Source organism: Erithacus rubecula, assembly GCF_903797595.1.
Source record: "Erithacus rubecula genome assembly, contig: SUPER_Z_unloc_4, whole genome shotgun sequence".
Classification (NCBI taxonomy): Eukaryota; Metazoa; Chordata; class Aves; order Passeriformes; family Muscicapidae; genus Erithacus; species Erithacus rubecula.
Window position 1 is genome coordinate 2645657 of NW_027635670.1, and position 122264 is coordinate 2767920.

At 41.3% G+C, this 122264-nt stretch overlaps 1 protein-coding gene across 1 annotated transcript; it reads right to left on the reverse strand.

Moving 5' to 3' along the window:
* Positions 1 to 23004: 23004 nt before the first annotated feature.
* SEMA6A (semaphorin 6A) lies at positions 23005 to 94082 on the reverse strand (the record flags this gene model as incomplete). Its single annotated transcript, XM_079331496.1, is given in 20 exon segments — positions 23005 to 24552; positions 48420 to 48584; positions 55510 to 55530; positions 57287 to 57345; positions 59224 to 59304; positions 59392 to 59532; positions 60249 to 60425; positions 61853 to 62008; positions 65259 to 65390; positions 68922 to 69139; positions 70065 to 70153; positions 71187 to 71306; positions 74551 to 74641; positions 77326 to 77427; positions 78264 to 78326; positions 79777 to 79837; positions 84964 to 85081; positions 87436 to 87460; positions 87462 to 87526; positions 94061 to 94082. Coding segments are annotated over 20 exon segments (3096 nt in total). The 3' UTR covers positions 23005 to 23362.
* Positions 94083 to 122264: the final 28182 nt, after the last annotated feature.

A 122264-nucleotide genomic window follows, 5' to 3' on the forward strand; every position in this document is an offset into this window, starting at 1 on the left:
GGAGATGCTCCAGCCTGGGGGAAGAGCCAAGCCTTTCCTACACAGACAAAAAATGAGATTTGGAACACCAAAGTAGTCTTTTTTCCACTGGATTCCAGAGGAAAACCAGATCTTTCCACCTCATCCCTGGACCTTCAGAGGAAAACTGCACCTTCTACAGGAGCACTGCTTCAGCTAAACCACACCTGCCACTGCAGGAGGACTGCAGCCACTATTTAATGGAACTGCTACCAACACCCTGACCTGACTGTCAGGTTGTATTCTGATGTCAGTGTTTTTGGGATTGTTCTTTGTAATACTGTATTTCTATTTTAATTTTCCTGGTAAAGAACTGTTATTCCTATTTCCAGAGAGCCCCTTAATTTAAAAATTATAATAATTTGGAGAAAGGGGTTTTACAGTCTCCATTTCAAAAAGAGGCCCCTGCCTTTCTTAGCAAACACCTTTCAAACTGGGACAACCACACAGGGAATGGAAGAACAGAGCCATGGGGGTTGACAGGTGGGGCTGTGGGGCCAGCTGCCAGCTGGGCTGGGGTCTCCAGTGCCCCACCTTTGGTGCCATCAGGCAGGCAGGTGCCACAGGTGCCCTGGCACACACAGCCTGTTCCTCTGTGGATGCCTTGAGAAGGTCACATTCCCCAGCCTGTGCATGGGAACACAGGCCAGGGTTTCCTGTCTCCACTGGCAGAAATCTCAGAGCACAGTGAGATCAGTCAGAAAGCAGCCGGCCTCCCAGGCTCTGGGCTCGGTGTCTACTGAAAGCCATGCTTCCCTCTCAAACCCTGCCGACCTGATGCTTTGTGAGAAACAAAGGGCTATTGAAAGCTGCTTCCAGCAAGAGATGAATGCAGAAAAGTGTCTGTTGCCTCCAGGCTTAGTATATAGGTCAGGTAAAAAGTGCAGCGTTACTAACCCTTTGTAAATAAGTAATTAGGGCACTTAATGTAATTGAGCAGCATAATGAATAGTAGCAATAGAAACGAATTGCAAAACGTTTCTGTCCTTCAGAGAAATGCATAGGTATGCAAAAAGCATTTGCTGGTATGTTACCGTGTTTGAGTGAGAGTAGCTATCAGAGAGACAGAAAGGAATCTTAGGCTTTCCACTCCAGTGTCCTGTTGGGGCAGATTTGGTTCCAGCAATGCACTTTACAGTATTTTGTTACCAGAACTATCAAAGGTGGGTGAAATATATACTTTTTAGACTCAGGTCCAAGAGGCTCAGTGGGTGTAGGCTGACGGAGCGCTGCTGAGGGCAGCAGAGGTGTGCCAAATTTCCCTGTCTGAATTAGCTAATGCACACTCAGGGCAGCACATCCTGCTGGGCCCTGCCAGCCTCTGAGAGCTCAACAGATTTTGTCATCAGCTGGAAAAGACTGTGGCAGGTTTTGGCTGTGTCCTGCCTCCATCTCCCCCTCCACCACCACCCTGCCTTTCAGTTTCTTCCTGGCTCTGACCCTGGCCCTATAGTGGGGTAGCTTCTCCCTGACTCAAAAGCTGTTGTTATGAGTCAGCCTGTTGAAAGGATCTTGAAGTGACTGGTGTCACAAGGAGAGAAACCCTTAAATTATCTAATGCTAGGTGTAGATATATCTGAACTTCTAGGCTGAATTATGAAGATAGTGTTTCTGGCAAATAATAAATGCCTATAGAAATTTCATAACTGTAGCTCCTGGATTACTGGAGAATGCTCCAGTAGCTCCTGAATGAGACTGGAATATCCATGAAGTAAAACCCTAAGGGATGCAGGGTATCTGGATATTTAGCCACTCCACCTTTTTCTTTAATTAAACCCCACTTTTTTTCCAAATAGTATTTCACCTCCTGAGCTTGCTGAAGGTCTAATTCAGCTGCTCTTTTTTAACTGTATAGCACTGTATAGCTGTGGTCAGTCCTGCATAAGGATGAATGGGGACTATGGTCCAAACAGACTCCTTCTGGTGGAAAACCAGAAGATGGTTCTTCTACCTGCAGACAGGTCATAGCTGGTGTTACCTCTCAAACCTGGGCCCAGCCTTTTGCACCCCTGTGATGTGCTCACCAAGCCCACAGGTACCCCAGAGCCCAAGATGTTGCTCCTGACAAGGATCAACAGCAGGGTGGCAGTTTAGTATATTTGGGACTATATTTTATGTGGTCATCTTTAATATAGTTCACCAGGGTGATTTATATATTTCTAATTTATTTTATGTATAATCTTCTGTGCAAACTACAATTACAGATTCCTGTACGGTCCAGCTGTAAAGCACATCAGTAAATAACATCTGGGTGAGTGAGAACACATGTTTTCAGTTCAGATTTGAAAAGAGATAGGGGGTCAATCAGGCATGTAAATGCATTTAATCTTCATAAAGGAACTGGTGTTACAGTAGGATTTAACCAGTTACGAGGGTTTCTTCTTTAGGCCATAGAGGTTCAAAACTGCCTGGAGTCCTGGGTTGCAGCCAGGTTGCAAACAGTCAACCCACACCACCCTCCATCCAGGGGAAAGAGCAGAGGAGACTTCGGTGCAGAGCAGGGTATAAAAAAGGTGCAGTGTGGGGGAGAAAACCTTCCCCTGCTGTAAATCCTTCCTCCAAGATGCAGTCTCATTGCTGGGAGTGGTTTGCAAAAGGACATTGCTTACTCTGGCCTCTTTGCTCTGGTTTCTAACAGCTTATCAGGTGACTGACTGTTGCAGCTCAAATTGCAAAGACAGGGGAACACTCAAGCCAGTGTTAGGAGCAGCTATGCACGCACATAAATCATGCACGTGAGTTCTGAGCCATATATGGAACTGCAAAAGGCCCAAGAAAGCAATTTCTGCAGTTTAAATAGTGACTATTCTATTTCTAAAAAAATCTGGGTTACCTAAGACTTATTTGAAGCAATCTTAAAGGACAAATAAAATCATATGACAAAATAAAATTAAGCCTGCTAAATGGAACAGCATTTGGCAAGTAGCCTGTTTTATAAAACAAAAGGGTGGATAATTCCTCTCTGATGCATAATATTGGTCTAACAGGAAAGACTCAGTTTAACAATGAGCTAATTCAAGATATTTGTGAATACAAGTAGGGTTGCTTCATAGAAGTTTTCAAAGGATTAGTACTTTTTTCTTTCTTGAACTTTTAGCTGAATGTGGGCTGAAATATTTCAAGACTAGGTTAAACATTGTTTAAAATGTACCTTTTTAAAGCTCTCCATCCCCTAGGTTTTTGCTGTTATGCCTTTCTACTTCTAAGTAAATGAGAAATCTTTGAAATGCTCTTGTGGTGTGGTTTGTTTATGTGCTTTTATAGGTTAAACCCTTCTGCATTCACATTTAACTGTGCGGGAAATGTATGATTTTCCCTGAAATAAGCTTAGACAAAAGCTTTCTGTTCTCCCAAAAGAGAGCCTGGAGTCCCTCAGGTATTTTATGCTTTAAATAAACCCTCTGAATGGATGAAAAATGCCTTGCAACTTCCCAGCCAGCAGGGCGGGTAAGGTAGTCTGGTGGGATTTGGGCACAGTAGTTTTCTCTTGGCCTGTGCCCTGTTCTTGGGTTCCCAAGGACAGGATGGGATCCTGGCACTTTGTAGGAGCCGCTGCTGATGCCAAGAGGCTTTGAGCCCTCCCACCACGTGTGTTTAGACATCCTGTTCCTGGCCATCCTCTGCTTTCTTCGTCCTCCTCACACCATGAGCCCCATATTCTCTGCAGCCCCTGACTTCTGCCATCCCCTCAGTGCTCTCAGTGAGCAGCCCAACAAAGTGTTTCCCTCCTGCAAGGAGAGCACATTCTCCAGACCTGTCTGGGCAGGTGGCAAAATGCACACAGCAAAATCCATTCAGACCCTCTGGGGACCAGAGATCTGGTCACAAGGGCCAGGAAAATTCTGATTTTCTTATCAGTCTGGCCACAGGTGCCTGTGCCTGCTCTCTGTCTCTCCTGGGCTTTGGGATGGAGATGGGATTGTGTGAGGTGGGTGGTGGAGGCAGTGCAGGGATGCACCCATTAACAGCACTGCTGCTGTGAGCTGTGCTTTGCTTTTCCAGTGGTTTGCAGAGGGATTTGATTCAGACAGCTGCGCCTCACCTGCCTCAGATTTAGAGCTGTGCATGGTTAAACAGACTTTGAACCCTATTTTGTGACCTTTTGGGTCCTTGCCTGTCAATTGAATTTCTTCCCACATGCTGCTCTCCCCATTTACAGCCAGCACAAGACCTTGCCCTCTCCATAAAGTATTGTGTGAGTGTGACCTGCTGCCTTTGCAAGTGGAGCTTGGCTGTTACCAGCTATTCCCACCCATATTCCTCCTTTACTGAGAGAGCAGGCAAAACCAGATTTTGTGTTCATAAATTTTTCCTTCCCCAAAATAGCACAAAATCCAAACCTTGGACTTTTCTCCTCAACTATAGACATACTGAAAAAGAGAGATTATTGTTTGCAAATTGGTCCTACTGTGCTTAATTTGCCTTGCACCAGTGCATAGCATTCTGTCTAAATTCAAGACAATGTCTTCAGGCTGGCTCGGGGCAAAAAGCCATAGGGCCTTATGTCCCTCAAATCTGTCCCTGAAGTAATCAGATTATAGATATTTGCTTCCAATGTGCAAAGGCATGGAAAGAAAAAAAGGAACCAGCTAGAAGATTGCTAGGGCCCCATCCTCCTCTTCCTGGGTAGCCTCCACCTCACTGTGGCATTCCCTAGGGTTCATGTGCTGGAAATCAAGCATTTGCTTTGCATTTCTTAAGGGCTGAGGTTTGTGTTACAAGGTCCTTCATGCCCTACTGCAATTTACATGTTAAGTAATAGCAGGATAATTATTTGGTGGTGCTTAATCTTCCTACTACATGTGTTGAGGTTTAACCCCAGCCATCAGCCAAGCCCCACACAGCTGGTCATTCCCTCCCCCACCAGCAGGATCAGGAAGAGAATCAGAAGGCTAAAAGCTTAGAAAACTCATGGGTTGAGATAAAAAACACTTTTATAGGGAATGCAAAAATCTGTGCACAAAGACAAAGCAAAACAAGGAATTAACTGAGTGCTTCCCAAAGGGCAGGGAAATGTTCAGCCAGCCCCAGGACAGCAGTGCTCCATCAGAGTAACGGTGGCATGGGAAGACAAACACCATCACTTCAGATGTTCTCCCCCTTCCTCCTTCTACCCCCCTTCCTTATGTGCAGAGCAGGATGTCAGATGGTCTAGAATATCCCTTTGGTCAGCTGGGGTCACCTGTCCCAACTGTGTCCCCTCCCTGGCACACACACCAGCAGGGAAACACAGAAGCAGAAAAGGCCTTGGCTCTGTGCAAGCCCTGCTCAGCAATAACAAACACATCTCTGTATCATCAACCCTGTGTTCAGCACAAATCCAAAACATGTGCCCACACCAGCCATTTGTGAAGAAAATTACCTCTACCCCTGCCACAACCAGCACAGCATGAACACAATCATTCAAAAAGACCTGAGCCAACAAAGTCCTTTAATGTGAGAAAATTATATAAAAATTGGCATCAATTGTAATGTTTTCAGTGAGTCTGGAAAAGGAATCAAAGTATATTTTAGATATTTATGGGCTTTACCTCTGAAAAATGAAAGGAACAAGGCCCACAGTCAAGTATATAGTTTGTTGGGTTTTTTTTGAATATCTAAAAGATGTTAGTGGTAAGTGAAAATACTGTTGATTTGAGAACAAGCAGGAATGTTTTTTGTGTTCTGATAACTGGTTTATTTGAGATGCACAATAAATGTCAAAAGAAAGTGATTTTTCATGAGAAAAATTCCTGTTGAGAGATCTGCAGTACTTATTCTTTTCAACATAATCACTCCTTGTACTCATGCCTGTTACAAGATAAAGTCAAGAGCACTTTTGCTTACTGTTTTGACATATACCAGTGCTTGTCCACCCCACAAAATGTTTGGTGTTTCTGAAGGGCACGTCTGTCCCACTCTAGGATCCTCTTGGCATGGTTTACTGTGGAGGAAACAATTTTTCTGTGTGATGGAAGCAGGGAAAACTGGTTTTTGCATTAGTGTGCCATTAATGCTTTGTTTTCTTGTGATGAAACAAGTCCAAGATAGACCTGTTAATCAGTGCTGTCAAAAAGCCTTTTAAAGGGTGATTTTTTTTTTTTTTCCCCTCTTCTCCTCCCTGCTGCATGTTTTGGGAAGGGGGAGCATGAATAACATCATTCCTTTGAGTCTGAAATTACCTGATCCACTCCCAGCCCTTCTGGCAGGAACTGCTGCTTTCTGATTTTTGAGGAGCTCTCCTGTCCAAACAAGAAGGCTGAGTCTCTGCTTTGTTTTACATGAGCTGAAACAATTAGTCTGCGTGGTTGAAAAAACTTCAAATGTAAAGTTTTCTGTAAATAAATTATAATAAAAAAATAAAATATCCACAACAAGCCTTTTAATGACAAAGGTAATTATGAAGAATTGCTTTACAAGTTGCTGAAAACTACCACTGTATTTGAAAAAAACAACTTAATTGCATAAACTTCATTAAAAGCTGCTTTTCTGCTTGGTGCCACAGCTGCAAAGACTCGGCTTGGGGGCAAGGCTGGTGGCAAAAGCAGGTGCTGCTTTTGACTTGGCTGCTAATGGAATAGCATTGAACTAAATCACTTATCTCTGTTTTGCCTTCCACCTCCTCAGATTTCTGACCTTGGTGGGTGCAGCTTTGATATAAGCTACAGCATCTCAGCAGAGCCCTGCACATTTTAATTCTTGATTGTTGGGTGATCTCAGCGTGGCCCCTGGCAAATCACAGACTATTAAGTTGTCTGGTGGCCTCCCTGCTCATGCTGCAGATGACGGAAGGTGCTAGGGAGGCTGAGCCACCTCACACCCCTAAGGCTACATCCCAGCAGCCAAATAGCAGCCCAGGGTGCAGGGATGCTGGGACACTGCCCTGACATCCCTGGTAGCTGGATTGCATCCTTCAACAAGGTCAAAAACCACCCCACTTCCTCTTCTGCATGCACTGACCATGACCACCAGCTCTACAGAGACACAGGTCTCCCTGTCTCCTCTCAAGGTGTGGTGCAGACTGAGCCCATAAGGCGTGTGGAGCAAACCTTTCCCTGCATTACCCAAAAACCTGAATTACCCAGTTAGCCTGCTAGCTCCCTGCAAACCCAAAAAAATTGCTGAGATGTGGCATTCAGCTCAGTTCATTTGGAAACCACAAGCATGTTCTGCTCACTCTTCAGTGCTGGGTGACCAGTACATCTTCAGGCTTTTTATTGAAGGCTTTATATCATCTTTGGAGTATTGATTGAAAACATATTAAACAAGGTTGGCACAAGATTCAGAACCCTGCTGGATCTAGCCTCATTATTAAGTATGCTTTAGGATGTACCAGAGATCCAGTTTGTAATTTGTCTTCATGTACAATTAATGTAGCATTGTTTTGGAACCAAAACATATGTGTCTAGAATTTACTGGTGTTTGAAAATCATTGAATAGTAGATTGCCCTGGGTTGGAAGAACCTTAAAGGTGGGAGTCTTAGCATAAACCACAACTTAGTCTCAAGGCAAGACTTCTTTCCACGCTCTTAAGTCTCTCAGAAAGACATGAGAACAGAAATATGGCAAGTGTTTGCATTGGGTCTGCTAAAAGTCACAGTGATCTGCACTGGGAGCCTGCAGACAGTGTGAGAGCAGTGCAGGAAGAGCAGTGTGAGCCCTCCTTGTCTGTCTTATACTCACAGCATAATTAGGATCACATAAATGCCACTGCTGTTAACAACCATGGTGATGACTGTTGTATCAGAAAAATCCCCCTGCCGTCTGCCTTGCAGGTGTTTGCACTTACATATCAGTTCCCATTAAAATGGTCTGCAGCGAGTGCCGGGGGTGTCAGAGCTGGGTGATGAAATTGAATTAGTTTGAATAACTGAATAAGTTTTAGATCTTGGACTGACAGCTTGTTCATATAGATCTTAGATGCCCAGCAGCAGCAGCACAATTTGCATTACCCAGGCATGGCTGCTCAGAGTAGCAGGGCAGGGCAGTGCATGGCTGGTGCTTGCTCTTACCCCCACTGCCTCCAGGAGCCCTGCCTTGCTGGGAGACACAGGCTCAAACAGAGAAGTTGCAAATAATCATCCCCTCCCTCTCCCTCTCCCTCTCCCTCTCCCTCTCCCTCTCCCTCTCCCTCTCCCTCTCCCTCTCCCTCTCCCTCTCCCTCTCCCTCTCCCTCTCCCTCTCCCTCTCCCTCTCCCTCTCCCTCTCCCTCTCCCTCTCCCTCTCCCTCTCCTCATCAGGTTGCCCAGGAAGTGTGCAATTCCTTCCAGAAAACAGCATATATTCTGATTCATTCTGTCTCTGCCTCATCCTGTGCAAGCAGGATGCTGAGCAGGGCAAGGTTTCATGAAGGCCTTCTGTATAGCTCATTCTGAAATCTGGCATCAGCAGATGAAATACAGACTGAGCAAGCAGATTTTGAAGAAATATTTAATAATTTATGATGTACTTGGCACTTGCATAACACCTTTCATCCATGGTTCTTAAAAGACTTCAGAGATGTCAATAGATGATACAAACAGAATAATGTCTTATTATAATAAAGCCATTTTGCACAGTTATAAAGAGCCAGAAACTGCATTCCTAAAAGAATGTTTTCTCTATAACCAAAAAAAAAAAAAAAAAAAGTCTGTAAGAAAGTGGAACATAAAAGTAGAAATCTTAGTTTCCATCTCTTCCTTGAAAACTTTTTTAGGAAATAGAAAGCTTTAGGCAGAATAATTATTTTATACTTTTAAAAAAATACCTACTTGACTGGCATTTATTATCCACAGTGCTTTTAAGGCCTCCCACACATGGTGGATATTTGCCCTCCTGCTCAGTACCCTGCCAGCTGAAGGGCTTTTACTTCTGTATAAAGCAGAAACCCAAAACTTCTGTCATCACTCTCACCTATTTTTCTTCTATATGTTACCAATAAATAAGAATTTGTCTGTAAAGCCTTTCCCCCCACCAAATCTAGCACAAGTAATGGATGACCATGAAAATCAGAGCCACCATAACATCAGTTCTCCCCTGGAGTTTCATTTTGTTTTGCAGATTACATTATTTCCCTCCATCATCCAAAGTATACACAGACATATTAGATTATGGGAGGTAAGTGTATGAGGTATGGCAGCTAAAATTTCCAGAAGCCCTTTCAACTTATGACAGTTTAGGCTTTAATAAGGCATAAAGAACCACTGAGGGGAAAAGTCTGAGACTCAGAGCATGGTACTGTCCAGCAGTGTCCACCACCCAGAAGGACTAGTCACACTTGATGTTGCTGTATCCTGTAAAAATGGTGGTAAATACCCCAGAAGTCCACCAAAAGGTACTGTGGTGGATGTAGCTATGAAAGTGGGTTCAAAAAAGGTCCAAAACATTCCAAACGGCATTCAGTGAGATTTTGTGATTATTTTACTGTAATCCTTTACCCAGAGGATAATAAAAGCACCTAATTCTGGCTTGTGCATACTACTACTTCACATTGAATTAAATGAAAACTAAGAAATTAAATGGAACTATTCAGAAGGAAAATTGCTTAATGTACAAAGCCTTTCAGCATAGAATGCTGCATGAAGTACTTACCATTAAAAACATTGTTATTCACCAGTACTTACCACATAGATGTTATTCTGATATGCTATTCTAAACAGTTGGGTTAACTGTGGTTTCTTGAAAAAATGCATGGATTTTAATTGCAGCAACATTACCTGTGTTAATGGCATGGTAGGATGTGGGTAGATGTGCACTCATGCTTAGGGCTGCCCAGTATTTTCCACTGCAAGAGGCTGTTTGCTGCTGTTCATGTGTCACCAGGCTCTGTCCACAGTGGCCTTAGCCAGGTGGGTGTTTTGGGCTGATGCTGATGAGCAGGAGGCTGTGCAGCCACGCTGAGGCAGCTCCTCTCTGCCCCGTCTGAAAGCCTCTAACACCTTCCCATTTTGAAATTTCAGCAGTGCTTTGCAGCAGTGCATGATTTTGGAATGTAGTGAGGGATTAAGGTGGTGCTAGGCCAACAAAAGTCCTTTTCCCTTTACTGAAACGTACATTTTAGGACATATGCAAATACGTAATCTAAGTAAGTTTTGTAGCATCTGATAACAAATCTTGGTGCTTTTATATGCAGACAGACAAGCTTAGTATGTATTTTGCCATGTCGTTTTGCATTCCACTTTTGCTTTCCTGGCAGTTTGCCTCTCTTGCTTTATGTGTTATTTGGCTCAATTCTTGCTTCAGTTACAGAAGTCTGTTTCATTTTTCCTTTAAACACAGAGAGTATTGAAAAAACCACATAAAAATATACAAATACCTGATGGTAGGGAGCCAGGCTCTTTTCAATGGTATGCAGTGACAGGACAAGCATACACTGAAATACAAGAAACTCAGCTTAAACATAAGAAGAACTATTTTTTACTGCATAGGCAATCTAATGCTGGAATAGGTTGCTGAAACAGTCTGTGCTGTCTCCACCCATGGAAATGCTTAAAACATAAGTGGATGTGGTCCTGGTTAGCCAGCTCTAGCTGACACTGCTTGAGCAGGAGAATTGGATGGGATGACATTTGCAGGTGTCCTGTGACCCTGTGAATACACCTGGGTTCTGTAACACACACAAATATATGTTAAAAAAATGAAGAATTAATATTGTGGCCAGAGTTTTTCTAAGGCAGTCCATGCTGCTGCTCAGAAGAGTTTAGCTAACCTACGTTTGAGGATATTTCAGCTCTCCAGTGCTTCCTCTCTGGCACAGCCACGGTCACAGAAGGGGCTGAAAACATCCTGAGACAAGAGGAAGGAGGAAAAGGATGTGGTTCAACTCCAAGTTGCTGGGATTGAAGACCTTCCAGGCCTCCTTGGCAGAGCTGCTGGTCAGGGATGGCAAACACCCTCCTCCCTTGCAGAGCAGCTCACATGACAGGAAAAGAGAGCAGGAAAACAAAGGCATTGCCATGTGCATCATGCCAGTCGTGCTGTCCACTTCAGGGTCCCATTCTGCTGGACCTTCCCTCCTCTCCCTAGCCAGGAGCACAGAACAGACCTGGGAAAGGGACAGCAGCTGAAAAAGCTGTAGGTACTAGCCCTGGCACCAGCTTCCACTTAAAATAAAAATAAACACATACAAAAACAAATAAAGGAGAGGAAGGCTAAGTGAAGAACACCGAGCTGCTTTGACAGTCACAGTACAGCTGATGAATGACTAGAGATGTATCTTCACTGAGGCCCAATTACAATCGAGTGTTTAATTGCTTCTGGCCAGCATCAGCCCCCTGGGCAAGAGGCAGCTGGTTGCCTGCAGTCCTCATTCCCTGGAGGACTAGAGGGAAAAACTTTTCTGGCTCTGTGGATTGTTTGTCTTTGGCACAATTTGGAAACAAATCAGTCATCATTTTTATTGCTCTAAATATTACACTATTATTTTTCCTTTAAGTGAGGTAACCTTTAATTAGCCACCTGAGTGAAACCACACCTTCTCTTTTAAATTATTTAAATTTAATCTCATAAGTTTTTTGGTTTTTTTTTTGTTTTGTTTTTTTTTTTTGTGGGAAGGTAGCAGATTTTCTAACATCACCTATTCCTACCATAGTCATTGAAAAGCCAAGTCCTCCAACCCCTGACTTTGCTTCCTCCCATGACTGTGGCCTTCACATTTCATTGCTGAGGGACAGGGGAGGTCTCTGACACTACTGGGCATCTTGCTGTGCTTACCCAGAAGCAGCACTGCTTCTTCTTGGCTAGGGAGTTCCCTCCTTGCATCCACCACAGCCAGGATGCAGTGCACTAGAGCACCTTTGCAAGCCCCCACTGCTTTGAACAAGTTACAAGTACCAAGAACTGAATATTAGCAGTTAATTTGGCACATAATCTCAAGAATATTCTTTTTAATAGACATAAAATATATTTAATATAACTTTAACGTATCTTATCTATCATATTTGTAAACCACATGAATGCTTATATTTCTATTTTTGCATGTATTTATATGTACAATCAACTAGTAAAGTTTAAGTTTTATGATCAATTTGCCACAGGAGGGTTTTTGATAGCAGAAGTCGCTTGATTCTGGAGCATCCCATTTGCCTGCCTGTGCCTTGGCAGCAGGATGTCCTGTGAGCATCCAGGCAGTGCCAAGGGCAGGGCAGGAGTGTGGGGTAAGTGGGGCTGGTGTTAAGTGGTGGTGCCTGTGCCCAGCAGATGGAAACACACCTCACAAGAGAAGGCTTTGGGGAACTCTGTGAACCCCTCCCAGAAACAGATGACCCATGGCCCTCACCCCCTGAGGCAGCAGTCTGCTTTTCTTCCTTCTCTCACAGCAGCAGCTCCTCTTTTTATTCTTCTTTCATGCTATGGCAAGGTTCAGTTTTGTTCCTGGTTCTTTTTGTTTGAAACAGGAATATCCATTTCTTCACAAAAGAGAATTCTTTTCCATTCAACCCCCTTTCCTTTGATTCTCTATTTCTGCTACCAGACTCTCCAGGCTTTTGGAGTTGTGCCTTTCCTCAAGGCTGCCAGTTGTGCTGGGCAATTCAGAGGAGAATGTCTGTGACAGTGACCTGGGACCTTGTGGCTGCCCTTGCCCTTGCTGCTGGTTTGCAGGTAGCCTGGGACAAAACGGCCTCAGTCCTCACTTTGCCTGCTCACAAAATGTGTCATCCAGCCTATTCTCCTGCATCAAAGTAGCCCCAGTAGGGCAGGTAACAAGATAAGAGGGAAAGGAGAGAGAAAAAAAGTTTTAAAAAGGAACAGCCTGAATCAAACCCTTGTAGAAATACATGAAGGTTCCTCGTGTTCTCCAAATCAGGTTGAGGGATCTGTGGATGCAGGCAGACTTCTGGGCTGGAAGGGAGCAAAGACCACATTTGTGCAGCCACCACAGATGCCTGGGAGCATCCTTGCCAGAAACAGTACCCCTTCCCACAGTGCCAGCCACAGGAATGGCAAGGACTCTCAGGTGCTCCCCTTCTCGTGTGGTGGGAGTCACACAGATGTGCCAAATCCATCTAAAGAACTGCCTTGATCTGAGCTAATAGGGCAGCTTTTAATTTCCGCCATTAAAGCAGTGGGGAAAGGTCATATACATCTCTATCTAGGTCAGAGGAGAGTCTGTCCCTTCTCTTGGATGACAGAATCCGAAGATGAAAAATTAGGTATTATTGGTTATAGACCAATTCTAAGTAAAGTCCTTTCCAACATTAGAGCTAGTAGTTCAATCTTCAGGTATACTTGTTTTTTGTACTTTCATTAAAAAATTAAGGTGGACAAAAAACTACTATTGAGTTGCATTTGTTATACAAAATGGCATGTGCATTTAAAAGCAAATACTCTGGAGACAATTTACTTTTCTGTCAGTCTGCCTAATGCATTTTGTATTCTGTGCGTCAAGTGAGATCTAGTATCAGCCGTAATTATGGGTGAGAGTATCTAAACAGTCTCTATGTTGAGCTGGTTACAATGGGGATAGAACCAAAACTGCAACCTGTTCACCTTAAGACCCCTCCATTTCAGAAAGCCCCTTCCTGAAAGTCAGATTTCCCTTCACTGACTAATATTTGATACAACTAATATTTGATACATCAATAAGTGTGTTTGTCTGCATAGGGTTTTAAACTCTAAATACAGGTGTACAGGTTAGGAGGTATTTAAACACACAAGCTACACTAAAGGAGAGCTACTCAAATGTAGATGTGAATTATTTAAATCTTTAGTAACTGAGCACTCTGAGTAAAGTGTTTAGGACAGTAAGTAAGTGGGATGCATTTCTATTCCAAAAGTGTTTATATAACTGCAGTGCATCAATGTGGGCTTAATTATCTGCTGATCTTAAACATGAGATCTCAGTTAAATGCTTTTTAATCCTATTAGCACAAGAGAGCCAGTGCAGCAGAGGATGAACAATACAGTGTTCCAGGCTGCATCAGCCAAGCCCTATTCCTTTGTCCTTGATGTTTCCAGCATGCTTCTGTGCCACAAGGAGCAAACAATACATCCACACAGTTAGTGGGACATGAACAAGGAGAGTGGAAGCAGGTCCTGAGTCTGCAATTCACCTTCATAGGCATGGCACGGCCTTGTGCCTGCTCAGCTCTGTCAGATTTACTGGCTTGGAGGGCAGTTGTTCCTCTGGAGTACCAAAGGCTGTCTGGTCTGGGTTAGTTTGGAATAAGCTCAGCACCATTCTTGATGTGGTTGGCAATGTGGTTTCTTCAGGAAGGGCCTTGTGGACCTGCCCAGAAAATCTCTCATTCTGTCCCAGTTTTAAAACAGGCAGCTCATTGGGTGAAATTGTGTTTCAAGTCAAGTGTTTCCCTGGGTCAGCATCTGTGTTGCCAGCAGTAATGCACTCCAACTCTTCCAGAGTGCACATCTGGATCCAAACACTGCTCTCTCCACTACCTGATGAATTCAGTAGCTCACCGAAGTTCATATTTCTGCACAAACAGTAAATGCCACCTCTTAGCTGTCCTGCTACTTGGATTATCCTGTGCTTATAAACATGAACTAAACTCTCTGGACTCTGTTCTGTAAGTTTTCCCACATTTGTTAGTTATCTGCAGGACAGAAATTCTCCAGGGAACTTTCCCAGGACCAGAGACAAATACATCACCATGCACACTCCAGCATGCCACTGTCCCAGACTCTACTTGAGGAACAAAGGACCATCCTCTGCAACAAGGTAAAAAACTGAGCAACTGGAGTGTGGAGGCAGCAGTAAGGATCAGTGCACTGGGTGTGTGCTTTCCAAAGAGGAAGTCTCGTTAATTCAGGGAGGTTTGCTGGCTGACTGACAGGGACAGCCATGCTGCCCCTGGCACCTATGAATGACACTCTGCTTGAAATCAGTGCAACTATTTCTGAAACATGTGCTTGTCCTTTCTCCAAACTAGGCAAAAGGAGTCCTAGGACCTAAATCATATCCCCAGCCCTGCTCAAAAATTTTATTTAGTGATAGTCTGTTGCAAAGCAGCTGCTTGTAAAATATCTTGCAAGAAATGGGGTGTTCTTGCTTTGAGCCATGCTGGAGCTCTGGCCCTGCATGTCTGCCTCTGCTGCCTTGTATGTGTCTGCACTTGAGCCAGCATGGTTTTGAAACTGGACATAGTTGTGGTCAAACTTGCATGGATCTGAGTGCCCAGGCTGCAGCTGAGAGGGTAACAGCCAGGTAAATCCAGTTACCTCTTGTATGGATAAACAGCTTTGTTGTCTCAGTCAGGAACTTTGCATTTCTGGGGACACACTCCTTGCACATAGGGAAGACCAAAGTGCTTGTCTCAGATGGGTGGATTAATTAGCCTTTAATTAAGGAAGATCAGACACATGTCCAGATCTCTGAATAGCTTTGGAAAGCTTTGCAGGCTGTTGATGTCTGCTTTAATCCCATAAGTTTATGTTGTGTACTTTAGGCTCCACACAGATGAGAAAATACACTGGGTCAGCCATGAGAACTATCTGAAACTATCTGAAATCTGGCTCTGGGCATTTTCAGACTTTGTTTTTTCCTTATTGTGAAACACAGTGCTCCAGATGAAAAGACTTGGTTTCTATCAACATTTTTCTTTTCTGTTTAGAGAAGAGATTTGATTATCAAAGAGGAAAATGTCCTTCAGATTGTGGGTTGCTGTGGTACAGGCCTATTCTGTTCTTGTGCTACCATCAAAAGGTAAAATTGGCCAGCAATACCATACACCACAGCAAGAAAAGAAGGAAAAAAAAAAAAGAGGGTCAGGAAAAATACACACTAGCGCACACAAGTCCTTGAACTTCCACAAAGAGATATCATGTTACATTTTGCAGTGTTTCCTAGGAAACCATTTTAGTGTAAAAAGGAACTCTTTGTCTCCTGCTCTTTGTAAAATTGTTTGAACCACCGTATCTCGTAAAAGGTTGCTTCACAGAAAATTTATGCAGCATTTAATAAAAGCTTGAATCTGCAATTTGCTGCACCATCAGAGGCAATATTTCTATCAGCAGTCTGAATGCTTTAGATTATATTTGTTGAGAATTGATAAGATTATGTAATAATTTCCAGAAGTCAGGGAAACAAAATATTCTAGTTGTCTTTTTCTTTCTTTTTTCCTTTTTTTCTTTTCCTGACATGGACTGCTTTTCTCTAGCAGCAAGGCTGTATAGATACATTTTAAAAAAACCCCAAAAATTTAAGGAAAACCTCCCAAAAGGCAGAAATTGCTTTAGGAGGTTTTTATCAGCACCTTTTTACTGGCACGTTCACCAAAGCAGAAGAGTTTTGGTTTCTTTCCTTTTGAGCAATGCAGAGGCTTGGACAGGATTTCCCCAGTGCTGCTGCGTGGCCGTGCCCGTGTGCTGATGTGAGCCACTCGCTGGCCCAGAAGGCAGGACAAAGGGCTCACCTGCATCCCTGAGCCCCTGAGCCTGGCCAAGGGCCTTCCCCAAACAGGGCAGTGTCCCAGCTGATGATGGGGTTTGCTGTGCAGCAGGGGCAGCCTGCTCACCTGGAGGGTGCAACCATCCCAGTCCTGCTCACCTGGAGGGTGCAACCATCCCAGTCCTGCTCGCTCTGGAAGGTGCAACCATCCCATTCTGGCTCTGCAGAGAGGCTGAAAGCCCTCAGTGCTAAGGCAGGGCTTGAAGGAGGCAGGTTTCCACTGAGGTCTTTGCCAGCTATCTTCTGTTATTTATCATCTTCCTTTAAATCCAGCACTCGACATCTGCTATTTCATTTTTAAGGAGGATAAATGTGAGGGCTCACAGGACCTCCATGGCTGCCAGCAGGCTGTCCTGTGCTTCCCCAGCACTTTGCTTAAAGAGCTGACCTAATGAGTTTTGCTCCCTCCTGTAGTCCCTGTCATTTACAGTTGCAATAATTTCCTGTCATAGCTGCTTTTTTTCCTCCCCCACCTCCTTGTGATATTGCAGGATTCATCTATAAGCCTGATGTGCTCTGACTGCAGCATGCTAGATTTGTCTTCGTCTTAATATATTATTTATGATGCTATTACTCCTTGCAGCGGACTGCCTGCCACGCTCTGCATACAGTTGCTGGTCTTCCAAATGCATCATGGCCAGCAAAGGAAAACACTGATCTAATTGAATTAACAGTGGTTCTGTTAGCCTTAATAGAGTTTGTCATGAAACACTAAGCAGATGTGACAATGATCTTGGTTAGTCATATTTTTGTCCCTACCCCTGGACACGGTTACTGCCAGCCTGATCAGTGGGGTGGGTAATTCTCCTCTGCTGATCAGTAATTGTGCTTACCCAGACATGTGGCAATCACTTTGGACTGATGGCTGAAATAAGCCAGGGACTTGAATAGCAGAAAGTTTTATATTCTGACAATAAACTTGGCTAATTAAAACAAGATGCAGATGGTACTGCCACCTAGCAATTTTTGCCTCACTTACTCTGACTCCAATTATAGCCCTTCCCTACTGACTTACACTGTTTAAATTACAGTCAGGGGATATATGACTATTTACCTGTTTCTATTCATACAAAGATGTCTAACACATCATTGTTCTGCACAAGGCATGTGAAGATGGACTTAGTACTTATTTTGAAAAGTATCTCCACTTTTTAAAAGGGAAAGAAGTAATAAAAAGGCTACTTAGAGACTCATTAGCAGATACATGCATCAGCAGGAAGCATATGAATTTTACACACACAATGTGTCTCTTTAACACTTGTTCATTGGAGCAGGTGCCATACTTCTGGGAAATTAACTTTAATTGGATAAATAGAAAACTGGCCTTAACTAAGCCAGTCCAACTCACTTTCTTTGCTTATTATATTCTTTAGACACTCTGAAATGCTTGGTGTCGATCCCTTGGGTGACTTCCACTGCTCAGAGTAAAATACATTTACAAGGAAAGGGCAAGACAATCAGTCATCAAGAATGGGTTAGGTTTGCTTTATCCTGCCTCAGTGCAGTGGGGTGGATAAGATTACCACTTGAGGTCCTCCACAACGCTTTAAACAAGCTTTTTAAACAAGCTTAATAAACAAGCTTAATAAACAAGCTTCAGGAGCAAAAATCCATGCCTAATCCAGGAAGAGAACATCCTGCTGATTCTGTGGCAGAAGAATTATCAGAATTGCATCCCTGACATTAGTCTGGCCATCATCTGGACCATGTGTTACTGTTGGTGCTGAAGCATTACTGTTATGGCACTTTATTCTGGCAACCCTTTCCGTGCAAACCAGCTTTGTGTATGGCCATCCTGCTGGCAGCAAAGTGCACTGAGCTGTACATACTTGACCCAATTGCCTCATCTTTTTTCACATGGGGAGCTTTCAGGTGCAAAATATTCCCTGATGTAGAAGCTGCAGTAGGGCAGGACTTGCAGCTATCTTTGAAACAACACTCTCATGTAGTTTGAAATGTATGTCTTGGAGGGAGAGGGGAAGAACTAGGCAGGGGACCAGGATTTATTTACAGAGACCTATTGTTTTGAGTTGTTCAGCTGGGTTCCATTTTGTGCTAAAATATGTATGCAAATTAATGCTGACTGGAAGGGAACTTCCATGCATCCTCAGTGACACGCTAAATGAGGTCAACGTGAGTACCATTAACACAATGAATAAGATGACACTCACTTGAGTGAGGTGCTCCAAGCATTCTTGCTTTCTCTTGGCTTTCCTGTTTGTCCTGCTCGCCCCAGGCAGCTTCTGCTGTGTGGCACCAGCAGCCCCTGTAGGGGACAGGTCCCATGATTCAAACAGACACTGAGTAGCTCAGTGTTCTCCTCCCCTGTCAAAAGCCACCACTGTGGCACTGCCTCTTCTGGCTGGGCAGCTGTGTGTTCTCAGTGGAGACACCATTCCTTGGCAGGGAATGCTGTGGGGGCTGCTCTGCTTGGCTGGCCAAGATCCCCCAGGGCAATGTGCTCCCTTCAGCTCCTCTCCTGACCCTTCCTGCCCAGCAGGAGGCAAGGCAGGGCTCTGCCAGAGGACCTGTACATGCCATCCTGAGGTGCACCTTTGGGGAAGTGTTGCAAGGGAATAGTGCTTTAAAGGGCTAAGTACAAACCTTCCCTTTGGCAGCAGGTTTTGGATGCATGAGCAGAGCAGCCACACACCCCAAACAGCTCGTGCATCAGGGCACTTTTTTTGCCCTCCCTCCTTCAAGCCTATGTTTTAAATGGACTTCCCTTTCACTGGCAAGACATGGAGGAGCTGTGCAAAATGAGACATCTAGCACCACTTCTGAGGCCCTCCCCTCCAGCCTTGTCATTGCTTATGGAGGAACATTTATATTAATTTTAAAATAGAAGTATATTAATCTTTGAATAGCTCTGTAGGTGCTGCTTATACAAAGCATTTCAAACAACTACAGACAAAGGAATTTCACAAAGGATTGGCAGCAGGATTGTAAACAACACAGGTCCCTAAGCACCTGGAGAGCGTTTGCTTTCCCGTTTGCTGCAGCTCTGGGAGCGTGCAGGTCAAAAGCAGCAGAGTGTAGCAGTGTCACTGTGCAGTGCTCTCAGTCCCCAGGCTGCAGAGTCCCTCAGCACTGCTTGGGACATGTCCCAGTCCTGGCAGACACCCTCCCTGTGTGCACACCACACATCTGCACGCCAGTGTGCCCAGCCTAGGGCCCCTGCACTGAGAAAACACCAGGCAAGTGTGTGGGCAAGGCACTGACAAACAATGTCTGCAATGCTCTGCATTTGTGTGTCACACATGTGGCACATACCACAAAGGCAATAGGTCCTGAACAGAGTGTACTGGCAGGGCAGAGAAGCCCAAATATGATCTGAGCAAGGGTAAACTACTGGATAAGATCCCTTGTATCTATAGGGTCACATTCCACAATGCCTACTCTTCTCACAAAGAAATGGACATAACCAGTGTTTATTTGTACCATAGTTAATGGCTATGCATAAGAGATCCCATTTACACAAAATCAAGGTATAAAACTCAGGCATGTTTTAATGACTCTCAGGACTAGGAAGTGATTACTTTTACACTCTTTTGTTATTACCTGTTCACAACTATTTTCTGTGTGTCAGACAACACCCTCTAAATCAGGCCTGTGAAGCACAACAAATTTGTGCCTGCTAAAAGAAAACACAGGGCACTGTGTTATTAGTATGTAAAATCTGGAGATGAAGTCATATCTGTATGGTGATCTATTTTGGTGAACCTCATGCTCTTAAATCCCAGCCTTGCTCTTTTAAACTACTAAGTCTATCATAAATATTTGATGATGAACAAGCTTATAAAAGCAAAATGCAAAATATTAATAGAGGGAGAGCAAATGTGTGATTTAATTTTTAATTAATTACCAGCACCTTACACTAAAGTCCATCTTCTGTAAGAGGCAAAAAGCAACAAATTTCTTCCTCCCTGTAACCTGACCAGCATTGAATTTATTTGTATTTTTTAAAGGAAAAAGATAAATTGTCTAGAAACAAGACAACCAGGAAACAAGAAACAAGGTAGAACAGTCTGGTTTTATTACCATATGTAATCAAGAGCTTTTATTTCCCATTTCTTCTCCTTTTTCTTTTCCTTTCCTGCCTCTTTTTTTCTTTTACAACCAACAATAAGTTGTGAATTGTATGTTAGGGGGATGTGGAAATGAAGGGAAACTGGTGACATCACAATACTTTACAACTTTACAACAAATGAGAGTCTGAATTTGTTGCATCTACCAGTGTATAGCAAGGGTGGAAAGCAAAGGCACACATAGGTTCATGAACCCCTCGAAACAGAGGGTGGAAGGGAACTGGGGCTGGGAAAGGATGAAAACAGAAGACCCACCAAATACAAAATGAACATTTCAAGGTCAACCCAGTAACTGTGGTGTACATTGTGAAGGCAGATCGCTGCACAAGCTGTTGCCATGATTATCCATCTCTATGTTTTGGGAGAACGTTTTGAGGGATAATATCAAGGGAACCCTGCTTCAGTGGTTGGAGCTTGGTAAAAAGGTGTTGAGTTGGTTCTTTTAAAAAAATTACTTTGCTACCTACTGTTTTCAAAGGGTTTTCAGTTTGTTTTTATTAAAACAACAACATTGCTTTGGATACAGATCTATCTACTCCAGTCTGCATAGTTCACTAGGGGTGAACAAAACTGTTTCATAAAAGAAGCCATGATGAAATGAAAGAACATGCAAGCACCCTTGTTACACACTTTGGTGTAGACCATCCAGACCTTGTATATACCATCTATAAGCTAGTGGACTTAAAATCTGTCTTTTCAATCATTCAAATCGGAAACAAAACCAAAACCCTGAAAAACAAATGGAAGTATAAAATTTTAAAAAACAAATTGAAACAGAAACAACCACCTTACTCAAACATACTGTTCAGTAGATATATATATATATATATATATAAAAAGCTTAGAAGCGATCCCCATCATTTTTCTACAGTATGTTGACACAGTTATTGTAACAGATTAAAAACACAGCTACGATTTTTGCATAAACTGAAAGACTGGAAAGGAACTTACACACCTGCGCGCGCACACACACGCACACACTGTGCGCACGCACACTCCCACGCTAGCTACATGCACAGTCACACAAAAGAAACAAAGGAAAAGAAAAACCAAAAAAAAAACAACAACAACCCACGTTTTTCCCCAAAGAAGTATATGCAGCATCCTTCTGGAGCAGCAGGTAGCTACAGCAGGAGCCTGCCTGCCTGTCCTAGCTCCATGTGCCCTGCATGCTGCAGGATGTGCGGCCGGGCTCTCTGCAGGGCTTGGCCCCTCTCCCCAGGGCTGTCCCCAGCCAGGGGATGTTCCAGCTCCATGGACAAAGGTGTTAGTCATTTTCCTGCTGCCACTGAGAACGATCTCCACGTTGACATGCTGTAAAGGGGGAGGTGGGGGAAGGCAGAACCCCCAGCATGGTGCCTTGGGAGCATCACCACCTGTGGGTGGTTTTGAGAGAGGACTTGGCACAGCTTAGAACGTCGAATTTGGAGGGTATGGTGCTAGCCAAATTTCTTTAGGGATGTGGGGTTATGAAAATAACCACCACATTCTTCATTCAATGTCTTTACTCCAGTTTTTGAAGGGGCTTGGAGGAGGAAGGATCAATAAATATTTGCATTACTCAAAGGGGAAAAAGAAAAAGGTTTTTACATACTACAGCTCACAAATATACACAACTGAGGGTGTAAGGCACAAATTTACATGTGGAAGAAAACAGGCTATTCACAGATATATTCCCACGAAAAACCCGTGTGATAAGACCATAATTTATGCATGGTAACAGCCGGCATATTAGCTAGTTCACACTGTTTGAGGATTTTGTTTGCCGTCTCACATGCAAGGTGAAATGAGATGGCACATCACAAGCTGGTGCCTTCACAGAAAGTATTAGCTACTGACAAAGCCATGTTGATAGCAATGGTGCACAGATGTGCAGCTTTTAAGTTTCTCTTGCAGCTGCTTCAGAAGTTATGAACTTGTGGTATTTGTTGCTGTCTTAGGTCAGAGGCCCAGCCAGCTAATTAGCTGAGAGACTTAAATAGATATCCCCTTTTTTTTTCAGCTAACCAGGCAGTCCAGGCACAAAGTTCAGAAATCCAGCTCCAACTTATCTAACTCAGTGAATTTCTTGGAAAAATAAAAGAGTTCTAATTACTCCAGTTAATGGGTTTTATGTTAAATAGGTACAACTTTCAAGGTACTTCTCTGAAAAGCTGCTCACGGGATGATAATGCAGGTCAGTTCCTTAGGAAAAAACAAAAGTTGAACAATAAATAAGAGAAGTTACTTGTGTTAACAGTCACATGTTATTCATTAAAAGAGAAGGGTAGCAGAAATCTATGACATAGTCTGCCCAAGCCGGCATTCAACTGCTATGACCAAATGGCTGTAACACTGAAGGGCATAATTTCACAGTACCTGCTAGTGGTAAACTTCTGCCATTGTTAAGTCAGAGTTAGCTTTGTCAATTGAATTTTTTTTCTTTTTTTTTTCTTCCTCTTTTTTATGATTTTTTTTTTCCTTTTTCCTTTTTTTTTTTTTTTTTTTTGTTTGTTTTTTAAACGTTTGTGTGTTTTTTACATTTGTTTTGCTTTTCAGAGCACTCTTTCCCAGTTCAGGAATGCACTGTGCAGTTAGGGGCAGGGGGTGAAATGTCACAGTCATTTCCACCTGTGTGCTTTTGGCTCAATGTTTTTGATGGAGGGTTAGTCTTTTGAGCAAAGAACTGGCAGGTTGCAGGGGTGAATCCTGCAATTGCAAACCTTCAACCATGGGTCATATGGCTCGGGTTTAAAAAAATATTCCACTTTTCCCAGAGAGCAGAAATCCAACACGTCTTCAGCTTGCAACAATCATCTTCTCAGAGGAGCGAGTGATAACAGCTGCAGAACACTGGCTTTCAAGGGCAACTTCTGCCTAATTGCCATCCTCCTCTGCTCCCCCCGCCCTCCGATTATGTACACGCATCGTTGGGCTTCATGGACGTGGAAAGCGGAGCGAAGGAAGGTTTGGGAGGCACGTCCGGCTTTAGCGAGGGCGTGCGCTTCAAGCCCGACCTGGTGAGGGAGTTGTAGGCAGTGAGACTCGGCTGCCGGGACACAGTCACAGCCTGTGCCTGGGCAGCGTGGACCTGTATGGAGTCCACCCGCTGCGGGGCCGGCGGCGGGTTGTCGCCCCGGCCGAAGCTCTGGTTGCGGGACAGGTGGGACGAGTTGGAGGAGTTAGTGTTGTTTCTTTTGAGGGTTGATGCCTGGTGACTCCTGGTGAGTGAGTTTGTGGGGTAGCTTCTCTTGTAGTCCACGCTGTAAGCAGAGGAGTGCATCTCCAGCCGCTTGCTCAGCCCGCCCTGCGGCAGCGCGGCGCCCGGCGGCCCCAGGGACGCCTCCCGCTGCGGCACTTTCGGCGGCATGCCGTCGAGATTTTCCACCAGGTTAACCCCGTGGCTGGGGCTTTTGCTGCTGAGGTGCTCCTTGATAGTTTTGTACTCAAGGGTGGCATTCTGGTCCTCCACAGACATCTGAGCCCCGTCGCTCATTTTTGGCTGGTCGACGTACTCGTGCTGGTAGCCTTGCTGGGCGATGGGCAGGACCACAACGCTGGGGATGTGGCTGGGAGAAGCCCTGAGCGGCAGGTCGGTCGGGATCACTGGTGAGGCCATCGAGGGGATATCTTTTGTGCAGGCATTGATGAGGTTCTGGTTTCTCTCCCATTCCCTACTGCCTCGGCTGGGCTTCCTCTTCTGTTGCAGGGTTGGGGTGGACTCAGGGGTTGGCAGGGCAGCCAGGTCCAGATGGTGCTGGTCAGCTTTGATTAGCATCTTGGCAGTGCTGCCTGGGGTAGCCAGCTTGCCGTTGTGCATCAGAGGCGTGAGGATAGCTTCAGGCTTTGGCTCCTTGGACTGAGCGTCCCCGAAGAGGCCGCTGAGCTTGGAAACGCTGCTCATGGAGCCGCGGCGGGAGTGGGCCAGCTCCTTCTCCTTCCTCTGCACAGCAGCCATGTCTCTGCGGCGGTGGTCGCAGATGCAGTACACGATGATTCCCGAAAACACGGCCCCCATGACAAAAGCAAGAATAACAGCAATGGCCAACAGGGTGACTGGCACCAGCTGATCGTGACCTTTCAGGTAACTCTCACGAATCACTCCTGCAATAGACAGCACAGAGAGGTTAAACAAACTAAGGACAAAGGAGGAGCGGGGAGGTGAAGGAGGATACTTATCATTAGCTACTTTATTCAAAGGCACTGGGAAGTTGCTTTGTGTTTTGCAGGGTGATTTTGTTTATGAGTTTGCTCCAATTTGGAGACATACGCTACCTGCCAGCTACATCATCCATGTGCAGCCTTCAGCTTTCAGCACAGCTTTCAGATCTGGAGCTGAAGACTACAAAGCTCAGGAGGAGAAAGAGAATTTACTTGCAGGACAAGTACAACTGTTTTGAAATTCTGGCCCTGGGCAATTCACACTGACTTCAGCAGATCTATTAGTGCTGCTCCTCTGACATACTGCTCATTCCTCATGTTCCTCTTTCTGATCTCTCCTAGGCTAATACCATCTTATTTCTAGGAGGGTAAGTCATTCACATTCAAAAAATTTAAAAGGAGAGGAGACAGAATCTTGGTGAATACCAGAGAAGCTATCCCACATTGTTTAAGGCTTCTTTCTCTGCTTTTCATTCTGTTGTCTTGGTCATGTGTTTTATAAGTCAGTGTCACATGCCTGAGCTTCAGAAGGATGCTTGAGTAACTGTGAAAGATAGAACACAGTGTTGAAATTTATTGAACCTGCTAGATGTCTGTCCTTGCTATTTTAATTTTTAATGCTCTCTCTTTTCTGAACCCATGAATAGGTTGACCTCTGTGCTGAAGCCTATGCTTGCTGTTCTGAAAGACCTGGCCTAGGTCCTCTCCTGGGATCAGAGGTCACTGCCAAATCCTACTTGGCCATCCAAGCACCCCCTGTCTGGGGAGGCACCTTTGGCAGAGCACGCATACCCCATCTGAAGTTCCTAATGCAGCATTAACAAATACCCTGGATTTCCAAAGAAAGTTGTTGTCCTGATATGGGCACTGAGCCAGCAGCACTAATGAAACATAAGCAAAAAGCCTGTAAGTTTTTTTTCTTTTCTCATTTCTGGTTTTGTTCTTACTGTTTACAAAGAGCAGCCACAGTTTGACAAGGAACTTTGAAAGGAACATCTCTCCCACCTCTTCTTCCAGAGAGGGCCCGAGTGCCATGGGATTAAAAGCTCCACACACTCAAAGGAAATACAATAGTATTCTTATTACAGGAGAGACAGCAAGGCAAAAAATGCAACTCCAAGGCTCTCGTGAGACTTTATGAAAATACAAAATTTTAATGTTGTTAATCAACTTTTAAAATAAGGTATTTGCATGGTTTTGGCACAGAAGGTAATTACAATCCAGAATTAGAACCAAAATGTTCCTCAGCAAACTATGTTTAAAGATTATTAAAAGGTTGCCTCTATCTCATATAAACCTTTGATAAGTATTCTGGCTAGATATAGTATTGTTCCCATTTTTCTGTCCCAAGTTAATCACAGCATTTAGGTGGACAAGGGATATTTGCATACAAGAGAAGAACTTTGTATTTAAAATCATAAGCACCTGCACGTGATATCACAGCTGGATACCACAGAAATTATTGTGTTGTGACAAGACAAAGGATTATAATTTCACAGGGAGAATAAATAGCAAGAGCAGATGATCACTTAAGAAAATAAGATCCAGCATTCATATAAATGTCCTAATAGTCAAATGTAAGGGCAAGAAGGTAAAACTCAGAAAACAATTCATAATTAGAAACAATCTTCAGATTAAGTGTTTCTAAGAGAACCCCTTTTTAAAGCCATAAGCTTCTTCAGAGCCAGATTCTTCTACTCTTTGTCATCAGCACTCAATAAGCAACAATAAAAGCAAGTTCTGTAATTTAAATCCACGTACAAAATTGCTGTATGTAGAAGCACAGTCCAGTGGTTACAGCACAGTCAGCAGGAACTATATTTCACTGCAAAGGTATTGGTCTCCTGTGATCCTTCAACTGCTGACATTTACATGCTACACTGCAGCATTTTGTGGCCAAATTTATTTACACTTGTAAAACTGTTTGCAGTGATTAACCAGAGAATCAGATAAAGAGTCTTATATGGATGGGAAGAATGGTGATGAAGAAAAGCTTCACCTTAAAAGGTCTAATTAAATGGATTTCTGAGAACAAACTTCTCAAGCATGTCCCTTTGAGAACTTATCCAATATGTTTTGCGTGGAAAAAACTCAAAATCCCTGCAGTGCCTACCTAATGGTGTAAGTACCTACAGTCAAAGCCAGCATGGGTTCATGACAGGAAAGCCGTATCTTACTAACTTAATATTCTTCACTGGAAGGATGGTCTGTCATTGAAACAAGGTGTCTGTGGAAGTGGTAGAATTATCATCCCTGAAAGTATTCAAAAAGCATGTTAATGTCCCACCTGAGGACATGCTTTAGAAAGCTCATGGTGGTGTTAGGTTAAAGGTTGAACTTGGTGATCTCAGTGGTCTTTTCCAACCTAAATTGTTCTGCGATGCTATCATTCTAACATTCTTTTATGCATAGACTGGGAACAAGAGGCTGGAGGGCAGCCCTGTGGGAAGGGAAATGGCATTTTTGGTTGATGGTAAGCTCAATATTACTGAGCCATGTGCCCTGGTGGAAAAAAGGGCCAACCATATAAAAATACTGGAATATATCTAGAGGAGAACAAAAAAAAAAAAAAAAAGGTGAAAAGACTACAGGGCATCAGTGATCAGGAGAGGCTTAAAATACTTGGTTTCTTCAGGTTAGAGGAAACCTCATTGCTATCTCAAACTTCCTCATGGTTGGGAGTGGAGGAGAAAGTGCTGTTACCTCTCTCAAGTATGTGGTGATAAATGCAAGAAGAATACCTTAAAACTCATGTCCATGCCTGAAACTTAGTACTGGCAGAGGGAAACCTCGAGCTCTGCACTCTCACTCTTCTGATTTAGGCTAAGTCCTACTCTCTGGGTGATAGGCTTAAGCACAAACCTGCATCACTGTATAAGAAAGCAGTGTAAAATCTTCAGCTTTAGGGTACCAGTAGATATCAAAACATTAGCACTCACATTACAAAATTATTATGCAGTCCACACTGCATGACCCTTTGTGTTCATGTAAAGGGTAGCTGAAATGATGTTGTGCACACTGCAGGTGTTTTATATGCAGAAATTTATGACTGTCTTAAAACACCCTGATTCCAGCTATTTCCTTCTGAAATCAGACCTTCCTGATCTAATAATTAATTATGATCATAATTCCTGATCATAGTTTATTATGTTTCCTACAGTAAAGGATATTTAACATAAGTGGCTTTGCTCTAGGTGGGCAGATCTTCTCTGGAAACAAATTCACTTTAATGATACAGTTTATTTTTTAACAGGGATCACTTCCATGTGTCATTAGTCATGCAAATCCCACTAGCTTAAATGTAAATAAAATAAAATGGGCAAGATGATTAAGGAGGTGTGTGATCCCAACCATGCCAAGTTTGAGGCAACCTGTTCATGTCATCTTATGGACTGCATTCTGTGTGCTTTTATTTATCCTGCAATTCTTTAAGAACAACACAGTCCACATGGCACTCTTCATTTGCACGCACTGTTCAAGGAATTAAAATGAATAGAGAAAATAATCAGAACAATGTAGGATCTCCATTTTTGAAAGACAAGTAAAGTATTTCGACTCCTAGCTTTGAGAAAATACCTGAAATTCAAAAATCTCACAGCTATTTATTATCTGAAATACTTTTAAGACATTATGCTGGCTGCATAGAACCAGCAAAATATGTCTAAGTATACCCATATTATATATATCGTATTTAATAATAAAATTTTTACTCTATATTGAATACTTTTAAGATGTATTGTAAAATAATGTTTTCCCTAGTGCATTGAGACTTATCAATTTGGATAACAATAAGCTATTATTTTGAAAGAGACAGTTTTGACAGAATTATCTCTATTAATATTGTACTCCACAGATGTGTGGTGGTAAAAATAAAAGTAAACCAGAAAATGTAACCAAGAAATAGATGACATCAATTATTTGCATCTTCAAGGACCAGATCTTACATATTGTGTCCCAAACATGCTGACATTTACTGACCTACCTGGACTCTTCCTTTTAAGTCAAGCTCTCTCCCTTATAAATCACAGCTGGGCTTGCAAGTCCAGGGTCTTCCTACATGTGATGCAATATTATTCCTATTATTATTATTATTATTATTCCCTGGCTACTAAAAGAGCCAGTCTAGTCACCTGATATTTTCCCTTTTCCATGGCTATTCTGACTCCCACAGACAACCTGATCCTTCTGCCTCCATTAACTTTCTGTAATTTCATCCCATGTCCTTTTGTCTGCATCTCCTAACATTGCCATTCACTTTCCCAGTCAGTATACCCTGCCCTGTAACAGTCTGGAACATGCAAAATCACCTCTTCTTACTCATCTAATGAGAGAGAAGACCTGATATGGTATTGTGTTATTCTGCTATGCATAATTAATTCCTTCTTCCAGCAGAGCTTCTAGGTAAGGCACACAGTTTGGGCTGGCTGGGTGGTTAAGAAGACATTTAGAAAAATGTTTCCAGACCTTCAAAGTGACTCAATTCTAAATGAGCTGGGACATGTATAGGACATGAGCCGAGCATTGATCTAGCTAAAGTAGCTGAGGAACGTGCAAAGAGATATGAAATTTTATTCCACAAGCAGGCTTGTGGAATATCTCTGGGTAAAAAGAATACAGAAAAGACCAGAGCTTATGCAAAGATATAGATCTTCTGTATGCTAGATTATCATAAGCAGCAAAGTGAGGCTCCTTCTTTTCATCAATTAACAAAACTATTCATGCTTTTGGACAGTGCATATACTTAAAAAAAAAAACCAAAAAAACCCCAACAAGTTAAAAAGCAAGATGTACAGAGTGCTGAAAAGATTATTGTGTGAAAATGCTGATGAAACTATTCTGGAGATGCTCTGCTCCTTCTAGTTCTAATAGGAAAGAAATTCCAAGGCCAGAAATGTAATTAAAATGAAATAATCACAAAGGGATTAAATTAATCATTCTAAGGAATACATGGCATGAGCATGACTGAATAAGAATAATGAATATCAACACAAAAAACTTCATTAAAAAGGATAGATAAGGGAAGACAAGACTGAACTGTTTACTCCTTTTCCTGCTGCTATTTTCAACAAAAATCACCACTCTGATCTGTAATCAGAAATGTAACAAAGTTAGGGAGTAAGTGTTGACTATGAAAAGAGGTATACCTACTTAGATAATAGACAGTTTAAAATTGTCTTAGAGAATTTGTCCCCAGCTGCTTAAGGAGCTAGCCAAAGCAATTTTTAGACATTGTATGGTCTCTTGGACAACACTGGAGGAAGTGCAAGTGTAAAGAGCTCTGGAAAAGAACAAGTATATTACATGCCTCTGAGCATTTCCAAAGGGAGGACCCAACAAAACATAAAAATTGCACCTGCCAGTGCAATTTTTCAAATGGAGGTGACACTAGAACAAGTAATAAAGCAGTCAAAATTACGAGCACCCAAAGATTAAAGTAATTAAAAAGGAAAGAAAAAAACCAAATCAAACCAAACAAACAAACAAACAACAAAAAAACCCAAAACAAACAAAAAAAAAACCACCAAAAAAACAAACAACCCAAAAAAACCAAAAAAACCCCAAGCAAATTTTCCAAATTATATAAAACCAGAAAAAATTCCTTGCTTAACAGGATAAATGGCTTACTTTTTGTTGGGAAGGAGTAAGTATGATAGCCTTTGACTTCTCCAAAGCCTTTGACTTATCTTCTCAGAAGTAAATGAAAGCGAACTACAACCTGCTAAAAAGCTGCAGCTGAAAAGTGCTGATGAAAGGTCTCCACGGAAAGAGATCTGAAGCAAGGTGTCTGTCTCAGGAGAACAGCAATTAGCAGGCATCTGCAGAAAGACCTCGACTCCAGAGGCCCAGCAAAAGCTCTGTGCCCTTTTAGCACACACAGCATTAAAAGAAACATCTCCTGGTGAAGCCTAAAATTCCTTGTCTCACCTGTGATCCCTGTGTGACACGAACGGCAAGACATCAAGAAAAGCCCCACAGTCACTTTCCTTTCAGTCTAAGTTCTGGTGGATGCTTTGCAGTGAGTACAAACTGGAATTCAGCTTATAACCCTCAAAGCTGCTTGATGAATGAAAACAAACAGCAAACCACTTCCCAGTTTGAATAGCTTGATGAGCAGATGGTTTTGGTGATGCAAGGGTTTGGATGCTGCCAAACCTGCCACTACAAGCTCCCATGTGTGAATAACAGCTACCTGTCCTGAAAACCAGCACTTTTCAGTGTGCTGCAGAAATGGTCCATGGCTGGCAGAGGTGTGCCCTGGGCAATGAGAAGACCACATGCCACATGCACCACGAGTGCTCTGTGATCAGATCCACGGGGAGCTGTCAGTCTGCCTTTCCAAAGCTGCCTGCAACAGTTGGTAAAGTAATAATCCAACATGGTGACACACATGAAACCTGGCTGGGAAATGAAGAAGAATGTTTTGGAAGGGAAATGAGGGAATAATGACCAGGAAACAAGGTAATATTTATCTCCAGACCACACATTAAGAGCAGTTAAGGTGTGTCATTGCTGTGTTAAATGTCACCTCTCTGGCTAAATGGGAATAAGGCCACGTCCCTCACCAACAGCTACAAAATCACTTGAGACTTTCCACTGCACACATCATTGTTCCAGAAAGGCACAATGATTTCTTTACTATTGTTATTTAAGGGGAAAACCCAGCAGTTAATTTCATTCTTCAGCTCAAGCTTCTCTGCAGGATGTGCATCTCCCTCACCTTAGGCTTGCAAGAAACACTGGTAAAAAAGCTCATTATGAATGGAGGTTTATATGGCTTCAGGATCTCTTTTAAAAATACCACTAAATAGGTTTTCAAGACGTGTCTCCAGGTGTTAGAAATGTGTTTACAGGTAGTCTCATGCTGCTAAAAGACTATTTCAGACTGGAAAATCCCTGCAGGTATTAACAAGCTTTCTTCCCTCTTTTTAAACTAGCAATAATAATTTTTAAAAAACTCTAGAAATCAACCAAACAAGAAAAAAATCCCCAGACAAATTTAGACTGAACTCTGAGATTTCAGTGACAGAAAATCAGAGGAATGACCAAAGTCTATGCACTTCTGAGATCTTATCTCATGTTTTTCTGAAGGAATAATTTAAAGATTTGGTATAAACCAACCACCTTATTATCTCAATGAATTGGTGTTTGTCACTTTAGTGGAATTGCTTTGAAAACAGTAAGAAAGCTTTTTCTTCATCTTTGTTCCAGCTGCCAGGACACATTGTGCTGACTCAGTGCAATGCTACTCAGTACCCATGTTTCTGGACTCCTGGTGTCACCAGCTAAAAAAAACCCAGCCCAAACATTCATAGTTAAAGCTGCTGGAAAATTATTTCCCCTGCATTCCCTCTCAGTAAAGCTCTATAGTTGACTTGTAAAGATCTGCAACTCTGTAAGTTTTGCATGACTGTGTTGAGACAAGCAATCCATCTTCTCTCATAATCTACCCTAGGGCTCTCAAAACCATTGCCTGAGCTAGTACTCTGAAGTGTCCAGCAAAGAAAAGGTGGGTGCATGAAGTTGGAAAGAGAATGAATTTGTTAAAGAAAAAACCTTCAGTTACAAGAAGCCTGGGGACCACTGGAAGTATGAGAAGAAATCATGCTTCAGAACTATGAAAACAAAACCAATCAATAATGTGACTGAAATAACCTGCAACACAGCCTCAAAAACTACCTAAGCAATCTGATCAGCTCTAGTGGTCTCTGTTAGGGTTTTCTGGCCCCTTGTCAGACCTATTTCAAAAACAACCCTTCCGGGACAGGTTTATCATCTGATCTTTAGCAGTGGTTTAATTTCTCCTTTCAGCTGGTTCATCATTATACAATTTCTCTCCACTTTCCATGAACGACTGCCAACATGACTGTCTATATAAAAATGATAGTTGTAACTTACAAAAGAAGGGGAGATCAACATGTCCATGTTGATACATATAACATGTGACTCTTGAAGCAATATTTTAAGAATGGATTTCAATTATCTGGTTTTAGTTTGATTATGAGCCTGCAATCCAACTTCTGTGCACGCTACAGTGGCCATACAAAACTCACACCATGGGCCTTGTGAATTCACACCTGAACCAGAAAATTCATGCTCAGACAATTTCCACCCCCAGTGGAGTGAAGGGGAGGCCAGACCTGAAAAAGACTGGAATTGCAAGCTCTTAGAGCTTTTTAAATTGCATAAGCTCTGTATCTCTGTAAATGAAGCAGTTTATTAAGTTTGCAGGTATGGGAGATGGTTTGTTTGACACAACCTCCTGCATATATAATATAATGAAAGTCATTACAGTCCTGAAGCCAGCCCAATTTTTGTTTGTCCTAGAGGCTAAGCTCAGGGCCAGCTCTTGCACTAAAAAGCATTTGACAACCTTCCTCCCACTGGCAGGTGGTATGCAGTGGCTGATGATTCTGAACTTTCCTGATTTCAGTACTTTCCTTCACCTCTCACCCTTTCCCAGTGAGTGATGATAATTTTAGATGCCTCTGCATGATGGGGAATATATCAGGTCGCTTTGAAAACACCATAAAACAGGCATTCACAGTAGTTAAAAACAAGATGTATAAAATCCAAATGTCAAGGAAAATTAATTCTTTTGTAGCTTGTCTCAGCAGACACAAACTTTATGCTGCTTTGCATCTTAAAATACAAATTTCCTTTAAAGTCTGCAGCATTTCCTCTAATGACGCAAAAAAAGCTCAGTGCACATTCTGGGACCTTTCTAGTATGCCTGGGATAAGCTTAAACATATACAGCTGCTCTTTATTAGCTTACTTCAGGGGATCTTTCACAGCTGGGTTAAAACAGATTTACATATGTTTGGCTGAATATGCATGATTTCAGGGCTCCAGAGAAGTTGTTGTAGCCTGCAAAGTGAATCTCTCATCTTCACAGTTCCCATTTCACTGCATGGAACTCCTCTGATGGCACAGAACAAGTGTTGGGTGTTTCTTTTTTTTCCTTTTTTTGTTCTTTTCCTGATGGGGGCATTACGTATTCTGAGCAGCCCAGCGCCTTTCTGGAAGAAGTTTTATGAATAGTGTCAAGGAAAAAGAAGCTGTCACTGAGAAATTCTGTGGCTTTTCCTCTCCTTTTATACAGCCTGTTTTGAACTATGGCCTTTCTGCACAACAGGGAAAAGTGAAGTTTGCAGAATGTCAACATAAGCAGCTCTGCTTAGCAGGCTGAAGCTCAAAGCAGCCTTATGGTAGAATTTTGGGTAAATTTCAAACATCACATGTAATCTAAAGGCAAAAATTGTTTCTTCATCAGCTCTGATTTCTTTAAGGAGACAAAAATGTAAATGCTAATTTTGAGCTAATAGTGGAACTGAACACATCACAGCTGAACTAACAAAGGAGTCATCTATTAAACATTCAAAGACAAATAGTAAGACAGTATCTATATTTCCTATTCCCCGAGGCTCCTGGAAATTACAACTAAATTGTTGAACAACTATGTGAGCAAGCCAACAGTGTTTATTCATGCACATAGACTGTATTTCTTAGGAAGAGTTCTTCTGCCCACAGCTGGGCTGCTGGTGCATGCTAAGAACGTGGCTGGACCCCCTGTTAGCTCTGCCTTCACACAGAGGAAGGATGAAACCTCTTCTGCCATTAAAATGCCATCACTGCATATTGAAGGCAGAAAGCAAACACTGTGGCTTAGCTCTTCATTTCTCCTACACCCATGAACACATCAGGTGTAGTCAAAAGGCCTGGACTTAAGAATTAAAACATGCCCTTGCCAGGGACACTGACTGCTTCTTCCAGAAAGATTTGCAGGGCTGGTGATGTAGGCAAAAACTGATACTAGGTTTACCATTTGAATACACTAAGTGACAGTGCAATTGTGATGAGTTTGAAACACAGGCTGTAACAGTCAGAAAGACTAATTTTACTGCTAGTTTTTCTTTGATATCTCACTACTCACTACATATGAGAATCTTTCCTCTGTTACTTTAATTCACATCCATAGTATGCCCAGTAAAGCAAACACAGTTACTCCAGCCATATCCTGAGGTAAAAGACATCATTTGTCCTACGGACTTTGTGCCCAGATGCTGCTATGGTCTCTCTTAGTTAATTTTCTATCTCCAGTGCCAGAACTCTACTGCCAATATCCAGAAGGTATTTCTATCTTCTACCTTCTTTCATGCATTTTTCTGTCCTATTTATAACTCTCTACTTTTTAAAAAAACTAATTCTTTTTAGCACCTCCCTACCTTCCAGGTGCTGTGGGTGCATTTATACTTTACTGCCATAATCTCACTGATGTTTCCTGTGTACATTTTTTAACATGCTCAGTAATTACTAGTCTGCTTCCCTGGATGAGGTGAACCTGTAGCTTCATCTCAGAGGACACTTGTTGGCATGTAGATACCTGCCCCAGCTCCAGTAAAGCTGTCCTGAGTCCAGCAGTGATATAGAATGGTGTAGTAGTGTGGGCAATAGTAGTAGATAATAAATAAAAATAAAATAGTAGCAATAGTCCAGTAGTAATATAACCAGAGCAGTGTGGGCAAATGAGTGTCCTTTCCAAAATACATTCAAATCCCATGCAGACACCCTCTCAATTGCCCAGCAGCAGCCCAGGCAGACATACCTGTCTGCTTTACCACCCTTCTCACAAACAGCAGTTATTGCTGCAAATAACAACTCCTCCAGCCTTGCAATCAGCTCTGCTACTGGGTCAAATTTCTTTTTTTTGCATTTACTGTAGTCATTTGTCCAGTTTCTGCTCGTGTTCTTACTTTAACCCAGGATCTTCCAGTGCTGCAGGAAAACCAGGGAGCTTACACAGCTTACAGTCAACACGAAGGGAGCTCCTGCAACAAGGAACATGACTGGCTTTCTCACATTTATAGACTAGTTCTCAAGACATGCTTACTGATCTCCAGATACACAAAATTCCATATAAGAGGTTAAAGCCTAATTTATTTTCCCAGCATTGGAGCCCTATCAATTTTTATCACCGTCCCTTTTCACTCGGTGACATATTACACAGTGTAGGTGAGATTAAACCTTTCAGGGAAGCACTGCTGATGTTATCAGTTGTCTTGCCATGAGCAAGTAGAGATAAGCTGTATTGTCCTTCAAGGTCTTGATGCTGGGTGCAGGAAAGTATCTGCTGATTTGATATTAGTAATTTAGTTCAGTGAGTGTGAACTGCACACTGAGATATGAAAAAACCCTGTTTTTTTCAAAAAATTAATTTGTCTTACTGGCCTCAGGACATTGCCTGTTGCTGGTCATATTTAGACAAAAACCATTTAAAGTGCTGCAAAACTGTAAGACTTTTTTAAGACACTGAATAGAGACTCCTGTTTTGTAGAGATAAATGCTATTGCAAAAAAAGAGCACTGCTCCTTATGTTCCTTGTTATGAGCCACGATTGCACAAACCTCTGTGGTGAATGCAGGAGGTTCATTGTGGACAGGAGGCAGAAGAAGGGACAGAGGGGACTCCTGCACTGTCCCCTCCTTCAAGAGGCTCTGGCTGGGATTCACTCAGAAATGAACGCACATGGAGAATTGCTGAGCTATCTGATGGTCCTATGAGCTGGTAGCAGAATTAAATTTCTCCAGAGCTCAAAGTCACTACTGATGGCCTTTTCTGCACCTCTTGGCAAGACCACTTCTGTGAGCATCCCCAAAGAATAGTGGTGCTCAATGTCCACACAACACTGTGGCTTCTGTTGCACTCATCCTGCTTGCTTGCAAACAGGAACTAGTATTTATTTAAGAATAAGAATTTATTGATATAAAGAACAAGAAAACATCTAGAACATATGTGCTTCTCAAAAGACTTTTGGAATTGTTTTAACAAAGGCTTTGGTCAGGTGTTTCTGTGCATGCCCAAATTCCTTGTATGTGTTGTATTGTTTGTGTTCAGCAACTGCAGATCTTTCAGGCTTTCCAAAAATAACCCTTTGTTTCTTTCTATGTTTCTGGATAACAGTAGCTTTGAAGGGCTTCAAAAATATGCCTGCTTTCCCCACAACCTCCCTTTTTATATATAGCAGCTGCTCTTTTATTTTCCATCACAATTGTGGGTAAGATGGGATGGAACATGAACAAGATGGCATATTATTGACAGCATGCAGCTGGTGTTATTTTCCAATTAAAAAATCCTTGATGGGCATGTGAAAGAACTGTCTAGTTTATGCCCAGTTGTGACAATGCTATCAAGCTTTCCCTTCAGCTGAGATTTTATTTCACAGAAGATAAGAAATCTTTGGTAGCTGGTGGAAGAACAGTTTAATATCCTGGCCAACACAAAGTTGGTGATGAATTTGCTGTTGCCATTTCCAAATGTTTGCTGTACTGTATAGCTGTGCCAGAAATGCTTCTTAATGCTTCCTGAGCAAGTACTGTAAGAACTGCCCTGAGCCCTTCTAATGCCAATGGAGCTGTTAAAATCCACTTGAGCAGAGACCCTGATTTATTCTGCTCTGCTGGGGCAGGGAGAGATATCAGATTATCAGCTGGTGGCTTATGAGCACCAATGCTCAATGTACATAGAGTTGTTTGTGTATTTAGTTGCCTAACTGTGACAACTCTCTTCTGGACATGACAGACTGAGATTTTTAAAAAACTTACAGCTTTGCCAACAAAACTCCTGCTTCCCTCACAGGGAGGTTAGGATGCATATTTTTGATACAATGGTAAATTTGCAATGTCTGCTTCAAAACTTGTCAATTTAGTGTCCTTAAGACACATTTTTGTAACAGGAGAATAATAACATTTCCTTTCCCTAACCTCTCTCTCAGCCACTGGCACAATCTTAGAATACATGATTAAAGTCTAGCAAAAGTAGTGGCAATGGTAACTGGATAGCAGTGCCTCACTAAATGACTAATAAAGCGTTAGAAGGAGCACCTGCCTAAACACCTGACTAAATGAAGGAAATTCAGAGGAACAACTGCTTTCCAAACACAGTGACATTTGTTATCTGTATTTAATGTTCAATAAAACTGAGATTGCAAAACCTAAATTATGCCCTCTCCAGGTTTTTCATTTTTTAATTAACTACATGCTGTTCATCAGTAAGCACCAGCCCATGCTGACACAAAGAATTAAGTGTGCCTTTTTTACAGTCAAAGAAAACTAAGAAAAATGGAAAAGTTATTCAGGATCCTTCCTACATAATTAAAGAGATGTTGATAACCATTAACTAAAAGTTAATGAATATGAGAAAAATGTAGGTGGTGTTTTTTACAGGACATGTAATTAGGCAGTTTACAGACCATATTAACAGTGCTCTGAACCAGGACTGTCAATGTTTAGGTCATTGTATCTGAACTATATATCAGTGAACACACTGAATAACATCTGAACTATTAATTAATACAGTCACTGAAACTAGGCACATCCTATAAGAAAAATGAATTATTCAAATATCTTTAACAGCATATTGACATTTTAATTGTACGTTGGCATTAACAAAACTAAAAGGTGCTTTAAATGTCTTTCAGCTACTAGATTTTCTGCCCTTTGAATTTCAAAGCAGTTTCAGAAATCTCTTGTTTAAAGGGCTAGACTACCTTCCCAATTCAGCATCTTTATATGGCATAACATCTCCTTATAATCAATATACATATCACGAAAATGAAACTGGGTATTACTCGACATCCTGTCCACCAAGTATGCCTTGCTATTTCTAGATAGAGTAGTGGCTCTGTGGAGCAAGCACAGCCTACAGCAATTCCCATCTCTTGATAAATATGTCAGTGCTACAAAGGTCAAACAAGAGCACGAGGCAGTCTGTGTTCCTCCACGGAGCAATCCTCACCGGGTGACAGTGGGTGAGTGCAGCTGGGGATCTGGTCATCACACAATAGCTCTAGTGCCCTGAACCCTGAGCAGCTGCTTTGACAAATTAGATGTGGCCTCTTTTACTGAAAAAGCACATCAGGGTCCTGGGGCAATGACAGTTTTTCCCTCTTTTAGTAAGACAAGCCTCTATAGCTCATTGCAGCCTGGAAATTGATAGCCTGACGTGAAATCTATGCAGGTGGACAATTACAGGTCAAGGATACCTGCTGTTTCCATTTGATAATATCTATTTTAAACTTCACCATTCTTTTATTCGTAGGATCTACTAATGTGGGATCAGAGAAGCTCTGTTTTCATAACCAGGGTTTGCACATCAACAGAACTTCTTCTGTTACCAATTATGTAATTTTTTTTCCACTACTGAACACCAGAAAGTTCTTGATTCTAATCTTGCCACTCAATGTTTCCACTTCTGCTAGTTAAATCTGAAATCTGTACTGTTAGTGAAATTTAGAAATGTTTTGAATTCTGAAAATGTTAAGTGAGTGTCAGTGCTGAAGTACAGGCATTTCTTTAAGTGTGGCACAGGCAGTTGCTGTGTGCTGGAATATACCCCACCAATATCTTGATTTCCTCATCCTTGCCTGTCTTTTGCAGTTAAATCTGTTCCTTTCCTTACACTTTCAGATGGCTACTATAGAAAATCTGTGACTAAATGAGCTGGAGCTTTCTTTACATAAGGTTTGAAACGCAGAGTTAGTCACAGAGAAGGCACACTACATCACTGCCCCATACTCTATTGTAACTCAGTGTTTGGCTAAAATTGGCTTAAAGTCCCTGCTCAGGGATTTAGCTCCTGACATCTTTTCTGAATGCTCTGTCTCTTCACTCTTGTTCTCAGAGAAACTTCCTAAAACATCATAAAAACAAGTCTGAAGAAAGTCTGCTGTCAGAAACATCCCTCCAGCATTCTTCTTTCATGAATTTTATATACAATTTCCATTTTATTAATTAGCATCTACTTTACCACTGTCACTGTTTGAACTTGAGGATGTAATCTGAGATGATTAGCTGTCTCTAGCCGTGGGAGCAGACAGCTCATGCATGCAAGACAGAACAGAAGAAGGATCAGTGTCATTTCTCTGGGCAAGTCTGGTGTGTTCCCTTAATCCTGACTGCACAGCCCTCCTGGTGCATGTCACAGGATATCAGCAATTCCAGTGTGGTGAGATCATCAATCTTCTGGCATATTGGTGAATTAGCCTGGTCTACTGACTCTGGTATCTGGCCACTACAAACTATACTGGGAAATTTGGTCCTGTTCAAGTGCTAACAATGGTTTTCAGGTGTTTATCTGATACAGTGCTGAAACACTGCCCCACAGTAGGTAAACTGGGATTAGTTCATGAGATGTCCAGTTCCTGGACAAGCTGCTCATTTTAGGCATTTTTGGAATATATAGAGTGAGTTGTTGGTTTAAAAAAAAATTACATTTTTAAAAAATTTCAGCAAAGCAACCAGTATATAAATAAGGCCCCCCTCTGTAAACATGTGTGTTTACAGTAAACTGATGCTAAATCACCTAAGAACATTTCAGAAAAAAAATCTATAGAACTTTGTTTAGCACAGACTCATTCAACCAACATCTGTTTTCATCTAATGAGAAAAGTCAGCAAGTTTTAATCTAGATGTGGCTCTATACGAGTTTAAATGGACACACAGTTTAAACTTCGTGTCATCCTGTCTCAGTAAAATAAATTTGTGAATCACTGCAGCTCTGAGAAACCACACTTCTCACCCCAAATCTCAGCCACATGCTACAGAATCACAGATAAAATCTGAGCATATTCTCAACTCCATTTCTCACAACAATCTTTTACTAGATTCCGGGCAGAAAACTTAGTAAAAGAAGGATCTGGTCTGATTCAATCTTTGTTTTTACTTCAGCATTTGAAACTTGGTGATCTGCAAAGTACTTGCAATTGTGCATACTATGGTTTGAGATATGGGAAAGAATAGCAGTGTTTGCACAGTTTCCCCCCAGATGCACATGCTTTGGGTGAATACATCTCTTTCCAATCCAACCCAGTCAGAACTGCCTATGGTGCAACTCCTCCCACAAGCCTTACACTTGTTTTAGGATCAGTCAGTTCCTAAAACAAGTGTCAGGATGATGATAATGGTGAAATACTGAATATTTGCTTCATCTGAACACATTGAAAGTCCAAATCCTGCCACTCAGACATGCAAACACTGACTCAAAACCTAAATTTTCACAAATTTTGTGCCACTTTAATTCCTCGTTTTCCTCATCTGACTTATTACATAATGCCAACAACATAATAAATTCCTCTGTTTTCTCTGATATAGAAACTGCTTTGAATCTTTTAGATCCTTGTACATATTAGCATATAACAATATTTTTGTGTAAAAAAATGCTCTGCAATAGTACTTCTTGGTGCAAAACTCAGCTCTCCTGTGATGAATATTAATTGCTTAATTTATTAAAAAAAAAAAAAAAAAGTCTGAAGCTTTGTTTTGCCCGAGATTTCTTTCCCCACTCATTTCATGTCTACTTGTAAAGTATCTTGTTATATCAGCACTTTAAACTCGTTATCATAACTGTACCTGAAGTTTCTTATAATTTTGTCTCACTGCAGCAGAATCTGCCTGAACATTTGCAGACTCTCCAGAGACAAGCATTGTCAGCACTTGGCAAATCTTTCAAGTAGTGATAATCACAGTAAAATTTAGTAACACTGCCACTTGTGTACAATATGAAATATCTTCTGGAGGCAGGTTTTGAAATGAACAGCTCTTGGGCTCCCCAAGAGCACGGCCCTCCCCAAATAGAGGAGTTGACTATTGCTAATGATGAACCAGAGGAAGAACTGCAGTTATTATTAATAATAATATAGGTTATACAATGTATAAAATAATAGGTGCTACCAGATACTGTCTCTAAAAAAGCACTCTTGATATCCAAATAAACCAGCAATTCTTAACTCTTCAATTGTGTTCAACACATCCCACTTCTAATCAGGTTTTAGCTTTGTTACATGGATATCAACAAAAGGCTTGCTAAGGAAAGGAGATATCTCCTCACAATCTTCACCTAAGGATGCTGAGCCAAGTAAGAATACAAACATTAAAGATAGCTAACCACTACACTTTGGTTGTTCAGTGCCCAGCTCAACCACTTCCACCTGAATGCTGCAAAGAAGCTGTAGCAGAGCCACAAAATCATAACCTGAATTTTCAATCAATTTATCAAAACAGTGATTAAAAGGCACAGATTTCAAGCAATTAGGGAATGAGTGAGAAAACCGAGCTGTTGGCTACATCTGCACTGACGAACCCAGCACTGGAAGAGGCATTTCTGGATGGAGGCAGGAAGGACAGGAGGCAGCAGAGAAGGGCAGCAGGGTAGTGAGGGACAGGCCAGCTCCTCTTGAAGAAAATCCCTTTGGTTTCTTCACGGAGGCCTGTGGAAGAGCTGTACATCTACTCCCCTGGTTAGTAGGGCGGCTACAGGGACGCGGCGTGGGGCACTAGGGATGGAGGGTAAAGCCTTGGGCTCCACGGGAGGAGCTGCATGACTCCCACGGTGGAGGGAGGAACACCAAGTACAATGGCAGCAGGGGGCAAGGTTAGGCAGCAGGTTAGGGAAACTGCTTCAGCAAAGGTGAGAAACACACAATTAAATTAACACTAAAACACAGCAGGAAAGAAAACGGAACACAAATATACTCTAGAACATGTGCTGTTCTTTTGGGCTCTTTTGTTTGTTTGATTGATTTTGTTTTCTGGGGAGATGGGAGGAGAATAGCAAACAGGGCTGTAAATTGCCCATTTTTTTTTTTCCCTTTTTTTTTTTTTTTTTTTTTTTTTTTTTTTTTTTTTTTTTGCCTGCCTGCCATAGAAAAGGCAGATTACTTAATGGCCAAAATGAAAATGCCAATGGGATGGCAGTGCACAGTTCCCACTCTATGGGTTGGACTACACATTTTTATCTTGGCAAGAAATGTTGATGCAGCTCAGAAGCAACAGTCCCAGAGTATATTTAGCTGCTAAAGCTGTGGCACACAAATGTCACATTCCCATGAGTCAACCCTTCTAAAGAACCCCGTCTTCACACCCCCACAGATATTCCCCAAGATGCCTGCACTGAATTAAGAGTGAAGCATATGGATGGATGTGACATCATCAAAGCAACCATGTTACAGTAAAGAGAACAGCAAGTGGATTCTATACAATTAGTACAATCAGCAAGGAGCCATTTGTGAGCACAGAAAAAGAAAGGAAACACTGCTCAAAGGAATAGGCACAATCAATGAAGAAAAACACAAAGCACCTTGCAAAACAAAAAGAAAATATTTTAAAAATAAAATTTTGTTTGTGAATGTGTGAAAGCAAAAGAAATCACAGCAAAAGTGGAAACAAAAATCTTGATAAAAGGATTGTAAGGGTAACATTTCTTGATTTAATTTTGTGTAAGAACTCTTTCCTTTGCCCTTTTGCAGCAACAACTAAATAGAGTTTTGGAGCCAACTGGCTCTGACTGGGCAAGGCAAGGAGTAACAACACATGAGTAATGGTAATGGTAAACAACCATGCAGTCACCTCTGCCACCATTGTTTTGATGGGTGTAGACTGCTTCCAGCGTTGCCAATACTCATAATTAGGCACCAAAGGATGCACAATATTTAAATGACCCTGGGAAGTGCTTATAAGACTCTTTGGTAACCATCACTCACTGAGGAGGGAAATATTAAATGTAAGCCACTTCATCAGTCAGGGAATTGAAGCAAAAATGGTTAGAATCCAACAGCTATACATGTATTAATATTTTCACTGCATGCTCTTCTGAAAGCTGCTAGTGGCATACAAGATGATTTTAAGAACTGGTTTTCCATCTATTAAACACTGCTTTTCACAAGACTTGTGAAGCAGGGACCCACACATAACAAACAGTTGTATGCACATCTCTGCATTCCTCTGGGTACAGCCTTCCTTCCTTTCCTTCCTTTCCTTCCTTTCCTTCCTTTCCTTCCTTTCCTTCCTTTCCTTCCTTTCCTTCCTTTCCTTCCTTTCCTTCCTTTCCTTCCTTTCCTTCCTTTCCTTTCCTTCCTTCCTTCTTCCTTCCTTTCCTTCCTTCCTTCCTTCCTTCCTTCCTTCCTTCCTTCCTTCTCCTTCCTTCCTTCCTTCCTTCCTTCCTTCCTTCCTTCCTTCCTTCCTTCCTTCTTCCTTCCTTCCTTCCTTCCTTCCTTCCTTCCTTCCTTCCTTCCTTCCTTCTTCCTTCCTTCCTTCCTTCCTTCCTTCCTTCCTTCCTTCCTTCCTTCCTTCCTTCCTCCTTCCTTCCTTCCTTCCTTCCTTCCTTCCTTCCTTCCTTCCTTCCTTCCTCCTTCCTTCCTTCCTTCCTTCCTTCCTTCCTTCCTTCCTTCCTTCCTTCCTTCCTTCCTTCCTTCCTTCCTTCCTTCCTTCCTTCCTCCCTCCCTCCCTCCCTCCCTCCCTCCCTCCCTCCCTCCCTCCAAAAAATAAGATACCACTTATTTTCAAAAGTGGGAACACTGGATTTTCTTACAAATGTGCTCTTGCCTCAAGTATTTTGTATAACAGGTGCTACCAACAGATTGGACAAAGAAAGAGAAGATCCTCATTTTTTGGCTGTCAGCAGTATCATTGCCATTGCAAAAAGAGGAAAGGAGTGCTAGGTAATCAGATACCATCTTAAGGAGGGCATGCAGGTTTATCTGCCTTCCCTCTGCTATGTAAGTGATGCCCCTTTTTTCAATTGCCTTTCTAAAATTGAAGAGCAAGGGGTGAAGAATTAAAAAATGAAGATGATATCTCAAACAGAGCTCAAACTGAAATTAGGAGCATGAGGTTTCATCTTCAGTTCTGTCACTCCCTAGCACCTGAAATGATGGTTTTGAGTATTGCAGCCACATGAAATTCTTCCTCTGCCAAGGCTTAGCAGCCCTGGGGTTGCAGGGTGCAAAGAGGCTTTGTTCCTAACACACAGACTGATTAGATTTTAGAAATTCACTTTTTTGCTTCAGATTTTGCAGTTATTCTCTGAGAATGTCTCCAGGTTAAGGTCTACAAAGAAAATGTTCAAATAGGGGTAGTTTTTCCCGTTTTCTCTAGGAAGAGCTAATTAGCTGGGAGGTGGGGGACAAGTTTACATCCTCTGATTGTGGAATTTAAATATTTGTATTCAATTTACTGCATATAAGCCTAAAAGCCAAGGCTGCCACATTAATATTTTCCATGGTATCTCAAGAAATTTTACTGTATCTCCTGCCTAATTTGACCGACCTCCTCAACTGGAAAAGTGCTTCAGGCTTTGTCTCTGCTGGGGGAGCCAAGTGATGCCCATTGCCTTTATGGTAAGGGATAGTGAAGGCCCTTTGAGGTCACTCCTGGAAGTTCATTGAGAAACCCTGGGTATCCCTGGACCATGGGAGGCATCGTGTATCTGAGCCTGTTCTGAACAACAGGCACTGAGGTCACAGTCTGGGTCCAGACCACCAGCAGCCCTTCATGTAGCTCTGCTGAAGACTGATCTGTGATGTTATTGTGCTCATCACTCATTGCTGAAAGCCCTCACAACTAATGCAGAGAATTCAAGATTCAGTGAGTCAGATGGCGGGGAAAGAATAGGGGAAACTGGTAGCTTGTAGTTTGGGCAGACAATGCAAAGGATCAGGTCTGGCATGCCAGTAGATTGTCTAGGAAGAGCTGATGCTTTTGTCTAATGAGCTTTTCATATTAAATGCATGAACAATAGAGACTAGAATCCACATTTCAATTAATATTTTAAGTGTTTTATATCAAGTATTCATAGAAGAAAGAACTGAACTCATGTGTTCATGCCCCTGGTGAGTGCCCTAACCACTCAGCAAGTGAGTTTTCTCATACTCATCTTCCTTCTGACACACTGAGTACTTAATTAGTCCAAAAAGAGAAAAACATCTTCAACAGAACAGAGATTGAAATAAGAGATCTAAGAACACCCTGGAGAAGAATAACAAGGATTCAGATCTCTCTAAACAGTGAAGCTATTTGAACCTAGCTTCCCTGTTTAAAAGGAACAGTTTTAAAGTCTCTGAGATACAGATTAAAAGGAGCTGAAGGAATTATGAGGGTCAAGATGCAATGAGGGGCACCACCATCTCCACATAGGAGAAAAGGTTCTTCTTCTCTATGTTCAAGCAGCAAATTTTGGCAATTCTCTGTCTAATTCTCTATATGTATGGCAAAGGGAGAGTGGAGGCCAAAGTACAAGATTTGTATTAAGCTCCTGTGCTTCAGTACTGGTCTGAGCACTGTAAAATTGACACCTAAATCCCAACCTTTTGGTGTGTGAAAAAGGAAACATAGAGCATCTCCATGAGCAATCATTTGGAGCACAGAGTATGGAGCAACCTCTCCATACACGTCATTTAGTGTACACTAATGACCACATTCAAAAGTATTTTTTTTGCACAGATCTCACTGAAGACAGTGGGACTGAGGCCCAGTGATTAGGATCACTCCCAGTTTTATTTAAACGGTTTAACTAGAGCAGGTTTTCCTTATTTGTATTGGGATACTGGACCTGATAGCCATGTCATGAGTGGCAGCAGCCTGGGCTGCAGTGATCATGCACTGGTGGAGCTCACAGTCCTCAGGCATGTGGGTCAGGCCAAGAGTAAAGGCAGGACCCTGCATTTTAGAGAGTCAATTTTCAGCTCTTCAAGGAGGTCAGTAGGACACCCTGGGAAACTACCCTCAAAGACAAGGGAGCAGAACAGAACTGGCAGATCTTTAAGGATATCTCCCAAGAGGGAAGAGCTACAGAAATTGAAGAGAAAGAAATTTGACAAGAAAGACGAGACTGGATGGCTGTATTGGGACCTGCTAGTTGAACTGAAGGGCAGAAATTAAATGCACAGGGGGTGGAAGAAGGGACAGGTATTGTGGAAAGAGTATAGGAACACAGTCTGGCTGTGTATGGATGGGATCAAGAAGGTCAAGGTTCAGCTGGAGCTGAACTAGGCAAGGGATGCCAAAAAGAACAAGAAGGGCTTCTACAGGTATGTCAGTTAGAAAAGGAAAGTTGAAGAAGGTGCACTACACCTGGTAAGCAAGGCTGGCATGAGGAGAAGGCTGAGGCACCCAACAACAATTTTGCCTCTGTCTTCTCTTGCAACCTCTCTTTCCACACATCTTGAGTGTTGGTCCACAAGACAGGGTCTGGGGGAGCAAAGTGCCTCCCACTCTAAGAGAAAATCAGGTTTGGGACAACTTGAAGAATCTGAACATACCTAAGTCTATGGAACATTATGAGATATATCAGGAGTTTCAGGAATTGGCTGATTTAATTACTAAGCCACTATCCATATTTGAAAAATGTGGCTGTCAGATGAGTGAAAAAAGGGAAATATTGTACCCATCTTAACAAAGGGTGGAAAGAAGGACCCTAGGAACAACCAGCTTTTCAGTCCCATTATCTCTGTGCCTGGGAGGATCATGGTTTCTATCACAGTTTCTATCTTTCTAGAAACTCTGCTAAGGCACATGAAGGACAGGAAGGTGTTCAAGACAACCAGCATGGCTTCATCAAGAGAAAGTGTTGCCTGACCAGCCTGGTGAAGAGACTCCACCAATGGACAAGGAAAGAGCTACAGATGTCATTTATCTGGAATTTGTAAGGCCTTTGACAGGGTTCCCCACAACATCCTTCTGTTTAAATTGGAGAGAGATAGACTTGATGGGTGGACAATTTAATGGATAAGAAATTCACTGGGTAGCCTTATGCAGAGGATAGTGGTCAATGGCTTGAGATCTGAATGGGGATCAGGGACAAGCAGTGTCCTTCAGGGGTCAAATTTGGGACCAATGTTTCCATCAATGACATAGTGGCATTGAGTGAGCCTTAGCAAGTTTTCAGATTACATCAAGCTTTGTGGAGTAACTGATGCACCTGAAGGATGAGATACCATCCAGGGGGACTTGGACAAGATTGAGAAGTAGGCCCACAGGAGGTTTAAAAAGACCAAGTGCAAATTACCTGAGTCAGGGCAACTCACAGCCCAAAAAGCCAAATGTATACTGGGCTGCATCCAAAGCAGCGTGGCCTGCAGTGGGAAGAAGAGGATTTTGCCCCTCTGCTCTGCTCATGTGAGACCCCAGCTGGAGTGCTGTATCCAGCTCTGGAGCCCCAGCAAAGGAAGGACATGGGCCACCAAGATGATCAGAGGGCTGGAGAGCCACTCTTATGAAGACAGGCTGAGAAAGATGGGCTTGTTCAGGATGAGGAAGAGAATGTTCTGGGAAGATGTTATAGCAGCCTTCCAGAACCTAGAGGGGGACATATAAGAGCTGGGCAGGGACTTTTTCCAAGGGCATGTAGTGATAGGCCAAGGCAAATGGCTTCAAACTGAAAGGGGGAAGGTTTAAATTAGATAATGGGAAGAAATTCTTGACTCTGAGGGTGGGTGGAGAAGCACTGCAACAGGATGCCAAGAGAAGCTGTTGATGGCCCATTCCTGAAACTGGCCAAGGCCAGGTTGAATGGGGCTTGGATCTTTAAGGTACCTTCCAAATCAAAGCACTTCACGATTCTATTATTCTATGGCTGAGAGATGGAAATACTGTGAAATTAGCTGAGAATTGTTTTGCTGCCTTGGGAATTCACAGAAAGGCAGTATAAGAATGCATCCTCAAGAACAATAGGAAGCCATGGATCTTGCTTTGTCACAGATCAAATTTAAAGAGCGTTAAATCCCCCATTTCCCCTTCCCATACATATGCACAAAACTCTGTGTAAAGGCATACATTTCTGTTTGTTTTGTGTGGTTTCCTCAGGCAGTGAATTATCTAGGACTGAGTCTAAGATTGGCTGTTTAGTTTCAGTCTTTACGATAAGCTTTTAATTATAGCACAGGAGATTCATTATAGTTACTCTGAGCCAGCTGGAAGCAGTTACACTTTAGTCCTCCTCCCCCTCCCTCCTCACCACAGGATGTCATTTCCAAGGCCTTACCCTTCTTGTCTTGATGATTATGGGATGAAACTGCCACATATGGATCTGTATTTTCAGATGAACCAAGCAGATCCTTCCAATCCAGCATGCGTCCCCTAGCATCATAACCCTGTCGAGCGCGAGAGTCAGAGGTGGTGGTGCCTGGGACTAGGGAACTGGAGTGTCCTGTTTACATTATAAATACAGGTAGGGAAGACAAGTCTCATTAGTCACTTACCCTGCTACCTCCCCACACTCAGGGATGTACGCACTGCTTTGCTTCCGTGACGGGTGAACGTCTTGTCTTAGGCTGAGCAATGCTTCAAAAGTCCTTCAAAGCATGACTCCAAAGGAAGAGGGGATTGGAACCTTCCAGATCAGGATGCTACAAGGTGCTGCCACTGAGCTGGCAGTGCTTCTCAACACAGTTAAATGTGTATGAAAGAGAGTGAGCACACTTCATCTGAGTCAAGCACCCTTTGTCTGGATTCAGTACACGTGGCTGACTGAAACTGAAGAGTCAGCCCATGCTGTCTGACACCAGCTGAGTCAAAAAGCAAATAAAAAACTCATATTAACACTGAACAATGCCCAAAATGGCTGAAACTTGATGGGAATGCCAGAAGAACTACAAAATGGTGACATCATGGGCACTCTACCTCATGCCCGCAGGGGAATGAAGGAGCATTTCTCTCCACATGGGAAATGTCCCAGGCCTGCTGCTTGCACCATCACTACTGGTCCTGTCTGAGCTGATGGCCCAAAATGGCTCTGAAACAAGCACCAGACCAAACACCATTTCAGCTCAGAGCGTGGATCTGCCCAGGAGCTGTGACTCCAGCAGCAGCTGAGACTGAGGTCTCACAGGCCTTTTTTCCATCACAAACACTCAAGACATGGTTACTGTTGCCCTGAACACGACTGACCTGCTTCTCACATCATATACACCCCAACAAATGCAGGTCCACAGAACGTGCCCCACTGGAAATACAGCACAATTTGAAAGGTGGTTTGGATGGACAGCGGCGTGTTTGTACACTCGTACACTCTTTGCAGCTGGATCTGAAAAGTACATCAGCACCTAAAATGCTTGAGATGCATGCAGTCTACTGTCTCTGAAAGACAGCTCCCACACGGACTTTCCAGTGGATCAGCTGCTTTGGGGAGAGGGCACCAAATACCATCCACATCACAACATTTAGACCTGCAAACCATTCTGAAAGTTTCCTTTTGGCACATGTGAAAAAGTGATATATTTTCATCAGGATTCAAGGAGTTCTGGGCCTCCTTAATTTGATGTGGAGTAACTATACTCCCTTACCAACTTTTCTTAAAGAGCCCATTAAAAAACAGGATTTTTGACACATGCTCAAACACAAACTAACAGAATTGTATTATTCACAGACAGAATGGCATATAACATTTTTTGTCAGATAACACTAGAAAGACTGACAGCAGCCTTTCTTTCTCCTGTCTCCTTTTGAACAGCCCAGCAAATTAATTTTCCTTCCTTAGATGAATCTCAGTTGGAGAGGAGCCCAATCACCAGGCTACAGGCTGCCCTAGCAGGGACTCTCTCCCTGCTCCTTTCCTTAATCTTGCTTCACTGCTCAGAAAAATAATTTGAGATTCACTGGGGCAGAGACAGATCAACACAAGGAGCTAAAATTTAAGCCTCACAGAGAGGACGCAGAGCTGGACAGGTAGAGCCTGTGCTTCTGAAGTTTATTTTAAACAGCTCCTGGATAAGCATAAAGCTTTGGAAAGCTGCATCTCAAAAATGCTATTTTAAATTTCTCTAAAGCCATACAGCCCCAGCTCTCAGAAATATAAAGAGAGATGAACCTAGATGAAATCAATTCTACTCCAGCAATCAAAAATCTAAAAGTTGGCTGCCAGTGTCCCCAAGCTTTTTGATGCACCCACATGCTTCTTTTTACCCAGCCCTTTCACCAGTTTCATGGTGCATGAAATGATGCAGCTTCTATAAAGATGCTGTTATGATTTCAAAAAGTTCTGTTGAATATTAACTTTAGAGTAAAAAAAAAGTCTACGCTCCTCAGTAAGTTTTCGAGGAGTCCTTTTTATTTACTGAATCAAATTATATATGGAAGCACTTTGGACTACTATATTTTGCATAGGATGTGGCCACAATGAACTCCATTAACTTGTATGTTTAGAAAAGAAAATAGTTTAAATTTACAGTGTTCTCACCATGAAGCCAACCTTAAACTACAGCTAATTGCTAACACAATTTAGCTTTAGATGTCAGTCTGAAGGTTTTATACTGACAAGGGCACTGGATTTTTTTTTACCCTCTCACAGTAGAAAGTGTGTTTTCTCTCAGCCATCTTTCCTTAAAACAGTAAATTTAATGCTCTGTTTTGTTAAGACAGAGGTTTGAATGGAGCCCAGATAGAAAAGAGAAGCCAAATATTATCCTCTTTTAAAAGGTTTCAATAAGCCCCATCACGGCTGGGAACACTGGTGACACACAGATAGAGGACTCCATGTGAAATCCAATCCAAAGGTGCTGCCTGCTCCACAGCAGTCCTGCAGCAGGACTGTTTGTGTCCAAGGGGACAGGTAGAGGTCCACCAGCTGCAAACACGGGCCCTCTTGAAGCAAGGATATGCTGGGTGCTGAAAGCATTCACTCCAACACTATTTCATGCTGGTCAACTCCTGTGGTCATCCCCAAGAAACCAGACAAATAACAGGCCAGAGAACAGGCTAGAGAATAGAAATGATGGAATTTTTGAGTTTTTCCTGAGGATTAAACCGCCATGCAAGCATTCATGGGGTTCCAGTCTTCATGTTTATAGCCCACTTAGCAGCAACAGTAATGTGTACAATATTTGGTCAGCTTACAGCTTACACACAGTGCTGCACTCAACATAAGAAAGCAATTAGTCATTGCTTGATAAGGAGGTAAAAAAGAAGAAAATCTTGCCAAGTAGCAATCATATTTTATGCCTGTGTTTGATATGCATTTATATGTCCATATCTCCTTCCAGACACTTGCACTTTTAAGTGTGCTTTAAGGAAAAGATTTCTAAGGAAAACCTGTAAGTATGGTTAAAGAAAAACATTTAATAATACAGAAATCTAGAGGAAGTATATGCCTAAGGGACACATATTTTCTGGGGAAAAAGAAATAAATTTCTTGAACCATATGTTGCCAATACGCAGAGAACTTCCGGGTAATGGAAAGTAAGGCTTTATAAATATATTAATGTGTACCAGATGGCCACTAGGTAGAGAGAGGTTCCACACAAAAAAGAATCAGTATTCTGAATTCAGTATTCAGAATCAGAATTCTCTCTGTTACTAAACTATTAGTCTAGTACACACTGAGACGTAAGCTTGCACGGCTAATCGAGACAAACTTTCTTCCATTTGATTTTGAGGAAGCAGGACAGGCTCAGATTAAACCTCAATAGCCTGTCCCAGTTGTGTTGGAGCTGTATTTTGCAAACACTTACTACTTAGGCAGTGATACTGCTCCTGTAAGCAGAATCACAGTGTCCTGTAAGTGCCTGAATAGCCAGACCCACGGGGTGAATTTCACCTCTGAGCAGAGTGGCACCACAAGTTCATGAGCTACTTAAGTTTCTCTCATAAACAGAGAAAAAACTGAAGTAGCAGGTAACCCAGTCCTGGCCCTCTCACACACAGCCATTATCAAGCCTTTACAATGCATTATATAGTTTGTAACAACTAGTGGGCCTTTTTTCCCTATTACACCATTTTTTACCACTCTGACTTGCAAATAGGCTTTGTTGAAATTTAATGAGGCTTTAGCACATCTGAGATGTGGTCAGTACCTCTGTGTTAATAATGGTTAATACAGAAACATCTAGAAAACCAATTCTGCCTTTGTTTTAAAACAAAGCATCTGAACAACTGCACACATAGTGCTTTTCAAATGTCTTTGTTTAAAGAAAACATGTAAAAATCAAATAGACACTTAAAAAAAATCTGGTTTAGGTGCTTCCATTATTTGCAAAAACTTTTTGTTTGGAGTGCTGTAATCAAGTAACAGAGGCAAGGTAAAAGCACTTAGTGTCTACAAGCACAGATAATGATTCATAAAGGCTGCACTTCTGTAACTATAGCTTGCTCTGAAGTGCACTTCTAAAACGTAAAGAGTTTTTTTTTCCAGGTTTAAAACAAAGACAGATTCAATACTATCAGTATTTGATAGCTGGTCTAATACGCACAAGTCATTAGAATCTCAGAGGTTAAAATATCTGCACGCTATCCTATTAACAGCTATAGCAACCTAATTAGACAATTAGAGGGGAGGTTAAATCAATACTATAGAGGGAGAAAGGACTATGGCTAGGGGATAATATAAGGGCCCAATTCACTAAAAATTGATATTTCCAAAGGTAACTTAATCTTCTCAGACTTTCGCAGAGTGATCTAGCTTAATCTCCTTGTTTAAATATGTGGCTCCTGCATAATTTCTCTCTTGACTTGCTGCATCCAGACCTTCAGTCTGCCATCCTCTCCTTGAGTGTCACTTGAGTCACCTGTGAGGACTTTGCACTTTGCTTGTTTGCAACTGATCATGTGAGACTGCCTTAGGAAGAGAACCCATGTGCCAAACTCAGGAGGAGGCTGGTGCCAAGAACACAAAGATTAAGGGCTTGGTTCTCCTTTCGTTCACACTGCTACAGATTGGCAGTAAGTCTGTTGAAGGAGGATGATTTGTAATGGCATAAAGGAAGAAAATCAGGCCTTATGACTTCTTTTGGAGCTTCAGATGACTTTGGGTATATTTAGCCCACTGAGCATTCACTTGGCTTGTATTCTGATACCAGTGTTCTGAGGCTTAATCTATTATGACATACCATATACCTTTGCATTAAAATGTTCTCAGTAATATCAAAACAGATAATTCATAAACTTTTTGTTTTTTCAACAAACATCAACATGTTTACTGTGACTGGTTTATTACCTCATCCTAGAATTTTTGCACCCCTGATGTGGAAGATCAATAGAGGTGACTAGCGGTAGGTGAAAGGAAAGCCCAAGTGCAAAAATATCAGAATAGGTATTTTAACTAAACCAATACAAGGAGGAGCTAACTTGTGTAGAGACCACATTATCAGGATGTACCTGAAAGGGGCCAATGAAATAAGCTGTAAAAGACAGGACATGAATGGGAACCCATGATAATGCTGGGTCAGTGTGTTTGCATTGCACCTGTCTGTAAGGTCCTACTTTAAAAGACGGGTTCATTTATGGAGTCTGTCTTTGAGTTTGGCATATCTGGACAGTAAAATGTACTCTCTTTTGTTAACTGTACTCTCTTGGACTTCAGCTTTTTTCATTCAGCTGCTCACTTGAAATACATTTCTGCTTTCTTGGTTAGATTAAAATATCAGTTTTTACTAAAGTCGGCTGGCAAGACCCAGAACCACAGCCCCACAGCTATCATTCTGCAGATATGGAATTCATTCAGAAGCAGGAAATCTAGAACATTTCTGGCACATCAGCACTATACCCAAAGCCCCTCTCTCAATCTTTACATTCAGCAGTGTGGATTTTATGATTGCTCTTTAATTACTGCTCTGTGCATTAGAAAAGCAGCCATTCCACAATGAAAGAAAGTATAAACTGTATAGGCAGATGAAACTGTGCGTCTTTCATGTATTAGAAAGTCTCAACTTGCCTTTGATTTTGTACATTTCCTTCACTGGTTTTCATTACCATACTTTCAAATAAGTTTCACCTGCACATTTTTCATTTCCTGGTAATAAACAGTAGGGGGAATTTGAATTTATTTTTACAAATGTTGAACAGCATTGCTATGCCTCCAGTTATTTATATTCTGCTGTACTGAGCTGTCATTGGTTTAGTTTTATACCTACATACTCTGCAGGCACAAGATGAAAGGAGCAATTAAAAGTTCATCACAACTTCCCATTAATACACCTCTTGCTGTGTTCAGCCAAACATTGGGTGAATTTGATCTAGCCCTAATGAACTGCTGGTCTCACACAGCCTGAAAGCAGCTTCACCAGGAAGCTCCCACCCCACATGGAATTCTGCCACTGACTTAATTGGCAGCAATACCACACATCCTCTTAGGCTTGTGAGTGCTTGTCTTTGTTCAGGATGTCTATAAGAAAAGCTATTGCAATATACATCTAGGTTTGAATTTAGAGTGATTATTTATTCTGCAGTGACTCCTCATGAAGACATTTATTCCTCACTCCAAGAACCAGCATAATCTACTTCTAAATATGAAGAACAAAGTGGCAGAAAGCACTATGAGCCCAGATTAACAGCTGCCTCATGGGAACCTGCTACTCTAGGCTTGCAGAAATTATCCTCTTCAGTTCAGGTCATTTAATTTGCTATGTAAATTTGAATAGACAACATAAACTACTCATCCTAGAAGTGACAAGAACCTTTAGGAATTGAGGCATAATCCAGGCTCAAACCACATGGATAAAAGGCTAATTTTCCTAACAAGAGATGTTTCTCTAACCCAGGGATAGTTCTGCTTTCCCTAAGGTATCTCTGGCTGCTGTAGCAGTAATGACACCAGCCTGGACAGCTCATGAGTGGGATGTGAGCTACTGTCCTGTTTGTCCTGGTGAACAGATAAGATGAATCACTGTACCCAAGTGTTTCTTCGAGTGTTCAGGTGAATCATGCTCTTAATCATGTCTGCTGGCATGCCATTGAAATTGTCCATATCTGACTTTAATGCAACAGAGACAGTTTTGAGGGAAGACAAGGAAGAGGGATTGAAAATCAAAAGGTAGGACTTAATCCTAGTTATGATTAGTGAATCGGGCCCTCGAAACCAAGACAAGACAAGTAAAATAGGGTAAAAACTATTTGACTAGAGGAACTATTAGCTAACACAAGGATTTGGGGAGAATTTTTAAAAACACTCATAAACTGACCATATACTGTGTAGTAAGACATTTCATGATCAGGGGAAGCAGTTGAAATGTCTATGAACAAAAATAAATTGGGAAGAAACATTAAATATAACAAAAGTACAAAAATATTTAAAAGTTTAGTTAAAAGTGATCCCTCCAAAAGGATTTGCTGTCAATAAATATTGAAACTAAGAACTTCCTTACCATTCAGGGCTACGAAGGAATCTGAAAGACAAATAACAGGGGAAAAATCATTATTTCTATCTTGTTTTTTCTTATAAGTAAGTTTGCTGCTAATAACCATTAATGTTTCAGCTGATATTTATTAGCATGTGATTTCTACACGAAAGACCCAGGCAAAACTAATATTCAGACACATCCAGAAACAATGTCTGGTTTAGGAAGTGCTCATGACCAGCTCTGTACAGGAGGTAGCAGAGCAGGAGGGCCAGTGTCCTCCCTGCTTTCCTTGCAAATCCTAGTTGAGGGCAAGGCATTGCAGGGGATGCAGCCAGCAATGTGAGTCAATGAGGACAAAACTCAGGAGACCCAAGATCACATGAAGTAATAAAATCAGCTGTGTTAGCAGGGAATGAAATCTACCCCTGTGCAGTGTCAAGGTTCAATGCATCATTCAGGGCTAAAGAGGGATTTAAGCAGGACATGGGCTTTGTTGCTCTCTGCACAGAAGCAGATCTCTCTCCATGAGCACAATGTGCTGTTCCTGAATAATTTCCTACCATCCTTTTATATGTAACTGACACCAGGTACATTGCACTCCTGTCTAACCTATTTGCCCAAGGAGAGCAGGACTGGCTGAAAGGGGCAAAGATACACCAGCTGGGAACTGGCCTGATTTTGGTGCTAACCCATTTTACAGGGGAACAGAGGGGAGGCCTTATGTGTACACCTCCTTGAAAAATCTTTGCAAGAGTCTATATTACCCTGTCTTAGGACAGAGGCTGAAATCCTTGTACTTCTTCAAGCACAGTGATCAGAGTAATATCCATAATTAATGGCACTTGAACAAAGCATGAGACGGTTCTGGCTTTCTCCACAACACCTGGCCCACACTATGTCCTATGGCACAGTCTAGCCTTCTGTTATTTTTCTCTGCACTGCAGAAGTAATGACTCTCTCATTGTACATTGATTCCTCAGCTTCATCAGTTTTTTTGCATCAGTGCAAATTACACTGAAAAGAATACGAGTCTTGATTTCATGATGTTTATAAATAATGTTTGGAGCTCAGAATCAAACCAACCTCAGTGGAAACACTTTGAACAAGAGCTGTCCTGAACACAGATGTTGGCATTCCTGCAGGCTCAGAAATCAGCATGCAGTGCAAGCTATGCACTTTTAAGCATTTCAGTGCAAAACTGTAAATGTTTAAAGACCGTGTTTAAGCTTCCAGTTCATGCTGTCAGTACTTAAGGTTCACCATTGAAATTTCTTAGGCAGTGTCAATAGTACCTAACCATTAAGACCACGAGGTTGTCCAGACTGTATGTAAAATTGTTTAAGATTCACAAACTAAGTAGTTGTCATTTCTTGATTCAGATCAGAACTGAAGATATATTTCACTGTCTCACTGTGCTGCATGGGAATGTAGTCCAAGTCACAGACTACACCAAGAAACTAAGCCATTTCTGTACATTTACATAAATAAGCCCACCACCAGGGCTAAAAAAGACAATGACCCCAATTCATTATGCCATTGCTGTAATCAATATCCTCTAGAGCTGAGCTTTTCTCATTATGAAACCACTCTGACGTCCAGTGTTCCTATAAATCACATGAACTGGGCTATTTTCCTCAAACACATTTAAACAACAGTTCTTCTGAGCCTGCATCATTAGCTACATTGCTGTCCCTGTTGTGACTTATGTAGCTATGAAAGAATGTCTGACAGGTAATGGTGATTTGAGGCATTCAGAAGGATACTGTGACACATGGTAAATAGAGGTAAAAGCTTTGCTTACTTTGGCAGTCACCCAGGCCATCCGTATTGCCACGTTCTATGTCCTGTTCAAATACCAGTCTAAATAATAGAAAGAAACAAAACAGTATGAATAACAACAGTCATAGGCATAACCACAAAGAAATTATCACATTGAAATAAACCCCTGCTGCAAAACTGGCTATTTCTTTGGAAATTCCACACAGAGGCTGAAAAACCACAACATACGTTTGAGCTATTCATCAAAGCTTAATGATTTATTGGCTTCCAATGATAATTTGTCTTTATATTATTACTTTTTAACAATCCACTGCATGCCTTATTACCAAGGGAAGAAAAGACCTGCATTTTCTAAACTGTTAAATACATGATGTTATCAGAAGCAATTGTAACCCTACCTTAACCTGTGCACAGAGTAGATCGGGTGCACTGGCACTTTGTTGTGAGAAGGAAGCCAACCCATTGGGCAAGCACTGTGCTTGAGGAAGAAACCTGCATTTCAGCATTGGATGAAGCTGCAAGGCACAAGGTCCATCCCACCAAAGGTGTTCCCTTCCTCCGGGGGCTCTACTCACATGCTTTTCTAGCTGACGTGCTCCTAACCTCTCTCTGTGATTTTTGGATAACTATTGAAGCTGTTCTTCCAACTTCCTTTGTGGTCAAAGGTGGATGTCAAGAACCTTGGAAAACTTCCAGATACAAGCCCTTGTCTGTATTAGGATCCTGTCCTTGAGACTTAATTACCCTTGCAGACAACTCATTCTAACTCTGTGCTCTTAGAACACCTGCTCCACTATCACCTACTCCAGGAGGGCACCTAACATCTCTGCCTCCTGTTGGCTAGCTTAGAACTTCACCAGATATCTTCACAGCAGCTCTGGACCTCCTTCCTAAGCACTGGACAGAACACAAGCTGCCTTGCTCACTTTTGGACTTCATCACTGCAAGCTGCACAGGCTCTGTCTCAATGGAACTGTTGATGAAAGTGGGAGCTGCTTTTGAAAGTGAGGCACGAAAATTCCCCACAACTTCAATGGAGGTTGAAGAAATCTCAAGCACTTTTGGAGTGATGAAAAACCTGATATGGACAGGGTGCATTTTAACATTATCCTGCCAAAAGTCAAATCAGAAACAACCTACACTTTTGTAGTCAAGCATACACAGACACATAGAGCTACAGCATCCCCAGCAGATGGGGGAAATCAGCAAATTAAGAACAAGAGAAGAGCACAGGGATTGCAACTCGTCCATTATGTACTGAGGACCTGTAGACAAGCAGGGTTAAGTGGCGTCAGGGGTAGGGCTGTCAAGGCTCTGTGATGTCTGTGCTACACTTCCACTGCTACCATGAGGGAGGATAGCTGTGGAGCTCAGAGTGGGCAGTCGTGTGGTGTGTCAGAACTCAGTGGCCAAGAAATGCGAGCTCTGTAGCGGGTTTGCTCCTTGTAACCTTCACAGACTTTCATTATCATAAAATAATTAAATTCTACTGTTAAGCAAGGGGAGATCCAGCACTTCTCTAAATCTGTTTTAAGCCCTTACTGTGCTCTGTTATTCCTCTTAGTAATGCACAGCAAATTAGAAGGACTGGTTTTGTTTTCAGTGGACAAATTACTTGAGTAATTTAATTTGGATTCTATTGCCTCTTTAATCAGCTGTGATGGCTCCAGTGTAGGCTGGTCCAGACATATCCATCCAATTCACTCCTTTCAATAATACGTGGACCTTAACACAGCTCTTTCATTTTCTTCTTCCTCCTCTTTCAGCAGTTACCAATCAGCTGACCGTTCACGTCAAAAAAATTTGTGAGACACTTCGGAGGTGAATGCAAATAAGGTAGGAACAAACACTTCCCACATTTTTCCCTCTCTGAGAGCCTCGTGTTTCAAATAGCTCAGCCCAAGACTGGCTGGCACCAGCCTGGAGCTCAGGGCCCGTCCAGCCAGAGCCTTTACTCACTTGGAGCCAAGGAGCAGCTGCGTGCACGCCCCGCTCTCCTTCACCCATCCGCAGTACGGGTCCCTGGATGCTATGCAGGCCCTTGAGAGAGAAGAGCACAAGGTGGCATTCATGAGAGCTGCAGCCTGCCCTCTGCCCAGGCCTCTGCCAGCCCCAGGGGACACGTACTTTTTGCACTTTCCGTGGCGCTCGCAGCGCCCCAGGGGCACCTTGATGACACAGGTGGAGAAGGCGACGTACAGGGCGCTGCTGGGCTTGTCCAGCTGCATGCCCATGATCCGCTTGTCCTCTGTGCCCTCGTAGCTGCACCTGTTTGGGTAAAAGCAAAACCTGGTTACAGGTGCTGGGAACCCAGGAGAAAACCTTAATTATCCCCCTGGCTGGAGAAAAAAAATAAAATCACAAAAAACTTCCATCAAAAAATCTGTTAGAAAGGTAGAATTGAGCAAGTCAAGGAAAAAGAACACACAATGGCCACTAAAAATACTGATAGACATATAAACAAGTATTAAAAATTAAGAAAAAAGTTATGAATTGGAGAGAGACAGCACACCAGACAAGCTTCTGGTAGCCCTTCATTTTTGTGTTTATTCTTCTCCAGCACTCAAAGTAGCTGAAATTTCTGCATGATTATGGCTCACTTCAAAGCCCCCTTAGGCATATTTGAGGAAGACTGAAATGTGGAAAATTTCCCTTGGAGAGCAGCTTGCTGCTTGTTGAGTTATTTGGAGAGGAATCAGGGTTTTTTATAGGATTAGAAAATTAATCTTCCTTTCCAGAACTTCACTTTTAATTATCCATCAGCTGCTGCATAGGATGGGCTATTTTCTACACATACAGAATAAAAAAAAAAATCTTATTGCAATGAAGAGACTGATAAGCAGACATCCCCTCCCTAAACAATTTAAAATTACTCAAAAAACTTGGCTTCTCTAACCACTTCCGTTTCCATGGGACAAACTATTCCCTGGGAAATCAGAAGTTCAAAGTCACCCATACACGAGTACAAAGAATCAGATACACACTTTTCAGGATTGTAAACATTGATCTCCTCCAGGAAAAGGCTGTCATTTAGGAAACCAGTGTTTCCTGTCCGTGCCAAGAACTTCAGGATGATTCCCTTCTCTGATCCCAAGAAAACCACGGTGTAGTTTTGATACGGCCCAGCAGCTGAGTCAACAGCAATTTTGGTCAGGCGATACCTAAAATAACAGAGCATTTTCACAGATACATCACAGAGATAATCACAGAACTGTCATTTATTTAATCACCTTCTTCACGTCAGATAAGTGTATAGTAGACTTCTAGTAACCATTAAACACATTTAAGAGCTTTTCCTACCTGACTGTGAATCCACACAGATTGTACCAATTTGTAGCCAACCCAATTTGGCTCCCCAGATGCTGGAGAATTTTCATGTATTTGCATGCCCACACATCCAAAAGCCAGCAGAAGTGTCCAGGAAGTGTCTAGAAGTTGAGAAAGCTGAAGGGGTGCTAGGAATCTGAGGACATTTTGGAATTACCCTCCTAAAAGCCTTGTGATTTCTTCAGACAGGGATAGAGAACCATCACAGTGAACTGCTTTTAAAATTTCAAGCTCTGTCATATTAAAAGCAGCTGAACTAGATTCAACATTTTTTGTCAGGAAAAGCTGTGTCAATGCAATAATGAAACACTAAACACCATTTTACCTTGCTAAAAATAATCACACTACTGCCACAAAGCAAGCCCAGCACTGAGGTGATATCAATTGTGATGACACAATTTACTGAAAACAAATATACTGGTGGTTTAGTACCAGTTAGATGGTACTGCCTAACAAAGGGAAACATTTGTGGAGCTTGCTGCTGTCATCTTTGGTTGCAGGTACAAAACCTGACAGAAAAACCTGACAGAAAAACCTGACAGAAGATACATTACTACAACTAACTCAGACCCTTCCAGAGCTCAATACCCTACACAATACTCTATCTTTATTCAGAGGAAGAGAGGAAAATATGGCAAAAGTTAGTCACATTATTCTGTTCATTGCTGGAGGGGAGATAAGTAGTATAATGACCACAGCAGAGAGTAGGAATGTATTTTGATAGGAAGGGAATGGTGTATTTAACACTTGCTGATTTATGAGTCTGTTCAAACCTGTTATTATTTTTTTCTTGTTGCCATAGAAAGGATGCAGATTATGCAATTACTCCTACCTATACACTGCTGCAAACATTAAAGCTTACCAGTTACCTGACAGACATCTACATATCCTGTGAACATATCCTGGCAGACATGTTTGTATCCTGTGTACATACTCCTGAGCTGTCTGCTGATCCTTGCCTGAAGTTTTTACAGACCTGTATCAGGCACTGACACATAAGCCAAAAGGTGAGTGAACCTTCCCCACACAGCATTTCCTACAACATCCAGCTCAGCTCAGCCTGGTGGAAAAGACTGAGGCTTTTCCTATCTTGAAAGCTGCTCAGGGAGTTCCACAGCATCTGCTAGCTCTGCCACCATTCCTAGCTGGATTCGTGCCCAGGACAACAAGGACATTTATGGAGCTGGAGGGTATTTGAAGCAAGGCTATTAGCACAGCTTTGCAGCTACAGCACGGACAGGAGTTCACCTGGTGCACGTACCTGACCATTGTTCTCAGGAACCAGGGTCGGTTCACGATGGAAGGCACAGCCTCGTCCATCAGAGGATGTGTTTTGATGAAGTTCAGAGTATCATCTGGGAACTCATTAGATGTTACATATTTTTCTAATGATGTAGAGCCAGCACAGCAACCAGGCCTATATAAAACAAGAGAGTAAAGTCAGAAAACTTATTTGACATCGAGGGCAAGCTTCCTTTTGTGATGAAGCTCTCACCGAAATCTGATGTGCTTTGCAGGAGTTTAACTCGGAGGAAGAATGAAAAGTGGGGTAGACTTGTTCAGCCTCTTAAGGGAAGCTTAAAAATTTTCTTTGTCGTCCATTCAAAAGGACTTAATGTGTCACTTATGAGCAAAAAGCCATTTTTTCATCAGAAGTGCTACACACAGAGTTTGTAATTTATCCACTCATATGGAATGTAATCACAGCATGCATGCATTTGGCTTGATGCTTCCCAATGGCACTGGTGTTTTCTGATCTGTAACTTGCCTAGTTTACTGCTCTTTCCTGGAAAAAAAGCAGCCCCTTTAATAAAGTGGTTCTTTTTAACAGGTATGAAAGAATGCCACTTTTAATCAAATCTGATAGAAAACAGACTATTGGAGAAGACAAACTAAATAACACCCATGTAAACATTGTTTTTTACCCTTAGTTCAATTTGGATGAAATTAAAGAATGGTAGCTCATTGAGAACTTTCACTGAAAAGTTATCTGTCACTCTTTAACCACTTAAATGCAAATCTGCTCATGCTATTTCTAAAATCTAGCTGCTCACAAAATGTATTGCAATCTTCTTGCCTGGTCATGTCATCTCTCAAAGAAGCAGAAAAATGTTTTGCTTGTTAATATTGTATAAGCAATTTTCTTCAATAAAAGGCCAATTTGATCCCATTTTCTAGGGCACTATGATTCTTCAGACCTTTGAGCCAGTGTGAGATGGGAAGATGAAAGATGGACCATTCACAAATAAACACACTGCATTATTCAATTTTCATCTACTCAGATGTGGGTAAGGATCTAACACCAAGAGTAATGTCAACTTGAACAAAATACAGGACTGGTCCTATCATTTGTGTTGCTCAGATTCAGATAAATATTCAAACATTAGGCAAATAAATCTTGTGTGGGAAGGTAGCATAGGACTTGAAGGAACTAGCTGTGTCAGCAAGTCTGGTCCCACAAGAGCTGAGCAAGGAACACTACATGCAGACAATATGTGCTATTGTCTCTTCAAAATAATTTAGCTGTATGCAGAACTAGCAACAGGTGGAGGGAAGGAGAAATCAAGGACATGGCTGGTTTCCTAGGCCCTTGCAAGGGCATTGACCCGTGAGGCAACATTCCCAGAGAACTCGAGGGAGCAGCCTGCACCTTCTGGCACAGTGGTGTCTACAGCTTCTGTGTATCTAATCTGGAGGCCTATTTACTCCTAAATCCTAATAGCATGATTGGAATAATCCTGTTTTAATCTCAAAAGTGGTTTAGTCGAGTCCACATAAACCCAAGCAAACCCTGCTGTCTGGCCAAAGTGACACCCCTGACGGGCTCTGGTAGGTTTCTGAGAAATCTTAGATCAATAGGGGCAGTAATGTTTCTGCATCATACTGAGATACCCAGATAAAAATGACCTTATTTCAAAGGTGACTGTCATGCACTTCAACATGAGCTAGAAGTAATGACTATTTTTATTAAGCAGGTTGGTTGCCAAATGTTACGTGAAACACTGTTCACACTTCACTTGACATTATCTCCTCAGGCTTAGAAAGCACAATATTATCCCAACTTCATCATAACAGTTAGCCTGCTATTGGCTGATCCCAAACTCATAATGTGACTTTCTCTTCTTCTTTCCCACTGAAAGTGATTTTCCTTCTTTTCTCCTTCCCTGCAAATATATCTCAGTAAGGTCCAAACCTTGGAGGCATCATGCAGCCTTGCACTCCCAAGGCAGACCATTGTGTCAACAACTTGTTTGAAACACTGCAAAATGGAGAAGAAAATCCTGCAACACTGATAGAAGCTGCATTAATTACTAAGACTCAGACTGAAAACAGACACAGAATTTACCAGATTTTCCAGTCACCTCCAGGATCTTCTCTTGAGTGACAACTCCAGAATAAAGACAGCACAGTAATACTACACTTGGCAAATCCAAAACATGATGGCCCAAATTTAGATTAGGCAGAAGCTCAGTTTCCACCACGGAGCTTCACAGACTCATAGAATAACCTGAGCTGGAACTGATCTGCAAGGATCACTGAAATCCAGGCCCCACACAGGATACCCCAAAATGACTCCATGTGCCATGAGAGTGTCTAAAACCTTCTTGAGCTCTGTCAGGCTGGTGCTGTGACCACTTCCCTGGGGAGCCTGTTCAGTGCCCAGCCACCCTCTGGGTGAAGAACCTTTTCCTAATGCCCAACCTAAACCTCTCCTGACACAACTTCAGCCCATTCCCTTGGGTCCTGTCACTGGCCACCATGGAGAAGGGATCAGTGCCTGCCTCTCCTCTTCCCCTCATAAGGAAGTTGTGTACTGTGATGAGGTCTCCCCTCAGTCTCCTCCAGGCAACTCAAGTGGCCTCAGCTGCTCCTCACATGGTTTTCCCTCTAAGCCCTTCACCATCTTTGTAGGGCTCCTTTAGATATTCCCGGAAGGTTTATATTCTTCTTATATTGTGGTGTTCAACACTCCACACAGTACTTCAGATGTTTTTTTCTTTTGAAATTATTTAAGATATCACAAGCAATGTAAAACATGCAATAAAGTGATAAAGCTCAAGTGAGACAAAAGAATTTGATTTAACTATATATATCTCAATATCGCAGAGCAAAATGCGATTGGTGTAAGTGAGTTGACAAGTGTCTGTCAACAGCAACTTGTATGAAATGGTACTTGGAAGAAATATGAAGAATGTAGAAGAGGAGATGCACGCAAACACGTGGAAGAGGGGAAAACAACTCATAGGAGGAATGAGGTAAACTGAATCTCCAGTTCAGTGGAATGCTCATTTTTGCTCTCCATAAATCATCCACTGTAGCACTTAAACTGCATGCTAATCATAGAACAGTAAACTGTAGAACTGGTGCAGGCCTTGTAAAGAGATACATTCATTACTGAACCAATTTGCAACAACTGAGTAACTCACACCACTCCTAAGTGATTATTCTGACCAAGTGGATCTGATGCTGGCCTGATATATGTTACACAAATCTCATTTAAGTGGAAAAATCTCAGTTGTGTAGTTTAGATCCAAATTCAACTCAACTTCTACCTTACTGTTGCAACATGTATAATTGTATGAACCTTACAAGGCTGTTCAAATTATCAAAAAGCTTCTGTAGCCTGCATGAAGGAACAGAACATCATCACTATACATGAAACATACCTGGGCTTGGGCACTCGTTCATCAGGAACTGGTGTCCATGTGGAGTCTGGAGACTTTTGTTCCTTGAATCTCCCAGTAAATACATTGGCAATGTCAAGCATGTCATAGGCACAGACTGCAGAGCCAGGGATGCTGTAAAGTGACATTTCCCAGAAATTGTTACTCATTCTGCAGTTATGCACGAAATTTTGAGTGAAAAAGGCTCTCTAGTTATGCTCTCTAGAAGTCTTCCTGTCCCAGGTTACTTATCCCTGAACTCTGAATCTGGTATTAACAGGAAAAGCCAGCCCCATGGAAAATACCAGTATCAGTGAACACCAATCAGCTGGCAGCTCCTGCCAAGAGATTTTATTTCCAAGCCTCTACAGAAACAAGTAATTGCAATAATCTTGAAAAAGGGAAAGAACTGGTGAAACTCTGGCTATGTCAATGTATGAGGAGTAATTGCTAGTCTCATTCAGAACCTATTACCCATTGGAAATTTAAAGTCTCCTAAGTCATAACATTTCCAAGTAACAACTATTGTAGTCCCTGCCATGCCTCAAAAAATACATTGCAGACAGTTCAGAAGTTGGTTTTAACCAAACTGGAAGCGTGCTGCAATGTGCCATTTACCTGGCTTTTACATGTAATTCATTCATGCTCCCACAGCCTGATATCCACAAAGTGCTCCCAATGGAAAGGAGTTGACTGTGCTTAGAAGTTTGTTCTACTCAGTGAAATGTAAAGAGCTTATACAAGCAAATTTTATATTATTTTAAGATCATAGCATTGCAAATTTCAACTTTTTGAACACTTGCATGCAACTGCACAGCAGCATTGTCCAAACATAGCTCTATTCTTAGCTACATACTTTCTGAAAGGCTTACGAGGTTACCATGATCAGTCACTTGGAAGCATGAAATATTCATTTATTCCCCCTTCACTTTAATTTTTTTTTTCACATGAACTACTGTATTTGTGACTGACTTCCACTACTTTATTTTATTGGGTAAATAGCATGAACCCAGCTGGCTGAGGCTTTCAATCCTGCTCTTAGCTAGTATGTTATTATACATCAAAGAAAAAATGTAGCAACTTTAATACTGTTACAGAGGATTAAGCTAAACTCCTAAAGGTATATAAATTAATAGAAAAATAACCGTTGGAATAGTAAAAAATTTCAAAATGCATTTTACTGAAGAAAAACAAGCTGGGAGACAGTACAGCAGTCTTTGATCTCCACAGATTTGTCTTTTTAAATGAAAGGAAACTTCAAAGCTCTATTTTAATGTGATACTACACAGCAGGAGTTTTAAATGCCATATACATGTTGATGCAAGAGATGGTCAGGTATCTGTCCACACAGTGTATCTTGCCACACAGAGGACCTCATCCTAAAAGACAGCTCAAGATCCACTCCAGCTAAAATATTTTGCACACTGCTGAATTAAGTCCTAAAGGAAAAAAAAAAACCAACCATAAAATCTTGAGGTGTGCTACACACAACTGCAAATGCTGGGACCCATGCTCAACCCACAGCTACAGAGGGATGGAGGCACTGCTGTGCTGAAAGGACTGCAACATCTTGTACTCTGGAGGGTGGCAGGTCTGTAGTGTGATGCAGGGGTAAGGATGGAGCCCTGTGGGTCACAGCCAAGGGGTCCAAGCCACCTCTGAACTACTGGAATACAACCCAGCACTGGCTTCTACCAGAGTGACCTCTGATTAGACTGAGGAATCTCTTCACCTCAGTTTAGAAGGAAACTTTGTTATAAACACCAAAGGTATTTGCTGCAACTTTTCTTTAGTGGAGGAGAAATGAGAGATGTGTTTATGCCACAAGTAGGTTTCATAGAACTATAGAATCAAAGAATATCCTGAACTTGAAGTGACTCACAAGAAGCATTGAAGTCCAACTCCTCCTGCACAGGACACCCCAAAAATCACAGCATGTGCCTGAGAGCATTGTGCAGATGGCCCTTGATGTCTGTCAGGCCTGGTAACCTGTGACCACTCCCTGTGGGAGCCTGTTCTAGTGCCCAACCACCCTCTGGGTGAAGAACCTATTTTTTCTAATATCCAACCTAAATCTCTACGACTCAGCTTCCTCAAGTCCTCTCACAGGTCACCAGAGAGCAGAGATTGGTGCTTGCCCCTCCTCTTCACCTCATGAGGAAGCTCTGAACTGCTGTGAGGTCTTCCCTCCCTCTCCTCCAGGCTGAACAAGCCATGTGGCCTCCTTACTGCTCATACAGCTTCCCCTCAAGTCCTTTGCCATCTTTGTAGCTCTCCTTTGGTCTCCAATACCTTTAGATCCTTACACTCTGGCCCCCAGAGCTGCCCCAGCACTGGAGGTGAGGCTGCCCCAGCTCAGAGCAGAGCAGGACAATCCCCTCCCTTGCCCGGCTCTGATGCTGTGCCTGATGCTCCCGGGACACTCTTGGCCCTCCTGGTGACAGGGCTGCTAATAAACTGTCTCCATGAATATATGTCTTCCTGCCATCTTCCATGTATGGCAAAACCTACAGCCTATAAAAATGGAGTTTTGCTTTTTACACCAAGTCCTTAGATTTAAAAATGCAAGACTTAAGGAAAAGAATTATTCATGACACAATACAGGAAATACTAGTAGAGTGGGAGGAGAATCTCAATTTTGAGATAATTGCAAGATACAATCTATTTTCTGATGTTGAATTTCTATTTGTTCACCTGTTTTTATTAAGACAGATTGCATAAAAAGAGATAATCTTAATTTAAACTTGTATTCCCTATTGGTGACATAATTATTCCATTGCAGTTCCTATTGTTTTGATGTCAAAAGCAGTGATTATACATTACAGGCCCAGGCTTACTCTCATTTGAAGTCAGCTCTGTGAATTACCTCATTGAGGTCAGGCTTTGACAAAGGGTGGCAAGGGTACAGGCAAAACTAAATGAATTTCATCAATAAAATTCCTCTTTCAGCTCAAATGTTACTGTGAAACTGCGATATATTTTTTAATTAGAAAGCTACTGTGTTTTTAACTTCTCTGGGAGTTCTCAATAATTAGATACAGTTACTCATCTAATAACTTCCAGAGAAACACGCTCTAATGTGTAACAGTAATCAAATCTGTATAGATGAACTGATGCTTTTGGATAACCATGCAAACAATGACATAGGTGTTCTGGGGACCCTCCTTCCCAGCCAGCAAGACCTTGGCTCTCCCAGGAGAGTCAGGGGGCAGCAGGGTCAGTGCAGGGTCAAGGATCAATGCAAGAGCCAACAGGGATGCATAAAAAAAAGAGAAGGAGATAACCTGGTTCTTGGAGGCTTAGCTATAAACAGAACAGACACAGTCCTTTCTTTGTGAGGAAAAAAACCCTGTATTTTCTTTTTGGGATAATATTCTTCAAGGTACATGCTGCAAACTTTTTGCTGGCTGGTGTGAACTATTTCCATGTAAAGAAAAGTGTGTTTGAGGAACAGGTCCAGATAGTAAATGGCTGAAAGCCACCCTGAGTCATCAGGTATGAAGCAAGCAACACCAGGGTACCTTAAAATTAAACACAAACTATCAGGCCACATAATAATTACATTGTATGAGCAATCCATTCTAGTGCTTACATGCAGCAAAAAGGAACTGCAGTGAAAAGCAAAACATAAAGGAAATAGAAGGTAAAGGTTATTGTGACCATCACCTATTGTAGGGAGTGGAGAACGTTGCTAGAACAACATCCCTGCCATTGAAATGGATAACATCTGTAACTGACTGCAGAATGTTGAAGTAGAAGTGTGAGTCGCCAGGAACTGAGCAGTTCAACCGAGCCTTGAGAAAGGAAGTCCACTGTTTTTCCAGCACTCTCTGAGATCCTCCCATGTCATTTTTGCAAACCTGGGCCACCCTTGGGAAAACTACCTGGAAGGAATAGAGCAAAAATAATGGAAAAAAATTAAATGTTTTCTTGACCTAAAGGCTTCATTGGAATACTGCCTTTAAAACACTTGGAATAACACAGCAAGGTGCTTAATTTAATACCACTTTTCTATAATCTGTGACAAATAAGAAACAGAGAAAAATTAAGCTTTGGAACAGTGTGCTATGAAAGATAAGACTGTGGCATTTACTATACAGCCATAAATCCTTCAGGAGATCTGTTCTCAACACATATAAAACTAATTTCCATACAGACTGCTTAGCTTTCTATTTCCCCAAACAAAAGCACATTTCATATTCACCATCCCTGCAACCCACATTGCTGCTCTGATTCCTGTGTTTTCAGCACTTAAAAACTATGCAAATCTTGCTGGGCTTTTATTCCTGCTCTCCACCTTTGTGACCTTGGTCAGCTTTTCTGACTGCTTAGTCAGAAAGCTATTGTGAAATTAGCAAAAATACAGAAAGTGTTTAATTATTCTTTGCAGAATGGCAGAGCACAAAATTCCTACCCCTGTTTACTCAGCACTCTAATTCATATTTCTTACAGAAGAATTTCTTCCTGCTTTGGAATCTGTTTTAACAATTATCTACTATGTTGAACTAAATACGATAGCCTTGTGCTTTTTATAATTCCAGAAAAGAGACTCTAGCAAACACCATCACTGTAAGAAACCATGCATTTTCCTTTCAAGACAGTGCAATGTTTCACTCCAGCCAACCTTTTGGCTTGAGCAATAGGAATCTTCTCAAAATTCTGACCTTGTCATCATGATTTATGGTTCTCATTTCAAGGTCAGTTGTAACAGCATTGGTCCAAGAATAGCATACGTTTTCCTCCTCTCAAATCTGACAAAGTCATTCAATGCAGTGTTTTTGCCTTGTTTTTGCCTTGTTTTGCCCTTACCTTTCCCATGCTGTTGTACTCCACTGCTATTTCCCGGAAGAAGAAGTAGATGTAATTGCCATAGTCTACTGCCTGAACAAAGTACGGCTCTGGAAAAAAAAACAGCAACCCAAGACACCTGATTTAGGCACCATGTACAGGATACAGAATGCAAAGAGAAGCCAAATACATTCACATTTAACATCCATGTCTGTGCTTGACAAACTTGATCAGTTTTCAGAACAAACAAATCACTGCTGCAGAAGAATCACTGTCTGGGGACAGGAGAGCTGGGAACAGGTCTGTGCAACATCACTGAAAGGGAGTTAGGTCTCTGCCATTAATACATCTGCCCTGATGGAGTAAGGGGAAGGTAAACAGGCATTTATAACTGTATGCCTGAGAGGACCAAGCAGTGCTCTTTATGGCAGGCAGGCTGTGAGCTGAGGGAATAACAAACCACATAACTGTTTCTGCCCACACGTGTCTGTAGCAGCAAGCAAAGTGGGACAGCTAAAGTTGACACCTGGCAAAACATTTCTGCATGCAGAGAAAGACTTGAAACTATGGCTTTGCGCTCTGTTAAAATCACTCCAAATGCTAACAATTCTTAACACCTACATGAAGCTAAACAGCATCACCCTTAACAATGAGGGCATTTAGAACACAAAAATTGCCTAATTCAATGGCAGCAGTACAATCCTTAAGAGCTGTAACAGAAAGGCTTTGTGCAATATTCCCATAATTTTAGTTTCACTAATAAATCTTAACATTACAGGACAAACCTTTTGTACTTCATAAAGCCTTGATTGTTACCTAGCAGTGCTGTGGCAGGAATATTGTCAAACACAGACCAAGCACACAGAGCCCTGCAAGTTCCAACTTTTCCAGCTAACAGACACAAACTGATGGATTTCAGCTTGGAAAGCTCACTGGAATGCATATTCTGATCTACCCAGCTCACAGCTTCTGTCAAATCCAGTAACTTGGAGAAGAGAGAAAGAGATAAGCAGATCAGAATAAGCAGGAGATGTAATCTACTTCCCTCTTTCTGCCAGAAAGCACTGGTGAAATGAAATGACAAAGAGGTCTGTCAGAAACCCAAGGCTCTCATCAGAGATGCTGCCTTGTTTGTTTATCTACCTTTCAACCACTTGGAGTCATGTTTGACTGTCCGCAGGGTCGGGCTGTCCCCAAGGCTCCGGTAGATGACTGCGTCTATCGCCAGGAAGTCGGTCACTGTGGCAGAATACAGCTTTCCCTCTGGGAGGATGGGAAGAACAAACAAGAGGGGAGGAGCATTAGGAACAATACAGTTGCTTCTTCTCTCATCAGTCAGATGAGAAGGGGAAACAAAGCCATCACAGTCTCCTTAGGAACACTGAAGGAAGGAAAAAATCCAGCTAGGTAAATGGAACTGAGTGCTGAACAAGCAAGTCACCACTTTGCAAATGGTAATTTCAGAGGGATCCTGCGGAAGAAAATTACCTTTTGGAATAATTCTTCTTCAGTTTAAGTATGTCATACTGAGCTACCCTATCCAGTTACGTGCCACTAGTTCAGTGCTCAGAAATTCTGCCTAGGTATGTCAGCAAAACAAATACAACAGAACTATTGGTTTTAACTGGGACTGCAAACCAGACAGGGCTTGAAGACTGTCAGCTAATTGACACTTGTGAAAATTTCAGCCCTTGAGAGCACTTCTACTCTGCCAAAGATCACTAACAAAAAATTAAATAGCATGCTGGGAGCCCTGCTGAAAATGGAAGAGGATTATCCATCAGTATTTCTTTTCTAGCATGCATTTTAGACATTTACCATATTAATTATGCATTCTTCTCTCTTAAAGAATGGAGGACAAGTGGTAAGATAGGCCTGCAAAATGGCACCCCAAGGACAACCAAAACATACAAAACTAGAAGGACATAAAAGCACAAGGTTCTGCAACATTTTAAAATTTTATTTGTTGTCTATTCTGTTTGCAGGTCTTGGTAACTGTACAGGACTGTTTCCATGTGTGAGATCTTGGAACACAATGTCTGCTAGAAGCACAAGCGGTGCTTCTATCGTGTCTCTATCACGTCTGCATCAGAACTGTCTGCACCTCCTTTGACAGAGATTATGTTGGTGCCTTGAAGGCACCTGAACTGAGGATATTCTCAGGACAAAGCACAGAGGCTTCTATTGGTCAAGCTCTCCTCATTACACTTTCACACATTTAATTTAAGACTGAGAGGAAATCTCATTAAGGCATGCCACTATCCGAAGGCGGTTGCCAAGAAGGTGGTGGTAGACTTTTCATTGGTGCCCTGCGGCAGGACGAGGAGCAATTGCCATAAACTAAAACTCAGGAAGTACCCCTCAAAACAAGGAAGGACTTCTTTATGTTGAGGGTGGCAGAGCACTGTAACAACCTTCCTCTGGAGGTTGTGGAGTCTCCCTATCTAGAGGCATTCGAGCTCCACTTGGACACATTCCTGTGTCACTTGCTGCAGGTGACCCTCTCTTGGCAGGGTGGGTTGTGCTGGATGATTTCCAGAGCTCACATCCAACCCTAGAAACTCTGTGAGTCTGTGAATTTCAGCTCCAGATTTAAAATTCAGATTGTTTTTTATTAGCAGTACTGTATGCTTTGTTCTGAGTCATGCAATTCTTGTCCTTATTTGGCTACTTAAGAATGAACATTTTTTCTTCGCAAAATAGAAAAAATAATTACAATGTGTCCCATCCCCCCCCACCATTTAAAATCGAATAAAAGCTCAATTGTTTAGATATGGATGTCTGAGCTCATGTTAATACAACCACAGTCTTATTTTCTTTCCTGCCAAGTTCCTGTGACCAACTACAATTCACACATATCACTATAATAGCTACAGGCTGCAAATAGAGCCATATTCATGTAAGTGCATCCAACAAACTCAGATGACTTGGATTAGTGCCCTAAACTGTTCTGAAACTGTTCTGTTTCATTGCACTCTGAAAAGTTAGCATGGGTATCAATATGTAAGATATATAAAGCAGTGATTTTCTGAAGCTAGCAGATTTATGGAGCATATTCTACAAATATTTATTTGAACTGTATCAAATATATTCTGAATCACCATGAAGGAGGATGATAATTTCTATAAATATTCTCTTTATTTTCAAATAATACAAGGATTTCTTCAGTGACAAATTTGGAGTCATATTTCTGAACTTCATCCGTATTCAAAATGAATGTTTACAATAGGCTGGTCATAAACTCTTTCTTGGCCATTGCACTGAGAAAGACCCATCTGGAAGAAGAGGGAGTCTGAGATACATGCGAAAAATATTTCTCTGAAGAAGCTGCTCTCTTTCCATGCTTTATGAATTGCTACAATTAGAGAATTTCTACTGTATCTTTCTGCCTGTGACTGTAATTAAGAAATCACATACTACCATTATCATCATCACTACTTTTGAAACAAAAGGACCCATTTATTTGCACTATAAAGAGTAAAAAAAAAAATTTGAAACAGGTTATAAAATCTCTTCTCTGTGAGGTACATGATGATACCTCAAACACAGTCAGGCTTAATAGGGCCCTTTGGTTATGGACTCATTTCAGAATGGCTGAAATACTTGCACATTCTTAAATCTTCAGAGGAATAGCTTAGTTTATTTCCATGTGAGTACTCAGGCTCTGTTTTAAAGCATCACACCTGCTGAGGACGACTCACATTATCATGGATGATGTTTTCATTATTTTCACCACCTATGTAACAGCCAGATCTAAGAAAAGATCAGCAGGGTTCACACTAAAACAAGTTCAATAAAGAAATAATTCAATCAGGAATTCCTGAAGAGGTATATAAAAATACTGCACAATCAGCAGCCAAAATTAACCCCATTTATAAGACCTCACTTTTTTTCTAACAATTGTAGAAATCTGAGTTAACACTCTTCTTCTGCATGCAGCATAAATCACCACTAACCAATACACTTCTCTCCTTCTGTCTATAGCAGCTGGTAAGACCATATTTGTTTTCAGCAGAGATGTTTTCAGCTTTTTTTAAAAAAATCACCTTCCCTTTCCTTCTCGATCTAGAAAAGGGCATGCCACAGCATTTTCCCTAACTTCCTCTTATTATGAATGTTAGCTTAGGCTTAGAGTTGTTAAAGAGCATATCCTGTTTAATCCTCATTAAAGCTTACACAACCCTTGACTTCCTTTGACGTTCACAGGAGCTGGATGCAGCCAGAAATGGTGCCTCACACTGGCCATATCATCAAGAACACAGGAAACACTGAAATATTGATCCAGGAAACTCAGGCTTCATGCAATGTTGATGACAGTGGAGTTAATTCCAGAGAAGGGAAGGAGTTTTTTTGCTAGGAATTTCCTTACGCCCTCACTTTTTAGTCACTGTTCAACCCCTTTGACACCTTTTAGATCTAGACATTCTGGGCTCAAGCAAGAGGCACAATGTTATCCCAAACCTGGGCTGCAGGATAGAAAGTAAAAGGTTTATCTCCATCATTTTACCTGCAAACAATGCAACGTTGGCATGCTTTGCATCATAGGGGCACCTGGCCATTCCACTGAATTCCTCTTCCAGATAGTCCAAGGTATCCATCTGAAAAATCAAAGGGAGTTCCTCAGATAGAGAGAGAAAGAAACAACACTTCTTTCCTAGGATGAGGACTATTCTCAGAAGAGATGTTTCTTCTTCTCTGGGCAGAGAAGAAGGCCCTTTCTCTAACTCTACTCCTGACTATGAAGTAAAAACTTGACAAAAAATCATGGTATTAAATAAACTAAGTCTGAAAAATGTATGTCCAGTAAGTCAGGCATTGTTTTGGAACTAATCATTCTCACTCTGACACATTTTACAAAAGTCTTCAGTCTCTGTTTTCTCTACACACAAGTTCTGTTTTGAACTGTAGCAGGCTATGTGGTCTGTGGTTCTGGCAAGGCTCCAAAATTTATCCTCAACAGTGACCCAACAGAAGCGCTCTTATACACAGAAAAGACTGCAAACCACAGCATTCAGAAGAAACAACACTAGGGCAATTATCTCTGTGTGCATTTTTCTCCCCCAAGTCCAGAGTTCCTTCTGCTTTAATCTTAACAGTGGTGCTCTCTTCCTTGATTTGCATATTCAGAAAGATGCTCTTCAAGCTTTACTACACCAGTTGAGTCCAAGTCACAGAGAATCCTCTTACCACCAGGCAAGAGTTGATCTGTGTAGGAATTGTAAATTCTGAGGCTTATCTGTAACTCCAGGGAAATACATTTACCCTGGGCACTGACAATAACACAAATATACTGATTGACTTTATGTGAAGTTCGAGAAGGTTTGGTGAGCTAAGGGAGAATTGTACACCTCTTACCTCTTTAAGATGTAAACACAACAGTATTTTGGGAATAAGAACCTTTGCAGTGTATTCAGGCAACTTGTCCAGCTCACACTGTATAGATCACATACAGTAAAGATTCATAGAGCATGAGAAATAACCCATGCAGCAGCATCAATTTAAACCAGCTTTTAATTTGAATGCTTCCAAGTCCTTCAGAGGATGATTTGTGATCATTTGTTTTCTGTAACGTATCCTTCCTGTCAAAATCCACTCTGAGGGGAGTTAGTTGTGTTTACTCAAAGGCTGAAAAGCATTTCATGTGATAGTGAGAGGACTTTTTGTGCACCAAGCTCCACACCCTCACAAACACTGGTATGTTCGAGGGGGAGCCCTGCTTTCTGTTTGGCACATGTTTAGTTCTCTCTCTGTACAATGAAGGAACACATGGAGGAAAAGCCAGGGCAGGTGTTGCAGAAGCAACACTGTCCAGGCCTGCATCACAGGGGATGAAAACTCCAGAGTGAAGGGTAAGGAGGCCATTTATATGCCTCACATCACGATGCCAAAGAAAGCTGTAATTGTATCTAAAAGACAACATCCATGCAAGGAGGCTGGCTGAGATTTGTTAGCCTCAGTAATGGCACTCAGAGATAAAAAATTGCAAACTGTACTAGAAGACAGCCCTGAGATCAAGAAGCTTCATAGCATACCAGGAGCAGGCATGGGAAGAAAGAATAAAAGAAACAGCTGTTAACACAGAAGCTAACTGTACCTCACAGTTTCCATGACACAGGCTTGTATTCTTACTCAAACTTGGTTCTTCCTCCACAAATTGGAAGAAAATACTACCCTGCATTTCTCTCCTGTGTTTTCTAAACTGCAGCCATTATAATGGCTAAATGAGGTAAAGCACCATTGCACAAAAATCAAGGAAGAGCAGCAGTCACACTGCTAGTAGTTCTCCTGGATATCAATGTCTTTATTCTGTTTTTTTACAATAAATCTGAACCCAAAACCTGAATGACAGGTGTGATTTTGTCAGCATTAGTAAAACTGAATTTCATTTTTCCAGAAAAAAAAAGATGAGAAATAACCTGTGGGACTTAACAGTGCCTAGAAAATCAGAGTCTGGATGTCAAAAGCCTAAAAAAATTATTTCAAAGCTACTCCAGAGACACCCACTGTTGGGAGTTATATCAGAATATAATGGTGAAAGCCTGAGAAAATGGGAAACATTTCAGTGAATGGGTCCTATTGGAATGGAGTCTCCTGGGGTACACTATGTCCAAGGATAAATTGGCTTCAGGACATTAATGTCAAGTACACATGGACCAGCACTGTTTCTTCACTGCTCTAGATAACATTTTGGCTTTGCAGGTCCCCAGCAAGTGAGGAACACATCACTGTCCTGCTGTACTCCTCCTTGGGAGATTTGCTGTTCCATCACCTCCCCAGCACACAAAGCTGCAGGATCTCCACAGTGTCCCTGTCTGAGGGGCTTACAAGAATCTCAGGTTTTGCTTGCTATGCCCTCAAGCATTTTGAGAACTGGTCTTGTGACTGAGAACAGTACAACAGAAATTTTAAAGCATGCTACTCTGAAGTAACCCCAGTTTTAGTCTATGACTTGATGTGAGTGTCAGTGACAAGCTGAGGAACTTTCTGGGGAGTGGCTGCATCCCCAGGCAGGGATCTGAAGGACTCTGCACCTATGGAGGGCAATGCAAAGTGGCAATACTCTTGATGTGCAGGAGTTGCAAAGAATTCAGCATTCAGTCTGAGATTTTTCCAGAAATCCAATCAACATTGAACTCAGTAGCACTGAAACAAGTCAGAACAAATTTTTCAAAAGTTGAATGGTGCACAGCTGAATGACAAGCTCATGCTGCTGCCCATATCGTCACAAAAAATCCAACCAAAAGACAAGGCATAAGTGAAATTCCACAAACAGATTACATACCTTGTAGTTTCTGCAAGAAGGGTTGAATGCATTTGTTCCACAGATAAACAGTGTATCTTCATTTCTTTTTAGGAGAACCTTAATAAAGTTATGACATTCATCCTGAAGAAAAATAATAAACACTATTTCAACTACAGCATTTTGAGTTTTTATTTTTAAACAGTGATATTTCATTGTCAGGTTTAAAATTATATTGGCAAGTACCCACTGTGATACTCTGGCCTTATTTTGACTACGTTTAAACGACAATGAGAAAATTGTAATTAATTTATATTCCAGTGGTTTCAAAAATTACAAAGAGCTGAAGACACAGCATTCATATTATAGCTCCTAGTTTGCTGTTGCTGGAAAAGGTGAATTTTGTTTGAAAACTGTTGCTTTCCTGAAGAGTGAAAAAATCTGATCCTGTCACCTGTGTCACTCTCAGACAGTGACATCCTCACTACAATGTACTGGCAAAAAGCTTCTGTAACTAGAAGGGAAGTAAAGAATCAAACTATGATACATCTAATTATGATACTACTTGTGCCAGTCACAGGTTACAAGCGGGTGGAACTGGTGTGAGAAAAAGTCTTTCTATAGCCCCACATTAATGCTTTCTGATTCTCTGCCCAAACTTCTCAGTAAACTCCCACAGGAGGATGCACAGCAGCCCTTGGCTTTTGAAGCAATGGTAAGCAAAATCAGTACAGTAAGCATTGCTACCTGCTCAGTGCCTGAAGTATTTCAGGATATTGCTGTGGATTCTGTCGTAATATTTCATCACATTCAAAGTGAACTACTTTTGCAAATTAAAGCCTTCAGTGAGTTGATGGAGAAAACAATTACTGGTAAGAAGTGAATGGCGCGATCCATTCCACATCACAGACAGCAGCCTGAGATAATAGTGATGCAACTAAACCAAAGTGGCAGTTGCAGAAGAAAGGAAAATTGCCTACCTTATGTTTTCCCTTCATTCTGCATGTGTCTACATCAGCTTGTCTAGATTTCCATGTCAATTTCTGCAAGAATAAAGAGAGAAATCAATTAGAACTCTGGTTTTTTTACTTTTGATTTCAGAAGTAGAAGTCCCTTAGGGGAGACTAGCTTTCAAACATACATTTATTGAAAGTTTTCTGCACTCTTTCTCCATGATTAATTCACCACAACAATGAAGGTTTAGTGATGTGGAACATACATTTAACTTTGTTTTGCCTCCAATTCACGAGGCTGGAAACCCATCCCTCTTTCTTTAAAGCCTAAACTAACAGAATTCAACAACAGGCAAACTTTGAAAAATGTGTTCTTTTCTTAAAAGTAATAGATGTTCTCATCTTTTAATTGATATTTCTCTACAAGTCAGAATTATCATTTATGGACTATAAACCTTCACTGGATTCTAAATGAAATATCACTCTCAAAGACAACATTTTAGGTCTGGAAAGAAATAAAATTCAGGTAATTCTTACCACTTCTAGTTTTTCACCTGCCAAGACACTGCTGACTTTATCTGCTAACACTCCTCCTCCCGAAGATTTGCCAGTAAATCCCAGCCAGGTTTTTTTTGAGATGAATTTCAAAAATGGTCAGATGTGAAAAGCTTATTAATTATGATAAAACATTGTTTAAAATCACATGGCCTAAGATGGCATCACCTTAGACTGCCATAATAGTTCTGACAGTGCTCCTGATCAGTAAACTGAGGCACTGTGCATTCATGAGGGGTTCAAGCTGAAAGAGTAACCATTAATGTTCATTTCCATAATAAGCCTGGGGCCTCACTCTTTGATGAGTTAAGAAGTTCATTTTCAGCATCATTCATACTTATAATTAAACACTGTCCCCTCCTCCAGTAGAATTCATCCAATGCACAAATTTGTATGATCTTCTGTTAAACCAAGGCTGTGTTTAACATGTGTTACACAATATGAATGCAATGCAAAGGAGAAGAAGAGAGATTATTTTCAGTATGTTCATGTTAATATACATTATAGTAAAATAGACAAAGCTTTTTTTAATCTGCATGCAACTTCCCATGGAGATAATGTGAATACATCTACAAAGTGATGCTATAGTAAGATTTTATTTAGTAAAAAAAAAAAAAAAATTGCATGTGAGAATATGTAACTTGCTTCTTATGATGAAAATTTCAGTAGAATTAATTGGGATAGTGTAGCTTTATAGAAAACTGCTGCATATAAATGAATAGATGTTTGACAGATGTTCCATCAGGGACCTTGTCATATTTTAGTACAGATTGCTTATCAGCCCAGCTAAACCACTTATCAGAAATCTGCAGAGGACACGATTGCTATTCTAGCTCTCCCCAAATATGATTAGCAACGCCATCTTACTTGCTTATTACAGTTTTACAGTAGTGCTGCCAGGTTCTTTAAAACAATGTCATCATCATATTTATTTGAAGTTTATTCTAGTGTCCTTGGTTTCTGGATGATGATAAAAGCTACTTACTTTGCTAAAATAAATTTCTTCTGTATGTGATGTGTCCATATCAACAGTATAAATATGGTCCCTGTAAACAAAAGCAAATGAATACAAAGTCAAATGGTGTATTTAGACAGTTCATTTTCTATAAGAGAGCTATCTATCACAAGATCATCCATAATCCACTAAAAAAAAAAATCAGAGGTCTTACCAGGAAACATTACTGGCAGCATCTCCTGCTTCTTCCACAAAAGCATTTTCACATATAAACTGTTTGCCTTCCCATTAAGAGAAAAAAAGAAAAGTGCTACAAAATTTCAAAGTAAGAATCTTTCCCAAAAGCAATTATTTGAACAAATGAGATTTGGGAAAGTAGATGAGTCCCACATGATTTCTGCTCTATCAGTCCTACAGCAGATGCCACAATCTAGCATGCAGATGTTATTCTGTATCCCGAAATCGTCTGCAAAAGCTTTTAGGTACCCTTTGCCAAATTCCTGGGGTAGAAGTCACTGTGCCACATTGACACATTTCAGGTATAAGAGATGTCTTCCCTTTCCCTTTCCCTTTCCCTTTCCCTTTCCCTTTCCCTTTCCCTTTCCCTTTCCCTTTCCCTTTCCCTTTCCCTTTCCCTTTCCCTTTCCCCTCCTTTCTCCTGAGAACCTGTGCCACCCTACAATAAGCTGCCAATCTCCTCCAGGAAAGGGGAAACAGACACAGCTACTCAGGTAAAGAGATACTTTTAGACCTTCTCTTCAGGTAAGCTGAGAACAGGACAACTAAGTATAGAACCCAAAAGCTGAAAAAAACCACCAACCCATAATTCTGTAGTAACCATCACATCAAATTTGGGCTGAAAATAAAAAATAAAACTGGATTTTTTTCAACATGCAGAAAGCTGTGCAGCTGAAGTATGATCCACAGCATTGGAGGGGTCTGCTGAAAGCAGAATACAGGCTTTTTCCATTTTAGAAAGCCCTGCTCTTGAGGTTAGCTTCATTTTAATTTGATTTTGGGGAAATAGTGCTAGTCTCTTTAAATAAGTCAAACACAGAATACTTCTACAAGGGGAAAAAACAACACTTCTCTCAGATGGAGAAAAGAGGCATCATTGTGGTAGGGAACCAGCTTTTTAAAAATTGTCTCCTGTGGAGCTTGAGGCTGTTTGCTTTGTAAGATGCCAAATTGAAGAGGTGATGGATTTTCTTCTCCTCCAGACTCTAAAACCAGAGCTGTCATTTACTTCCAAGATTGGTTTAATACTTCAGCTTATTATTTGCCTGACTTCAGTGACAGAGCAGTGGTCAGGGTTGGTTCTGGAATAAAATTACCTATTAGCACGATATCAGCTTCACAGATTACGTCATGGTTCCCTTTTCATGTGCACTGCTCTTTATTGCTGTCACTCCTGCTATGTAAAAGTGGGGAGAAAAAATCTCTTGAGTTGCAAATGAGGCACAGGTGGACCTCTGAAACCCTTCTTCTGACACAACTTTTTGTTTTATTCATCAGCCTTGGTTTCCAGAGGTTACAATTTTTAAATTTTCAATAAATACAGCAGTGGTATTCAGAAAGAGCTGAGGTATTTAGTTCCACTCTCAATAAACCAGTCTTTAGAGGACTTACTTACTGGTTCAAGGAACAGTTCAAACAAAACTCATATGCTAAGTTACAGGATTGTTGGAAAGAAGGCTAGCATCAGGAAAATTACATATAATTTTCTCATGCCACAGACGAAACACAGTTGCTGACAGTGTCAGTAGAGAGCAAAAAGCTGTCAGATTCAGGGGAGGGCCACCTAATCACAGAAAACGTGGGATTGTCCTCGTCCTCCTTTTCCCACTGCTGCCCAACTCCTTCTATCAACTAGCTGTGGTATGTGCACAGTTTACTGCTAATTAAGTTATTCTAACACAAATTTACTTAATCCTAGCGCTTCCGTTTTTCCCACCTCCAGTCAGCAGAACTGAGTTTTGTTGCCATGGCATAATCTTGTCGAGGAAGGGAATTTAAATAATGCCACTGGCTGTGCACGACCCCTGGCACAGGGAGCACTGGGTTTGGAAACACTGCAAATAAGGGGGAGCCATCCCATGGCCTGCTCTGCCTGTTTCCTTCACACACACGAGGGGTGGCAGATAATGTGAACAAAAGCTGCCACTGCACCAGACAATAGGAGGAGGAGACACAGCAAACTTAGAAAAGGGGGTGTGTGCCTGGGTGTGGGCCAGTGAGAGAGAGATGGAGAGAAAAAAAGATGCAGAGCCGGTCCTTTGCAGACTGCAAAACAGATATTCAGACAGTAAAGCTTTATGGCCTTTGGCTGAGTTATTCTGATTTATATTGGCTGTGTATTTCTGCCTGATAACATGAAATAATGCCTTTGTGAAGTGACACAAAACTTTATTTGGTAATAGCTAATACAGGAGTCATGTATCCCATATGACAAAATAAGTAGCAGACTGACAGAAATTTTGTTCTGTGCCAGTTGCTCATTAATAAAATGAAAGCAGTTCTCAAATCTGTGTTAGCCTTTCTGCTGCACTGAAACCGTCTACGAAAGTCAACACTGGATTTTCCAAAACAAGCAAACAAAAAACCGAAAAACAAACAAGCAAACAAACAAAAAAACAACCTAAACACAACAGCCCTAAAATAAAAATTCTCAGTATTTAACCATTTGTTTTGATTGTTTTCCAGATAATTGGGTAAAACATGTGTCACTGCACTTCAACGTATAAAAAAAGCATGAAAACAATATCTCATATAATAGCCCCAGATTTATTTAGCTACAGTTTTCAATGAGTCTTGTTACAAAACTCTTTGGCAAACACCTTTGCTTGTGCACAAATTTGCTTCCAATCTCCAGATTTACTACTGCCTTGAAGGAAATGCAGCATTTGAATTAAACTCCTTCACACTAGATACCAAGGGATGACTCATTTTCTAAAGTTTGTTACTTAAAGATAAAAATTACTTCTGAATTTCAACTTGTATCACATAGTCTTGTCAGACCAGGAGGGATTTTATTCAGTAACATGGAGGGGGGAAAGAATATGCCAAAGAGGTTTTGAGTTACCGAAGGAAAAAACTGTGTAAGAAGATTTTTTTCACGCTGGCGTAAGTACAAAACAGACCAGGTCTTTATTCTTTTTTGTAGGTCACAAGATCCTAAGACTGTATCAGCTCTCTCATTGTAGCAAGTTGTTTTATACAGATAAGGAAGAATGCATATTCACATACTAGTACATGTTATCCCCCAAATATTAGCATTCTTCATGTAATTTGTGCACACAGTGGTTTCATATCCCAAAACTGTTCTCCAGGTTTTCCTGCTGTAAAGCCAGTTATTGGGCACTGAGACAGTCTAACTGCGTCAATCTCAGCCTGGGAACAAACTATGAAAACAGCAAAGCAAAATCTGCAAAGCGGATTTACCACCATCTCAGTGCAAATAATTTCCTAATTTAAAGGAAAACAAATAAGGAAAGCAAAGGGAGCTCAGTCATGAAAAGGAGGAAATCCTGCCACCACCTTTAAACCCTATTCAACACTCTGCCCTGCCCCACTCATTATCCCATTAAACACAGCAAAAACACCAATCTTGGAGCTCAGGGAAAGCACGGGGCTTTGCCACTTGCTGCAGGGCTGGCCTCTCCTTGTGCCTACCACAGCACCACCACAGCTCCTGGGGAGGAAACTTGCTCCCTGGGGAAGGACACTTTATCCCTGGGGAAGGACATTTGCTCCTGGGGAAGGACATTTGCTCCTGGGGAAGGACACTTGCTCCTGGGGAAGGAAATTTGCTCCCTGGGGAAGGACACTTGCTCCTTGGGAAAGGACACTTGCTCCTGGGGAACGTGCTTCTTCCTTGGGAAGGACACTTGCTCCCTGCCTGGACTCGAGGCAGGGTCTGAGCTCGGACCTCAGTCCCCATGCAGCATGGGCTGTGCAAGGAGCCGAGGAAGCTGCAATCAGCCAGAGCAGCTGTGGTGGCTGGCTGAGGGAACAGGTGTGCTCTCCCAGCAGCCAGGGACATGACTCTGAAGATGTCACTCGTGGCTGTGCTGGAGTAACGCAATTCCCAATTACGTGGTGCCGCACGGAGACCGACAGGCAGGACGCAGGCGACCACCCAGGAGATGGGAGTGGCTGTCTGAGAAGAAAGCCAGGCAGCTCCCAGAGGCTGCCAAGGGCTTTGCAGACAGGGCTAGTGGTGAGAAGCTGTCTGTTCAGCAGCTGTTCCCCTTTACTCTTGGCCATCCCACCCACCACTTCTCCCATCTGCAGCAGCAGCCTGGTTTTATGTGGCATATGCAGAAAGGTGTGCATTTTTCCAAAGGAGGACCAGAAAACAGGCAGGAAACAAGTTACTACTTGAGAGACAGCTTGCAGGGAGGTCCCAAACAGGATCTGGGTCCAAGAGCTCCTAAACTGGACTACCCACCTTTGCTAATCTGGACCACCCACGCTTGCTAGTTTGGACCCATCTTTCACTCATTCTGCATGTCTCATGTAATTCCCACTCTAAGATCATCAATCTTCTTTGGTAACAGCAGGTAGGGAGATGAAGTGTTAATATCAGATCTCTGCCAGGTTGGCAGCTGTGTAATGGGTGTAGTCCCACTGAGGTTGATAGTGCAAGCTGAGCTAAGCAAAATGAATGGGTGGCTCTATGTGCAATTTTTATAGAAAGATGTACTCATGTCTGCACAGTATATCTCTCCAAAAAAGTCAAGACACAAAATTAAATTAATCTTGAGGAAGTATGTTTGGTTCTTTCTTTTTTGTCTTAAAATACTAAAACCATGCCTAAATCAGCAAAATTACATTCTAATAGCACTTATTAAAAAATACATCTGTGCACAAAAGAATTATTCTCTAAAATTTGTCATTATTGGTGAGCACAAGTGGAATAAAAAACTGATAACGGAATTGCTTCTCCATGGAACTAAATTATTTTTCTGGCAACTTCCCTCTTGCAGGCCTCAAAGGAAGGCAGAGGCATGTAGTCCTAAAGCACAGGTGTAACAAATCACAAAACTTCAGCTGATCATCTAGCAAAGTTTGCAATATGTCTTACTAACAGGCTGCAAAGCTCTCGCTGAGTGCGAGACAATCCTAAAAATGATGTGTTCATCAGACTCTCCCTTGTGTTCTCCTTGCTCCTCTTAAAGCAGGAAGAGAGGAGTGGTGAAGCAGGAGGCTACTGACCTAGCAGCAACGTAGAGGGTCCTGTTCATGACCATGACGAGCTGGATGTCCAGCCGGTGCCTCTGTGTGGTGTTCCGCCCTGGTTTGTGACCCACAAACACCGGATACTGTCTTGTATCTGTAGGAAGGGAAAAAACCAACAGGTCAAAAGAGAATGACAAACTGAAATGGTGCTAGCATGAAGCACCATGGGGCCCAGCTGTAGCCAAAACCCGTGGTTTCTGTTCTGCCCTGGCAGTGCAGACTGGGGCTGGAAGGCATGAGCGCAGACAGCTGGAGAGCTCTTCAAGGTTACAGTCTCTGCAGCTGCAAAGGAGAAAGTCATCACCTTTGCAGAAGACAAAAACTGATTTTTTTTTAAGCTAAAAGCTATGCTTGGCGCACAGGTACATGGCACTTTCTCACAGTTTTTCTTTCATTGCCTGCAGAGCTTAAATGCTTGCTCCTGGCTGCCAAAGCATGGCTATCAGGACAAAGCTGTTCCACACTGGCTCATCAATCACCACAACGACTGGGCTGGTAGTGGCTAAAGCAAAAGGCTTGGCTCTGGGTGTTCCAACCACCAGTTCCTGGGTTTTCTACAGGACTCAACTGCTGTCATAGAACAGCTGCAGGGATTTCTGAAAAATTGAGGGAAATCACCACTTGAACTTCATGAAGTGAAAGTCACTGCACATTATTTTGGCAATCAGTCTGATTCTCCAGTCCTTTTGGCAACTGGACAGCAATACTGATTGGAATTGCTGTACTGAGCTTATGCTATCAACAAGTCAGCTTTCCCCCCAGTTCTACCAGTCAGCAAGAGCATTTATTGTCTATTCCCATTATTTTTTTGGGGTGAGAACTCAGCCTACACAGGGTGTTCCACTGCTCCTCAGATGGGTGTACAACCAGTAACAGAGCGAGTACTTCTGAGCAAGGGCCACTTCACATTCATGACTATCATATGATCATGACATCTAGATACACAAACAAGGAGCTAATTAAGTAAATAAAATAACAGAAGACAGGATAATCCTCTGATGAGCATTATCACTGCAGACCTGCTGCAAGTGAATATTATATAGAGCTGATGAGCATCTAGCTATGCATTTTCCCCACTAATATGCTTTCCCAGAAAACTGTAGCTCTTTGGGGGGGTCTATTTCTTCCAAAAGCCCATCTACTGCTTTAGTATTTTCAGCTATTGTCTTCTGAAAGCATTGTACTTGTTAAACTTGGTCAAAGTATTGGTTCACAGCAATACTTTGATGGCTTCAGCAAAGCACTTCAAAGTGTAATGTGACAGAAAGTCTGGTGATAAAACCGGATAGAAAAAAGAACTTCAAACCAGGTGCTGAGAACTCTTGTAGAAATAAATTGAGACACCAGACAGCATTTACATTCAGAACCTTAATCCTTCTGACCATGTCTTACATGCAAAATGCCAAGTTTTACTGTGAGACTGTTTCGAGTTCAGTAATGTTTCCTCTGTAACTCATGGATCTAGAACAAACTAGGGGCATTCATGTCCACTTCAACGTGCCATACCACAGAGGAAGTATTATCCCATATTCTATTTCTCTAAAAGGATCAAACCTGGCAATTTTTTGCAAGAATGATTAGCATTGCCCTTCTGGAGGGTGAAAATATAGGTGCTGAAGATCCAGTGGCCACACTAGCCATGTTTCATCTGGGCTTGCTTCAGAGCAGTTCCTCCCTGTTGTTGTGTCCCAGAAGTCTATTAACATTTGCAGCACATCAGGTGTGCCCTGGAGTCCTGTCTTTCAAACTGGTGTTAGACAGGACAGACAAGTTTTTGGGTACTAAGGCCATTCCAAAGCACGATAAACACAGATAATTTAAAAACCAAATTTCTGAACAAAAAAGGAGTGAACACAAGCCTGCACTTGGCTGACTCGCCACTCCCTGGCTCACTTTTGGAGGCCCAGATGCTAAAGACTTCTTTATAAACATTTGAAACTTTGGGACTTCGAAGAATTTTCTTTGCCATTATCACAATTGAGCTGAGGCAAATGTGAAATAATCAGTTAAGGCAAGCCTAATGTCCACAGTAAAATGCTCAGAAAGCTATCCACCTGTTTAGCCAGCAGATCTCAATATGCAGCTGTTGGTGTTACACTGGAGTTTGCCAATCTCTAATGCTGAGAAAGGAGAGATCTTCTGTCACAAAAGATTCTTTGTCTTGATTTGGTTTTTAGCTACAATTCCATCTTAGGGAAAAATTGCCTAATGCTCAAGCAGAATCCCTCTGAGCTTAAAGAAGCAAGTTCAATTATTTGTATTAGACTAACAAATAATAAGACCATGTGAAAAAATAATTTTCTTATATTAGTACCTGAGAATGTAAATTGGCTGATATGGAAGAAACCAAGAAAAAGCAACTTTATCTGCTGCAACTGCATTTAAATAATGGCTGATTTGAAGTCCCTGATCAGTACTAAATGAAATCCTGTGGCCCCTTATACTTACAGTTGCCATTGCGAATACTGATAGGGCTCAGAATCTTCTGGGAAACCAGCCCCAGCAAAGTGTAGCAGTGTGAAATATAGCAGCAAGGCTTCTGAACCTCATAGTAGTTCAGCTGTGAGGCTTCACTTCTTCACTTCACCCTGTGGAGACAACAGGAGTTTAGCACCTTCTGTTGGATCACAGCTTTACACAGACCGTGGAAAGCAGAAGGAGCTTTTCTCCTCAGGGCCTCTCCTTGTACAGGTGTTTCTAAGTAGAAAACTGCACTACAAAGCCAGTTGTTCTTCAGCCCATTCCCCAGCAAGGCCACATCTTGGCTGAGGATAGACTTAAGGACCTGTGTGTTCCGAAGAATTTTCTGCCTCTGATGGTTACATGCAATAAAGATGCTTAAACTCCTGCACTGATCGACAGCTGACAAGAGTTTTCCAAGAAATATTTTATATTCCTCTTCTTTGGTTTACATAACTAGATGATGACATGATGACATACACCATAAATAAAATAAAAAAAAAAAACCACCCCACACTACATTATTCTGGTTAAAAAGAGATTAAGAGTTATACTACAGGACTGATTCATACCCTACAGAGCTGTGAATCAAGTGAAGAAACACTGAGAGAGCTTGATGGAGCATTCAGAACATGTCATTGGGCTTTACCATAAAAATATGTATCCATAAATTTAGGTGTCATAAAACCAATACTCCAACTTGTGATAAAATAAGGCAGAAAAGAACTGTCTAAATCCAGCATTTTTTTCCCCTCGTGTTCCACTGATGCATTCATTCATTCATTCAGATTTCATGTACAAAAATATCCCTAAATCTTTAAGATAAAAGGAACCACTGGGGCCTTTGGATACAATGAAAAAAACCCCAGCACATAATACAGTAAATACTTCATAATTCCCAGGCAAATTTCACAGGGACATTGATCTGTAGGGGAAATCAGTGCAAAAGTGGGGTTTTCTTTTCATCCCTTCCAGAGTTTCAAACCTTTGATGCTGCCTGCTAAGGATTCCTTTTGAACAAAGCTATTTTACAGTGGTCTGTCAGTCATTCAAGATTTATGGGAGAAAGTCAAACTTCATAACCTACATAGTCTTTGAAACTTAATTTGGCAAACAAAGTGCTAACTTGCCCTTCTGCAGCACTATTTAATATTAGATACCTGTATCTCCTTCCTTGGTGCCAAAAAAAGCATTAGCAAATTTTAAGTGTTGGATTCCTCATTTTTTAACCCATAGAAAACTGTCACAATAATTAATTTGCCTCATCAAATTTTTGCTTTCAAATAAAATTTCAGTTGGTATAAATGGTTTGGAGTGGGACTCTGTTGCAGGGTGATAGAGTCCATGAGGACTACTGATTTATTACACTCTCAGTGTTAGGCTATTATTATTTCAACACGCAAATTGGAATTTTGGCTGATTTTCTGTTTCTATTAAAATAACTGAGAGACCAAGTTAGGCCTAGAATAGGAAAAAAAAAAATGTAAGGCAGTGACTGACACTTTAACTGAATGGAGTTCCAGATAGATGGTGAAGGATAAAAATAGCAAGAATAAATGCAATAAATGCAAATTGTCTATCTATTATAACTTAAAGGAAAATGCATACTAAAAGATAATACATAGAAGCCCCAATAGAAGTGTTTCAATCCAGGACTGGTTAAGCCAATAGCTCTGTATGAATACTGACACAGCTCTATCTGCCTGCAGACACTTTCTTTATGCATTTTCTCCATTTGTCTTTTTAGTCACCTCTTATATTTTCTCTTGATTGTTAGCTCTGTGGGATAGAGCCTGTTTCTTTCTATTTGTTGTCATTTGGAGCCCTTTGGAATGCCCAAAGAAGAAATAAGCAGCAGAAGTAAATAGAATGCTTGGAAAACAGTTTTCCTCTGAAGGTTTTACTTAAAAACAATATATACCCATTAAAGGGGCTAATTCCTTTTTCTCTATGCAATTTTTCAAAATGTCACTTTGCTGGTTTAAAAATTTTGCCCTTGTAAGTACACTGCAGAAAGGACAAAACAAAATGCTTTACTACACAAACTGATTGAAATTATTTTCCCCTTGGAATTGCTACAATCTAAACTACAAATCTTTTCTGAAACATACATGAAGAACAACAGTTTAATGGGAAGAATTTAGGAAGCAATCCAGTTCTTCCACTTAAACTGTATTAAGCTACAGTATCAGTCTGCAGGCTAACAATCCAAACCACTTGGCTCACAGTGAGACTCAGGAGCATGAGAAGAGCTGCTGTTACTCCCTATCATCACAAAATCCACTACCCAACAACGTGTCTGCTGTGAGGAAAGCAGCATAGCACTGCAGACACAGCTCTGCCACTGCCCTTCAGAGCCTGAAAAATTTGTCCCATGGGTGATTCTGCACCATCAGTCTCTTGTGCCCATTCAGCCGTGTGTACTGCTCTGTGTGGGAGACAGCTTCCAGGAAAATGAACAATGCCCAGCACACTTACTCTGTGATTTCATGTGCACATGCCATTGGGACAGATCTGCTTTCTTTTACCTAGGGAAAAACCAAACTGACAATAGAACTGACATAAATCGGTAGGTTTAAAGGCATATGAAATTCTCTCTCCTTCTTAAAGGGGATTCTTCTGGGGAGGAAAAGGGAGAAGAATTAAGAAAGCACAACTCTCTGTTGCTCTGATGCCACCAACATAGTCATTCAAATTCACAAATGTGTATGCAAAATATGTGCTTCAACATGTCAATAATTCAACTAGACTACATGAGTATCAGTGTCTGTGCCAATAAATTAACACTGAGAAAGACTAAATTGCATCCAAAAGCAGCTTTTTTCAGAGGTAATTATTAAAAAATATTGTCACTTTTGCATTTCTTACAATGACAGAAAAAGCCATACTGTTTCAGTGGAATTTCAGAAAAGTGCTGATTCAAGAAGGTCACACTTATTTTTAGTACAATTTTCACTGTGGTTGGGCCCCTGGGATTGATGCAAATGTTCTCACTTGTACTGTGCTGAAAGTACTTTTAATGAAAGTGCTTGTGAACACAGTGTCTGATGAAGATGAGTAGTTAGGCAGTGATGCCAAGTGAGTACAGACACTGTCTCAAAATAAAACTTTTGCAAACATCAAGGAAGAGCTCTCCATCTTTCATGCAAAGACCTGAACTCCAATTCACTCCAGCCTGCACTAAGCCATACTGGTTGAGAGAGAACTGGGTCTGAGAACTCCAACTCTCCTGGTTCAGAACATTGTTACTCTTGTTAAAGAAAGCTACTGGCGACAGGAAGAGTGAATCTTGATGGCTTTTTATTATCAAGCATGCTATTAAATTACAGCCCTGCAAATATTTAAGAGCATGTTTTATAATCTATGTCTAATCCACTGCTTTGTAGCCATCGAACTGGCAGAGTAGATAGGATTTCTTCCAACTTTCTAAAAAAACCACAAATAATCTGCTTTTTAAAATTCCTAAACCAGGGAATATATAAATTTTTTGGAACATAACTTACTGTTCTGATTTTTCTTTCCAAAGCTGATGTCACAATATCTATGTAAAACATCTTGTTCTGGCCACTTATATGTTCCCTCCTTTCTGTTGTATTATAATTAAGTATAAACAAACCACATGACCTCTTAATGTGCATAGAAATCCAAGTCTTGCCTTCTGAGGCAGAATAGGTTTCTCTGTTTGTACACCTCACACCAAAGATGAATCACTTCTAAGTAGGTTGTTTGGATACTAGTACAATGTAGTTGCTATTACTATTATTTTTGCTTAGTCAAAGTCTACATATACATATACATATACATATACATATACATATACATATACATATACATATACATATACATATACATATACATATACATATACAACCACCCACATATATATGCTTGACAAAGTATCATTTACTTTTGTAAAATTCATGCTGTTGGCATGAAGGAGTTTCTGACGCCAAGAAAATAATGATCATTTCAAAACAAGGACAAAAACTCTGATTTTACTAATTTTATCCTTCCACAATGGCTATCCATGATTATTCAAGCCAACAAGAAGCCACCATGATGAGCTTTGCTGAGCTTTGTTTTTTGCTCTCCGATATTTTTAGCATTTACAACAGTCTGGGTGGAAATGCATACAGAATATCTGCTTGGCTAAGGAAAGAATTACGTGGCTCTTGCCACAATACCCTAGTAGGCAGATTATTTTATCTACAGCTTGTTTGTTCCAGAAAGGTTACACAAATCCAATAAAAAAATCTAAATGGAAAAGTGAACTTCCTAAAAGCAGGAAGGCAGATTTGATCCTGAGAACAAATTCAACAGCAACAGCAGTGACTGCAAAGGCACATCTCTAACAAAAGAGATGCTCTTCCATGTTAGAAAACTTCCCATCTTGCTGCTGCAACCCCACTGTACAGTCAGCTAATCTCAGCATAACTGCAAGAAAAATCAAAGCATGCAATCATGTCAGAATTTTCCCATGGCACAGTAAGACTACTCTGAAATGAATAGATCTTTTTATATTCATTTATTACAAAACTTCTTTCTACCATGATGGGTCATGTTCACACACAACAGCTGCACTTCGATCCAGAAATTATTAAGCTTAATGTGAGAATCACTGGACAAAATTCCATGGGCTGTGTTATGCATGAAGCAAGGCCAGAAAACCTACTGGCCCTAAAAGCTTGTGACTGTCTTCAACAAACTCTTTTATTTCTACAAATATGTAGAAATAAGTTATTCTTCAAAAAGATAGTCCAGCAAGAAGGGACAGCATTTAACCAAGGAAACTAAAAAGCCAGATGAATTTTAACTGCTGCACAAGGGTAAAACACACAACAGGGAAAGCAGCAGTCTGTGTGAACTGGTCCTGGAAATACTCAGCAAATAGCCCTAGAACTGGTCAATAGCCCTAGAATCATAACCAGCAAAAGTACCATTAAACAGCAGAGAAGAAACTGATTTGAGTTTCATAACAGAGGTTAAAAGCTTGGCGATTCTTCTGTGGTACACGGGTGATTTAGGAGCCCAAGTCCTACTCCAGTGTTCCCTCAAAACAGACTCACAGAGCAAGGTCTGCCCTTACAGAAAAAGCATGTACTGATCTACACAGCACACACCTTGCTGTGCTGAGGGCAGAGCACAGAAACCAGTTGGCCAACCTGCCTGCTGCTGCCTGCTATTGTACAGGATTGCCATGAGATGTTGGCAAGCATCCTTCAACTCCTTTGGCTAAATTTAAATTTGGCTAATTTTCCTTTGGAAATCTCTGAGTGGAAAACACCATCATTGCTGTTTACCTTTTTAAATGCACAGTTCCTAGAAAGTGAAAGACAAGAGTTCCATGCAAGTCAGAGGAAGGAGATAGGAACAATGAAACAACAAAAACAAAGGAGAGGAATACAACCTGAAGGCTGCAGCTCCCAGAGAATGTGGAAAGTTAGGCTGGCACCAGCAGAGACTTCAGGAGAGCATCTTTTGTCTAAGCCTGCCTGTGTGGTGTGCTAGCTGCTGCTCAGCCACCCCTCATGGCTGCTCCAGGCAGCAGAAGGGCTCGTGCAAAACGCCTGGTCTGCGTGGTGCCAAGGGGATCAGACAGATGTGAGTGAACAGAAGCTCAGCAGGTGCTTGGGAAGCTCAAGAGAGATGAGACACAAGTGGCTATCAGCAAGACACAGCATGGAGTGCCAGACACTGTAACCGAATTGGCAGTGGCAGGGCAGTGCCTGGGATGGACAGCTTTTTCACCCACGCTGTCCTTTCTCTACCAATTGCTGCTCAGTCACCTGAATGGTGGTGCAGGTGGCTACAGACACTCGATGCCAGCCCTGTGCCCATCATCACTACCAAATTGCAACATCTTTTCGTGGCTGATGGTGCAGCCATCATTCATCGTCCTCTCCTGCTCTGCTCCTGTTGTCTCTGCAGCTGGCCATACATTTCATGTGGCCAAAAAAGCACTCTTGCACTCCAGGTAGCTGGCCCTTATGCCAGAGAGACTGGTGCATGAACACATTGGGGTAATCACCTGTACTCCTTCAGACCTCATGGTAACAAGAGGTTGCTTCTGAACACTGGTGAGGGGAGAGAGGCAGTGCCCAGGGGAAGACCACACCTGTCTGGCTGCACTGTGGACCCTAAATTACGTGTTATGAAGCACTATTTTCTCTCATTTGTGCATGTCAAAAAGTTCTCCCTGACTATAAGAGGACTGCATGGGTGCCCTCTGCTATACACGCTTTACTAGCATTTTAATTGGATTCAGCACTGCTTACTCACTGCCCAGCTGCTGTGGGCTGCATGCCAGCCATGACGATCGGCCCAAGGGAAAGACACCAGTTAGAGCCATTTTCCCTCATATAGTAAGCAACAGCACCTACCTTCATTAAAAAGAGTAATACAAACTTCATTACTAGTTTAACTGAACACAGATACACCATGCAGATTTTCTCATAAAGACTTTCAAAAATGCATCTAAAATAAAATTTCTGCCCAAACACAAAGTATTTTCACGCAAGTTTCAGGGGTAATTGCTTATTTTGTTCAGGTTTATGCTAACCTGAGTCCATACCAACATTTCTCTTCCCTCATTTGCACCTTTACAAGGCCATACCTCGCACAATAGTGTCACCCATGATGTGTGGCATCACTGCCTCCTGCCTCAGTAAGCTGAAAAGATCTGGACAGCCCCCAGGCAGCAGTGATGAGGCTCAGCCTGTCGAACGGGAGTAGCAGGTGTCAAGTCAGTAGGCAAAACTCAGCATGCCAAAAGCTGGCAACGTGTCCTGTCAAGATCCACACTGCTGCTCCCTCCAGAGCGGCACAGAAAGAAAATGCAGAGAGCAAATGGAGGCCTGAATGGAAGACCCCCTCTTCTGACGTGAGTGAGACATCTCTGATGACTGCAGCCTTAATAGGATGCTGCTGCTCAGAGGGGAAACGGTCAGAAGAAGATGAACATCTCCCAGATGGAATTAGCAGCATCTCAGGCCTATCGATTTTGGTTGTAACCTTTACTGTAAACAGTCCACAGGGGCCTCATCAGCCACCTGTTCAGTGATATTTGCATTGAAATATAGAGCCAGTGCAAATGGGAAAATGGCCACAGCTCCTTGCTAAAGCATCTGCTGCAGCAAGATGCGCCGGTCTGTGCATCACCAGCAGCAGCACAGGTACAGGTTTCAAAGAAGAGGAATGCAGTGGCACTAGCTCTCTCACAAGGCTCTGGAACAACAAATGCTCCACTTGTCATGATGTTGATGGTGCTGGTAGTGGTATTATATCATGCAATATTTCACTTTCTAATAATTGCTCAGTTTTATACTGAAATCAGGCTTGCCAAAACTGGGAGGAAAGCCATCTGTGCCTGGAGGACGACTGCCAGAAACATTTGCAATTTTATTTTGGGATTATAAACCTGCAGAATGGAACAAAGGCAATGCCTAAATAACTTCTTTCACTCAACAGCCCCAATCATATAGAGCAATAGACCTAACACTGGAACAGCTTGGTCAGTCATTACAAAGATGTCTTTCTTATTTTTAAGAGTCTCACTCATTTAAGAGATAAAAATAGCTCTATTGATTATTTGTGGGACTTCAGCAAAACTCTGTCAAAATTATGAATTGATTTGAGAGCTAAATGTAGCAATCACCGCCTTTTGAAAGGAGAGAACACCATCTCTAATATATACTTTACTGTTTCATCTCAGCATACTTAATAGAAAACAGATCCACTACCAGCAACACCATTACTCTCTCCAAGGCTCATTTTGCCTGGGAAATATCAGTGCCAGTCAACTGACCTTCTATTCCCTCATCTGAGAGATGGAATAAAAATTACGTAGCTGCAGGTGACCAAAGATATAATGGGAGAAAAATGTGTCCTTCGTTTTCTTCTTTTGGACAGCAGACAAAGTCTGATATGTTTTCACAACAACCTTTACAAATGTCACTGATGAAAAGTTAGACACAGCCCTACAAACTTTGTCTCAGCTGACACATGAACATTGCAAAGGCATGTAGAGATAGGACAAGGGGAAATGCTTGAGAGTGGGACATACTGAGGCACTGGAATAAATTGCCCAAAGAAATTATGGAGGTTCCATTGCTGAGAGTGCTCAGTGTCAGGTTGGATGGTCCTTTGAGCAATCTGCTCTAGCAGAGGGTGTCCTTGCAAGGGTGTTGAAAGTAGACAATCTTTAAGCCCCTTCCAACCTGAACAATTTCATGATTTCGTGATTTTAATATCACCATGTTTAAAGCTCAGTGTAATCACAAATAACGCTGCTGTTTGTTAAAGCAAGAAACATTCAAGCATTTAAATATGAGCCCCAGCCATATTCTTCAAACAATTCTTTTGTTTCGCAATTTATCCAGTTGTGCCCCTATACCCATTTATGAAAAATCAACTCATTAACCTGCCTTGATTTACCTGAAGAGAAATAGCAAATTTTGTCAGGTTATTTTTTCAAATAGCAACCAATCAACTTTGTCATGAAGTGTTTTGACACCACGTTAAAATGCATACATGCCCTAAAACTAATGAAATCTACTGCAGCACTTCAAATGGTCAAGAACATTACGATTTATAAAATAACTACTCCAGCAGAGGATAACACTACCTGAAAGTGACAGTCACCACTGCAGAGTGCATCAATAGCTCCACATTGCAACAGTATAGTCATGGCAGGAAAACTCAGGCCAAACCTCAGCATCATTCTGGGCAGGGATGCCAGCACAAGGACACAGTGTAGTCAAGCAATCTGAATTATGATAGGCATAAAAAAGGGAAAGGCTTTTTCTTCTGGAAACCTGGCAAAGCCTTCAATTAAAAAAAAAAAAAAAAAAAAAAGGCAGATAAGAAAATAGTTCTCTATACGTATTTATAATTTTAGCCCCTAATTTGATTATGAATTAGATATGTCAAGTTTCTCTATTTATGTCAGGTTACGAATTAGTTATGTCAAGTTTCTTTTTCTTACTGAAAAGTATTAAAGAAAAGCATGAAACAGAATACTACAAAAATGTAGAATGTCCAAAAAGGAAGAATGTCCACAAAAAAAGTGTAACCCCTAAGGGAAAATATTAAAATAGCTGTGGATAGATACAGGTAGAAGGAAAAACCAGAAGACTCTGAGTGCTAAGAAAACAAAAATTAACTGAAACATTGCCATTGCCTCTCAGCACCACCTCTGAAATGTCTCTCTCCCAGACAACCATCCACTCTGGTGTGCTCATACAGTGACAGATATTCACCCGAATTTAAAAGGCTCAGATCACAGGAAAGGTTTTCCTCTTAAAACTTTGGAGCAATTTCACAGATCTTTATCTTTCACGATTACTTTTCATTGCCAATGTTTTTTTGCTGGTATTTTTGGAAGCTTGAAAGGAATGGAATAAATCTGACTCTGAGACAGAAAATCTATGTAGTTTGCTTTTCCTCTGAGATGAGCATGATGCTTACAACAATCTAGCACCTGCAACTTGCTAGTAATTGCTAGTTGCAAGTGGCAGGCTGAGCTTTGTTATATCTAGATTGATGCACAATAAATTCCCAAATTTTAAATCATATAAAATCCAACTAGCTTTAAGGACAAGATAATACTAGAAAGTACCCTGTCCTTGAGAATGCCCTTTGAGTAAAGAGGTCACCTCAATATGCCAACATGACATATTTTCCACTCTCCTCTTCATTCCACCAATTCAGAGGACGGAAGGCATAGATACCTAAGAAATATACAGTTTCCAGGACAGTGCTTAGAGAAATGGTACTGTATGTTAGCCTGGACATAAGGTTAATTACATTAATTCAGTGTATTTTAAGGGAAAATGCTATATTCAGATATAATCAATAAACCTCCAAATATAAAAATCACAATTCCTGTAACTAATAGGCTAGTTCAAGATACTTTTAATTACTGAGGGCCTATTATTGAGAGGAAACATCAAATATCTGATGAGACTGCATGGGCAAACTTAAAATTGAGGCAGTGTGGGTCAGAAAAAAAAAAGAAAATATATTATAGCTAGAGTAAGATGAGTCCCTGCACTACAGAAATACACTACTGACACACATTCACCCACATACTGAAGAATACAAGCACCCTTACACATGTTCACACCTGCTTCTTAGCACAGCATGAGGGAATTAGAGCAGCATAGAAAAGGAAGTCAAAGCAGCATTGACAAATGCCTGTAGTACAAGTTACAAAAGCAGTAGCTCTGTTTTTATTTGCTTTGCTTCTTTGCACAAGCTACAGAGAAAAAGATTCAGTGTAGCAGGAGAGAACAAGCCCACTGAGTATGACTGCCTGAATGGGGCATGATGGATGAGCTTCCTCGCAGATAGGAAAAGCCTCTAACCCATTCTCCGGCTCACTGCTAGAGCGAGGCAAAGTCATTCTCTGCTTCTGCGGGAAATAACCTCTGCCTTTTCAAAACCACGTGCAGGGTTTGCAAAGGACAGCCCAGACTGCCTCCCAGATGAGACCACAGCCTGTTTACAGGTCCCACACTAGGGCGGGCTCAGCTATGCAGCCCAAAGCCCCGGAGCAGGACAAAGATGTTTCTATATTGCTAGTGCTTCCTATGGCTATTTTAGGAATGATTGCATGCATTCAGGTTCCAACAACGAATAATGAGAGACACAGGAAGAGAAGTCATGGCACCAGCACCCAGCTAATGACTGAAACTGAAACTGAAACACTTCTAATACTCCAGATAATAATTTTATAGAGCTGAGAAAGCCTACTTTGTGTGAAACAGACAGATTTCAAGCATCATCCCAGCAATGAAATAATATCCATCAGCATCAGGATGGGAAGACCTTTGTTCTGGGGTTCACTGAGGAAAGTTTGACTCTAACCAAAATACCAAGGCTTTCTCAGACAACCGAGGACCTGTTCCCAAACCTCCTCCTCCCTTACACCCTGGAACTTCACTCTTTAATGGTGGGTGACACAGGAAAAGCAATGATTCATTAGCTGACTGCATCTAAGTGAATTCAGCAAAACTACTTCATGAGTAGTAACACACAGTAATAAGTTTTAAACAAGTCTGCCAGGTGCTTTTTTAACCCAAAGCAATCCTTCCTAGCTTGCCCAACAGAGCTGAAATTCCTGTGCAGGAACAAGGACTACTGCATATAACAGGACAGCTGACAAACCGCTGCTGCTGTTTCTTACTCTGCAGTTCTGCTGCTTCTGTGATTTATATCAAATGCTGCAGAGAGAGATTCCTCTAACTGCAGGTTGGCCTCCATAATGTGGACATTGAACTGATCAGCTGTCAGGAGCTGATCTCCAGCCAAAACCCAAATTCCTGCCAGCATTTGGAAGGGAAGGAAGGGAAAAAAAGTGCACAAAAGACTTTAGCCAAGAGAATCAAATTACTTTTCTATGAGACTTAAGGCTGTATGCATGGACTGTGCTGAACCCTCTAGAAAGGACTGAGGAGGTCGAGGTGTGGTGCTCTCAGATGGACCCCAATCTGTCCTGCTCTCCATGCCCACAAGCCTGACCCGTGCCTCCCTCACAGGCTGGGCTGGGCTGCTCAGCCACAGAGCAGAGACTCTCCTGTCAGCACAGTCACACAGAGCCACAAATAAAGGGCAGAGATTGCTTTTGTTTACAACTGTGAAAATGCTGACACTGACATCTGCTAGATTGTGGAGCACTGATTCATGCTGGACTTCAGAGAGACCTGTGGCTGTTTTACAGCTTGTACCATCTGCATCAGCTCACGCATGAGGTTGCTATACCTGTTTATAAGCCTTCCAGTTGCAAAGAATTGTATATATTTAACACTTTCATACAAAAGTACGCATATTTGGATAAAGTCTCAGTTAAATCCTGCTAACTTTACATGGGTTTTGGGCAAACTCTCCAATCTAATGTTAGGAAATTAAAATAACCACATCCAAATTCCCTGTGGAATTTGAGGTTATACCTAATCTTTTAAAATAAGAAATTATTCTTCTGATTTACATCCTTACTCTCTCAGAGAATGCAAAACAGATAGTCTTGATCATGTTCTACTGTATTTCTTTTTGTTAAAATTTTCCTGTGAGCAATCCAAAACAGAATTATTTTTCTGTGATACACATCACTACACCAGCTTGAAGTATAAGAGATTCTTTCAATGAGAATCCATACATTCAACACATTCTTATGAAAAAGTCAATTTTGCAATGTCTATAACCCTATATATTCAAAACTTCTGGTATCCTGAACAGCATTACCAATAACACCAAAAGTGTACTACGATGGCTCAACAATAACAGATTCTTGGGAAGTCTTCTCTCAACAACTCACTGCAACAAAGAGATCTGAGGAATACATTTTCAGGCACTTCCCCTCTTCTGATAGAAAAACGTATCTTTGAAAGAAAGCACTTAACCTACAAAATCTTTTCGGGAAGCTCTGAAGGATCCTGTTTCCTGACACCTCGGGGTTATTGGCACCAGCTTTTCCTAGACATCAGCCATAGAAGTACCTGGATGAGGCAGACCAGAGCTTCTAAATGCTTTGACAAAACTTTCAGAAAGGAGAAAGACCTTTACTTAGTTGACTTACCAGCAAACTATACTTCCTGCATGTGAAAAAGTCCAGTCACAGAACAAACAGCACTCTGAGAACATGCCAAATAAAAAGTTATTTTTAAAAACCCCAATACATGAATATTGTGTTCTCACATGTTTAAAGCGCAGAGGAAAAAAGGTGTGAATTTATTGATGATTTACATCATTGCAAACCAATGACTACGATAACATCATTCCCCCATGTAGAGCTAGAAAGAAAATTTTTTTGTCATAAATTATCATGCCTTTTTTTCCCTGGGATCCTTATTGTCCCAGGCAGGAAGAAAAAACCTGAACAGATCTGCATGGAGGGGCAACAAAAGCCTATGACTAGCAAGATGAAGTTGCGAACTGGCAATGCTCCACAATAAAGTGCTTTTACAAAGAATGGGACTGGTTTGTGAGACTGAAAACTCTGATGCCTCCACGATAAACGACTGTGAAGAATGCTTGTATGCTTCCTTTCTGAATCCCAAAGAGCTCCCCACAATCCCTTCCCTTTCCAGCACTGACATGTAGGGTCTCTCTTTCTCGTAAAAGGATTTGGCTTTCCTCATGCAAGAACAGATTTGGCTTTCCTAATACCGGAACAGATTACTCCCCTTCTACACACACACTCTTACGTTCCCCAAAAGCTGAGAACATTATTTCTGCTGCAGGCTCATGGGGACAGATTGTATCTTCCCTCCTTTTTTGGACAGCTTAAAGTAGATTGCTTGTGCTTCCCATAAATAAAAAGCTAGCACTTGATGTTCAAAGGATGACTAAACTTGGAATATATCTTCTAATGTACATTTTAATTGAGCTGACTTGTGACTTAATTTCTCTTAGCTGCATGTTGTAGGTTCTGAAGGCAGGTATTATACTGAAAAACCAGGATAGCACTCACAGGTGCTGGACAATGAAGAAGATGGAGAACAAACTCGTTCTTCCTGGAGTCAACCAGGCACATTCCTTTGTTTTCTGTCATGGAGACAGATAAATCCCGTGCTCTTTCCTGGTCAGCAGAGCTGGGCACCCTCCTTTCCCTCCTTGACCTGACAAAGATAACTGCTCCCCTCAGCCTGGCAAAAAGTGCATTGCCCTGCTGTGTGTTCCCCAGGGGTGGGACACACTCATCCAGAAGAATTTTGCCTGACTGGAAAGGAAAATGAGGACAGAAATCTTCCCAGCATAACTTACACTTCAATCTCTTCTCTTGCTCTGCAGGCACTGAAGTACACAAGGTCAGACATATTAGGACAAAAATTCTAAGCCATGCATCCCTTGTAGGGTCCTCCTGCCCAGTTCTCAAGTAGGATTAATTGGACTGTGTGAACCCACAAGCACAAACTGAAAAAAAAGCTGTCATTTCCAATATGCTGCTTTCAAGGTATTTATAATGCAAACACAGACAAAAGGTATGCTTTCTTTTATGACAAGTCTGAAATAAAGCAGTGCTAATTAGCAAAACCAGATATGGCATCTGAGGTAGCACAGTTTGCAATGCAAGGATACGAAACCTCTCCTTTGGGATCATTCAGCAGCAAGCAGACTTATGTCCTTCCTTCTTGGAATTTTTTACTCTTTGACTCTGCAAATAGATCTGTCTATACAATAGATGGATGGATTGATGATTTCCTACAATAGCAATTTGATTATTGATTGCTACTTTGTCACAAACCCATCACACATCATCTACAGCCAAGCATTGTCCTGCATCACCTGAACAAAACTGTGCACTAGACAGCCCTGTCAATATTATCATCTCTATTGCTAGCTGGACTCTCCTACAAACTGTAGGACTGTAAATTACTTTCTGTCTAGTTTGTTGAAAAAATAAAGATTTGGCTAAAACCCATATATGGCAAAATACTGCCTGGGATTAAAACAGCTCTAGCATCAGCAGATATTACTGTACTGGAGCTCCTTTTGATTATTCTTTCCTCAATTTGTGTTTTATTTCAAGAATGCTAGGTGCTGTGTAATTTTTATTAAAAAGGCATTGTCTTGAGAAGTTGTCCACATAGATAACACACACATGTGTGGACAAAGAAGATTTTAGAAAAATTTTTGCAGGTATCAGAAAAGGTGTTCCCAACTGCAATTCTCCTGATTCAAATACATAAGTCTTCTTTGGCCCCATTTTTTCTCTAAGCAAACATTTTAGTTACTAAACTGCAAAAATACTGACAGCATTTCAACAGCATAACAGCATCTATAACTGACTTCCAACATCCCAAACTTCTCACATCAACATTGTGGGCCCAAACAAATGCATTCAACTGCTGACCTCCAGCCCAGTACTAAGTCCTTAAAAACTGAATCATGTACACATGCACACAGATGGGATGCATTCCACGAGACAGAGGAGCTATTGCTCACATTCTCAGCAGGGACACGGCTCTGGAGCACAATTTTGCACTTCAAGGAGCACAAACATAGTGATTCATCTCACTGAAAATATTCTACTCAAAAGCATGCTTTTTTTTTTTTAGCTTTTCCATCATTACCAACTGGTCTGTCAGAGTGAAATTTTTTCTAGTTATGCCAACAAAAGTCATATAAATAACAAAAGAATTGTTACTGAATCTTTTTCCTAATCAGCAGATTTTATAAACATTGATGTTTGGGAAACCTTGTACAGGATCTGGAAACAGACTACAGAATCAACTCCTCAGTCCTGTTTCAACACCAAGAAAAATGAGGCCCCACATATTTCAATTGTCTTATGGAATATTTCCATCATTCTGTCCAATCAATCAAGTTAAATTATATTTGATTTCTAGACTCAAATATCTGGGCTTAAAAAGAATAAGCTAATCATCACAACAAATTCATATTTAAAAGCAAACCTCAGTCACAACCTCTTAGACAAACTGAAGGTTTAATGTGGGGTTAACAGATTACACAACTAAAAGAATACAGTTTCACTTGACAGTAATTAACTTTAAATTCCAGTGTAATGAGAAGGAAGATAGAGGAAGGAAGATGGAAGGATGGAAGGAAGAAAGAAAGAAAGAAAGAAAGAAAGAAAGAAAGAAAGAAAGAAAGAAAGAAAGAAAGAAAGAAAGAAAGAAAGAAAGAAAGAAAGAAAGAAAGAAAGAAAGAAAGAAAGAAAGAAAGAAAGAAAGAAAGAAAGAAGGAAAGAAGGAAAGAAGGAAAGAAGGAAAGAAGGAAAGAAGGAAAGAAGGAAAGAAGGAAAGAAGGAAAGAAGGAAAGAAGGAAAGAAGGAAAGAAGGAAAGAAGGAAAGAAGGAAAGAAGGAAAGAAGGAAAGAAGGAAAGAAGGAAAGAAGGAAAGAAGGAAAGAAGGAAAGAAGGAAAGAAAGAAAGAAAGAAAGAAAGAAAGAAAGAAAGAAAGAAAGAAAAGAAAATCTGAAGGAAGAGAGCACTAGGGACAAAACAGAAGAACAAGAACAGCCATCTCAGCACATTACAGCTTTCTGCTGAAGCCACAGCCTTTATTTATATTGTACCAGATCTGGTACAATATAAGTGGCAGTGGGAAGTCCTTTGGGACTGCAATGCTGTGTGAAGCTTCACGCAAAATGTCACGGATGTCTCTTGGGGACCAGAGGAGGATAAAGGTATTTTTTAAGCTAACTACTCTAATCCTCCCATCACCTACTCCCAAACCAACACTTACCTTACTTCTTCTGTAGCAACAGCAGCAGTTAAAAGCCTAACTATGTGCTGCTTCAAGGATCTTGCACTTGGTAAAGCTCTGGAAGTTTCATTTCTAGGCAGACATTACTAAAATTAAACTTTATAAAGCTAACTAGTCTGTATTTTTGGAATCTAAAGGCAATGAAGGCCCTTGAGAGACTAGTAGGTACCTCTGAAAAAAGAAATAAACACCACCACACCTCAGTCTTGCATTGCTTATCACTTACTCCTCCCCCTCCCCTTATTTTGCTGACAGCAAGATGGACAATACATGAAAATTTGATTCTCGGTAAGCCGAGTAATGCAAATTAGCTTAATGAAATAGATGACTTTGTGTATGTCCCTTTGATACTGATTAAGCTCAAGTATCCACTCAGCTAATGACTAAAGCAATACCATGAGAGCTCTTGTGGAGGTGTCATAGCTATACTTCTTTCTCAGCAGCTCTTTACTCAGCATTTATTTGTACCTCAGATCGCCCTGTCCAGACCAGCCTCCAAAGTGCAGGCAGAGGCAGTTAACAGCTTAAGACATGAGTGACATACCATAAAAATCTGCAGTTACTTTAAACAGCTTGGGCTTCAACATAAAAAGAAGATATGCCTTTGTGACTCCAGTTTTCAAGGCAGATTACCAGTGTGCTGCAAGGGGCTGCTTTGACTCTGTAATTATAGCCATCTTAATAATGATCTGTTCAATGGCTGTCTACTGCTGGTGCCCAGACAGTTTAATCACTATGCACTCAGCTGTAGAGAACTAGCTATCCTTCCTGTCATTTGAAACATGGGACATGTTGTGTGAAGGCGGTGTAAATGAGCTCCCCCTGAACTAGCTGGCTAATATATTTTCACCATTTAAAGCCTAAATTGTAAAATAGACCAGTGAAAGGGATAATGCATTGCTTCTCACTACAAAAAGATGCTTCACCTCTGCTGCACTAGATGAACAGTCACTCCTACCAAGCCCATACATATATTATTCATTGAGCACCAGCTGTGTGCTTGGCACTGCACAGACACAGAGAGATGTGCTCCTTACTCCTGGGAAGCTTTTACAGTCTAAAATAGTGGAGTTTGGCATTCATTCTGCCTGTAGAAATCCCATTGACTTCACTATGGGGAGCAGTTGCAGAAGCAGGTATTATGGCATTTGTAAGAGCCAGTGTAGCATCAACTGATAGGTACAGTGAGAAATAACATTCAAGCTGTGTTCCTACAGGAGCTCTTTTAGGCCCTGAGGAAACTGAAGTTTGTGAAGACTGACACAGGGGGCCTGGAATGTACTCGAACATATTATGTAAATGCAAAAAGATGATGCCATGTGCCAAAACCCCTTTGTGCTGATGATGGCTGCATCTCCCCACACCCTACTGCTGTGTGGTTGCTGTCTCAGTGTTTTCTCATATTATAATGCCTTCATTCCTGATCCAGTAACATCCAATGGTGAAAGAAACAATACCCTATATCCTACAGTGCCAGGGATTTGTAAGAACTCCTAGCCAAACACTAGGAGCAGGCCCAGTGTGAGGGAGAATGAGGCATGAATCACCACCACAACAATGTCCAAACATATTTTAGACTTGAGATGAAATCCCACTGACAGATTTGTACAAAGATTCCCCACACTGAAGACCAGAAGTGGCTGAAAGTACAGCTCTATTTACACATGGTGGATGGAAGAATCTGGGAAAGAAATGGGGAAGAGCAAGAGCAAAATAAAGAAAAAAAAGGAAGTAGATCTGAGTACATATAAGAAGAAGAGAACAAAGACTGAGAAAATTGGGAGCTGGAAGTTCAGACAGGTAAAGCAGGCTAACAAGGAAGAGCTGGTATGGGATCTGGGCATGGAAGGAGATAAATGACTGGCAAGTGGGAGAGAACGAAAAAAAATAAATATGAGAAGGATCTTCCAAAATTAATATAGCTGAAAAGTCTTTATGAAAAGACTGTGAGGCAAAAGGACCTCAGGCATGTGTGTGTAAAGGGATCTCTAAAAATGAAGGAATACAATTATTGGCAAAGGGAGAAAAAAGAGAGAAGATTCAGAGGATTCCTAAGCAAATGGAAATAAGAAAAGGACAACAGCTGGATGGAAGGAATAGAAGAAGTAAGAAAACGCATTGTTAAGGCCATTGTTGTGTATCACACTCCTTTTCACTTGCAGTCTATGCTTGGAAATGTGGTCTCTCAGGTGTGTGATATTTTTGTTTCTTCATTAATATAACCTTTAAACTCATAGAAGTATTCAGAGAGAGAAAAGGACAGAAGGAGGTCTCCTCTGTATTGACTGATGCCATGTACACAGGAGGCAATGATATTGCCTTCCCAGCAGCTGGCTCACAGGAAGGCTGCAGGTATGAATACCATGGCTACAGCAAAACACAGGTTCATGGTTTGTGCTCTGTGTCCCACTACAGGAAAAAAGACAACACTTCTTCCAGCATCTCACTGATCACAAGCCATCTAAATACATTAAAATGCATTAAAAACTTTCTTAAATGGACTCTTGAGTCCAGTTTATCTGACATTTAGCGTCAGCAATCACTATATTTGTCTCAGAGATGCAATTTAATTGCAAAGGAAAGGAAAAGTAGAGTTTAGATCGTGGGTGAGAAGATGTGATCCACCAAACACAATATCAGTCTTGTGAGATCTACACTGAAAAACCTGGAGACTTCCTGAGCCAAGGGATTTTTGCCTATGCATGAGAACTGTCCTTATGCTTCAGAGATGAAGGATTTGGTGTCTGGGCCCAGCTCCCTGTGCATATCCATGTGTGTCTTGATTTATATAGTAATCCTGTCTGTTGCCTGTAGCACTGGCACTTGTTATAAAAACACAGGAAAACATCCTCCTGCAGAGCACTGTCGTATGCCTCAGTCAGCAGCCTCCTTGGAGTGGACTGAGAAATGGCCCACAAGGAGCAAGAAAAGAATCCACAAGGTACAATAAGCCTCAAGGTCCAATAAAAGAAGAGCAGGATGAGAAGGACAGGCAGAGTGAAGGGAACCCACAAGAGATAAAGAGACAGACTGGATATACATTCAGAAAGTCCAACACAGTATGTACCTAACCTGCCTCATGAGAATAGGGCAGATGAATCTAACTGGAATAGAGTTCTATTTTCATACAGCTGCAATGAACCATGCTTCCCATGAAACTATTATAAAACGCTCATCTTCAGGGTTGATTTAAAAATTGTAACTCAGCTGTTGCAATTTGTGTCGGATTTGAATTTGCAATTCCAGACATTAAATCAATTCCAACTGAGAAGGAGACTTACAATGCTCCATTTTACAGCCTGAAATTGTATTTTCAAGGGTTTAAAATATTTTCTACACCACTACAGAGAGAAAAAACTATTAGGTTAATTTTTAAAATGAGAGTTCAGTTTAGCTGTCTCTTGAAAGTGTCTGTAGAAAGTGTCCATCTAGTGTCCGTAGAAAGATTTAAAAGATCCAGTCAGAAATACAGAAAATTAAAAACTTTTGTTCTCAAAAACCAAATAACCCCTTTGACCCATCCCGCCCCCAAAAAGCCCAAAACAACAAAGCACGTATATTTAAGCAATAACATTTAAGTTCTTTGAGAGTGGTATTTCACTTTACAGCCAACCATGCTGTTATCAAACTCATTGCTTGCTTGCATTCAGCCATTCATTAATTTCCATGCATGACATTTCCATGTCATATTCTAATGGGGTTGTATCTCCAACACAAGGCACGAAAGTTAGTATTGCACATGGCAAAGATCAGGAGCTGTGCACCCTCAAACTGTTAAAATTACCCAAACTGTGGGTCTGGATCCTGAAAAACATAGGCAGACAAAACTGCCATTTAATTTAATAGAGTCAATGGGACTGTAGCCAGCAAGCCAGGCCTTATGAAATTAATATTCTGCACTAGCTAGGCTGTGAGTTTATGTTATAGGATGTGTTGGGCAGTGTGAAATGCAACATACCAAATTCAGCCTCACACAACCCCAGAGCAGGAACGTTCTGTTTATTTATATGGAAACATTACTGCTAAACAAGCACTGGGAACACTGAAGTCTGGCTGTTAAGAATTTGTGTCCTGATGCTGATGTCTTTAAAAGGGAAGTTAGGCACACGCCCTTTGCCTCTCTGAAACCACTTTTTCACCTGCTTGCCTGATTTTGGGAGAGGCCTTGGAAAATGACTGTCTTGTAGGCTGAGCTAAGTGAACCCAAATATTCACAAGTTATTGGGAGCTGACAATCACCTATACACAGACAATGTGATCACACAAGCCTTGTTTCTTTAGAATGTCAGGCTAAAAATACAGCCTTTTGCATTAATTACCAAGAAGAATTTTAGTTCTGAACTGCAGTGGGAATTGTACCCTTAGTTGCACAGAGACAAATTTAGGTATGAAGGATGAATTATGCTAAGCTTATCTCTGACCCTTCTCCTGTGGATTTCAGACTTCCTTGACCCTGCCCTGGTACAGTTGTTTGTGCCTAATTTGAAATAGTCGAATTTCCTGTAACTCATAAGCAAACAAAGCACCCTCTCCGCTAGCACTTCCATCCCAGCTCGGCTGACTTTAAATAGATCAGGCTGACCAGACACTGGCCATCAGCTCAGCAAAGAAAGAGCCATTGTCTGAGCGACCCACACACCCTGACAGCGATGCAGGCAGCACATTGCCCATCACAGCCTCGCTGCCAGCTTTGAAGAGGTGATTTTGGAAGACGAGAAACATGGGCCTTCATCATGCTGGGAAAAGAGTCATAAAGCAAAAATCGCAGAACAGATGCTGGCGAGTAGACAAAAAATTGTTACGTATTTACATGTATTGTAATGGGAAAGGTACAGGCAGAGAAAATACCTCAGCTCTCCACACAAGGATCTGGCAGATCCCCAAGCCCAGCTTCTCCTGAAAAGCTCAATGTGTCAGTGTTTCCTGCAGGTACTACTTCAGTGTCGACAGCAAGATGTTCTCAGCAGCAGAATAACAGCTGCACAATAGGAGCAGCAACTGAATGGTTGAACAGCTCTTTTTACAGCCATGGTGTGATAAAAACCTGGTGTTCTTTTGTGCTTCACAAAGCCCCTACTTAGCTGACTCCAAGTTCAAATCTCACGGGCTATTAGGAGAAGGAAGAAGGACAATGCATTAACATGCATGGTAGAAAAGAATGTGCTCTATTCTGGAAACCAAGCCTGCACTAGAAGCTGTGTTATGCCCTAAATACCAAGGCAGAAGCTGTTTCCATGTCAATTAGACGGTATGCATTTCGGCATGCAAAGATCATGCATTCAGCCACAGTGTAACCCAAGCCTGATTTTCATGATGGGGAGCTAAATGGAGTGTTTTCCCCTTACCACTGCCCCCCAACAGGACTAAGCAGGATATGCAAAGCTGTCACCAACTGGTGGTCTTGCAGCTTATTTTTTAAACTTTGGTAAATGTGTGATTTTTACCAATTCCAAATTTCTTCTCCCCAAAGAATAAATCATAGCCAAACAACTTACAGGTGAAATTCCTTCAAGATTCCTGAGTTGAATCGTGTGTTAGCAGGCAGGTAAGCCACTGCTGACTAATTAGAATTGTCCTTGAGGAACAAGAAGCAGAAAATAAAGAAAAAAAAAAAAAGCAGAACAGAGCTGGAGTGGCCCTTCAAAGTGGAAAAACAGTACAAAAAGAAATACCAAGTCTCAAAAGTTTCAAAATTTTTTGTTCATGGTTTTCTCTTGCTGTTGTTTGTCTGGGTGGTTTGGTTTGGTTCTTATTTTCTGGGGGGTTAGGTGGTAGAGATGAAATTCTTTAAGATTCTCATCTTAACATTCAAAGCCAATTTTTACCCAGAGGAGGGATGCCAGAGAAGTGTGCCAGAGGTAAGGCTGAGCAATATAAGGGAGATTCTCTAGTTGCCACCAGTGCACCAGTACATTATCCCATCTGTGGCTCCCCTTTCCCAATCTCACTTAATATTTACAGCTTCGCTGAGAATTCCAGGATTGCACAAGAACCTCTATTTATACATTTGCAAATCAGTGTTGCAATGTAGTACCTGCTTCTCTAGGAAGTTATGAGCTTCCATTAATTCCTGTAATGTACTTCAAGATAATCAAATAAGGATGCCAGGCAAGAGTATGATGATATTATTGTGCCTTGGGAATCCTACCTTTTCCTAGCTGGCACAATTCCACATTTTGTCTGCTTAATTTTCATCTCTCTTAGCCCTTGGGCTATGGTTTAGTACTCTGCTCCTAAACTGAGGCCAGAAACCACTTTGCAAATATATTTCTACTAGCAAAGTTGAGTCAGTGTCTAAGTTTTGAGTGTAAACTACAGGAATTGAAATATGCCATACTGACAGTAACAAAAATTCAGTTCCCTCATCTCTGCTGTAAAAACTGTTTACTGAGCTCTCCAAAATATGACAAAGTGCTTGAAGGTCAACAATTGCTTTTGTGCCATATGGACTGAAGGCTGAACATCCCTGTGAACACTTGCAGAGATTTGGAGGTGGGGGGCAGGTGCAGGTGGAGGCTGTAGTGAGAAAAAACCCAGCAGTAAAGAAAAGCTTGAATTACATGCTGGCCTTGGTGAAGCAAACTACTAATTAACTGAAATTAGCTGAGTTTAAAAATCGTGAACTTGTTGGAAGTGAAACCAGACAATGCAGTCCTTTTGTCTACCAGTCTTACAAAAACAACGTGCTCATTTTGAGAAGAAAAGGAACAATTGTAGAGAGATTTCATTTGAAAGCCATGATGATCTGAATAAGTCATTTGTGTGATCATATATAGTATGATCACACAGATCATGCAACACATATATTATACAACTATATATACTAAAAATAAAGTTGAAATAACTGCCAGAAGGAGATTGCCATGGACACAGGAAAGGGTTAATAATTATATACGAAGATGATAGTCCACCTACACAATTTTTTTCTTCCAGCACTTAACAAATTATTGCCATTACAAGTTCAAACACTAGTAATTCTACCACACTTGCTGCTATCTTACATGTGGCAGGATATCTAGGGCAGGAAAAGCTCTAAATTCTGTAAGTCATAAAGAAGATTGAATTATCCACATGGGAATTCTCCTGTGTAGCTGTATCACACCCTTGTTCATAGTTTTGTGGGTTGTTTTTTTGGGTTTCTGTTTTCTTTTTTTTTGTTTGTTTGTTTGTTTGTTTTGGTTTGTTTTTTTGGGTTTTTTTTGGTTGGTTGGGGTTTTTTTGCTTTGTGCAACCCCCATTACAAAATTAGTGCTCTCGTATTTCAGTGGGTTATTTCACTCTTCCAGGTTTCAGAAAATCCCTGCAGTCTCAAAGAGAGCATTCAAAAATGTGCAACAAACCCTGCTGTGGCAGAATGCAGAAAGTGCTATTGGTGGCCCAGAGACTCAGGACAGCCTTAGCCCTCACTGACCTTTGTTCACTGACATGGTGGTCCTTTCAGCAGAACAAACAAAGGAATTCAAGCTTCAATTTACCAAAAAATGAGCAACCCACTAGTCCCAGCAAAGGACACCACGCTTGCAGCAGTGAAAACTGTGTAGGAACTCTCTGTTAAATTCTCCTCTGCAGCAAAATTCCACATTAGGTTCTTCTCGATGAAGCAAAAGATTCTTTCCTAACTACCACCAGGCTGATTCATACTAAACAATGGCACTGGCTTCAGTGGTGTAATTCCTGACTTCCTCTGCTGTGAGAATGAAGTAAGATACATGCTTTTTACTAGAATTCAATGAACAGCTAAACTCCATGGTTCCCATTAGAAACCATATATTTTCAGTCTTTGCAGTGCTTAACAACACGGTGTTTTGCTAAGCCAGCTGTGGCCTTTACCCCTGAAATAATAAATAATATATTTAATATATATGTCTAAAGCCCTTGCGCTCCAAGTTATTTGCTTTTTTTTTTTTTTTTACTCTTTGCCTAATGAATTGAAAAGCCTAATTTAAAAATGGCTAAGGACAATATGTAAGTTCAAGTATGAAGAATATCTTTTTCCAAGAGTCACACTCATGAAGGTCATATTTCCAACATCAAAGAACTTTCAGAATACCTTAATTTCACTCCTTTTTTTTTTTTTTTTTTTTATGACAGGATTTGTACTTCTTTCTTCACTTCTTTAAAAGCTCAGTTGTCCAGTTAAAAGGCTCCCTTCTAAAGACTTTGTGTTCTCACATTTGTTGAATCAACTTGTGATGAATAATCAACATGTTAAAACAAGCTGATAAATCTGAGTTTCCATACATCCCAGCACTGTGACTAGAGAGACCTGTTTGAGCCCACACGGCACTTTTATTTATTTGAAGATTACAAAAAGTTGTGCAGATGAAATAAGGAAAAAAGCACATGCCTTCACCTTTTAGCAAAAAGTCCTTTTGAAGGCAATGAAGGTGGTGACAGGTTTGAAAAAGAGCCAGCTGCTACTGGCGCAAATTTAGAGTAGGAGAGGGTGTGCTTGTTATTTTTTTCTGGCCAAACCTGAGCAACAGTATCTTGGATACACTCCTTGTTAATGCACTGAAACAACCCCTGTCACTAGGGATTCCAGCTGGGCTGTTTCTGGGATCCACTTGCAAGCTCAACCTGGGACATCAAAGATCATAAGCCCAGTTTTTCTCATCCTCCATTTCTCTTTCCCTTTTGAGAATTTGCTTTCAATTGAAGTGTTACCTCTATCTCTGCTTTCACCTTTGTCCATCATTAAAATAAACAGAAGAAACTGCAAGATATATACATACAGGTAATATCAAAATGCTTAAACTACTACACGCTTTCCAAACAAGGAAACAGCATAGACTGCTCTTAGATACACACAACTGATGTGTGCATTGGTACTTCTGAATTCCAGCTTTCAGAGGAGGAGAAGGCAGCCTTGATCCAGGTGTGAGCAAGAAGAGATGGATGTGCATCAGAGGCAGTGCAGAGGCCTGAGAGCACAGACAGGGAGTAATGAGGGGCACCCCTGCTGTTTCACCCCCAGATAAATCCACACGTTCGGAACAGTCTGCCAAGAACCTGGAACAAAACCACAGTCACTGAGAGTTTTTCCACTGACCTCACAAGAACAAGTGCTGGTGTCTTGCTGTGAGGCTCACGCTCACGCTGACGCCAACAGGAAAGCACCCATTTTTCGTTAAGATGGAGAACAGCAAAGCACCCATTCTTTTAGGATGAGGATATGCTGGTGGATATTTCTGCCTATTTTGTACATAAAGCCCATAACCTAAACAAAAGCTAAAAAAGATGCAAGCTTTGCAGCTAATAATGTAGTCAGAGCTAGAGATGACTGGTTCCTCTGACGCTCACTTCCAAGCACACACCACAGCTCACATTTTATACTGCTGCAAGAATAGGCATGATTAAAAACTATTTAATCACCAAAACAGTTTTGCTTGTGATAATTTAGTATTAGCAGGTTAATTATCAAATTATTTTCAATGATACAGAAAAATCGAACACAAGTCTTTTCCTTCAATGTAGCAGTAAATTTTTGGTTTAATGATAGTTGCTGGTGTTGGGAAAAATTAAGAACAAGCTGCAACTGGAACTCCAGCTGAAATCCTGAACCCCATCCACATCTTATTCACATTTGCAAATATAATGCTTCATTGCTATGCTGAGCTTATTATTTTCAAAGTAAGTATGTCTATTAATACAATGTAGGGATCAGCAAATGAATTCTCTTCTTCTCAGGTATCTCCTAAACTCAGGGGTTCAGGTTTCCCTCAAAGATTCATTCTTCAGGCTCTCAAAGAGCTTGAAGATCAGACCTCCTAAGATACTAAGATACCTCCTAAGAAGACAAAAGCAAATAATCAAGAGGTAAAGAGTCAGAAATTACTCAAAAAAAAAAGAGGGAGAAGGCAGCACCACCATTGCAATCAAGATGTAGAGAGAAAGTTGTAATTACAGAGGGAGAAGGAGAAGGCTTGAAATAAGAAACTTGTAGAGGAAGAAAGGATTTGGTTGAACTGCAGTACATATTAGGACCTAGTACAGATATACTGAGAAAAGTCAAGGCAATTGAAGTGAGATGTAAATTCAAAGGTAATTCTTAAAATATACTAATCTTCCAAAGCATGCAGAGTTAAGCTGTGCTAAGACTACTTCAGAATAAGATCATTCATACAGGGGTCAAGGCATTTTAATTAAAACCTGGCTGTATGTAATGAGTCTTACCTATCTATGTCCTGAGGAATAAGCACATGGTGACATACAGAAGTGGAGATATAAGAAAATAAGACACAGGGAAAATAAGAAGCCTGAAAAGATAAGAGACCTGAAAAAGCCTCTTTGGCAAAATAATGGTGGGACTCCATCCTAAGCAACGAGATCCTTATCCCCTGACAACCTATACTCAGTTTCCCCAAAACCTGCATATGTGTTTCTGGTAAATTGTAAAAGTTTATTCTGCAGATTCAGGAAGAGATAACATCCTAGAAGGTTCCTGTGGATGTGAAGATCACATAGCCTGCTGTGACTAATCATCTGGATATCCTGTGCATTACTACAGGAAATAATGAAAGAAGCAAAGGCATTTCAAGTAAGAGCACAGGATATTTCACCTCCCCTGTTCCTGTAAGAGCACAGAACTCTGACACAACTGTTCCTTCACACACAAACCCGCTTCCCACCTGAAGCCTGACAGCAGAACTTTGCAAGTACCACTTCTTCCTTTCCAGCTACCTGTGTGACACCTGGACACACAAGCTGGTTGTTTCTCTTGCTCTTTTCAGACAAAATTTTTGTGATTTTTTTTACTGTAAAGTACAAGACCTTACTGAACAAATAAAATGAAATTTCCTTCTCTCAAATGACTTGTGGAATTCTCTGATAAGGATACAGCCTGTACAAACAACTGCCTGATGTGGGGTTCCACCATTTCCAGCCAGTCATGTCTGAAGTCTCTATTTACCCTGATAGAAGAGGCTCCAGACCTATCAGCAGAGAATTCAGTGCTGTGGAGTGCAGGTGTTGTACTCCATAAGACATGCAAAATGCTGAAGTCTGCTTAATACATTTCCAATTTCAGTCTGTCAGTTTAGTATGACTTATGTGCAAAGAATAACAAAAGCTAAAAATGTGTTCTAAAGTTAAAGAGAGTTGAAAAATAAAACAAAGCTAAGAAATATTTCCTTATACATTCTTGTTTGATAATGAAGAACTATTTCTGCTTTTGAACTACAAATCATCAACAGCACTTTTTGTCCAGCTCATAGAGGTTCAGACCCTTTCAGGGTTGTCATCTGGGCACTGAGGGTAAACTGGACACAGATCTCTGCAGCTGAGCTGCAATGAGATTGCTTTCAGAACTGTCTGACGTTGGCACAGAGCTGCCAGGTTGTGTCCTTAACTGTTGCTTCCCAAAACACCACTGTATGTGAAATAAAGAAGGGAGAGAGGCTGTGAGCAATTCCTCTTGTGTCCAACCGATTTCCAGGAATAGTGTGCCCGGCCCCAGGCTGTGACACTGTTTTCACACACTCCTTCCCAGCACATCCCTGATCCAGGCTTTCATGACCAAGGGCTGCTCTAAGAGGTCCTCATGCTCTCCTCCTGTTTCTGCCACTTTCAGGAATCTTACAAGCTATTACGGGCAATGGGGACTTTCTCCTGCAGAGTCTGCAGTCAAGCTCTATAGCTTCCCCCACTCCTTTCAAACCTTGAAAATTACAGCATTGTTACTTCCTTAAGGAAGGAGCTTCAGAGCACTGAAAATTAGCTGTGTGAGACTGGATTGAACAATACCTTTTAACCACCATGAATTCCAGTAGGAAATTGATTCCCACTAACTGACTTTATTTCAAAAGCGCTCAAATGCTACAATGGTGACTGCAAAAATGGTTTCTAGATGAGCTGAAGAGGTAAGGTTTTTTTCAATAACAAGTAATTAGCAAATATTTGGTCATCTTCTAAGGAACAAAAATATAATTTAGCATCATATTAATGTATCTACTTTACCTGGAGACCGTATCTTGTCATTGAAAACATGAGCAAAATCTTCACATTCCTAGCATCCACAAATCTCTGATTAATTTCTGAATACTACCAGGAAATATCTATGTTTACAGTTTTTATACTCCTTTTCAACTTCTCTACAGAAATACTCTAGTCAATGAGTTAATTTCCTGAAATATTCCATAGGACCAACAAGCATGGTTTTGTGTAAGCTTCATATTTAAGGTCAAACAACCGTGCCTACATCAAACAAGGGAGTGAGTGTATTACAAGACTCTGAAAAGCAGTTTTTTGACTCTGGCAGAGCCTTGTGCTGACAGAGCCATAAAGGTTCTGCACAAAATCACCAAGTGACTACTGGTAAACCTCTGCACACTGAGCTGTGATGCTGCTCCTCCTGTTTCTGCACTCCAACTCCTACATGCAGTGGGGCAAAAATACTACTCCTTGTCACCTTGCACTACAGGAGCACCTTGCTGCTGTGGGCACCTGCAAATTCATTCACCAGACAAATTTATTGTACCAATTCCCAGCTATTTAGCAGCTGGTTTTAGTGTGTCACTGGATGTGCTGGGGGCTATGGAAGGACCCTCAGTCTTTTAACTTCTTTTCCCCCCCGGCAGACAGCCCTTACTCAGTAGCTTTGGTTTCTACTTTCAAACACAATAGGATTGATTATAAGATATAAGTTCTGAAACTATTTTTATTTTTTTTTAAAGGTAACCTACAGATGATACTTCTTTTTTCCCAGTGACAGTCTGACTGCTGATGACAAATTTCTTGTAAAAATTTTACGAATCTAACTGCAATGTCGCTGGTCTCATATTCAGTATGAAAGGCAAAAAATAATTGCATGAGAACACAGTATTCCCAATTTTCCTCTAGTGCTGCCATAGCACTCCTGAATTTTTTAAGTTATTCTAAGAGTTTCTTCTCAGAAGTACACACTCACTACAAGACCCCCAGAACTTAAGATGCTTTTTCTTGTTTATCTTTCATTTAAATATGCAAAGCAGATGCAGATGTCTGCTTGCATTTTTCAACCATCTGCTTTAATAACTAGCTACAGGATAGATTCTACACTGACCTTGTTTTCCAGTCTCTGAGAATATGAATAAAGCTGTTTAAAACATGACTTAAATTCAATGATTGACTTGCAAAAAAACAGGCCTGGAGTCTGAAGGCACACTATTAGTTTCACACACTGTCTGCTCAGAGGGAACGTTTCCTTTTTTACACTGACATACCTGACAATGAGTGAACAGTAACATCAAAGTTTATTAAGTCTTTATTTCTTTATTCACCAAGCCTTTTGTTTTAAGAGGCAGATGACAAAGATGTACACTTTTTTGAAGATAACCTAAGAATCACTAGAATATTACTTGCCAGCTAATGCAATATATATTTATATCTTTATATTATATATTTATATCTTTTATATCTTTAGCCAGTGTTGCTAAACTCTGTAATTTTTTTATCAGAAGGCTAGATAACATTGGGTATGTTTTTCAGTGCTCTGGCTTCTGAAACCAAGATATTAAATGAATTTTTCAGGAGTAAGAGAACCCTTTGGTCCCTCAGGAACATGCTGCAAGCTTCCCTATTTCATCATCTGAATATCTGGTCAGGAAAGCTTGGTAACACCATGTCTCTTCACATTTCCAGAGACTCCAGAAAAACAACACTCCTATGAATGTTACAAAAGACTTTGTGACGTATTTTATCACCATTCAACAGAGACTCAGGTTAAGGAATTTGAGCCACTGATAGAAATGAGCTTTCCAAGCAGCACTCCTTGCAGACAGAAGTGGGCTTGTTGTGCAGAGCCCAGTGCAAGCCAGCAGAGCCCAGGGAGGGGCGGACGGGTTGGGATGGCAGCACCACATGGGTTGATTCTCCCTGATGCCACCGGTTCCTGGGGCTTTTCATCAACGGGAGGCGCAGGATCCATTTAAAGAAAAGACAGTTGCTGCCTATTCTTGTAAGCAAAAAGTACAGGTCTGTGGCCTGCCCTGCCCTTCCAAAGCATCCTGCACCTCACAGTGCCATCAGGACTCCTTGAATATTCAGCAGTTCTGAAAGTCATGACACCTCCCTTAAGCTTCCACAAATGCAAATGAAGCTAAACAATAAGAGCAAAGCCCTGGAGAAAATAAAACTCTTAATTTGTAAGGGAGGAAAAAATATCAAATATATCCCAGGAAGACATTCTCTTCAGCATTAACCTTTACTATTAAGCAAAAAAAAAAAAACAAAACAAAAAAAAAAAAACCCAAAACCAAAAAAAAAAACCCCAAAAACCTACAGCTGCCTAATATTTCCGTTAAGAATACAGAGCAAGCAATTAATAGTGAACCTCTTTACATTTCCTATGTGGAAAAAATTTATTTTTCTGTGATTTGAAAAAACTGGACAATATTTTTAGTAGTCAGCACCAAGCCACAGTCACTGAATGGATTAGAATGAAAATAACTGTAGGCACAGAGCCTTCCCTGTGTGCCTAGTTTTCCCATGTACAGGTAAAGAATAGGTCTCAGACAATTAACTCTCATTCCTCTTCTGCATAGCTTTTCAAAGAAAAGTTATCTAGCCACATTTCCATTTTACTTTACAAAGCCTAGATCAGTCCTGATACACACTGAATATTAATGTACTACCAAGAAACAGAAAGCTCATCCTCTGTAACATACACAAACCCTTCAACACCATTCACAAACTTTAATGTCTTCAGGTTTTCATAATCTCAATGCAATTTATTCCTAATACCAATTTCCAAATTTGAAACTTTCTCACAGGGAAGACACAAAGGTAAGCAGCACTTGCTTCCACCTGATCTCTGCAAATGCACCATCGACCTTGATGGTTGCCACACTCAGCAACACTTACCAGGACTGAAGAAAGGTTACAAATGGATCTACTCTCTCAGGTGTTATACAATACTGCATGGCCAGCAGCCCTTTAATTTTTAGTTTTGAAATTAGCATCATGAAGTTAACTGTGGGAAGCCAGAGTCATTGGGCTGTATGGAATGTCCTTGGAAATCACTGTGTTACTGAGGTAGCTAATGATAAGCTCAAAATTTCCCTTTACTATTTTGTTGTCTGTTTTGAGCAAAAAGACAGAGTAGTAATATAGCATTTTTTTTCATTCAATCGGCATACAGAACTCCACCAGTAAATCTTTAGCTGAACAGCAGACAAATACAAGTCCAAATCTCTATATACTATCAGAGCACTGGAATGGGGATGCAGGCCATTAGGACCAGCTCACCTACCCTGCAATCTCATCTTTAGCAACAATCCAGAACAAACCTTCAAAAAAGAGCCAAGAACAGAAACACTACTGAATACTTGTAGAATTTCAGAAATTTAAACTGTCTTATGGCTTTTTGCCATTTTCTACATATTTTTGTGAATACACAAATTTAGTGCTTCAGCAACCTTGCCTCTGTTTGCAGAGTTGGATAGAGGGGGGAGAAAGGAAAAATCTGTAACTAATTAAAAATTCTAAACCTCAGAATGACCCAGTCTGGTTCTTTTAGGCACATTAATGCTATACTTCTGGTACTTCTGTAAGTCACATGGCTAGGAGGCAAACAGCATGTTTTTCCTTGGAGGTATGGAAATCTCTGTCTCTGCATACTGCAGAGCACTGATGCTTGATAGGGAGCAGTGAGTGAGCAGATACAAATCACCTGGGGGTCCAGCCATCTGCCTCTCACCCTACCAGATCAGAGGATCTCAGCTTTAAACCTATTTCCTGCCTCAGCAAAAAAATGTGTTTTACCCTTGGCAAATGTACATCCAGGTGGGATATTCTTCATTTGCCAGGTAAAAAGTCAACCTTCCTATCTCAGACTGAGCTGTTTGCTTGTTAGGTGTTTTTTCTCCTTGTAAGAAAATGCCATCTGCCTAAAGCTGTTCAAAAATGCTGAAATAGTCAAAAGTAACCTAGAACAAGAATTAGGAAATACATGTAAGGTGGTTAAAAAGTGTGTAATAAATGCTATTTAACTTCTGACTGTCACTCATCATGGATGTTGCTGAGCAATGTGGCATACACAAAACATTAGAAAAGGCCCTTCCCATACTTCTTTTTTTTATTTCTTCTGAATTGTAAGAGTGGTCTGGGCTAAGCTTTACTTTTTCCTTTTTCTCCCTCTTTTTTCTTTTTTTTATTTTTTTAATTATATTGCATTATCTGGCTTAGAAGGAACAAAACAGTATTTCACATACTTTATTTCAATGTTGATAAAACAAAATACAAACTCAGCAATTGCTTACCATATCTTTTCCCTCAAGACCACCCTGAAATCCTAAACAAGTCAAAAGGGCCATACTGAGAATAAATATCAAAGACACTGCCAAATATGCCTTTCTATTTAATTAGCAGACCAGCTCATTAGCAGAAGAGCTGTATAGGAGAGTCGCCTGCAGCCCTTGCTGACATCAAGGACTGAAGAGAAGTAGGTTGCAGTCACGCATGCAGAAAGACACCCAGTGCTGGCACCAACAGCAGCATGTGGCAGAGCTGGGGACAGGGATGTCTGTCCTCTAATGCAGGTGTGATTCTGCAGCACAACACGAGGAGAAGCGAGATTTGGCATCTTTGGGGGGCACCCAAGCAAAGGATTCACCAGCACAGAGCTCAGGCAGAGCACATCCCTGCTCCACCAGCTGGGAACAATTTCTGCTTGCAGGAGGAATGGGTGGGAAAGACAGCCCCTGTCTACAGCCTAGGGACACTGAGCTGTCCCACAGAGCATAACACGGTGCCTAAACCAACACAGTCACGAGTGGTAAACAAACACTACATCAGAAAACATATGCAATACCCGTGTGTGTGGGAGGGGATGACTGTCTGCACCTAGTCTGCAGGGTGAAAGGGAATAGCTCACACACAGCCTCAGCCTGCTTCTGGGTCAGCCTGCCACTGAGCAGCACCACTCACTGCTTGGTCAGATTTTAGTACTTGCTCAGCACAAAGCAGCTAATACAGAGTGCTCCAGAAACAGAAAAGACTGTTTGTCTGGACTAAATGCAGTTCACTGCAGCCTCCCCAAGAAGGAGCATGCCCATGTTATTTTTGTTGGGTTGTTGTTGAGGATATCTTAGCTTAAAATACCAACAAAATGTTCATTTACAATAATTTGAGGATTTCTTCAGCCCTTTTCTATTGAGAAAATAAAATTTGGGGGACTTATGTAGTCACAGCTGCTACTAATCAAATTTATTTAAGAGAGTAATGTGAAACAGCATGTTTGTGCAAGTTCATAATCACAGCAGAATTAAATCATTTTTACAGAGCATTTATTTGAAACGTTCTGTACACAAACTTTGACTATGGCAGAGAATATTTCCCTTGTAGTTTAGGTTTGATTTCATTCCTGGAAACCACCATAAAAATCCTTCTCACTTGCGGTAGGGTTCTTTAGTTATGCTCAGTTTTAGTTTTAAGACCTGTGACAAACACCAGATTGCTCACGTTCGTCACGACACAGGCAGAGTCACTACACATCCTGCCCTGCTCCTGGTACTACCCGGCCAGCACAACACACTCCTGGCTCACTCTGGAGCGGCCTGCTCAGCAGGTTTCCCCTCTGTAGGCATCCAGGTCTGGAGCTGGAAAAGGGGCTTTGAACTTCACATGGCTCCTGGCACATCTGCAGTCACAGCCACAGTGTCACAGTCACTTTTAAAATGATGATCCTTGCATCAGCGTTACTCTTCCCGCACTGCAAAGATCAGCCCTGTGCTGGTTGTCTGCACAAAGGCAAGTCCTGCTCATCTTGGCATGAATTTTAGATCCAGCAGAGACCTGAAGACTGCCTGCTTCCAGAGTCACCAGCTTCTCTTCTCTCTTTCTCTTCCCCACCCACAAATCCTCTCTTTTAAAAAACATATGCTGCTAATTTTTTAAAAGGTGTAATATACCAAAATCTAACTTCTAGGGCTTTTAATGCCTGTGTTCACTGGCCTTTTTCTTTTCCAATAAGTCTACTAACTATTTTTCTGAACAGTGCCAGGTGCGGGGATTTTTTTAAAGGAGGCTTTACTAGTTCAGTGGAAACTGGCCAAAAGCCATGAACTTGTTCCAGGCAGCTGACCAGCCAGCTGCAACGGGTGATGCCAATGCCCTTTCCTCATGGCTGAAACATGTCAACTCACCACAGGCCTGGCAAGAAGATCACACAGCCCATTAGCAACTTCCCTTGAAACACACAAATTGTAAAGCCTCATTCCATCTCTTTGCCCAAGCCTTAGTGCAACTAAATTGCTTACTGACCTTGCTTTTAACGTCTCTTATCTTTGCATTCCTGTATGTCAACCTTTTTACCCCACAGAAAGAAACAATTCTCCAAGTCAATCTCTCAAAATCCTCAGCAATGGTGAAATCTTCTTTACCAATAGCTTGTAAGAAAAGTTGGAGTCTCCTGAGATTTCTGAGGGCTAGGAGAAACGTGGGGATGGAGAAGAATCACATCCGGACATTTTTCCTCCTCCACTTACCAAATTCTATGTGAAGGGTAGAGAAAACAGGCAGAGACAAATGATGACACTTTATCTCCCATATGCCATCTGTTTTTTCCACTCCAAGCTTCCTATACACTTTAGATAGTGACAGCCCATCAGAAAG